Genomic DNA, 129,547 nt, shown 5'->3' on the forward strand with positions numbered 1-129,547 from the left:
CTGAGTCTTTAGTCACTTAACCTCCACTGGCTGCTGCTTTTCTTGTTTAGGCATTTACCAGCCTTTGAAACTGTCCTTGACATGCTGTGTTACACTTTTGTCATTTTTCTTTTCATTGAGAAATTTCATAAAAGTGTTGCATCATTCCATTCTCTGAGTTTACATCTCTAAGGAATCTTCATTCTCTAATCTAATACAGTGTGGTCTCTAGTCTCACCACTTTACTGGGATTTCTTTCATTCAGGTCCACTCTGATGTGTGAAACTCGGTGGCATGTTTCCAGATGTCATTCCACAAAATGCACCTGGAGTATCTGATACCACTGAATTTCTGGAGATGTTCTTTTTAGTGTCTATGACATACTTGTTGTTCACTTCATCTGGACATTACTCTTAAGTCTTTTTCTAAGCTCCTTTTTTACACACAAACACTTAAAATCTTAATTTCTCTTACATTGTCTGTTGGCAAAATATATATTTAAGTGTCTACTACATATATTTGATTCTCTATGTTCTATACTTTGATGAAAAAGTCTTTTTATATAGTTGAACTTGTCATACTATATGTCCTATTAATTTTCAATAAACTTTATTCTTCCAGCTTATTTTACTGTAGTTGTCCAATTATTAGCCTTCCAGGTTTTATTCCCTTAAATCTGTCCTGTACACTATGGCTCAATTATTTTTCTTTCTAAGATCTTAACCTATAATGTCTTTATCTTATGTAAATACATCAGGTTCTACCTTGTGCATTATAAATTAAAACACTAATATCTTGTCCTGTATTAATTACATCCTGTGCTTATTGGCAAACCCTTACTTTATACCCTAACATTTGGCTTTGGTAACTTTTTTTTAGTTCCTTCATATATTATCTGTTATGTTATTTATACTCACAGATATGTATTTACTCTTTTATTGAAGACTTTTACATACTTATGTAATTTAATCATTTATGTATCTGTGTCTTCTTTAAGGGAAGATCACTTTGGAATCTAATGTAGATTTAAATATATCTTTTATATATTTAAATAGTTGATATATATACATTTATATATTTATTGTATTTATATATACCCTAATAAACATAAACATATGTTCTTTCTGAATAAAAATTCCTATGAAAGTGAGTAGTGGTTTGAGATGTGGAAGATTTTAATTCTATTTTATATATATATATATATATATATATTTATTTTTTCCCCCCCAGTACTGGGAATTGAACCCAACAGCACTCTACCTCTGAGTCATATCCTCAGACTTTTTTTTTTTTTAAATGTTATTTTGTAACAAGGTCTCACTAAGTTGCTGAGGCTGGCTTTGACTTTGCAATTCTCCTGCCTCACCCTCTTGAACACTGAGATAATAGGCATCTGACTCATGACTGACGATTATATGTTTCTTATTTAATTTTTTTTCTTTATTAAACAAGCAATTGTAAATATACTAAAATATTTTTGATATAAAATAGTATATTTGATATTATATAGTCTTATAAGTCAAAACATGAAAGTTATGTATGTACCAAAACTTCCAAACTTTCAGGAAATGTCCTCATTTGTAAGTTTCAATGAATTTAGTTTCTTCTCAAAATGCTTTCTGGCTACAAATACACTATGTGGGCTAAGTCTCATTCATCAGATAGGTAGCGCTGATTTTAGTGGTATGACTTATTATAAAAAAGTTTTATTTCCATAGTACTAATGAAAAATATATTCATCATTTTCAAAGACCTAGTCATAGTATGCATACAATTAAACTTCTATTAAATGATAAAATCTTAGACTTTGCATATACAATATTATACCTAAATCAAGATGATTTAACAATAGGGATGGTATTCACTTATCATCAAAGCAACCATAAGATTCTTAAAATATGATGAAAAAACTCATTTTACACAGTTTGTAAAATGGAATTAAAGACAAAAATCACTTTATGACTCCTGATAGTCTGAACAACTAAAAACTTTGTACTTACTATGCACCCCTAAACTATGAGCCCAGGGAATTTAAAACATTTTTGATATAGGCAAGGAGAAAGTGGACTTCATCAATTAAATATTGATAAGACATTATTTTCCATTGCTAGATTCTCATCTGATCATTTTCCTAAACTCCTGCATTGCATAAGAAGATACATACTACTGCTTTAGTGATTCCATGTTTTTAATGCTAATAGCTGCAAGCCCACTGAAAGGTCTTTTTCAGCGACTGAAAAATTATATTTCTGAGTTATTATTCCAAAAAGGATATTGGATTTTCCCACAGAGATCTGAATTATGAAGACTTTAAAAAACTTACAATGCTGCTCTCAAGGGATTACCCTGTCAGTATTAAAATGCAATAATATCTTATTTATTTGCATAAGATACAGAATTAGAAATGATTTATACTTATAATATCCCTCCAGTCACTGTTGCAATATAAAATTTATTTGAAATGAAGACCACATTAGTCCATAGTAGCACAGTTCTCACACTAGTACTGGTGTAACTAAAGATGGAATGTCACTTTGTAATCCACAAAGGTGCTATCATTAAAATGAAGTTCCTTAGAGAGGAAGTTTAAAGTTGTTTGTTGGCAGCATTGCTTATCAGCAAACTGGTTTTTGGGGAGCAAATATTAACTACCAAGGTTATTTTTTTAGGAGTAAACAGTTACAATTTGTAAAAAGACACCTTTTTAAAAAAATAATGGTATCATCCACCATAATGTCAACCAAAAATCTTGGAATAATTCTGTCTAGAGATGCTTTTAGGATTTGAATATTTTAAGGCAAAATGGAAAGGAGGAAATCAGTACATGTGGTGTATTTGTTTGAATCAAGACTCATTAAAATCATTGAAAATTATTTAAATATGCTTTCTTCATATAGAAGGTAGACAGTGCTCTTCCTGATATGCAATAAAGTCAAATGTTAACACAAACAATTAACAGAAAGAGCTTCAGAGTCAGACATCTGCTCAAGTTCATGTTTTGTTTCTGAGATCTGGTACAGACAGCATAAATTGTTATGATTTATTTTTCTGGAACAATAATTAACAAATATAAGATACTGCATGATAAGTAAGAATTATTAATCAAAATTATTATTGACGCTCAAGTTATTTTTACATTACAATTCAAAAAGTAAGCTAAAATGTTAAAAATAAAGTGTACTTATACTTCTCAAAGTTTTCTATAGCAGTAACTTGAAAGTATAAGTTGGCCAGAAAACAGTGTTCAGTGACACTGTACACCATTCCAATTACCAGATTCCACATGGTCAAATGTCTGTTAGAATCATATGTATGTATGCTAAGAAAGGGAAACACCACAGTTCAGATATTTAGCTCCAGAGTTAAATGAGATAATCGAACCTATTTTTTTCCTTAGGACTCTTTACCTCAGAAACAAGATGTTAATCCTCACAATCAGCCTTATTTTTGAAAACCAGAGACAGCAGCATATATTATATTCCTTACGTAAAAGGTTAAGAGCATCATAAGATGAAGGAGTAATTTATATTTTATGATAGAGTGACTTTTTCAGTAACATAGCTCTGTGGAAGAAAGAATGAAGTATACTTTTGTGCATTAAAATCCTGAATTCCAAACATCTGATAACATTTCTTGTCAAATTATTCTAATAGCTCCTATTGCTTTGGGGAATGTTTAAATAAAATCTTAACAAAAACAAAGAAAATAAGGCTTACCCCTTTTCTCTACTGTATGCGAAAACACAAAGGTCTATATTTTACCTTTCTGTTAGCAGGTACCAAAATAACTTATGATGTGGCATCTATCCAAGAGGAATATTCACAAGGGTTCCTAAAAAATGAGTTTTAAAAATATTTTACATTTAAGCTACATTTAGAATGTTCAGCAACTTTAAAAGGATGTTTGGAATTAGGTTTTAAAAACATTGGGATTTAGTGTAATAGGTTTGGCAATAAAATCAGTGCAGTTTATGCAACTCATGAATTGATGCAGACCCAGCTGACTAACACGTACCATGTATTTGCTTTGGCAGAGAAATTGGAAAAATAATTTGAAGAAAAAAACAATATTATTCAACAGATTGCTATTTTGTGGGATTTTTGAAAAATTTTCTAATTAGACTTGCAAAGGTAGAGTTCATAGAGCTCCTCCCATTGATTGGAACCATATTTGGACTTTCCATAGGAGTAAAAATTAAAAATGGAAGAGGGTAATTTAACTGATTTCATGTTTCTCTTAATTGCTCACTTCTCAGAGGTATTATAACTAGTCATTTCTCAGTTTATGAGTTTACTCTGTCTAAAAACAATTTCATAAAATGCCCCTTATCAACATTTCTAGTATGATCATAACTTATAGAATCTTCCCTTCAGACTGATAGTCAAGAATAGTAGTATCATTTACAAGAGGTTAAGTGCCTAAAACATTGTTGCTTATATGTTAATTCACAGTTTTGAATTTTTTTCTTCAAATATAGGATTAAAGTTTGTTTCTTGTACATATGTAGATGTTTGAATTGCTACAAGGTTTTAAAAGAGTTTCTTAGTCTATTAAAGTCTTGGAAATATAGAAGTTTACTAAAATTCAGACACATTAATGACACAATGGACCCAAGTCTGGAAATAGTTCTGATTCCATTTTATGGGGCTGAAGATTGCTTCAAGGGCTATTCTGACCATTTTAAGATAGATTTGTTGAATATACTCCTAATTTGACTTCAGGAACCAAGAATACTATTTCCTACTATAGATTTGCTTGACCTCTGTGTCATGTTGCTAAACCATGAAATTCAGGATATAATGGGTTATTTTCCTCAATGAAGTATAAAAATTTCTTAAGAGTAGAGGCAATTTTAGAATAGCACATATAAACGTGTGATACTATTACACAGGAAAGAGCTGCACACTGATGAAATAGGCAACTGATTTTTAAAGTAAACACAAAAATTATTTGAATATAATACCACCTTTATTTCTTGATGATATTGAACTCATCAACTATTTTGAGACCCAGTTTCATTGGTATAAATATGGGGATACTGACTTCTACTTAATTTTCAAGGTTATCAAGATAAATAAGTTATGTGGTTATGTATCATGCATGGACGTGGGATAATTTCTTTCTTCCCACTAGATTGACGTCTTGCTAAAAGGATTTAAATATTTTGATTCATATTATGTCTTTAATGATGAATGTTTAATAACTGAACTCATTATCAATATCCATTCATTATGCCACTTACTATGTGTTAAGAAGAGCCACAAAGTAAAATTCATCTGTTTTCTTTCTATTTATTATGTGACTTTTAGAACATGTTTAGGTGTTAACATCCCTGAGGTAAAGGCAAGGAACAGCTAGTGTTTGCACAGAAATGCAGAGTGTTGAGCATAGGGAAAAATAACTCAGAGTGAAGAGGTCAGTCAGGGTGGGAAAGGTTAAGTGTCCTTGTCAGCATATTCTCCTAAGTGTTGAGAGAATATTCAGGAGAGGAGAACCACAAGTGCCAGACAATGGGAGAGGTACATTTATCTCATCTATATAACTTTCTGAGATTGGCTATATTATCTCTATTTTATTAATAGAAAGCAGAGGATCAGAGGGGTGAGCCCAAGATCATCTTGCTAGCATACTTGGAAGCTGGAATTCCACACCAGGATGGTCTGCTTTTGAATATCTGCCTTTTTATAGAGTTTTCTCTCCATACTGTAAGGGGACACTAACTTTTTTAAAAGTCATAAATATATGCCATACATTCTCAAGAATCATTCTCTCATTTAATTTTCAGAATAATGTGAGTAAAATGGCGTGATCTTTTCCCACTGTATATGGAAAGAAACAGACATGAAGAGTTAGCTACTAATTTCCCAGCAGTGATTGAAATCCAAGTCTTCCCAGTTCCAAACTTATACTTTTTTTAAAAAAACAAGGTGCTGCTAGGATTTATAGGCAATCAGAGTGAGAGATAAGCTCTTGGGGATAAAGATTTGGGGATCAAGCTGGCTTCAGGCTGGGGAAAGCTGAGCTGGTCTGCAGGGCTCAGTGTTGCAGCAGGCACACCTCACAGTGAGAGTCAGAGGAGGAGAGCTGCAAGGACAAGCCCAGAAAATAACTAGAAAAAAAATATCATCATGGCAAATATCCACCAGGAAAATGAAAAAGTGGAGCATCCCACGAAGAATAGATTGGGACATCACCCTGTGGAAGGAGGTGAAGGCTACTACCCTACAGGAAATTAAAGGCCAGGACAGGCTCTCTGCCAACTTCCCTAGTTATGGGTGGGCCAATTTTGCACCTTTGGGTATATGTTTTCTTTGGTCTAGAATATTCATTCACTTTTTTATCTGGAAAACATCCTGTTAACCTTGAAAACACATTTCAAAATTTATCCTTTTTTTTTTTTTTTTAAATCTTTTCCTGAGGAAATGAGTGTCAAATTGTACATTCTTCTTTTGAGATCCTTTAATCCAATATTACCTCAGATACTTACCTCAGAATCCTTTTTTGATGATTCTGGAAGAATGATGTAGAGTTATGAAGAACTGATATAAATATTTTCCATGCTTACACCTAAGTGTGGATTTGTAATTAAGATAACTCTAACTGTACAGATCTCAGGATGAGAGAGGGTCAAAAACAATCTATCAGAGAATCATTTACACCTTCTTCCTCACTCTCCTCCCTGTCCCCTGCTTCCTTTTATCACACTATCCCCCCACCCTGCTAGGTACACAGGAGTTATAATTGACCTGTAATCTTTGGGTAGGGTTTCCAAAGATCCCACCTTGCCCCCATACTACACAGTTTCTACTCTGAACACACCTGCCATCTCTTACAAAGCTTTGTACATAGTAAGCACTATAATAACAATTGAACTTCAGAGGAATCGTTAGAACAATTAAATGAATTAAGGAGAAATATGCTCAAGATTAGAATGAACTCATCCTTTGTAGTGTGGGGGGCTTTTGCTGGGAAACAGTGGTTCAGTCAGATTGGTTTTGAGTTCAACATCCTGTTGCTGATGCATACCCATCAACACCTTTGCCATTATCTTGTATTAAAGAATTACTATTGTATCACAAATGTTTCCTTTGGCTGTAAAATTTTGATTCAGCAGTCACGTTAGATTTATTGACTGGGAGAGCGAGGACTGTTTACTTTTTTCTCTGCTCCGTGCAAAGTCCATAGACTGTGGGGCAGCAGATATTTATTGCTTTTCAAACACCATTACTTTTCCCATTCACACATCCAGTGGGAGTTTTATAAGCAGATTTATCACTAGTACAAAATATAGCAATAAATTCATCACCAATTATTTTATCTTTTTGTCCATTCACTGAACTTGCCATATGTACATTCACAGTTATTAAATGAAAACAAAAAGGAAGACATTTGGGTCAGGAAAAGAAAACATGAAATGTAGAGTTAGCAATTAACTGGTAGCTCTAAAATATACAGGTAAAAATAAACGACTTCCTTGGGTATGTTTATTGTTCATATTCTCAGATAATTTCTGGCTTCTTATTTGACTTGGGCTATATTGATTAAGGATAAAAATAAAGCAGAGATTTATGATTTGATTTAATGATTGAAAATAAAAATGTTTGTCTCTGAAATACATTTTTATGGATGGCCATTTTTGTACCTTTGGGTATATGTTTTGTACCTTTGGGTATATGTCCAGTTTTGTGGACTATAGTACTAAGGCTGAAAATTCAAGACTGTTGCTTTTGTAATCCTTGTTCAATCATCAACGTTTGACTTAGAAACTGCAGTCCTAAAAAGCGAGCCCATTGAGTAACAAATATTTTCAAGTTGGATGGACAGAACAGCTTCAAAATGTGCATTTGGTCTGGCATTTCTGAATTATTTGTTAAACCCACAAAATGTAGATTTTTATCTTTAACTTCTGTTCACTTACTTGTGGCTACTTCAGGAAGTAGTTTTACTTTTTCACTTCCACAGTGAGAACTGCAAGATCATTGTTGGTCCAAGTTAGCCACTGATTAGCAGAAGCAGCTTGTTTCTATTACTTCCTGTATATTTTAAGATCAACATTTATTATCCCTTATGAGTCCTTAACAGTATTCTTAGATTTTTTTCTCTTTTCTGGAAAAATAAGTCATGGACTCAATTAGATTAATGATTTTTCACTCATGATGCCATAATGATTTTTTTTTTTTGACTCTCAATTGTCTTTGGAGTGTATTACTCAGTATTTAGAAAGGAAAAAATCAGGATGGAAGAAATCTTTCCTGGGAGCCTAATTTTCCAGATTCTTGCTGCTTAAAAAAAAAATACAAAAATTTGGATATTTTAAAATAAACCTTCGTAAAATAAATTGAGGCCCCGTACTTGAATCTATCTATTCCCTCAGGAATGAAAGGTTCTGAAAACTCCTTTCTGGCCAAATAAAGAAGTTTTAATGACTTGTCTAATAGTTGGATTTAAGCACACTACCTTGCCACTTTATTGCCAAAACAAATGAAAATTCATTTCCTGCTATTGGAACCAATTTAGTAAGGTAAAACTTCATTTTTCAGGCATCATCAGGAGAATGAATTATTCCACTTAAGTGAATTTTCCACATAAATGCTTCAGAGTTATCTTTTAAAACAGAAATCAGGGCATGCTGTTTCTTGCTAAGAAACCCCCAGTGACTCTTTGTTGTCTAAAAAATAATAATTTATCATTTCAATTTTATCTTCCGGGCTGGGGAGGTGGCTCAAGCGGTAGCGCGCTCGCCTAGCATGCGTGCGGCCCGGGTTCGATCCTCAGCAGCACCATATACCAACAAAGATGTTGTGTCCGCCGAGAACTAAGAAAAAATAAATAAATGTTAAAATTCTCTCTCTCTCTTTGTCCCACTCTCTCTTTAAAAAAAAAAAAAAAAAAATTTTATCTTCCATCAATTCCCCTATCACATGTGATCCACTTAAATTTGCTCATGTTTCCCTGGTTATCATGCTCTTTTAATTGTTTGATTCCCAGATGCTGTTCCATGTGGCCACACATGCCATAATACCACATTCCACTTTATTTGCTTGACAAATACAGTCAATTTTAAGGGTGACTTGTCCTCAAAGTTACCTTCTCAAATGCCTTATTGGACTCCATACAATTCACTAGATCTCTTCTCAATGTTTCCATAGCTCAAATATTTGTTTTCAATATGAAATCCAAAATGCACTATAATACATAAATTTCTATATTAGCCTTCCTGACTAAATTGAAAGGGAATGGTTGTTAGGGAACATGTACTTAACCCCTTCCCAGCCACCAAACACACTTAAAAAAAATCTTGATTTCTGCAGAAACTCATCTTATGCCTGACACAAATTGAAATTGCTTTTGTTTTCTGTGGTTGCTCTACAAATTGCCAAAAATTGGGGGGTTGGAGATGTTAAAGTAATGGAAATTTATTTCAGAAATATGAAACCAAGGTATGGTCAGCAGGGCCAAGCTTCCTCTAGAGATTCTCTTCCATTCCACTTCTCATTCTGAAGGCTAGCAGCAACCCCTGGTATTCTTTGTCTTATAGCCACATCCATCTGATATCTGCTTCCATCTTCACATTGCCCTGTCCTGGATGTGTCTCAGAGCCCCATCTACCTGTCTCTTATAAGGGTGTATATGATTGTATTTAAGTCTACAGTTATGATCCAGATTAAGCTTCTTTTATCAAGATCCTTAACTGAATCACATTTTATTTTTGTTTACATAACAGGCTCCAGGCATTAGAACATGGAAATATCTTCTAGAGCCTTTATCATCAATGATAGAAAGTAAATTCATGTTGAAATTCAAATAACCCATTTAAATAATAAAACTTTCCAAAATATTAAATCATATTTGCAGAAAATATTACTAAGGTGTATCTCATACCTCTGTTTCCTTAATCAGAGCATGACATTTAGACAATAATTTCATATTTTTTGAAACCAGTGTTTTCTGATTTTCAAAATTAAACTTTTCTTTCATTTCTGGATTAATTTTAGACCCCTAGAGAGTTCAGGAAAACTCTTTAAGTCCTCTTCAAATGCTCTGATTCTACAGTAGCTACTGAATACCTATGTAGTATGGAGTTAGACACACAATACCCAATTCTTTTTTTTTTCAGAGAGATCACTGATTAGTTTAAAAAAATAAAAATGGTAAAAAAAAACTATTAATTAAAAATGTGATTGTTGTGTAGCTAAAGAGTTAATAAAGACCTTTCATTTTCTGTATGAGAAGCTGACATTTGGTTGACTTTCTACCCCTGTTCCCCTGGAAGCCTGGTAAAAGTGAAACTATTTTGGGCAATGTTGTTTATGACAAAAATGACCTTTGATTGGCAAATTGTGTTGGGACTGGAAATAAACAGAGACAAACAATATTTTCAAATCAATGACCTATAAATAATTAATGAGGATTCCTTTTCAGGTTTATTGGCAGTTCTGTGGACCTATCAGAGTTTGGAAATGAGAATTCATGGTAAATCCAAGTGATAGTCCTTTGATTTCTCTCTAGCAGTATCTGATCACCCAGGAATAGAAATAGATAAGATGAATTTTAGCACTGCTTGAGGTTAGAGTTTTCCCTTATTAGTTGTGTAAAATATTTAAGATACTAGGAACTCGGAGATGCTATCTAGAGTAGTTTGGTGATAAATCATGAACTCTGATAATGGAAAATGGTTCAAAAGGTCTTCATAGGTTGGAAGGGAAGAGAGGCCTCAAAGATATCTGTTCTTCTCAATGATAGAAAAAGACATGTCAGCAAGCATATGAGAAATGGAAAGGAAAGGAAATGGTAGTTGATGGGGAGGGGTTTGAATGGAAGAAATAAAAAATGACACAATTCCCTGGGATGACAATGGGTGACTGAAGCAAAGAGGTTTGAATGGGGCTGAAGTTAAGAATATTTAGATTGGTTTACCCCTAAATGTAATCTGCTTCCTTTCTCTTGTAGCTTTTAAAATTCTCTCCTTCCCAAGCCCTAAAAAACAAATGCCAAATGTCTTCTTTGATATAAAGAGAGCAACTAAGAACAGAACAGGAGGGAAGAGCATGAGAAAAAGACTAACAGTAAACAAAGACGAATGGGGGAAGAGAAAGGGAGAGAGAAGGGAAAGCATATGGAAATGGTAGGAGACCTTCAATGATACACAAAATTATAAGAGGTTATGAGGGGTAAGGGGGAGGGAAAAAAAGGGAGAGAATTGAACAACAGCAGAGGAGGTAGAGAGGGAAGATGGGAGGGGAGGGGAGGGGGGATAGTAGGGGATAGGAAAGGTAGCAGAATACAACAGTCACTAATATGCCATTATGTAAAAATGTGAGTATGTAACAGATGTGATTCTGCAATCTGCATTTGGGGTAAAAATGGGAGTTCAAAACCCAATTGAGTCAAATGTATGAAAGATGATATATCATGAGCTCTGAAATGATTTGAACAATCAATAAAAAAAAAGAAAAAAAAAGAATATTAGAAACTATAATGCTACTGTGCAGGATGGATCACCTGTCCAGATACTAAAATCTCTCAAAATTACAAGAGCACATGAGGTAAAAAGAAGACCTTGAGCCAAGTTCCAAGTTTCCAAAGAACTGGAGCAGTTCCCTACAGGTCAGCAGACCAAATAGCCAATAGAGGGCAAGAGGCTCAAGGAGCAGTGAGTTGTTCTGTAGAGGAGAGAGAGAATCCAAAGGTTGGGAGGGAGGCAATGCCCTCTGTAGGCTCTGAGGCGTCTGATGGGCGGAAAAGAGATACCTGTCCTAGGTGCAATAGCGTTGTGGGAGTAGCAGCTTTGTTTAAGAAGGTAAAGAAGCACGTTCAGAAGGGGATGAAGAGTGTTCACAATGGAAGAGAGATTCCATAAGGTTCTGTGGCATGAGTCAGGGCTGCAAGAAGACAGTGGTGAAGAGAAAGGTCATTCATTGTACTAAAGTGGTAAAGAAAGCATGGGTGGTATGTGTCAAGCAGGATGAATTCTAGAAAAAGGAAGCGATGAAGAATTTGAAGAGAAAAGATGCATGGATAGAATTGAATGGCCTGAAAAATCTCAATTCTGAGGTCAGTCATTTTGTCCTGGGGTCTTCAGAGGTAACAGAGTGGGTTTTAATCAAATCAGCTGGGAAACATCTCAAGTCAGTGGTGTCCCCATTCCCAGTTGGAGGTGGATGGTGAGGAGTTGATGCTATAGTCACTTCTTACTCACGTCAGGGATAAAAGGGTATTGTTGTATTGTAAGTAATGTTACCTTAAAATCTACTGTTCTTGGTCTCTTTAGAGATGGAATTAGATTTTGAAATCTACAAAATCAAGGGATTTCTGTTTAGCATAACTCTTTTTAAAATAGTATTTCCTCCTATTTTTGATTTTCAAGTAGACAATTTGTTTTCAGAACAAAGTTTTAGAGTCTAATGTTTTTTAAGATGTTGCATAATTTTCCCCTTCTATGTTGAGAATAAGGTCTCCTTTACTAAGCAGAAGAATGAAATTGTTTAATAATGTTTTTTAAAATGTTAAACACTAGTTCTGACCTCCTCAAGGTAAAGTTCTAGTTTGTGGAAAGAAGTAGTGGTCAAATGTCCATTACTTTTATAGCTAAAATCTAACTATTTATCCATGTTTTATCAACAATATAACCTTGAATGTGAGGTCTTGCTTTTTATTTGCTACTTTTCTAATCTTTTTCAGCTAGAGAAAGTCAAGCCCAGAAATTCCATATCTGTAATTCTGGCTGCTCTCTTCCACCATTCCAACCCAGAAACTCACAAGCACAAATTTCCCCCTGACATGTTTATATATATAAACAATGTTAAGGTCCAACACTTAGAGATTTGATGGTTTAAGACATTCGATTTATACATGAAGATCTTTCCACACTTGCAAAGAAATTCCCTCCATTATACATAGTCAAAAATATTTTTCTTTGACAAGAGCTAATTTTCTAAATAATATCATCACATTCCTGGCATCACATCATAGCTTAAACTATGCTAAATTGAAGACTATGACATTAATATTTTCAGTGGACCAATTTACTTTTGTCTCCTTTATTTCTTGCATAACTTTCTCACTTCAGGTATGTTATGAATAAATAAAAATGTAATACTGAGATTTTAAAAATACTTTTTTTTAACCTCTCAAGATTTTCAAGAAACACTCTTAAAGGCAAAGATCACATATGAATGAGTGAAGTCTGGTTCAATACATTCTGACTGACTATGTACTCTTTGAAGTGGTCCTAAATAAGTAATTGAAATCAGTCTTTTCTCTGAACTTGAAGATTTCAGAAATACAGAGGAAATTCTCATGATAGTCCTTAAAATAACTTATAGAAATAACTTTCCATATCTAATAAATTCTAAAATGAAATTTTTATATTTGTGATTTTAAAAGCTGACTAGGATAGGAAACATTTTTAATTCTACTGACAATGTGGAAACAAACTATAAATTATTCATAGATTCTTCTCCATTGTATATTATATTATATTTAATTGAAATAATTTTGGGGGTCTTTTAAGCTAAGAAAATGAACCAGATTTCACATTATCTTAACATTTTTTATAGATGTTTTCCATGTAAGTAGTATTATTAAATATGAAGAAGTTAAAGTTTGTTGAATATTTCTCCTCATTTCTTTTATCAATTCTATGAAGTTAAAATGAAAGTCACTCTTTGTTCCACAAAAAAGTTGAAGATAAGCCATCATTGGTCTCTTTCCCTCTGCCTTGGTAAAAGTTTAATGCACTCAAAACTTTGAATTGAAGTAAGACAATACCATGACTCAGAAGGAGATAAAAACAAAATCCCTTAGCTTCAGAGTTATTCTTAGAAATTTATTGAAAATATATACATATATACCTCTTTTTAATTAGTGATGCTATCTGCTTTAAGTATAAATCTAATTATGGAAATGACTGTAGTATAATAGGGCAGATGACAGTAGCTTTTTATAAGAACTGATTGCAGGATCTGCATGTAACTGACTCTTAGGTGGCTCACCAGAGTAAAAATTATGCAGAAAGATTACATTCTCCCAAATGATACAGTGCCTTAAGAGAGTATTCTTAAACCCTGCAAGTATTTAGGTATCTAGTGATAAGAAAGTTAACAAGAACAAAATAATACTTTGAAGTTAAACCAATATAGATTTTATTGAATTGGGCTGTTTAATAATGTTTTATTTTAAATAACCCGGAGGGAACATTTTCTCTGTAAATTCTTATTCTCTGACTCTGGCCCTCCTATCAGGTAGGCTCTGCTATAGAGCTGGCATAGTTTCACTCTTAATTGCTGAGCAAAGTATGTAGCACTTTAGCTAGTGCAGAAACATACCAGTTCTTTTCTTTTTCTTTGTGGACCAATTTACTTTCCTTCTCTCTCTCTCTCTCCTTCCCTCCTTCTTTCCTTTTCTTTCTTTCTTTTGACAATACACTTAACTTTTTCCTATCTCTTTCCAAAAGTGACCTTCCAACTTTGTTTTCTAATCTCTTCTCTCTGTTAATTTCTGCCTCCCATCTGTATTTCTCTGGAACTTCTAAGGTCTTTCATTAATAAGCACAGCCCTCCTGAGCTATCAAGCTAAGCCTAATCTGTGAAAGAAGCATATTAACAGGTTCCACATATGCCATGTCTGGAATTATTCTTGCTCATATAATTTGAGTATTTGGTGGTTTGAATAAAGTGCACAGTTTTTCCCCAGAGGGAGACATTATCTTTATTATCTTAGTTAGGAAACGAATCAGCCCCTGCTCAGAAGTGATAACCTAACTTCCTGAGTACTCAGCAAACTGAATGGGACCAGTATGTAGAGACTGGCTCAATTCTTAGCACTGGTTTTTAACTTAGACATTCCTGTCTCAGATGAACCTCGACCCCAAGCATACTCTACTTGCCTAGAGCCCTTCCATGTTACCCAGGGTTGTTAATCTGTTTCACCAAGGTGTGGTATCATCTCTGCTTTGTGTCTCTTTGGTAACTGATGAATGCACATTTGACTCCAAGGACTTGAATTTGAATCAGATTGGGAATATCAAGGTAAGCAAACACACACTAAGCATAGCTCAATCATACATTTTTGGGCTTTTGTCAGACTATACAGTAGATTTCACTGAAATATACTTCATTCAGATTTTTCCTCTGATACTGTTGAATTGTGGAACAATTCTTCATGACATTTCCGTATGACTGTGTCAGCTTTTATTCCTGGATAGTTTTGTAAGAATGTTTACCTGTCGTTCAGTCTTAATAGCCTTGATAAATAAGATTTTGCATCCCTGTGATAAATACCAGATTTTTTTTCTGACCAGGAAAATAAAAATAATATTTCTCTTTTGAACAAAAGTTGACCAAGTTAGCTAGCATCACCCTTTATAAGATCAGGGTTTTTCTAAGTGTGGAGTTTGTGAACTGTGAAAGAAACCATTGTATGTTCATTGTCCACCTTGGCCCATCTATATTACCCCCGTGGAACTTGGGGGGCACAAAGAACAAGATTCAAATATGCTTCTGCTTGCAGCACTTTGAGTAATAGAGCCCTCAGCTATTATAGAGGAGTTTTGTCTTCCACAAATATGAATGAAATTGTGGCAGGCTTAAAACTAAGACCCTTCGGAATTCTTGCTATTGTTCTAGCAGATTCATGAAGTGGAAAGAATGCAGACTTTAGCCTATACAAGAGTTTCAATTCAGTCACTTATGTACTTTGTGATCTTAAAAAATTAATAGTCTCTCTCTCTGTTTCCACAACTGGAAATAAAGAAAAAATATTTTCTTGGTGTATATTACATTGTGGATTCAATTCACAAATTTTTACTTTTAAACTCATATGTTCACCAACTAATTTGATTAATTGAAGATACTCAAGTCTCTAAATTTCTTATTTGTTTCTAGAAGTACAATTTTCATATTTTAAAAATTCTTGCTATGGGAACAACTTCTGAAATAAAATAAATTTAATTAGGGTATATACTTTAAAAAAAGATCAGAACAAGACTGAAGTTCAAGGGTAGGAGAAAATGAATGTCCAGGCTCAAAAAGAGAGGATGAATGTCCCTTCCTTCATCACAGTGTTCATTTGTCAATGGATGGTGTGATGTTCACCCACACTGGTAAACATGATTTCCTTTATCAGTCTTTTAAATTCAATTACAATGTCTACAAACCACCCACCCAGTCATACACAGAAAAAATATTTTCCAATAATTTTATCTTCCCTTTATCAGTCATACTGACATCTATAATTAATTATCACAATAACAGAAAACACAAAATTATAAATTAGCACATCTGAAAGTGTGGTTAGCACAACAGTCATTATTCTAGTTGCTATTTCTAAAATTTATAAATTCTTGATTTAACAGAGTTTTAGATTTCTATGCTGCAAAATCACATAATTAATTTTCATAATACTTTTCTAAAAAGAAGAGGTAAATTGGGATTTGTAAAATTCAGTATGGAAAAGATGTCACTTAAAAAAATACTTAAAGGTCAAATAAACCATATGCTAAAAATGCCTCTTTAAGAAATTCTTCTTAACTAAGAAAGAAAGTATATATATAAAGCAGAAAGAGATAAACTTCAAAAAACAGGAGAACATTACACAACATATAAAATGATATAACTAATCCCAACAACATTAACATTTACATTAATACTGATCAAGAAACTACACTGACACTGTCAGCTGGAAGAAAAAAAAAATAAGCAAATAGACCTAAGACACAACTCATTATCCATGCTGGATATCCGTGGTTATTCAACACAATTTGTTCATGGGAGCTTTCTTATCATCATTGAATTAACACACCACATTGTCCACTTTGTTCTTCAGAGTTGTTTTGACTGTTTCAAATTATTAACCTTTACAAAAATGTTTTAAAATCAGCTTGTTGATTAATTGCAGAAATAAAATATGAATTGTGAACACATCAATTTGGGAAGAGCTGCCTCTTTAAAAATACCAAGGCTTAAATTAATTAATAGCACTTCTCCCTTTATGTTTTCTTTAATTTCCTTTACAATTGTCTGTAGTCTTCTGCCCATCATCATTTTTTTTCTTATTTTCAATTTTTACCATGTTACCGTTTTATACTCTAAAATGCTATACCTTTGTATTGAGTAATAAACTATTCATTTTCAGAGATCTTGAGACAAATATGCTATTGCAAATTGAATTGTACGTAAGGTAGATTTCTGAGAAGAAAGAACATCTGAAGTTGTCTTTTTTTTTTTTTTTTCCAGTTCTCTCTACTTCCCTCCTCCACTTTCCTCTTTTCCCTTTGAAATCTCAAGACTGAATTGAGAGAAAGATTACTTAGTTTGGACACTAGTAAGATTGCTTAGTGGCCTCTAGTGATATTCAGATAAAAGTGCAAGTGGATTGCAAGTTCTTGTAGCTCTTTTTGTGCTTCTGAACTCCAGCCCACTCTCTCTGTCTCCTGCATTCAGCTGCAGAAATGCTTCTCTATTCTTTGTTCTCCCAACAACCTTCTTTCTGCCTCAGGACTTGGCACATGTTATTGTCATACCAAAATTTTCTCTCTCCTTTCTCTTTCTCATTATTTTTTACTTAATAAATACTTATCTGTTTTACTGTAATTATTCAATCATATTAATTGTACATAGTAATGGGTTTCACTGTGACTTTTCCATAAATTCATTTATTGTGTTTTGATCATATTCACCCTCCCTACTACCTTCTTACCTTTCTCTCAAGCCTCTCCCCCACAATTCTCCTCCCCTTCTCTTAATAGTTCATTTTATACAGATCATCTTATTTTTAAATAAAAATGTTTTTAGTTTCTATGTATGAGAGAAGAAATAAAATAGTTTTCTTTCTGTGTCTGGCTAATTTTGCTTCATACAATGTCTTCTAAGTCCATTTTCCCTTAAATGACATGATTTAATTCTTTATGGCTGAATAACACTTTATTGTTTCATGTATCAGTTATTTTTAGCCTAATAAAGTCATCTATTGACATGCTAATTCCATATTTTACTACTGTGAATTTTGACACAATAAACATGGCTACGTGGGTCTGACTTTTGTATACTGACTATATTGTGACTGACTATATTTCATATATATATGGTTTATACCCTAAAGTGATATAACTGTTTCATATTGTAGATCTATTTCTAGTTTTAAAGTTTTTTAATTTACTGTCCTTCTATTTATTGAATCTTAATATTATTTTCTGATCTATTGGATTTCATTTTAGGATTGCAAGTGCCAATATATCAGTGTTCCCCCCAAATTTTCACCCTGTAAATTCAAAGTTTCAGTTCTTATGTTTGGTCATTGCTACATTTTGAGTTGACTTTTTACATTGTGAAAGAAAATAATCTAGTTTCAATGTTGCACATCCATGCTTGTTCAGTTTTTCTAGCACCATGTGTTGAAGAGGCTGACTTTTCTCCAAGGCAAGGTGTTGGCTCCTTTTGTTGAAAATCAGGCAGTTGTAGATATGTGACTTCTGGATCCTCTATTGTCTTCTACTGGCTTACATTTCTGTTTTTATATCATTATCTTGTGGTTTTTGTAACTGGTTCTTTAGTATATTTTGAAATCAGTTTTTTTTTGACATTTGTGAAATTGTTTCTTTTGCTTTGTTAAGGTAGTGTTGGCTATTTAGGGACTTTTCCACTTTCATATGAAATTTAAGATTATTTTTTCATATTGCTATGTAGAAAGTCATTGGAATTTTGATGGGATTGCATTGAATCTGCAGATTGCTTTTGGTAGAATGACCATTTTAACCGTATTAAATCTCACAATGAATAAACATGGGAGGTCTTTCCATGTCCTAGTTCTTCCTTAATCTATTTAATCAGTACTTTATAATTTTCATTGTAGAAGCTTTCACCTCATTTTTTTAGGTTTATTCCTAGGTCATTTTTTAAAAAGAGTATTATGAGTGGAATTGTTTTATTAAAGACTTCATTATTCATATATAGAAAAAGCTACTGATTTTTGCATGTTGATTTTGTATCCTGCCCCTTTGATAAATTTTAAAATCAGTTTTAGGATGTTTTTGATTGATAGATTGTTTAGGTTCTGCTAAGCTAAGAATCATCTACAAACAGGGATAAATTATGTTCCTCTTTTCCTATATGTATTCCTTTTATGGTTATCTTTTGTTATTCCTCTGGTTAAAATTTCAAGTGCAGTATTGAATATGGGTGGCAAGAGTGAAAGCCTGTCTAATTCCTGATTTTGAAGGAAATGCTTTTTGTTTTTCTTTAGATAGTATGATGTTGGCTCTCTGTCACATATAGAATTTATAGCGTTCTATCCTTAGCTTTATCTTGTCTTTTCTTATGAGGGAACCTGAATGTCTTTTGTGAATTTATTGAGATAAGCATGTCATTTGTACCACTTATGCCTTGTATTACATTTTTTGATTTACATGTGTTGAACCATTCTTACATTCCTGGAATGAAAACAGCTTGGTTATAGTATATGATTATTTTTAATATGTTGTTGAGTTTTCCTTGCAAGTATTTTATTTAGGAATTTTGCATCTAAGCTCATTAGAAATATCTGCCTATAATTTTCCTTTGTTGCTGTGTGCTTATCTGGTTTTGGTAGCAGAGTGGTACTGCCTTTGTAGAACATGTGTGGAAGGATTGCTTCCTTTGTATCTTATGGAACAGTTGGAAAAGCATTGGTATTAGTTCTATAAAAGTCTGGTAAATATGTGTGGCCCTGGGCTTTTCTTTCTCAGGAGAGTTTTTATTACTGCTTCAATTTTATTACTTGTTATTGCTCCATTTAGATTTTTTTAATATATCCTCTTGCTTCAATTTTGGAAGATCAAATGTGTCTATAAAATTGTCCATTTCTTCTGTATGTTTCATTTGAAAGAAATTTGGCCTCTCAAAAAAGTTCAAAATGATTATTTAGATTTCATTTTATCTGTTTTAATATGCTTTTGTCATGTATAATTTTGTTTATTTGGGTCTTCTCTCTTTTTTGGCTAAGCCTTTAATATTTATTTATCTTTTCAAAAAACTAACTCTTTTTTTGTTTATACTTTGTATTGTTCTTTTAGTTTCTATTTTATTTAATTAAGCTTGGGTCTTTATTATTTCTTTCCGTCTACTGGTTCTAGCATTGGTTTTTGTTTGTTTTTATAAGAACTCAATAAGTGTTAGTGGGTTATTTGAGATCTCCAAGTTTTTGTATTATAGGCCAGCATAAGCTATAAACTTTCCTGCTCAGTAATGATTTCACTACATCCCAAGATTCTAATATGTCATGTTTTTGTTTTCATTTGATTCTTGGAAATTTTTAATATCCCCTAATTTCTTCAAGGACCCAATGTTCAGTAAAAAATGTATTGTTCAGTCTCCATGTTTCAATAGTCTCTGTTGTTTCTCTTGGTGTTGATTTTTAATTGCATTTCATCATGATAGGATAAGATGTAAAAAATAATTTAAATTTTTATTTTACCAATTGAGACTTGTTTATGAATTTAACTGATATATATTTTGGAAATAGTCCCACAAACTTCTGTAAAGAATGTGTGTACTGCAGATGCTGAGAAAAATATTCTGAATATATCTGTTAAGTTTATTTAGGTTAATGTTTGTTGACTTTTTGCTTGGGTGATCTATCTGCTGGTGAGAGTTGGGTATTGCCATTACTCACTATTATTGTATTGGCATGTATCTCTCTTTTTATTCCCAGTAGTGTGTTTTATTTTAAAAAATTGGTGCTCTAATGTTCAGTACACACATATTTAAAATTTTTTGTAATGCCTTTTTGATGAATTGGGGTTTTTTATCCATATATGATAACTTTTTCTTTTTTCTCTTTAGATTGATTTTGTCTTGAAGTCTATGTTGTTGAATATAAGAAAAGGTACTTTTTGCTTGTGAATTCCTTTTACTTAGAACATCATTTTCCACCCTTTCTCTTTCATTCCATGTATCACTAGGCTGGTAAGATGAGAATTTCTTGCAAGCAACAGATTGTTGTGTCTTGTTTTGAAGTACAACCTGTCAGTCTGCTTTTTAATTAGATATTTAAATTTAGTTACATTCAATGTTACTATTGAATGTTATATACTGAATCCTGTCAATTTTCTGATCTTGAATGATCTCTGTTCTCTTTTATCTCCCTTATTTATCTAAGAGGTTTGATGTCTTACTGAAATAGTAATGTTTCATTCTTTCCTAGTTCTCATATGGGTAATTTTCTTTTCTTTTTTAAAATTTGCTTTAGTTGTAGATGGACACAATAACTTTGTTTTATTTTTTTTATGTGGTGCTAGTGAATAAACCCAGTGCCTCAAGCATGCTAGGCAAGAGCTCTGCATCTGAGTCACAACCTGGGCCCTGTGTACTTTTCTTGCAGAGATTTTTCTACTTCATATTTTGGTGATTGCTTCTATTTTGCCTATTTGGGTTCAGGATTGCTCTCAGTGTTTTCAGAAATGCTGATTCAGTGTTTATGTGCCGCAGTCTTGGCTGGGCACAAGATCACAAGCCACTCACAGCTTTGTAGATTCAAACAGCAATTCTTTATTCCCGAACTCACACCGGCCCTGTACAAACACATTCTGGGGAAATCCAAGTTCTCCCGCACAATTCATGTCCCAAATACTTTCTGAATTCCACGAGAACTCAACGGGAACTCAGGCAGCAGGAATGCCCTATTTCCAGCAGCAATAACCTTAAACCTGGAACTTCCCTAAACCCAGATTGTCTTAAACCGGGAACGCCTTAAACCCAAATTATCCTAAACCAGGATACTTCCTAAAACCTGCAGGATACACCCTAAACCTGGATCCACCCTCATCCTTGAGCAGGGTCACCTTTCTCAAACACACATGCAATGTCTCAGCAAATTTCCAAGGCAAGTCCATTTAACATGGGGTACGCTGGCAAGGAAATTTCGATGAGTCATTCCTACTTGGCAATGGCCCTCAGCATTTATGAATTTCTTCAGTTTATGCTTACCTTGAAAAGTATTCCTTTTTACTTTGATTCTGAAAGATAACTTTGTAGGATTTAGTGATCTAGTTTGTTATTTTTTTTTTTCAAGGCCTCAAATACAACATTCTGTGAGCCTATGGCCTGTAGAGTTTCTGTTGAGTTTACGCTATTCTGATGATTTGCTTGTATAAGTAACTTAGTGCCTCTCCCTTGCAACTTTCAGTAATCTTTCCATTTTATGTCTTTTGGCAAATTAACTGTAATATGATATAGAGAAGTACATTAAGGGTATATTGTTCAGCATTTTATTGTATATTTTACCTGGATATTCATTTCTTTCCCTAGATTTGAATTTTTTCTGTTCTTATTTCATTGAATGAATTTTGATGCATTAAGCCTATAATTTTGTTCCTTCATTCACATTTATGAATCACATAGTTCTATACGTAAGGTTTTCAACTAAGGCTTTGTTGTTGTTTTAATATATTGAGCTTTTCATTTCTGATATTTCCATTTCCTTTTTCTTCATAATAGGTATCTCTTTATTGAATTGTTCTTTCAAGTTTTGTATTATTTTAAATTATTTGGCTCTTTATTTCTTTATTGAGTTCTTAATATTTTTATATCATTTTTTTTAATTCTTTGTCCAGCATTTTATCCACTCAGTTACTAGAGAATTAGGAACTTCTGCTGGAGTCATATTGGTTTTTTTGTTTATTTTTTCTTGTATTCTAGGTTGAGATTTGTGCATCTACTGGTATTTGATTGATATCTCTTGCATTTTTTATGCAAGTGTCTTCTTAGGTAATAGTTTTCTTTTACTGACGTTCCCTGCAATATTGACTTGTTGTATAGTATTGAATTTAATTTCATATAAATTTGGTGTAGTTTCCCTGTGGCTTCTAAGACTTTGATTGTTCAGTTTCAACCCACTGTGTTCCATGCCAGAGAATGAGAGTCCCAATTCCTTTGTAATTCTCAAAAGAGATGGGTCTCCCTAGAAGTTTAAGGTAGTGTATTGTGGATAGAGCATTATTTGGTGCACCCACTATTGTTAAATACTTCAGAATTGTATAGTATGTACAAGGGCATGGGAGCAACCTTTGCTAAGGTCTCTTGTAGATGTAATGGCCTCAACAATTATGTTGTTTCTTTGTGGTGTTGCTGTGGAGTTTAATGTCCAAGAGATTAGTTCAGGACCTCCCAGTCCTGCTGTACATACTCCAGACCAGGTAATTGGGGGCTTTTATCTCACATATACCTTAAGTTAAAGGGTTAACTTAATTTTGAGCAGGGATGGATCATGAATGGAGTATCATGCAATCTCTTTAAACTAAACTGGGAACATAGCTTAACAGCATAGCATCAATGCACTTCAAGTGTTGGGTTTTATCTTCCTAACTTTGTAGAAAGAAGAAAATAAGTAACAGTAGAAACAACAAATAAAAGCATACTGGATACAGAAACAAAGTAAAAATCAAGAAAAACTAGAACATCAACAACATCACCAAAGAATGGTGAGGGTAAAATGTTGAGAAATTATAAAAATAATATTAAGAGGGAAAATAAAAGTAAAATGAATTAGAAAACTCAAAATCAGAAAAAAAACAGCAAATAAAAAAAAGAAGTCAGTAAAAATTTGTCTCTGCTGACATAGTCAGTTATATAGATAAAATTATATGTTTAAAATCTATGCTTATATATATTTCTTTCTTCATTTTTTTTCTGCTCTGTGCCCCTTTGAGAGAGCAAAGAGTGGGAGGTTATCACACCTTACTTCTCACTTTTGTGTTTCTTACAATATGACGAATAGAATGAATTGGGATTGGATCCAATTGAAATAGCTCTCAGCTGTACCTGCTTATCAATATGAGCTCATGTATAATATGATATTCTTGGGCAGAAATCTTATCTGGAGAGATTATCTCAATGCTTTTCCATGTGTGGGCTGACAAAGATCTCTGCAGTGTATCTGGGTCACAAGCATGGTTTATGAACCCACTTGAAGAGTGTGGAACTATCAGCATGGGGATGGACCAACAGACTCTGTGCAATACAATAGCCATGACTCTGGCTTTCCAAGATTCACCTCATGTGTTCATGCCTGCCTACTACCTTAATTTTTTTTAGCTGTGTTCCTGATCTGCCATGCATAAAAGGAAAGTGAATTATGCTCTGATTGGTGTCACCAAATGTTTACACACTACTAAAATTTCAGTGGGTTTGTTTCAGTAACACTCCTTCAGGGTCAAGTCTCAAGAGAGATACCCACTAAGGCAATGTAATATTATTTGATGTGGGTTCCCAGGGATGGAAAAACATAGGGCTTTTGTTTCTGTGAAGTGAAAAGATAGGGCATGATTTTCTCAAAATGACTCCTTATTATACCACTGCTTGTACTTGCTGGGAAGTGGAGACAACCTCTTCAGCAGTAGCTTGAAGAGAAGTTTAGTTTTAGATGTTCTGATACTGATGAGAGGAGAAACTGCCGAGTGTCCAGTGCGCTAAAAGTCTATCTATCCTTTCTGTAAACATTTTATTTACTATTTAATTTTGATTGTATTGCAACTAGTCCATTGTAGTATATTCAATTACAAATGACAATTGCATATTAATCTTGTGCCCAGCAACCTTTATAAAATTACTTGGCAAAAAACTTTTTTACCTGGTAAATAGCTGTTCTAACACCATTTTTCTACATCTTTGGGTTTGCATAAATAACATTAATGCAATAAAATAGTGCCAATACATAGAGTTTTACTTTCATTGCATTTTTATATCATGTATTTATTTTACCCTTATTTCAATACATTATTGAATGAGATTGTAGTGAGCTACAGTGTTAAAATAATTACTATAAAAATTAGATTATAATGTAGACATATTATAAATTACCAAATACATAACCCACCTTATTAAATTGTGTATAAATATAGTTAGTTTAAGTTATTAATAAAAGTACAAAGAGCCCAATATAGTGACTAACAAACACATTTAAAAGGAACAAATACACATGGACAATAAGCATATGGAGAAGCACTCAATGACAATATCCATAAAAAATGGAAATTTACATACCCATAAGAAAATCTGTAAGTAATACCACTAAAACCCTAAAGGTTGACAAGGATTTATAGCACACAAAATTCCCCTATCTTATCAGCTAAAAGTATAAAAATATATACCCCATCTATAAAAATTACTTGACAGTTTCATAAAAAGATACATGCACTGAAGTAGTTGACAGTAGCACTCATGTATTTATCCAAGTAAAATAAAAATTTATTTAGAAACATGACCTCTAAAATCATGTGTATGGGAGACTCTTCACAAAAACAAAAATGGGTGGAAGGGTTCTGAGCCTATCCTAGAGGTGGTCCGATTTTTCGTCATAACCCTTGGCAATGCCTTCTGGCTGATCGCCAGACACAGTCTTAGCCACATGTTAGGCCCAAAGAATGGGAAGCAGGTAGCAGCCAGCAAGTTAAGTTTCCTGTTTTCTGATGCAACATACCCCACGTGTTACATCATGCCCTGCAGGCTCATAAAAGTAAAACTTTAAATTTAAAAGTATTGATACACATTGAATATATACTCTATCCACAGAAATATTATATTAGAAATTAACATTTTCTAGAAAATCACCAATTCATTTGAAAAAAATAACTTTAAAGTAAATGGAAAATAAAAATTACAATGTCAATTATAAATTATTTTGAATAGGGCATCTAGGTTGGTTCCACAGTTTAGCTATTGTGAATTATGCTTCTATAAACATCGATGTGGCTGTGTACCTGTAGTATGCTCATTTTAAATTCTTTGCATATAGACCAAGGAGAGGTCAAATGGTGGTTCCATTCCCAGTTTTCAAAGAATCTCCATACTGCTTTCCATATTGACTGCACCAATTTGCAGTCCCACCAGCAATGTACGAGTGTACTTTTTTCCCCACATCCTCTCCAGCACTTATTGTTGTTTGTCTTCATAATAGCTGCCATTCTGACTGGAGTGAGATGATATCATAATTTGCTCAATTGCATTTTATAGATGAAACCTAGCTACCCTTCAGTAGATGAATGGATTAAAAAATGTGAAACCTAGCTACCCTTCAGTAGATGAATGGATTAAAAAACGTGGCATATAGACACAATGGAATATTATTCAGCAATAAAAGAGAATAAAATCATGGCATTTTTGAAACCTAGCTACCCTTCAGTAGATGAATAGATTAAAAAATGTGGCATATAGACACAATGGAATATTATTCAGCAATAAAAGAAAATAAAATCATGGCATTTGCAGGTAAATGGATTGTATTGGAGAAGATAATGCTAAGTAGAGTTAGCCAATCCAAAAAAAAACCACAAAAAACAAATGCTGAATGTTTTCTCTTATGTAAGGAGACTGATTCATAGTGGGGTAGGGAGAGGGAGCATGGAGGAACAGACAAACTCTAGATAGGGCAAAGGGGTGAGGGGGAAGAGAGGGTGCAGGGGGTTAGCAAGGATGATGGAATGTGATGGACATCATTATCTATAGTACATGTATGAAGACACAAATTGGTGTGAACATAGTTTATATTCAACCAGAGATATGAAAAATTATGGTCTATATGTGTAATAAGAACTGTAATGAATTCCACTGTCATTTATTTAAAAAAAAAGATTAAAAATTTTAAAAATTTTTAAAATAAAATATTTTGAATATAGACACTAATATAAAACATTGAGACAGAAGATTCTGTAAAATAAGCGATTTTAAGAAATATTCAATATAAAATAAACAATTTTACTGAGATAATATGAATAATGCTAAACCTATTACAAATAGAAAATTATTATAAAACTTCTTTCCGTAAGTAGAGTCAAGACTCCCATGGCTTGAATGTTGAATTTTGTCAAAATTTTAAGAAAAAGATAACATCAACTTTACATTAATGTTTTCTTTAGAATATATAAGAGGAAAAACAATTTTTCAATTCGTTTTTTAATAAAAAAAATCTAGAAAATGACATAATAATTAAGGTGAACACCAAACAAAAAATTAAACAATGTACCTTATGAATGCAGAAAAAATTAACAAAATATTACTAAATCAATATATATATTTTATATATATCAAAATATGTAAAAGTAATGATATGATTATGAAATAATCATTTTTATTTCACAAAGAGAAAGTCACTTTAACACGTGACTGTCATCCAGTGAAATTCACTAACTTAATAAAACGGCTGAAAAAAAAATAAAATAAAATAAAACAGCTGAGTAAAGAAAGATAAGATTAAAAATGTAAAAATTGCATTTGGTCAAATTTAATACTTATTATAAAATCTTTTCATGAACCAAAAAAAGAAAAAAAAATTCAACACAAAACACACTAAAAAATTCAGCATTCTTAACATTGAAAGACTTAAATCATGCCACCTAAGATCAAAACATGAATATCCATTTCACCATTTTCATTCAATATTTTACTGTCTATTCAGTGAATAAAACATACACATATATAAATAAAATAAAATCTTCAGACTGGAAAGAAAAAACAATTAAGGTTTTTATTTATATAAGAAAAGCCTTTTACTTACAGGTAGAATTGAAGGAAGCTATAAATAATTTTAACTAATGAATCAATGTAGCAAAATTGCCAGACATTATGTAAATATAGAAACCAATTATGTACAATGTATTAGCAATAAATAATTGAAAAATGAAATTTAAAATTAATATCATTTATAATAATATTAAAGAGAATACATACCCAAATCCACAAGCTTGAACTTTGAAGTATGTAGAAGAAAGAAAAATAGAGAGCTTTGTAAACTTGGGTTGGATAAATTTTTTTTTTTGGTAAGCCACAAAAGTTCATTAACTAAGAAATAAAAACAAACTGGTATGGCATTTGGATGGAGTTAGGGAATATCATTCTAAGCGAAGTAAGCCAATGCCAAAAAAACAATGCCAAATGTTTTCTCTGATAAGTGGATAGTAATTCATAATGGAGCAAGAGGCATGGGATGAGTGGAGGAAATTTGGATGGAACAAAGGGGAGGGAGTGAGGGGGCGTGGGGTTAGGAAAGATGGTATAATGAGAAGGACACCATTACCTTAGGTACATGTATGATTGCACGAATGGTGTTATCCCACTTTGGGTACAAACAGAGAAATCAAAAATTATGATCCATTTGTGTACAATGAATCAAAGAGCATTCTGCTGTCATGTATAACTGATTAGAATAAATTAAAAAGCAATTGTATTTTAATAAATTTAAAACAAAAAATTATCTTCATAGAACTTCGCTATAAAAAACAATGGAAATCATGGACTGGGCAAAAATATGCACAGTTCACAGGACTATGATCCGGACAGGATATGTAAAGATGAAGATTTATAGTCTAGAAATGTCTCGCTATGGTTTGCTATAACAATGTGTCATAGGTTGAGGAACTCAAACAAGTGTCATTGCTGACAGTACAGGAAACTGAAGTTTGTGATCCATGTACCAGCAGATTCAATTCTTGGTGAAGACTCCTCTTGGCCCTATATGTCAATTTGAATTCTTATTTTTATAACATAAAGAGTGAAAGAATTTATCTCATTCTCCTTCTTTGAGAAAATGAGTAAAAATAAAGTGATATGAAGCAATATTTTATGGTGTTAGAAATATTCCATTCTTTAATCATTGTGATAGTGATTACATGTGAATATGTACTTGTTAAAAATCATCAAATTGTATATTTAAATATATGAATTTTATTTACTGCAAATGATACTGCAAATGAAATAGATGGAATGTGAACTGTGATGTTCATGCTACTATAGATTGCCGAAGAAAATTATTTCATGATTTCTTACAGAAAAATAGTATGTACATTCATTATTTACTATGTACAAAAGTATGTACATGCATCTTCATGTGTTTGAAAATTACATTTTTTGTTATAAAGTATTTATTAAATTATAAAGAATGTGTATATTTTGTTAATGTGTTAAAATAAGTTGGTCCTATTTTTAATTTTTTACATTTATTTATAATAAAATATGAAAATTATTACCATTTGCTTGAACATTTTATTGGAAATGAATAGAATGGAAATAAATATTTGAACTTAAGCTATGTATCATGTTTTAGAAAGGCTTATTTATGTGTCCATGACAAAATTAATGCATTATTATACTCTGAGAATTTCTTTAAAACTATAAACATCTTGTATTCAGAAAAATAGTATAATTAATTGGTAAACTTTAAACTCACAAGATGAAACCATCCTAATAGCAATCTGGGATTTCTGAACCAGAACTATATAATAGGGGATTATATAATTTAACTATGTTATGATAAAATTTCAAAAACTCATTGATAGTATCACTTTATATTGTATCACATTGATAGAAAAGTTTCTAAAAAATGTTGTAAAAAGATACTGGAGAATGTTAACCCTCTACAGAATATTTTATTTGAAAAAAAGTAAAATAATCATATTTTGGTGCTAAATTGAAGCAATGTTATTGATTTAGTGAAATTATGCCAAACAACTTTGTGGCTCACTACCAAAGTGTATTTTATCTTTCTTTAGCAATGTAATCATAGGATGAAGGGATGGAGATGCTAATTTCATGAAGTTAGAATTAAGTTTTTTTATTGAACAGTTTTCTTTGTATCTATTATTTCAACCTACATAACCTTTATCAAATGACCATAAGTGGCATGCTCCACAGATGGTTAGACCTCATCCCACCTACAGCTATGTATATCTGGTTTGTCAGTTTGTTCTTGTTAATTTGCCAGATTCCATGTTTTTGCAAGGGTGGTTGTAGGTGGGTGGTAACAAACTAAAACAGAAAGTATACCCCACTAACTATGAATAAATGCACTTCAACACTAAGGATAAGAATACAAACAACAGGGATTAAAAAAATATTGTTTCATGGTACAAACTTTTCAAAATAGCTAAAAGAACATTAAAATGATTTTTAGTCAAACAATGTGATTCACACATCAGGAAATTTTCCTGTTTTGGAGAAGTGAATTGCGATTTTCTTTAGTTTGCATCTAAATTTTACATCTAAATTTCATGATGAGTGGCCAAATTCAATTTCCACTTTTTATGTTGCAGTTTTTAAAAGATAAGTTCCATCAATTAAAATATTTTAGAAGATTTTGTACCTAAGATAAGTTAAAGTAAAATCAATATTATTATTTTCTTACTAATAAAAAATAATATGATATTTAATTCTAATACTAACAAATGTGGCCAATGATGTCATGCATATTTATAAAGTGATAGCACTTCAAAGAAAAATAAAATAGTGCACTGTTAATGATGGTGTAGTTTGGACATGTGCATATTTCTTCATTCTGTCCAGAAAATCCTTACTTTAAACTTCCTATTCAATGGACTGAAGTGGTGGTTGTATATTGCTGCAAAAATCAACTAAAAAAAATCATTGGGTTCTATTTTCTAACCAAAAGCTATAGGTTGGAGGGATAAAATATATAGGAAAGTGTACAAAATTCCTGTATGATCATTCAGTCCTTTTCCCTGAGCCACTGAATCAGAGTACAACTTTTTAAAAGATGTTATTTATTTTTTTCTGTTTAGTAGAACACTATTCTGTTTATAAAAGTATATACTTATTATTTAAAATTTTGTAAAATGCAGAAAAATGCAAGTAAAATAACTGATAATATAACCACATAATGGAAATGATAATTTTAATGTAATATTTTATATTTTTTATACAAAAGTAAAAAATAAAGTACTTATGGTTTTTATATCTATTGTACCAAAATCAAGTGCCTGAAATTGTGGGTTTATGATAAATCAAAATCTGAGTTGAATATTTACTGCAGAATCATAAGAAAATAACAGTCCATTTAAATTCTTGTTAATTTGCAATAAATGTTTATATACTGTACATGAAATTAAAAATCTGTTTTATAATACTTTTTGACTTAATCAGAAAATCTGTAGTTTCTTTTTGTATATTTTGTGTGGCTTTTTTACTTATCTAAGCATGATTAAGATTTTATTTCCAAGAATGACTGTGTTTAAATGCAATTTTCTTTTCTTTATTTTTAATATCAAATGCCTATAAATAAAAGCATTTATTATGTTGGTCATCTTTTCATATTGTAAAAGTATTTCAATAATTTATGCCTTCCTATTATACATTCTTTGCATAAATGTACATATGAAAAATCAACATAAATTATTATTTTTATATATGAACATACACATTTAATATTGGAAGTGATATACGCACACACACACACACACACACACACACACACACACACACAAGTACATGTTTACTAATTCAAAAGCTTAGTTAAAACATCAGATACATTAAAATGGAATCATCATTTAGAAAAAAAGGGGAAATATTAGAATGAAATATCTGTTATCAAAGGCAAAAGAAGAATTTTTTTTAAAGTGACAACTTTCAAAAAATACCTAAAGAATAAAGTTGAAAGAATTAAGACAACAATGAATATATTTCTCTATCCTTGTATTGTGATAATTTCAGTGTTCTAAATTAGGACTTTTGGTGATGATTCTGAGCATAACTCATCATTAATATCCATACAATGTTCTTTTATTACTGTAAAAAGATTCCCTTTGTATATAATTCTGATCAATATTATACTTCTAACTTTTCTGTAGTATAGCAGGATAACACAATCAGTTTTGTAAGGTCACAAAGTTCAGAAAATAAAGATGAATTTTGTTACATGTGCTAGGTACTTTTTATGTTCTTTGAAAGGCAATCTATTAGGTGATGGGATTGTGATACAAGTAAGAAATAAAATATAAAGAAAACATATACTCTTTTTTCTCACTGCTCTGAAAATTTATCAGACTAATCCATCTTAGATATTGTCTTGATCTGTTTATGCTCTACAACAAAAATCCCACAGACTGAATAATTTATAGATATTAAAAGCTCATGATTCAATTCTGAGATCTGGAAAGTTCAAGACCAAGACTGAGATGCCAGCAGGACCAGTGTCTGGTGAAGATCTAGTGTGTAATTGCACGATAGCCCTTTCCTGCTGCATCCTCTCTAAGGGAGGATAGTCATGTTCACACATGGCAAATGAGTTGGAGGAAGCAAACTTGCCTCCTCAAGACTTTATCTAAGGCACTAATTCAATTTATAAGGCTTGGATCTTAAAGGTATTACCTCCTAATGTTTTTGCCTTAGGGACTAAGTTTCCACATGAATTTTGGAGAGGTCACAGATATGCAAACCATAGAAGGTGTTGTGTAACTACACCATAAAAAGAACTAATTGTTTTTTCAGGAATACTTGTATTTTTTCATATCTAATATTCCCCTGAAAATAATTTGATTACTCCTGAATATAAACAAATACATTTTTTAAATTTTTGCTTAAAGACTAATGTTACAGTGCAGATTGACAATTTAATATCTGCACCCATCTTGATGTTTATTCATGTGTTTGCAGTGCTAGGGATAGACCTGGAGAGGACTTAGTATATGTGAGGCAAGAACTCTACCATTGAGCTACCCTTCCAGCTTACTGATATTTAATTTTAAAGTACCGACATTTAACCTACTGTGGAGACAAGGTTGTAAATCTAGAGTAAATTCATCGCAAATATCAATTTTTTATTTACTTTATTTCAGATTTTCTCAAGTATTATTAAAGTATATAATCATACTGTCAAGTAGTTATGAATTCACAGAGAAATACAGAACCAGGTATAATTGAAGAGTTATATTCCATCTCTGTAAACAAATATTAGATTACACATTAGAGCAAATACATACTGAAACCAGAACTAATGCTTCCTCATATTTTCCTATATTGTAAACCAAATATATTGTCATTAAAAATTTAAATCAAGGGCTTCTATTCCTTCCTTTTTAAGTTTTGGATACTAATTACATTTTAAAATATCAAAGATTTAAGATTAAAATATCAAAGACTTAAGATTAAAATAAAACCAAATATGGCTTTTTTTCCTCCTGTTGTTTCATATGTAACAACATTCAAGTAAAAAATTCAGATATAACAAGTGAAACTAAGAATTTACTTTTTAATGTAAACTATATTTATGAATTTTCTCACTGTATCAAAACACATAGTTCTAGACATTATTTGTATGTAATCCAAAAGATAATTTTCTCCTTAACCTCTTAAAGTATGTATAAGTCATGTTATATTCATGCCCATACTTAGCCTGTAATTGGATTTTAACTCATTACCCACATACTAGCTAACCTACTGAAGTGATATTTTATACTTTGAAAAAAATTAAAACAGGCAAAATAAAGTTTTTATGCCAAGAAGACAAATCGAGTTATATTTTGATACAGATGAAAACTTAAAGGATGAATGCAATGTAAACATATTTGTACTTTTTTGTTTATTTGTTTTGCTTATTTTATTTTCTTTATACAGTAATGAGGATTGAACACAGAGATACTCTACAACTGAACCATGTCCCCAGTCCATTCTATTTTTTATTTTTGAAAATGATCTAAATTACCCAGGCTGGACTGAAACTTGTGATTCCCCTGCACCTGTATCTCAAGTAGCTGGGATTGCAAGAGTGCACAACTGTCCCACACCTGAATTATTATTCTCTTAGTTCATTTTGTGCTGAGCAGCAGAAAATCTGAAACTGGGTAATTTATAGTAAGCAAAAATGTGTTGGTTCATGGTTCTGGAAGCTAGAAAGTCCAAGTTTGTATCTGGAAACACCCTTCTTGCTATGTCTTCCCATAGTAGAAGGGCAAAGAGAGAAATACACATATATATATATATATATATATATATATATATATATATATATACACACACACACACACACAGTATATATACATAAACATATGTATATGTATATATACTCACATATATATGTACATGTGTGTATACACACACATAGATGCACATGCTCACACACATACATACACAAACAGAATGTGGTGCATGGCTAAGGTTCTCCTTTGGTTAAGAACCTATTGTTGTTAAATGAGTCCATGTCCAAATTAACAGCATTATCTATTCATGAGAGCAGAGCCTTCTGAACTCTGTTCATTGAAAAGTTGAATACTAACTTTCCAACTACGATTTTGGGGAGACACTTAAAACGTAGCATTTAATACACTTTACCTGCAAGTATGACAGTACTTTGATTATTTTAAAAAAACATAATCTAGCTATATATTCAGGCAAAAAGTGAACAAAAACAACTACCTCTAGCTAATTTGCTATATAGCATTGTGTACCTCGACCTGGTACAGCAACATTTTCAGGTTAAATTTATTTGTAATATTTATTTTTACTCAGTAAACAAATAAGTGTATCTTTAGTATACAAGACCGAGTGCTTCACAAGATACAACATTCCAGGAGAAATTACTTTCAGAAGAATCCAGACTTCACTAACTTCAATACTGAAGAAAAAAGAAATATTACAAAGAGGCACAAGTGAGGTATGAAAGTAGTTAAAAGCAAATATGATTCACTCTACAAGAAGGATTAAGAACTTCTGGGAAGATATGCCAATTAAGAGAAGTATTTCATAAATCAATGTTGGCAGAGAAAGTCAACAATTAAAGGGATAATAGACTACCAGAAGTGAAACGTGGTTATGGACTTTACAAACACTGTCATTTAACCCCTACAGAAATTATTTGACATAAATAACAAGATTTTCATTAAGGGGATGAGTTTACATCACTATAGCTAAATTTGAATCATATCAAACCTATTTCTCTAAAATAATCTATTTCTCCACAATAATCTATCTTAATGAAAAGGAGAGAAGAGGGCAATGTTTTGGATCTTGTGATAGAATAACTTTGGGGATTATTTCAAAGCCAACCAGTCTTTTTCTCAAGCTAGTTTTGCAATCATACATGTAAACACTTTCTATTGTATTTACATTTTATCTGGATATTTGATATCATATTTGTAACTTTTGTAAAATTTATAATCAATTTATGATCTTAGGTGTGCTTTTTACACACAGAGAAAAAAATAAATCTGAGTACAAACTAAATTCAATGTAATGGACTATTTCACAATCACAATCTCACTTGTGCTATTAAGAATGTTTTAAAACATATTTAAGTTATATTAGATTTTAATTTAAAAGAGTAAACATGGGCATTCCTTTATAATAAACACTAAAATAAATTGATAAAAAGATAATTACAGACTTAAGGTTTATCCTTCATGTTGAGAAGAAATAGTTCATGAGTCTCCAGTTCCCATTTGTCTTAAAGGGTCTCTATTTTAGCAATACTATAGAATAATGATGTTCTTTTCATTGGGAATTAACAGAAACTGTGTTAAATGTTCCTTTTCATTCAATGTCAGTTTGTGACACAATTTAAAATATATTTTAAAGATTTTTTTTTAAAAGCAGAAGTGGATGAAAAATTTAAAGCATATGGTGGGATGAGAATATTCTAATTTTATCCTAACTGGTATAAATATTACATTTCCTTGAGGCTGTGCATAAAGAACTCTGTTTCAACTCCAGTGATTTTTTGAAGGTAACCAAATCAGCTTGTAACTAGATAGATGACCTTGGGAAAATCACTAGAACTCTCAGACATCCAGTTCTTTCATATGTAAAGTCCTACTATTGAAATATATGTTCCTTAAGGCCCAATCAACTTTAATATTCTGCTGGAAGTAGATGTTTTCATGACTTACTACTCTAACTACTATAAGCATGAAAGGAAGGATGCAGTTATGGCATAGACCTATTAGAGGATGACTAGATTAGCAGGAGCACATAAAACAGGAAATCAAATGTAAATACATTGCTTCAGGTTTATAAAAATTGAAGAACACATGCTGTTTTCCATTAATGAACAAAAATCTGTAGGGTCATTAATACACGTTTCCAAACAGCAAATAAAACACGTTTCTTAGTGTAGTCATATATTTTGACACTTAATATGATGAAAATAATAGAGTAGTCTCAAAGTCTCAAGCTGTATTTCTTAATATAAACCACCTAATAGCAACATGTATATTTATATATTCTCCCTCACATTAAAATGATTCATGCTTATTCTCTGAGACACATACATATTTGTAGCTGTTTTTCGTTGCCAGGTCTTGCATTCATTCCTTTGTATTTGTATTTCACTCCATTTTTTTTGGTTAACAAAAAGGTACGTTAAAAATTAAATATTTTAGAGCCCTGCGCGCGCTGCAGGAATGGAACGTTGCTAGAGTGCGCGGGTCTGGCTGCTGGGGGCTGGAACCGCACGCTGGGAGCTGTCGCGCGCCAAAGCGGGAATCTGGGAGGCGGGCAGTTGTGCAATTAATGCAGGTATTTAAAACTCCCGAACCTGTGGACGCCATGCACAGGAAGCACCTCCAAGAGATTCCGGACCAGAGTAGCAACGTTACTACCAGCTTCACGTGGGGATGGGATTCTAGCAAGACTTCTGAACTGCTGTCAGGCATGGGGGTCTCCGCCCTAGAGAAGGAGGAGGTGGACAGTGAGAACATCCCCCAGGAACTGCTCTCTAACCTGGGCCACCCTCAGAGCCCCACACGGAAACGGCTGAAAAGCAAAGGGAGTGACAAAGACTTTGTGATCATCCGCAGGCCTAAACTCAATCGAGAGAACTTCCCCGATGTTTCGTGGGACTCCCTCCCAGATGAGCTGCTCCTGGGGATCTTCTCTTGCCTCTGCCTCCCCGATCTGCTGAAAGTCTCCGGCGTTTGTAAGAGGTGGTACTGCCTCGCGTTTGATGAATCTCTCTGGCAAACCCTGGACCTCACAAGTAAAAATCTGCACCCAGATGTGATTGTTCGTCTGCTGTCTGGAGGCGTGGTGGCCTTCCGCTGCCCCCGATCATTTGTAGACCAACCCTTGGTTGAACATTGCAGCCCTTTTCGTGTCCAGCACTTGGATCTGTCTAACTCAGTTATAAACGTCTCTACCCTCCATGGCATTCTGTCTCAGTGCTCCAAGTTGCAGAATCTAAGCCTGGAAGGCCTCCAGGCCTCCAGCTTTCTGATCCCATTGTCAATAATCTTGCGCAGAACTCAAATTTAGTACGACTCAACCTTTGTGGGTGTGCTGGATTTTCTGAGTCTGCCCTGAAGACTCTGCTAAGCAGCTGTTCCAGACTGGATGAGCTGAACCTCTCCTGGTGCTATGAGTTCACTGAAAAGCACGTGCAGGTGGCTGTCGCACATGTGTCAGAGACCATCACCCAGTTGAATCTTAGTGGCTACCGAAAGAATCTTCAGAAATCAGATGTCTCTACCTTAGTCAGAAGATGCCCCAACCTTGTCCATCTGGATTTAAGTGACAGTGTCATGCTAAAGCATGACTGCTTTCCAGAATTTCTCCAGCTCAACTACCTCCAACACCTGTCACTCAGTCGGTGCTATGATATAATTCCTGAAACTCTACTTGAACTTGGAGAAATTCCCACACTAAAAACACTACAAGTTTTTGGAATTGTGCCAGATGGTACCCTTCAACTGTTACGGGAAGCCCTTCCTCATCTGCAAATTAATTGCTCCTATTTCACCACCATTGCCAGGCCAACTGTCGGAAACAAAAAGAACCAGGAGATATGGGGCATCAGGTGCCGACTGACACTGCAAAAGCCCAGCTGTCTATGAAATTATTTCTTGTAGGATGGTGTCTCCTCTTCCTTTGGAACGGGGAAAGTAGGCAGGAAGCCCAATTACTGAGCACTGGGCTAGTTTTTATTATTCGTTTTCCCTTAACCTTTATCCTGCAAGTAAATTAGGAAACCATTTTCAAGGGAAAACAATGAAGTGTTGCCTTTTTTTTAAATAACTATAAAAGTTTCTGTCAACGCTATGCCCTTAAGAACCTAAGTTGTAGGCCATCAGAAATTTTAGGAGTTTGAGCCTATGATTTCAATTTACTTTTTTACATAGCAAAATTTGTGCCATTTTCTCCAAGTGCCCTTTGTATCAAGTTTTATTTAGAATCAAGCTTAAAAAATGACTTATGGCTAATGATTTTTATAGCCTTTGTGATAACTTTTTTATCTATTTAATTTTTCAGTATTGTTTAATAAGACATAGTTTGGAAGAACAATAAGCTATGTGTAGGGTGAGCTGAACCGAAAGAGTCATAAGATAGTAGCATTTAAGGTATCTAGGAATTAAAAAAAATTTTCATTTCTACCTTAAGATTTGAAATTAGCTTAACAGAAACATATCCCCACATCTTAAACTCTCAAACAAATTAAACATATGGCCAGAGGTATAGAGTTGGTATAGGATGTGAAGGCTCAAGACGTAATTTTCTATGCCAGGTTAATCAGAAGTATCCTTTAATATCACTAAGGTACTGTGTTCCTGAAATATAATTGTGGTTTCTAATTTTATAATCAAATTACATTAACATGAGTTGTTTAGCTTTTAAATGAGTTGCTTTGTTTTAGGAAGGTGGTATTAACCTAATCAGTCTCTATTCTTTTTTTTTTTTTTTTTTTTTTTAGAAAATGTCCTACAATGTGCATTTTATTTCATATCATTATACAATGTTTACATATAGTTATAATTCTCAAGAAAATGTATTTTCTTTACCAATTGTATGTAGTGCCTACACCTTTCACTTTAACATGGACAATGGGAAAGAGTGGAAATCCACATTGAATGCTCTTCTACAGAAGTTGTAATGGGCTGCAAGTGTGCCAATCAGAAAGGAATGGAAGCCTTAGAAGAGCAGTGTGGCTTTCAAATCCTTGGCTTCAGTGAACACAGGCATACTGGATCCATAGTCTCATCTTGCAGTAAAACTCAAGACAAAATAGTGTTGGACAAAATTCTAAATTGTACAATATTGAACAAAAGACCACAGGGGACATTTTATTTAAAGTAGCACCAATCCACAACTGATTGTCTCCGACATCAATCTTCCTGTTGCCCCTATCATTGGCACTTTGAGTGGAAATCTTTCTGCTTCAGTGAGGAGTCTTCCACTGACTAAGCAAACTGTGTGGCTAAACTCTACGTAAAGTGTGGCAATGTCAACCTGGGAAATGGCACATTTAAACCATTATTGCCCTAACATGGGCTTGCCTTTTTTGGTGTTTTCTCCCTACCTCCTGCCCTAGCTGGTGTTCTGTGGATGTTTTTGTGATGGTGGTAAAAGTAAATAAAAATGCATTTAAGGGGTATCATGGTAAGCAGGTGTTTAGAAACAAAACAACAAAAAATAAAATAAAAGAATGTGGCCGCAGCTAAGGAGGTTTTCACATGTTGTTTAACTCCAGTAAAGTCTGATCCAGCATCTGATGCATACTAAGGTTTTCTTCTTTGGCATGAGCCACTTTCTCTTCTAAGTCATCAATGCTTTTCTCCAATTTAGTTACTGACCTCTCGGCAAACTCAGCCCGAGTCTCAGCCTCCTTCAGCTTGTCAGAAAGGACCTTGATCTCTTCCTCATATTTGTCTTCCTTCTGAGAGTACTTATCCTCTGCAGCCATTAATGCTTTCAAGGTCTGATCCATTATTCTTAATTGTTCTTCCAGCTGTCGAACTTGGCCTTCTGAGAGCTCAGCCCGCTCCTCTGCACGTTCCAGGTCACTTTCAATGATGACCAGCTTACGGGCTACCTCTTCATATTTTCGGTCGGCATCTTCAGCAATGTGCTTGGCCTCTTTCAGTTGGATCTCCTGAATTTCCATTTTTTCTTCATCCTTTTGGGCTCTACTTTCAATGACTTTCATGCCTCTCTCGCTTTCATCTGCTGCTTTTTCAGCCTCCTCCAGCTTCTGCAAAGCTGTTGCCAGACGCTCCTGAGCACGATCCAACTCTTCCTCAACCAGCTGGATGCGTCTGTTCAGAGAAGCTACATCAGCTTCAGCGGTCTCCCTCAGCTTTCTTTCAAGGTCCAACTCGTGCTGCAGGCTGCCCGCCCGCTCCTCCGCTGCGTCCGCCTGCTCCTGTAGGCTCCGGATCTTTCTACGCACCGCCTCCAGCGAGCTGCTCGCCGCCATCGCAAGGGCGGCGGCGGCCGGCGGGTTGCGGTGGAGAGGCTGGCTGCAGCGCTAAGGCCACCGCGGGTGTTGCTGCAGCCAAGCGCCCGTCCGCCCCGCCCAGGCCGCTCCGTGCGACGGCGGCGCCCCCAGCCGCCCAGGAGCAGCCCGGAAGTCTCAGTCTCTATTCTTGAAAAATTGAAAGAGTTCTGAACTGATACTGCCTGCTGTTTTCCTTTAGTGCTAAGTTTATTTGTATATTACTCTGGAATCAAGTATTTTAAATTGCCTTTTTTAAATATGGTCTTTTGCAATAATTGTTTGAAACTACCCACTTTATAGGGTTATTGATCGTAAGAATTGCTTGTTCCGGTAAATCAGAAGTACACACTAGAAGCAAGTGTATTTTCCATGCAGTTTCAGGACAGTCTGCACTGGCACCTATGTAAGAGTTAGTACTCAGGTGTTGAACCTTTTAGTAATATGAGTGGGTTTGTTTTTTAAAAAACCTCTCTCATCAAGGCAAAAAGATCAAGTTCTGCTTTTAAAAAATCACAAAAACACTAGTTTTAAGTCAGTGACCTCCCCATATGTGCAAAATGTAACAAAAAGCCAAAATCCATCATTTTTCTATTAACTGGTTTTACTTTAATCAAAGATTTTAAATGTTAAAAACAGTAGCATGAAGTGCCCTTATCTGCTCAGACCTAAGGAAGAAAATTTTAAAGTAGTGTTACACAAGGAGATGATTATGTGTCTATTTCTTATTAGCTAAAAAGTGCTAAATACTACTTGAAATTATTGTTTACAGATTAGTGACAAGGGCTGGTGGTAGGATCCGGTTGGACTTACTTCCGGATGCCCTCAAACATACAGTGCCTATATTTCCAAACTCAAGTCCAGCCATAAGCTATTTTGCCAACATGTCGGAGTAATCTGTATTTTTGTATGTGATTTCTACTTTTATAAACTTGTTTTAAAATAAAACACATTTTTATAAAAAAAAATTAAATATTTTATTCAATGCCACCTATTAAATAGCAAGGAGTCAACAGTTACTAATAAACTTCTTTCTTTAAAATTGTTAGGTCTTTTTGTTCTTACGTAAAGTAGTACAATACTGTACATTCTCTGAACAAAATGCAGCCTGCTGGATGCCAATATTCATCAATATGCTTGCAAGTTAGAAGGTTCCATATGGGAATGCTGCCCTGAGACAGTGATTGCAGATCACCCTCAGTCTCAAACCTCTTTGCTGTCCTGCTTTTCCACATGGCTCTATGTCATCTGTCAAAACTCACCACTGTAAACATGCTATAGGCATCCCAGCTCTATCGTCTCTTGACCATTCAACTTGATGGTCAATGATTTCTTGCCATTTCTAATCATGTGCCCTTCTATGCTCATAACAGCCCAAAACCCATGACTGTCACACACACATAGACACACAGACATACATACACACACACAGAGACACACACCCAAAACAAAACAAAACAAAAGCTATTATATCTTATTAATTTAATGTCTTTGGACGCAAAACAAAATAAAATTTACCATAGTACTCTTTCAAGGTATCTAACAGTTTTAGTTTACCTTTAACTAATTGAAAAAATCTCTAAAATATAACATTATTTTTTCCTCTCATGGTTTTGTTCATATTTAAGGACAATAGTACTTACTCTATTTCTAAGTATTTATTTTAATTTTGTTTTTTAATTGTTGATGTGACTTTTTTTTATTTATATGTAGTGTTGAGAGATGGACCCAGTTCCTCACATATGCTAGGCAAGCACTCTACCACTGAGCTACAACACTAGCCCTTCTAAGATGTTCTATAGCAACTATAAATAAGTATTATGTATATTGACAGTCACATTTCTGTATGAATATGTGAATAAATTATTGAGTAAACCTTTTCACTCTACCCTCTATTTCTAGAATTCCTTTTTTATTTTTTTCTTCTGTTTACTGCTTTTTAATTTTTTTCTTCTATTTACTGCTTCTATAATTACTTCAAATTTATCAGTTTATCAATTTTAATGTTATGTGCATGATAGTCTTATTAAGGTACAGTTAATATTTTATATGGATGCATTATTTTATGTTTTAAATTAAGCTATACTTCCTTTTTAATTCAGTGTATATATGTATATGTTGTTTGTATTTATGTACTTGTTCTTCTGATTAGTTTCTGACTTCTCTAAAGAATGTGTTCTTTTTCCTATAGGACTTTGAAATACTGACCTAAACTACTATCAACACTTTCACCCCATTTCCAGAATCCCTGCAACACCTATTGACTCACTTCCACTCATCCCACAAAGTCAGCTTTAACTCTGCCTCCCCAGAGTCTTTCCATGACCACTGTCCTCATCAAATCCTTGTGATCCATTCTCATTGTACCTTGCACCTCACCTTTCATAATATTCTTAACAGTTGAAATGATTTATTATCTTTATTTCTTGCTATTCTGTAAATTTGTGACATGAGGGACTGTACTTATACTATGCTGAGCAGCATGTTTTCCCAATGCTTAGCACATAAAGAATATAATAGCCTTTGAAGGAATAAATGAAGGTGATAGAACTCTTTGATTTCTGCTAAAAAAAAAATCTTGCCAAATCCCAACTTGAGTGCCTACTCACTTGTTAGTGTTCTCAGACAGACTCAAATTTTATTGAATTCGAAAGTCTCAATGTCCCATTTTTAAGAGAAAATAAAATGCAAAAATCAAGAGTATTTTGAAGTCAGTTATGTGCTCTTCCTAGAGAAAAACATATCCAAATACTTGTGAATATTTATGTATATACTACTATATATTTATTCTTATTATGAATATGTGCTTATTGCTTATAAGAATAGTTAGAAAAAGTAAAATCATGTCTCTGTGCACATATGTGCACATACATACATACACATAGAGGTAGTTAAAAATGCCTGCATGTTAAAGGCATATAAGTTACCAATCCTGACTTGTCTCACTTGAAGTTTGAGATGGACTTAATGAACTTTCTTGCATCAAATATGAAAAGGGATGAAAAGTAACTTTACAGTAGAGAAATCTGAAAGACACTATAGTACTTCAGCCTTGCGGTCAATGACAGTGTCAATAGTGACAAAGAAAAAAGAAACAGCAGACTCAAAATGCAGTCGCTCAAGCTAATCTTCCACACCACAAAACTGAAACCTAGACTGTTAATCTACGAAATCTGATTTTTCAAGAAATGAGAGAGATTTAACTTTCTTAGAATCAGAAGAGAGATGATAATCAAACCCCATTAAGACAAGATTTCATTGACATCCCTATAAGGACAATAATCTTGAAACAACCAATTCACTATTTGTCTGATGATCCTTTCTGCTTTCTCCTGTATGTAAAATTAACCCACTCTTTCTCGCTCATTGGAACTCCTTTGTGTTTTGTACACTGGATGTTACTCCATTGATGAATCACTACTAAACAACAATTAGATCTTTGAAACTAAAATTGTTGACATTTTGTTCTGTAACAATATTGATCTCATAGTGTGTTTTGCCTGATGTAACATAAATTGTCATTTCACCTCTGTGGTCTTTTCACCCGAAAGCCTTTAATCCCTGTCTAATCATGAGAAAATAACAGAAAACCCAAATTGTGGGACATTCTCCAAAATCCCTGATCATGTCACTCAAAACTATGAAGCTCATGAAAAATAAGGAAATATTTCACAGACCTACAGATAGTCAGGAGATATAATGAAATGCAATTTCTATCCAAGAGTAAATTCTGGAATAGAAGAAAGGCATTCATAGGAAAACTAGTTAAATGTGAAAAAAAAACTTGAGTTTAGTTAGTGGAGTTTTTTAATGTGTTAATGTTGGTTTCTTAGTTGTGACAAATACAGCATGATTAAAATAAAATATTAAGAATAGGGGAAACTAAATAATAAACATATGATGGTTCTCTATACTATTTTTGTTACTTTTCTGCAAAATAAATTTATTCCAAAGTTAAAAGCTTAGTAAAATCAATTTTGAAAATACAAAGAAATTGTTAATAATAATTATAATTAAGCAAAATAAAATGCAGCTAATTATAGTTTCATTTCATCTTCATTTAATCAAAATATTGAAGATTTTATTAAAGTATAAAATTTTCTGCCATATTACCTACATTATAAATTATTAATTTGGTTGTTACTTTTGAAGAAGGATCTACATATTCCTGACAGCTCTGGAGAAGCAGTAACTTCAAGTTTGGTTCATAAGCAAAAGGATGAATCAGTAAATATTGTCCATATGTGACTAGGTAACCTGACTTTTAGAGAATTCATCAACATGATCAGACTTACAGGGACACCTCATCACTTACCTAGCGAATATTCTACATCATATCCTGCTATTGTAAAAGAAGCATGCTGTAGAATCTGCTCCATCTCTTCATTATATAAAATGAAGTCTGTTCACACTACTAATAGTCAGGACTACCTAACTACAGAGGCCAAACATCTGCTCTGTTGTACTGTCTGCTTATTAAGTCAAAAAGGATTTAAGGCCACTTGTCCACGTAGATAGGAATAACAAAATTCTAGTAGCAAGTCTTCTAAAAAAAGGGGAAAAAAAGTTCAAATAAAGCCAAGAAGACAATAACAAGTGAAAGTTATTTATTAATTTTTTTCCAAGCGCCTTAACTTACAGACTATGAGCTACCTAAGCCATGGAAATATCTGACTTTAAATATTCTGTGTTTTTCCTGATGCTTGCTCTTTTAAAAAGAAAAACAAAACAAAACAACAACAACATCAAAAGAATTGTTTTGAAACAACTTCAAAACCACCAAGAAAATGTGTTTCAATTTAAAGGTCTGTGTCAAATTAATTTTGGTAACCAAATGGCAAGCCTGAATTAGAACTCAGAGTTCTGGACTTCTTGTTCAGTGTTCTTGTCCTTGGGGGACTTCTAGAACTCACAGAAACAGTAACAGTCATACAAGCACAGCTAAGGAAAAGGAGTTCATTTAGAAAGGCTTATCAAAGAGGAAAATGTCCTTTATTTTCATCAACTCAGGATTCTAGCAAACTTTTCTGCCAGCTTACATGTTCTTATCATTATTATTTCTTTCACTTGAACTTATTGCATCTCCCATCAGTAAAACCTCTGGGCAAGTCTACAGGGTTGTGAAATCAAGACCAATTCCTGCTGCTAAAGTTTACAATTTAAAAAAAAATGCCACAAAGGCCTAGGATTTATCTATTACAAAAAACTCAAGTGAAGGGTTCATTTCAGAAAAAGAAGAAATGGTCATGGGAAGGAGATAAGTATAAGGTCTAAACTATTAAAACTATAGGTTTCTTTTCCAGAATACTATTGACAGACACTCAGGATCATACTTTTGCAGAAGTGCATTGTGCCTTTTGGAAGAAAATGCTGTAATCTTCAGCTCACTGAATTTTTCAAGGCAAGGTCTGAATCTCAGAGCTTCCATAATCATGGATAGCATGGACCATTAGAAATGACAAGGTCCATAGGAGTCTGGTCTTCCATTTTCCATTTACATACCCAAAGAGACCTGTCCAAGTCACTTTCCATGCTGCAAAACTTAGAAGTGTTACTGAAGGGATGCTTCTTCTAGAAACATTTCTGGTAAGTTTAAAGAAACAGATAAATATGCAGCTAGCAATGGGTGTGTAGCAAACACCATCTGTCCATAGAATCTGTCCACAAAATCCATATACACTGACCTACCCAATTCATTGCCATATTCAAATGGAAAACTGTTTGTAGATTTCTTTGCACAGAGCTGACTACACAATGAAAACTCAGTAAATCTTGGCTATTATTTGATTACTGTTAGTTTTTCATGATGCCTGCTCTTACATTAATGTTTGAAAGAACATCTTCATAAAATCACAGGTAGAAACAATTAAACTTGATCTATCAGTTTGTAGGTGAAACTAACACATGCCAAAGATTTATTTTGCTATTTATTAAGGGAATAAAGAATATAAGAAGATTTAACAACTGTTCTTCCTGATTCATTTCAGTGTTTAACAATGCTGTCAGGAAATCTTTCAATTATTCTAACCTAACTAGCTCATATTGCTGTTTATTTCCTCATGTTCTGGCTTCAGTGGAGATAGAAAACAGATGGTCACTATCCTTTGCTTAATACTAATAATAATGTTTTGTGGGTTCAAAGATTCACTAAATCTTTCCTTGATTATTTTTTCATTACAAAAAATAAGTTTAGTTCATTAAACACGATCAGTAGCACTATGTTTCAATATAACAAACAAGAGCTAAATATGAAGGAAAAACATATCCATCATTATTAATATGCACAAAATATTCTCAAATTTGGCTATCTTGAGCAAACATACATTATACAACAGAAAGATAGCAAATAATTTATTTGCAGATTATTTTTGAAAAGTTTTCTGTGAACTAAACACAAAATAAAATTAAGAATTTCCTTTCAGTGTGTGTCTCCCAGAATTTTTATAAGTGCAAATTGCTTACTAAATGTATTTTAATATATAAAAACTTTAAAAGTGTACATATTAATGAGCTGCCGTGTGATGTTTCAGTACATGTATACATAGTGTAATGTTTAAGTCAGGTTGAACATATTTACCATTTCATTTGTTAAATAACATGAAAACATTTAAAATCCTTTCTTCTAGGTTTTGAAAATACACAGTACATTATTCTATAGTTGTCCTCAGTACCCATGGAGATGGTTCCAGGACTTCCTGCAGACACCAATATTTTCAGATGGTCAAGTAGCTTATGTAAAGTGGATATTTGCATATAAATTACACACAACTTATCATACACTCTAAATCATATCTAGATTATTATAATACTAAATATGATATAAATACTATGTAATAGTTGTTATTCTTTGTTATCGAGGAAATAATGACCCAAAAATCTGCAAATATTTCTGTATAGAACATTTCTTTTCAAACGTTTTGATCTAAAGGTGGTTGAGTCTGCAGATGTGGAACTCACAGATAGATAACACACATATGGAGAACCAACTCTAGTAGAATAACTTCTGCAGAAAGGCAAATTGATAGGATATTTTTAAATTCATGTTCAGCTTAGAACTGAATGGTTTTAAAATTAATTTACCTAGGCTAATATATACAGAACAAGTTATAGAGAATTGAACCTTACAAAAACAAAAAAATTTTGAATAAAAAATGCATATCATCAAAGAAGACTTGATAAAATTGATAAGAAAAGTAAACATCTGTTAATTCTGACGACAAGATGTAGGAGTATGTCAAGGACTCAGTAGATGAAATCAGAAAAATGTACAATAGTTAGAGCATGTTTGAATACATTTCAAGAGTGAAAGAAAGCTTTCTGGTATCAAAAGGACAGTTTGTTTATCTGCATCTTCAAAGATTAAATTTTATCATTTTGGTTTTTCTGTCATTTTATTGTGTTTCTCTGTTTACTGTGTGCTTATTTTTTACTAAATTTGTTGCTAACAGTCATTCTCTCAAGCATGCCTTCTATCTTTTTGGTGCTTTCAAACACTTCTACCAACTGTTAAGCTTTTTAAAAAAACTGTTCCAATATTAAAATCAAATTCTACCACTGTTAACCAATTCTTTATTTTAAAAATTACTAGAATTTAATCTATAATGTGTGAATGGCTTTTTGTCTCTCTCATACTCTGAGATGAAGTGTTTGTTTTACAAATCTGATCTAATTTTCATAGGCATGAACACAGGACTGAGAGTCATATATTTTCCTAAACTGTTTTTCTACAGATTTTTGTTCATCCAAATTCAACATGCATGTTCCTAGGAAATAGTCTCAATTTTTAGTATATTCATTTTCAGGAAAACTTAATCCACTCATTTATTTCCATGCAGTGGATCATAGTACAGATTAACACAAAAAGCAATTTTTAGTTTATTTAAATGACAGTGAACTAAATTTCTATAAAAAATGTATTTTCTCCATCTATATATGTCCATCTTACATGTGCATGAGATTTGTAATAGATGTGCCATGTCGAAAATATAATAGAACTTGCCAACTTCTTTTTTTTCTAATTCATGTATATTCTGCTCTTTAAATTATTTTATAGTCACACTTCATAAAAGTAGAGCTTCTATTTATCTGTGCAAATAGGTAAACTATGTATGCATAAAAATCTTATTTTATTTTAAAGGTTGTAAAATAAACATTAAGGAACTTTGAACTCTAAAATTGTCCTAGATTCTTCAACTGAATGTTTTCATGACTTTCATATTTCTTTAATTCAAATAGCATGGTTATATATTTTAAGAATATTTTGCAGTTAGTAGTTTATAACTATTTAAATAAAACTACTTTGAAATTAGTTATTAAAACTGCCTGTCCCCTGAAAGACTATATATTTTTTGGGCATGGAAACTATATCTCTCTTGTTCCCTAGAACATTCTTTACATGAAATACGCACTGGACTATTTATTGAATGAAAGAATTAGTTAATAGAATTCAAGTTTCCTACTTGCTATTAAAATTGAGAATGATATCTTGTGGCTCTAAGAAATGGCCCATAGAATGTTTGATTGTTGATACTAAACCCATTCCTTTGGATCATGGATACTCATTATTTTCAGCTCTATTATTGACCATGATGCTGGTAGAAATAAAGTGAAGATATCTCTCTCTGGTTCATTAAACACTTTTACAAAACAGAGAAACAGACTATCCTAATAGTCTCTTTTATTTAAAACAATTAAAAATGATTAAATGGCAGTTCTATAAAACAAAATTATTCCATTTACGATGCTACTATAAGATGGTTTTTCAGTGTTAATCATATCCCTAGATATGTTTTATAAAGACACTACTTCACTAAGTCAACAGAAAGCAAACGTTTCTTTTGTCCTTATATGTCAGAATTGTAAAAGATCCAACAATATCAATTGTGTTCACTTTATGGTCATTGTGTCCATGACAGTATAAAGTTAATTATAGGGTAAATCCCTGGAGCTCATTAGCTTTCATCTTCCTTTTAGGAACAATTATGTAAAGAAATGAGTTTCCACAAATAAGTGTTTTGGATTCATTTCATCTCTAATTGGCCTTAGTAAACATAAATATTTACTTGAATGTGCCAATTTTGAATAATGTGTCCTGTTTTCAAAAATATATATATTATTTATTGGATTCCTCTGTTCCATGTGCTAGTGTTCTGTTTGTTCTTGTTTGTTGATTACAGCATGATGCTAAATTAAGGACTCAAAATCTCAAAAAATAAAAAAAGTAAAATTGAATTAAAGCATTACATGAGTGCTATTAAATTAAAAAAATTAATTTACCATAAATCTCTTTAATTAAATTGATCAATTTAATTAAACTTGAAATTTTTAATATAAATTTATTTTGGAATAAAATTTTATTTGTTAAAGTTCCAAAGATAACACAAAGTGTTCCTAAATATTCTCCATCCATTTCCCCTTATGTTATTTTTTACGGTGCCAAGATATATTTGTTAATACCAAAAGACCAACATTTGTTCACTACTATTAAATAAACTACAGCTTCATTCACATTTTATGTTTTCTAACTTCAATATATCTTATTGTATTCTAAGATCCAAGTCAGAATATCACACTACCTACAGTAATTTTGTTTCTTTTTTTTTTTTTTTTGTCTTTCACCCCTTTATATTTTCCACTATTAGACTAAAAAGTGGCTTTGGAATTAGCATTTTTAAAACAATTGAACAAGCAAGTAACATTTATATCTAACCAGGAACCAGCTGCTATGTACCAGGTAACCAGCTCAGTGATGGCGAAACACTCCAGGCTTCTCTGCCTCTCTTACCCTCTTAATCCAAAGCTAAGTGATCATCCTTTTCTGCCCTTGTATTTGCACTTGTGCAGTTTAATGACTAGATATTTAAACTCATGCTTTATAAGCAAAACCTTTCACTTATGGACACTTAAAAGGTACATAAAAGTGCAGACTGCATTGCTTCTCTGCCATGCTGTTCCTCAGCCAGGTCACCTGCGAGGACTCAAAACACATCCTTAATACATTCAGAGTTCTCTACATTCCAGTCAGCGAATGTTAATTCTCCAACATAAACTCAAGAGAGAATAGGCAGCCACAAAAGACTCTAAATTCAAAGTGGCAAAGGCTACCAAGACAACTCCATAGAAACCCCACTGAAGCGGGACTGAAATTCAGGTCACTTCTGAGCAAAGCTCATCACAGATATTGTATGGTCATTAAAAAGGTAATTCATTTTAATTTGGATGCTGGGAGCCAGACGTCCTGTTTCGAAGTGCTAATGCAAAATGCTAACCCAGGAGCACAGAACCCCACCTAGGGTACAGCGGGCTCACTTTCCTTCTCCAGAAGGTGCCCGGACGGGCAGCACGGCGCGACGCTCCGCTAGGCGCGGGTCCAGGGCGGCGGCGGGCGGGCAGGCGGACTCCCTGCGGGTCCCTGGGCTCGAGCCGACGGGGACTGTTTACATGCGGTGTGTAACGGGGGCGGGCGGAGGCCGCGGACGGCCTAATTTTGTTTCTTGAGTCGCCTTCATTTTGTGCCAGTTTCTTTTTTCCCTTAGTATTTTTTCTTGATGTTGGCAGGCTTGGGGAGGACTGGTCTTGTCATTTCTAAAGCATCTTTGAAATTTATTTTGCCTGTTTTTAATACTCAATGGATCCATGCCTATAAAAACAGAATTTCAGACATTTTATTGATTTCTATAACATAGTTATTAGTGTAAATAAAACATTAAATATTATAATGTGCTGTACTTGTTTCCTAACATCTCAGAAGGGACCATGTGTTTTTAATTTAAGAGAATAATTTTTAAATGTATTTAATGATATAACAACCATAATATAGAAATATTCTGAACTTCCAATATCCTAGTGAATCATTTAAATAAATAGGAGAAATCATATGCCTTTAACATCTGTATACTTTTTTTGTAAAATTATACCTTCAAGAGAAGCACTTGCTATGTGTTTCTATTTTATCTTTTTTTAGTATTTCATTCCAGTTTTATTGTAGAATGATATTACATTGTAAGTATATATAACAGTTTCCTTTTTAAAAATGTTATGAGCTTATTATAAATATAAATAATAGGCCATTGTGTATAGTCGTACCTGAAGTGAACAGTATTTAGTCAGTTTCATTATTTTTTATTTAAAAAAATAACATTAAGGAAGGGAAGAAAATCTGATCTGAGGAAATGCAACAGTCTAAAATACATTCAATAACATAGTTTTCCTAATAATGAGAAAATCTAATGGAAATTAAGAAATTAATCATATTAAATGACACTACGGGCCTAGAGAAAGTGGAAACTAGGAAATTAATTACATTAAATGCCATTTGGGATCTTTGAAAATCAGGTTCAGGTTTCTAGTAGACACTTCTCTTAGAGGTGGTCTTTTTCTTCTTGTATTTACAGATCACAGAAGTAACAAATAATGAACACTAGAGGGAGCCAGAGGCACAGGCCAGAGGATAAATGTCAGCAACTATGTTTGGGGAATAGCCTCAAAGGAATGAATCAGGAAGATCAAAATTAAAAAGTCGTTATTTATTTTTTCTACCACTCATAATATAAGAAAGAAATAAAAATAAGTATCCATAAAAATGTATTATGAGTACCATAAAAAATACAATAATTTTTCTTGGGATATGTCATGAAAAATGTTTATAAGGAAATAAGCTTTGTGACGGATCTTGGAGAATGGTAAAAGATCAGTAAATATAAACGCAGAGGTCAAGATGAATAACACTGAGGCAGGAAGAAATAATTGTGCTGAAGCGAGAGATAAATATGAAAGAGTATCTGGAAATTGTGTACCTTGTCAGACAATAAAGATTCCTTCCCTACAATAGATTCCTTCCCTACAATATTTATAACAGACTCTGTCTCTTGGTAAACCTCTTTTACCTTTCTGTAGACTTGAAGAGGAAGATTGAAAACTGCAATTACCAATCTTTATTCTGCTTCTTTTATCATTTATAAAAAATTGAAATTGTACTAATTCAGAGGGGTATAATGAAATTAAGCAAGTTAATAAAGACAGAGAATTTGTAACTGTTCCTAGAGCATATAAATACTATAAAGATGCTTCTTCTTGTTGATGCCATTGTTGGTTATTTGGTATCCATTCAAATACTCTTTTCTTTCCATGAAGAGTTTTCTAATCTCTCCAATCCACTCTGATCTTTCATTTCACTGTACTCAAATTCAATTTTACCTAGACAATATTTAATATTTCTCCAATTATTTTGTATGTCTTCATGTTGTGCCTTCACTAGCTCATATTTTTCTTGGAAGGGACCATCAAATACTGGATACTCATTTGATGTGTCCATGAAACCAATAAAATTGATGTCAGCTAATGGACAGTGAAAGAATGTCGTTCAAATCTTAAAAATGAAAAAGTGAATAGCATGAGATGTAATAACCCATTAGCTAATGGAAAGTGAACATTATAAATAAGCTCAGGAGACATCTGAGCAAACATGCTCAAATAAACACAGCATTTTACTATTTCAACATTATTCAGTAGTATCAGGGAACATTTATTTGACATCTACAATTTCCTATACATTTACTCACAATAAATTTGAAAATAAATTTATTTAGAATTTTACAACAATCTTAGGGGGTTTTGTAAATGAGGTTCATAGAGTACATTTTTGCTAATAGTGATAAAGTTAATATTTAAATCTATGTTTACCAAACTTCAAGTATGTACTGTTTTGCCTATTACATCTTCTACTGATATAAATAGGAGAAAAATAATTTTCATTTTTTAGATTAAGATGGCATATAATTATAGAGTGAACAAATAAAATGAAAACAAGAAAAATAAAAATGAAGTAGGAAGGATGGATATGATCAAAACATGTATATGAGTTTATGAAAACGTCACAGTGAAACCCTCCATTTATACAATTAATGTGAGTTTATAAATAATGTTTACAAATAATGTGAGTATTACATAAAAATCTACTCTTTTTGTTTATCATTTTCCAACAAATGTTTATTAAGCACTTACACTATTCCAAGCACACTTCTAGAATTTGGGATTTACATCTGTGAAAAAACAAAGATCCCTATCCTTGAAAGAAATTACGAGTATGTGGGATGGGACATTGAGATAGTTGTAGTATTGAATAGGTTGATCAAGATAGGCCTTATGGAAAATATTACATTTGAGCGAAGACTAAGGGGATTTTTATCTCTAGGAAATATAGGCAAATAGTATTCCAGACAGAGGAAGCTGTCATTAAAAAATTTCTAGGGAAATATGCTCCTGACATGTTTAAGAACAATAAAGAGTCCACTCTATCTGGACAGAAATGAGAGTAGTAAGAGAGAAGCTGGAGGGGTGAGGGTACAGGTCATGGGGAGACAAATCAGGTAGGCTCTTATGGGCATTCAAAGTTGTTTCTTGGAGGAAAATGAGGACACCTTTTGCAGAGTGAGCATAGGAGTGACATCTTCTGATGTACAGTTTCAGTTTAAAGTAAATAACATAAAGTCATGCAATTATTTATTTAATTCAAAAGCAGGAAGCTAGCAAAGAGGAAAAATTGGTTTCACCTCTAAAACATCCAGGTAAATTTTTTCCCCTTAGGTTATCAAGGACTTTTTATTGCATATTCATTAAACTCTTTTTAGATTAATGACAGGGCGGCGGTAGCGGCGGCCTGGGGAGGCGGCGGCCTGGCCTGTCTGGGCGCGGGCGCGGCGGTCCAGCACCACGTCCCTGCAGTACGGGGCGGAGGAGACGCCCCTCGCCGGTAGTTAAGGCGCAGCGGATTCTTTCCCAAAGGACTTCGGCTGCCGCGTGGAGGAGGAAGAAGACGAGACGGCGGCGGCGGGTGGCGGGCGGCGGGGTTGGGGCGGGGTCCAGCGGCGGGTGTGGCCCGGGGGCACTGACAGCTCCAAGCCGAGGATTCTGCTCATGGGGCTGCGGCAAAGCGGCAAGTCCTCCATCCAGAAGGTGGTGTTCCATAAGATGTCACCCAATGAGACTCTCTTTTTGGAAAGTACCAACAAGATTTATAAAGACGACATTTCCAATAGCTCCTTTGTGAATTTCCAGATTTGGGATTTTCCTGGGCAGATGGACTTTTTTGACCCAACCTTTGACTTTGATCTTCAGGGGAACAGGAGCATTGATATATGTCATTGATGCACAGGATGACTACATGGAGGCTTTAACAAGACTTCACATTACTGTTTCTAAAGCCTACAAAGTTAACCCAGACATGAATTTTGAGGTTTTTATTCACAAAGTTGATGGTCTGTCTGATGATCACAAAATAGAAACACAGAGGGACATTCATCAGAGGGCCAATGATGACCTTGCAGATGCTGGGCTAGAAAAACTCCATCTTAGCTTTTATTTGACTAGTATCTATGACCACTCAATATTTGAAGCCTTTAGTAAGGTGGTTCAGAAACTCATTCCACAACTGCCAACCTTGGAAAACCTATTAAATAACTTTATATCAAATTCAGGTATTGAAAAAGCTTTTCTCTTTGATGTTGTCAGCAAAATCTACATTGCAACAGACAGTTCCCCCGTGGATATGCAGGCTTATGAACTTTGCTGTGACATGATTGATGTTGTAATTGATGTGTCTTGTATATATGGGTTAAAGGAAGATGGAAGTGGAAGTGCTTATGACAAAGAATCTATGGCAATTATCAAGCTGAATAATACAACTATCCTTTATTTAAAGGAGGTGACTAAATTTTTGGCACCAGTCTGCATTCTTAGGGAAGAGAGCTTTGAACGAAAAGGTTTAATAGACTACAACTTCCACTGTTTCCGAAAAGCTATTCATGAGGTTTTTGAGGTGGGTGTGACTTCTCATAGGAGCTGTAGTCACCAGATCAGTGCCCCTAGCCTGAAAGCATTGGCACACAATGGCACGTCACGAAATGCCATCTAGTCTGAATTACAGCATCAGAGCTCAATGCCAGCTTACTCTTCACCGGAGGGTCAGATGCCACGTGCTGCAGGACACGGGAGCTGCTGCTTGTGGGAATCTGGTGCCTGTTCCACTAGAGATGAGGGGTAGAGTTTCTCATTTGGATGAAAACCCCTTCAACCAGCGGTATACAACTGAAGCTACTATTTCTTTTTTTAAAAATGGCAAAAAAAAAAAAAAAAGGAATTCTAGACACCACAGAACTCAAGTGTGTCTTTTTCCTCTTTTGGGTCCTACTTAGATAGCTGGGATATTTTGGACCTGGAGATCACACCATTTATCCATCATACCAGGGAATGTTGCCATCAATTCCAGCTGAAAATAATAGAAAAAACTGAATTTTTATTTGCTTCCTTTAGGTTTTTGTTTGAGTAGTCTCTAAACTCTGCTTTGCTTAAGTTCTAACACTGCCTCTCCGATCTCAGTTTTGGACATTGCACCTCTAAGAGCTTTGAAATGCACTCGCTTGCTAACTCAGAGGACGCATCGTCTGATCGCAGCAAAAGACATTCCTGTGATTGTTACTGAAGAAATGAGAGAAAATTTTGTGCTGCATCAGGTGGAGAGCAAGGCTCAACAGTGGCTGCACCCATTCCCTTGGAAGTATTGAGGAAAAAACTTTGAAGCAGAAGAAAATTTTTACACCTGTGTTTTGAATACCAGATGTATGAGTTTTTTCCTCCTGCGTTTGATAAATGATCATGCTAAATGTAACAAAGGAGTTTAATTTTTTCCCCACAATCCCCTTCTAGGGAGGTTATGTCACTGAAATATTTAGTCCACTTTTCTTTAATCTTGATATCAGCCTCCCCATACCTTTTATTCTAAGCTATCTAGATTCTTTAAGAATTGATGTTTGTTGACCACGAATGACTCTAAAGCACTGGTGAACTCCACTGGGTGTTGGAGAGAGCATGCCGTGCCACATGTGTTGTTTAACATACCTTGTCTCCAGTATTCTGACACCAAGTGTCAACTGTGGTACTTACTTCACCTGGGATATTAATTTGTAATTATTTCTTTTTGTCAGTGTTTGATGCCCTTTCTGTTGATTTAAATTTACACATTATTTTTACTCCACATGCCTGGTAGTCATATGTCCCAAAGCCACTGGACCACTTGAGTACTTAAGTGCCACTGTTTAATGGAATATATATATTCAGGTCTGTAAACCTAATAGTGTGACTTGGAGTGCTTCCTTCAGGTGATTTTGACTGTTGAGTATTTACATGGACCATGGTGATATCCAAAAGAAAATGCTTTTATATTTATAGATTATTTCATTGAACTATATATAAAATGGGTATCAATAAATGTATTTACTCCAAAAAAATAAAAATAAATTAATGACAAACATCACACAGATAATTCTAATTTTAATAAAGGTAAATAATTCTTGGCTCACCTAGGGCAAGAATAATACTTTAATATCTAATCACTAATTTTTTGTTATTAAATACAAATATTAATAATAATTTAAAATGTGTATTAATTTATCCAGTCATTATAAATCAACTGTCATAATATTTTGGTTAAACTTGTTCTAATATGCATAATAGTTGGGCTTTGGGGACGTCTGGAGAATTTGGTGTAGCTTGAAATCATGAACCTCCTGCAGAGAATACATGAGCAGTCTTAACTACAGAAGTTTCTAATAATAACAGTGTGCAAGGGAGAGAGAGAGAACAGGAAGAACCAGGGCTAAAACTGGCTACAGACCAGATGGGAGTGAACACTGGCAGATCCGGTGTTCGCTGTGTATGGCGAACTTCTCTACTGAGGACAGCACTGACAGATAACCCAAGGCAGGGAAGCCAAATAGGCTGCTACATTGTTCACCTACTATATTAGTGTGCTAGAGTTACTAGGTGGATTAAACAACACAAATCTGTTCTCACAATTCTGGAGATTAAAATCCAAGATCAAGGTGTTGGCAAGTCTGGTTTCCTCTAAGGCACGTTTTGTTGGCTTCCAACTAGCTGTCTTTTCCTTATGTTCTCACATAGTCACCCCTTGCTCTGTGTGTTGTCTGTATTGTATGCTCTTCCAGTCATATTGGATTCAATCCATCCACATGTCCTACTGATATAAATAAATTGGAGAAAAATAATTTTCATTTTTTAGATTAAGATGGCATATAATTATAGAGTGAACAAATAAAATGAAAACAAGAAAAATAAAAATGAAGTAGGAAGGGTGGATATGACCGTAAAGGACCTCATCTCTAAGTATGGTTAAACTTGTTCTAATATGCATAATAGTTGGGCTTTGGGGACGTCTGGAGAATTTTGAAGCACCAGGGTGAAGATTTCAACATATGAATTTTTATGGAGCATGAATCACCCTATAACACCTTGCATCAAGATCCAAATGATCTATCTGGTTGAAACAAGACTCAGGTCTGGAGTACTCAGTTACCTAATTAAGCTCTAGGTAAAACAGGAGACCCAAAATATGTTTTTGTTTGTTTGTGGGAGTAGCATATTTGTTATTACAGATTTTGGTAATTTAAAAAATGTCAAAACAGTTATCCTGGAAAAAGCAGCATTTTGTTGTACTTTCTTGTATTTATTATAATAGTCTTAATTTTTAAAGTCAGTCTGCCTGTGACAAACCATGTGTAAGAGCTAAGAGAGCAGCCAAGCCAAGTGGGTATACACTGGAGGCCCAAATCTGCACCAAATCAGAAAACTGCAGCCCAGTTATAGGCTTGAGAAGAGAAAGAGAAGCAAAGGGAAGGCTACCACTTTGGACTGGGGATGGCAAGCACTTATTCCAGACACATCAGATACAGGAGACTTGAGACACCAGGTTTCATCCATCATAGAATAGGCCCATCATAAGATAAATCCTAAACAACATAGTGGAAAGACATAGGCTTCAAAGTGGAAATATTTTGCACGCTCCCAGTACCCTCTCATATGTACATACATATTTCCATACGGAAACATGCTGATTTGTGAGCCTGTGGGAATATGACCAAAATTCTCTGGATCTCAATGCCCGTAAATATCTCCATAAATATTAGCTGCTTTTCTCCTCTTGCAGTTGAGTAAGTCTACAGGAGATAGTTACCATAAATTATTAATTGAAAAATAAAGCATAAAGAAATTAGTCCAAAACAGATATAGAATATATCTTCAGCTACCAATTCCCAAAAAGTTACAAGTAAGATTTAGTTTCCTGATGTTGCATTAACGGTTATGAAAATACCAAAGAATATAGGTATTTTCTTTCATTTTTATCCAATGGTGAAATCTCCCCTGAGCACCAAATATTAGATTATTTTGTCAAGCTTAAATATTTGCTATTGCCATAGAAGCATGATGTTGACATTTCTGGTTGCTAGAAGCATCATAGCCTTGGATGCATATACAATAGCTTTCTCTTGGCTCAAATAGGGGAATTTTAGACTTAGTTCTGGAAATTATGGGAAGCCACTGAATGACTTCAAAGAGAAGATAAAGTTTTCAGATTTGTGTTTTAGAAAGGCATCTGTAGGATTGTGGAGAAAAATGTCAGTTCGTTGAGTTTCACTCTGTGAAGTAAGTATAGGAGGTATTTTCACTCACATTTGATGTAAGAGGCACTAGATCTGGTAAATACCATTCCAAAATGGAGAAAAATCAACACATTGTCCAGAAAGGAACGTAGGTAGAAACCTCTGTGTAGTTCATCTTTGGCTTCAGTCTTCTTATCCTTGAAAATAATTATTAATCACTAAGTCTGGTTACACTGTTGGTATCAGATTTTTGCATAATTGATTGGATCGGAATCTGAATCAGGTACTTTGAAGCTTCAATGATTGGATGGTTGTGGGGATTGAATAAGAGCTGTAAAGCCCTTGTCATATTTAAAAGCTAATCAAAAATCCTTTATTACTTGTATCCCTTCATACATCTGATTTTGTTTCAGCGAATAAGCCAGTGCTGAACACAAAGTCAGTATTCAATCAATATGTGCGCATTGGAAATTATGTACATTTAAAAAAATAGATTATTTTACATATACCTAGGTAGGAAACTAATTCTACAGTGAATTATCTTTATTTGCAAATCTTATTTTTTGCTGACTATTGTAAAAGCTAAAAGTTTAATTTTGCACAATTCTTCATACTTTCAAAGAATTTTTCAGCTATATTATTAGGGAAACTATAGGAAAATATATTCTTATCTCCAAGGAAGAAATGGGAAAAAACCTTTGCAGATACATTAAAGAATTCTTCCAAATGACACAGAACCAGTGTAATTTAACATACATTAAAGTGTCCCTGAAGCTGAACCCAAGCTCAGACTTACTTTTTCCTTGCCCAATAATTTTTTCCATATGCCAAACTATTTCGGGTAAATAAAAATGTACCTACAGAGTACCTGAAGGAACAATTAATTTGACTAAAATAATATAAAGTATTAGACAATGAGCTGGGCCTGATGGCACAGGCCTGTAAACCCAGCAGCTCCAGAGGCTGAGGCAGGAGAATTAAAATTCTGCAATTTAGCGAGGCCCTTAGCAATTTAGGAAGACCCTACATCAAAATAATAATAATAATAATGATGATGATGATGATGATGATGATGATGATGATGATAATGATGATGGACTGGGGATGTGACTCAGTGGTTAAGTGCTCCTGGGTTTAATTCTGTTCCACCTCCTAAACTCCCCCTCACTCTCCTTACCCCCTCCTCAGAAAAGAATTAGGCTAATTCATTTTAGGCTGGGCACAGAGTAGGCACTGATGTTTGCATAATTACAAACAACATGTAACAGCATGCTTATTACAGTGCCTGGTTTACGGTAATCCGTATTTACAAAATAGTTATTGTTTAAATTCCTCTTTTCGATAAATATTTTAAAGGAGTCGCTTTCCCCTAATTAAAATTTAAGGATAAGGTTCATTATTTTAACAGTTTCTATTTGGGCCTAACACATCACATTGGAAAGCTGCCCTCTGCCTCACGTGATTTATCCCTTCCACTAGCCAGATGCAAATTACACTTTGCTTGCTAAACTAAGGACTCAAAAGCCCCTGATGGCTTTTTGTAGCCCTTTCTGACACAGCCAGAGAATTCAATGCCCTTCCCAATAGAAACAACTAAGGGCCTTCTCCTAAGCTGGAGGTCCGCTACAGCGAAACCTCCCGTGTAAAAGGCGAATGAGAAGGCAGCGTCCCCTTTAACTTCCGCCCATCACGCCGGCAGCATCCAATCACTTTTCTCTGTGGCGCGGCCGGGGGCCTAGGACTGGCTCCTCGGAGGACTGGCGCGAGACCAGCGCGCATGGGCGGAGCACAGAGATTTGTCTGTCACGTGCGGTCCCCAGGCCTCCCAGCCTAGCTGAGCGCCCGGCGGGGCTGGCTGGGGGGCGGGGCTGGCTAAGGGGCGGGGCTGGCTAAGGGGCGGGGCTGGCTAAGGGGCGGGGCTGGCTGGGGGCGGGGCTGGCTGGGGGCGGGGTGGCTGGGGGCGGGGCTGGCTGGGGGCGGGGCTGGCTGGGGGCGGGGCCGAGAGCTGCTACGCCTGCGTGGTGGGCGTTCTCCGGGAGCAGTTGCTGCTGGCGCCAACGCCTCAGCCAGCTGCCGCTGCTTTTGCCTCCTCCAGCACCACCACCACCGCTGCTGCGTTCGGGTGTAAAATTCGGAATTCCTGCTCTGGTTAACAATGAAGCAGAGTTGGAACGTGCCGGCTTTCCTCAGCAAGCTGTGGACGTTTGTGGAGGAAACCCACACCAACGAGTTCATCACCTGGAGCCAGGTATGGTCGGGGCACCGCGGTCTCCGAACCGCCTCCTCTCGCTCCCTCCCGCGGGGTTGTCCCTCGGGGCCTGCGGCTCCACGCTCCCTGCCAGGTGCGCGGCGGCTGTGCGGCACCGCGCGCGGCCTTTGCGCGCAGCCTCTAGAAGACCCCTGGTGTTGTTCACGAGGGGAGCTGGGGCCCGGCCGCACCGCTCGCCGCAGGCCGCGGTGGGGGAGGGGCGGCCCGTAACGGTCGGCCGGGTCGCGTTCCGAAGCGGCCCCGCGCAGCCTAGGCAGACGACGTACCTAGGGCGCGGGAGCCACGTTATTGCATACTCATCCTCCATCCGGCTCGGGTAGGGATCGGAACCCGGAGATCCAGGCCGTGCTCTTCGGCGCGGGGTTAGCTGGGGAAATCTGTACCCTAGCGACCTGACCACACGCACACACCCCTCGCTTTGCATCTGGGATCTTTTATGAGGAGAGCTGTCGGGGGAGTAGGCAGATGTTCAGACGCAGGCTATTGCTTATCAATGGCTTTTTCAAACATTAAATAGAAAATGGCAAAGTATTCTTTGGAGACGGGCCATTTGTGTAATCGGGTATTTTATAATTATGATAATGAAAGTGCTAATAGACCGTGTTCAGTAACTTGATGAGGAGCTAAGGATGAATTACTAAATTTCCCCAGTTGCCCGCAGAATGGTATATGGGTGCCTAGATTATTTGATCATGACTCTGCTTCCAAACAAGGATAACCCCACTCAAGCCTTTTATCCAGTCTGGTCTAAGTTTCACTGTGCATAAGATGGATGGATGAATGGGTTGCCTCCATGACCCGAGACCCTTTCTAGTTCCAAACACAAAGATTCTAGACAGAATGATTATTAACATCGACACTACATTTACTTTAGTAGACACTTGGATTATTGGAATCAGTTTATGAGGTATTTTGGGTTTTTCTTAACTGTAGATGATCACTTAGTTGGGAATATTTTCATGTATGGAGTTTTTGAGAACAAGTCAAAACTACCAGCATAATGCCTGACACCTGTTACATGCTAAATAAATGTTGTCTCCTTTCCCGTTTTCTTTCTGCTTGTTTCCTTTTTATTAATAGTTTTCAATTTTATTTTTAATAGTGTACCATATCAAGCATATGAGATTTTGACTATTCTTAGTGTCATTTATTCATTTTTAAACTTTCTAGTGTTTAATTTTCTTGTGTTGTCAACTGGATTTTTTTTTTTAAACCCTCTGGATGAAGCTGTGCATATTAAGCATTTGATGAATTCTGTACAGTTGTGCAAGGAAAGGTGCAAAGAAAGCCAGCCACTAGGATGTACTTAAAATAAACAGATGTCTCATGCTTTTCATCAGTCAGAAGGATTAAAAGTTGACAAGGATGGATCAGCACAGACTGTTACTCATCTATGTATTCATGTTAGAAATTGGATGAGGTACTCTTTCTGCCTGAGCTGACTTTATCATACCTTTTTGTCTTGGAAAAGCCTTATTTATACTACTTAGAAATGGTACCTACATATATTGGTAATTGGTTTTAATAAAAGGTTATTATTATGTTAGTGGCAAGTCCAATAATTTCTCATACGCCTAGTATATTAATAACATTCTTATTTTCTCTGCAGTATCAAATGCAGAGTTTCATACTCATCCACAAATACTTAATTTCATGAATTTTAAGGTAAAGAAATAAGACCGTCATTTTTTATTCCATTATTAAATTATTAAGTCAGCTTTTTTTTTTTTTTTCTTTCTGCACAGGGGATTGAATTCACAGGCATTTAATTGCTAAGCCATATCCCCAGCCCTTTTTATTTTTTATTTTGAGACTGGGTTTCAAAAGTTGCTGAAGCTGGCTTTGAATTTGCAGCCCTCCTCCCTCAGCCTCCTGAGTCACTGGGATTACAGGCGTGGGACACTGTGCCTAGCTTAGTGTATATTTTAACTACTCATTTTTCTAATATACCAGTAGGAAAATGAAAATGAACTCAGGTCTGTATCTGTGCCAGAGTTACAATAAGTGTTTAGTATTTGATGAATGAGTGAAATCCCTGTGTTAGTGGTAGAAATGATAAAGAACATTTGAAAAGAATTTTAGAGATCATCCAGTTTAACTCCATCTCACCCACCATAATTGAGGATTCTAGGCTTAGACAGGTTGGATTACTTAGCTATAGTTACACAGCTAGTCAAGATTGGAGATCAGCCTCTTAACTTAGATTTCTGATCCCCAAGGTCAATCTTCTAACAGATTTCTGAGCTCCACCAAGTGTACTAAAGTTAATATAGAGATTAGCACCATATTTAATTTTTATTTTATTTCTTTGGTACCGAGTATTGAACCCAGAAGCACTCAACTGCTGAACCACATCCCCAGTCCTATTTTGTATTTTATTTAAAGACAAGGTCTCACTGAGTTGCCTAGTGGCTCACTGTTGCTGAGGCTGGCTTTGAACTCAAGATCCTCCTGCCTCAGCCTCCTGAGCCGCTGGGATTACAGGTGTGCTCCACCATGCCTGGTTCCATGTTTAATTTTATACGGAAATGATGTCCATGGGGCTGGGGGTGTGGCTCAAGTGGTAGCGCGCTCACCTGGCATGTGTGCGGCCCGGGTTCGATCCTTAGCACCACATACAAAGATGTTGTGTCCGCCGATAACTAAAAAATAAAGATTAAAATTCTCTCTCTCCCCTCTCTCTGTTTTAAAAAAAATGATATCCTTCACAAGTTAGTGGATAAATCTGGATAAATGTTATCTAGTACTAACCTAGTAGCTTAGTGCACCTGCCTATCTTCAATCATGCTGTCACACATATTTTCTAAAAGCAGTGGTGACACTGAAAGGTAAAACTTTTAAACAGTGATGTTAGATGAAAAACCAAAATAAATTACCCGCATCTTTTAAAAGTTGCTATTTATAGTTGTTTCTGTTTTATTTATTTATTTTCCCATACTTGTGCTGCACTTCTGTTGAGGTAATTTAGCATTTATAGTATCTGATTGAAAATCGTATTAAGGCCTTTTAGAAGAAGCAGATGTTTTGGGAACCAAGGAATCTTTTAGGCATTTTTCCCCCAGTGGCGGAAAATAATCTCTAACTTGAGTGTAAGGCAAGGACAGAAAACTCACCAGCTGCAGTTTGGAAAGTTTGGCTTAACAGTTCTAAAGACTTACGTAACTTTAGTTTTTCTTGAAATTTGACAAAATTAAGTGAAATAATCCTCTCTTCATTAAACAGAAATAATATTGTGAATGATCAAAATTATACTAAATTTGTTACTGACTCAAAATTTTTAATAAGTCTTTAGATCCAAGGTCTTTAAGAAAAACACACTATACATATTTCAGTTTTTCCTTTATTCTCTCCCCAAACAAAAAGTTGTCTTTTTTTTTTTTTTAACATTTCCCATAACTTCAAAATTTCATATAATAGTTCTTTGTTCAGGTAAACAATTTATTTCCACAGTCAAGAGATAGTATTTTCAGACAACCTAAAGCATGTTTTTAAATGTAATATATCCTAAAGAGAAGGGCACATGTATAGCTAGGAAGAAACTGGGGAAACCTGATACTCAGAGACAAGAGGTTATGGAGGTTAAATGAAAGTTCTTGTCATTGATAGTGAAGAACAGCTTTTACTGCTATTGAATGTTGATAATTATTATAAAGTAGCATAAAAGAAGGAAATTACTATAAGGTCAGTATTCTTACCTTTGTCTCTGTTTCTCAAATTGCTTGAGAAGGATGCACGATTTCACTAGAGACCTCATACCCATTTGTTCCACTTTTTGTGCCTTTTGGAAATTCTCTAGTATTCTCAAATCAGCACAGATGAATAAAGAAATAGGAGGTGGAGGGAGCAAACCAGAAAACTGTAGTGTTTTCTAGCTGTTTTGAAGGAATTTGAATATCCCGACAACCATTGCATTATTTTGATGTTCTAGAGTGAAACACAAACATGGCAAAGTAAGGGTAAAATCCAAGTTAGATGGGCCTGCAAAAAAGTTGGAAGACTCATTTGCAAGTTACTTTTATTTGTATATGTAAAAGAGGAGTTAAAGACTTAAGAAATAATTGGTGAACATTGAGAAGTTACAGACTTGTTAAAGTTGCACATTTATATTCTGGAAATTGTTTTCAGTGATCCCAAAGTATTAGATTATTTGTAAGAACATTTTGAGCATTCTACACTAAGAGTGCCAAAAGTTTAATTTAGGCATTAGAAATGGCTACTGACTACTTTTGGAAAGTTTGCCAACATTTATGGGTAAGGATGGAGGAGAAGGTACCAATCTCTTGTCCCACTCAGTAATGGCTTTCTGACCCTTGTAAAATGTTTAGGCAGAAGGGAGAATTCACTGTTGAATTGCTTGAGCCTTATGGGTTTATGGCAATAAGGTTGAATTTTTGTACTCAAAGATGTAATTGATTAATTTTAGAGTAGAGACTGAAGGAATACCAAAGTAGAGACACAGAATGATAGGAGTGAATGAGGGCTTTGTGTGAGGAAGACAATGCAAATTCAAATAAGAAACTTTCATCTTTATTTGATATTATCCAAGAGTTGAGATTCGACAGATATGATTGAGTTTATTGAACTAAAGATTCATTTAAGTAAGTTAATCATAAATATTTGTTGTGGACCTGTTAATGCCCAGTATGCTAGGTACTAGGAATTTATTCAGTAGTGAACCAAAGTGCTTTTGTTCGTGGAGTTTACATTCTAGTAGAAGGTACTGATAGATAAAATAAGCCAATATGAATAACTGAGCAGTGATAAGTACCATAAAGGAGAGCAAACAGGTTAACAGTCTGTCAGTTATGATCCAATCAAAAGACAACATCCACAGAATATTTTCAATAGGGAAAGTTTAATAGAATTACTATTTCATAGGAATTGGAGTAAAGAAAACTCTAAAGAATATAGGGGTAGTTAGTAGGAACAGTCAGTGTTGGTATAGCTATGATAATGCCATAGTAGGGACACTTCCCTCAAAGCTAGGATCCTGGCCTTGTTGGAGAAAGTGTAGCCATATTTCACTGAATGGAAGAGAAGTCATTTGTGTTGGACTGGTGGAACTTACTGGAAATCTGACATTTAGAACTCTGAGCAAGGATTGATCAACTACAGCCCAAATGCCAGTCATCTATTTTATGAATTTAATCGGAACATAGCCGTGATCAGTCTATTTATATGTTGCCTATAGCTGCTTTTTTTGTTACACAGAGAAAATCTTGACCTTATCAACAAGCAAAAAATATTTATCTGGCCCTTTTAAGAAAAATTCAGCCCTCTGTTTGAGAGTAAATTTGTTCTTTGGATTTCCATATCCAAGTGTGAATGTTGGGAGAGGTATTGCTAGGGACATTTCACTGCCCAAGGGTAAGAGGGAGTGACAGGGAAAGTTGTTGTGCTTTGTTTGCTTCCTATCATCATGCATTACAAGAGCTAGGTGCTTGCAGGTTCTCTCAAATATCCTCTACCACAAAAGAGTTAATTGTGGCAATTAGAATTTAAGGTACCCTGTTCCGTGTTTGCAGAAGGTACAAAAAATAACGTGTTTGGAGCAATAAATTGATAATTGGCACATAAACTGAGTGAAATTTGTGGATACTTGGAAGGGTGAGAAGGAAAGCTGTATTAAAGAGATGGCATTTGAGCACAGACCTAAATGATTAGAAAGGACGGATCACAGAAAGGGGGAGTAGCAAATGTAAAGTCCTTGAATATGGAATGTTTAAGAAAGTAAGAAGGCCCATGTTGTTGATATATCTTTTAGAGACTAGGAGAGAGAGATCATAAAAGTAGAAGCAGATGGCCTAGGGCCATAAGGTTGTAATAGGGATATTGGCAGCTAGTTAGAAGACTGAGAGTTTTCCAGTGTGGTATTGAAAATGGTGGCTGAAAGTAGGCTAGTTGTATTCATAGTGGTGTGAGAAGAGGTCAAATTCTATTTCCACTTTGAAGGTAGAGCTTCAAGACTTGCTAGTAAATTGTCTGTAGAGAAGGAACAAAGAATTAACAACGATTCAGATTTAGCCTGAACAGAAACGTTGGTTGAGGTTACTGTTTTTAAATTTGAGATTAAAAATGAATCATTGAGGCTGAGTGCCATGGTGCACACCTGTCCAGTACCTGGGAGGCCGAAGCAGGACCATCAAAAGTTGAAAGCCAGCCTCAGCAAAAGCAAGGCACTAAATAACTTAGTAATACCCTGTTGCTAATAAAATATAAAGTAGGGCTGGGGATGTGGCTTAGTGGTCAGTTGAGTTCTCTGAGTTCAATCACTGGTCATAGTAGTTCCCTCCTCCCCTTTCCCCTCCCCCCCAAAAAGGTGAGAGAAATGCAGTACAGGAAGAACAGGAATATTTCTGAACAGCTTGATGGATTTCCCTACCCTGAGATATCCAAGTGGAAATGTTGGGTATGAGTTATTGGGTATGAGTTTGGCTTTCAGGGCAGAGTTTGGCGCTTGTGAGCGGCAAAGTCATGGGGCTGAATGAAATCTGGGAAAACTGATGAAGCAACTGGAACTGAAAGATTGGGTATTCAGCATCCAGAGGATGTAAAGTCAAGAACAAGCCAGCATAGGAGTCTGAGAACAAACAGTGGAAAAAGAGGAATATCAGGGAGTAAGGTCATCGAAGTTAATGAAAGAAAATGGTTTAGGAAGATAAATGATCAACTGTGTCACATGCTGTTAGTAATATTTTTATATCAGGTGTCTGTAAGGTATGTCTATATATGAATTAATTGCTTGGAATTAGAACATGAATATTTTAAGATAGTGCACGTTGTTTCTCAAAGAGATCAAATCTATTTTTTTTAATAGAGAGAGAGAGAAAGAATTTTTGATATTTATTTTTTATCTTTTGGCAGACACAACATCTTTGTTTGTATGTGGTGCTGAAGATCGAACTCGGGCCGCACACATGCCAGGTGAGTGCGCTACCTCTTGTGCCACATCCCCAGCCCGAGAGCAAATCTATTTACTCTCCTATTATTAGTTGTGCTTGAATTTCTCAGTTAATTTTCTTCCTCAAACTGTATATTATCAGTCTTAATTTTTAACAATTAATGGATATTGTGGGTGGCCACCATGTCCTGTGACCAGAGTTTTCCTCTCCTGATTAGTTGAGGCCCTATCAGTTACTTTCAGTGATCCTGCCAGTTTCAAGTGACTGTAGATGGTGGCCCCTATCTTGAGAGTAGTAAAAATGCCGCCAAGTGTGTCTTCTTGCTTGGGCATGCCTTCCTACATCCCCAGGGATCTAGTTACCTTACCTGTCCTTTTAACCCTGGCCCTCTTGACCTTTTTTGGATGGAAATTTCTAAGAACCAGAGTCCCCCTGAATAAAAGACCAGGCCAGAACCTGCTAGCTCTCTCGCACCAGCCTCTTGTGACATTCCTAGCTCTCCCTTTTGGGGAGCTTGAGGCTGAAGGCAGAGGAGCTTTAATTCCTGGGATTTGAATTTAGAGGTAAATTGTGTGTCTGTGTTTTATTTGATACCTTAGGAAATTCACTGGAGCGACCTCTAGTTTAGCTGCCCGAGCTGGCTGCGGGCAGTAGGATATAAAATGTTTTCTCAGTGAGATTTTTATATTTCCCCAATTACTAGTAAGTTCTAAAATCTTTTCATGTTCAGTTAGCCATATGTTTTCTGTGACATGTTTGTTTTGTACATTTTTCTATTTGTCTTTACTTTTATTCTTTGCAGGAATTCCTTATACTTTATATTCATGTTTTGGTTATATGTGTTGCCTTCATTTTCTCCCGGTTTGTGGCTTATGTACCTTTTCTGATGAGTATCACTCCTTAATTTTAGTATAGTTCATCAATTTTTTGTGGTTCATGCTTTTTCTTTTTTGGGTGTGAGTACCAGGAATCTAACTCAGGTACTGAACTACATCCCCAGCCCTAATTTGTATTTTTTATTTAGAGAAAGGGCCTCACTGAGTTGCTTAGTGCCTAACTTTTGCTGAGGCTGGCTTCGAACTCGTGATCCTCCAATCTTAGCCTCCTGAGCTACTGGGATTACAGGTGTTTACCACCGAGCCTGGCTTTTTGTTTCTTTTTACAAATAAACTTTTAAGTATCTTTTAATAGCACTGCTTCATCTTTACTTTAAAAATCTTTTTTTTTTAAATTAAGAGAGAATTTGACGTAGTGGTTAATTTAGGGAGAATTAATAGCTTTACAACACATTTGTCCTCTTTATTTTAGTATTAAAGATTCTGTGTATGTATACACTTGTGTGTATTTTAGGTCCTGTATAATTTTAGAACTCTTTTTAGATTCTTAACATTGTTCTATTGTTACTGGTATATTTTTGTTTTGTTGCAGTTGCAGGTTGTTTTAAAGGTTTTGCATTTCACATGAAATACAAAAGTTTTAAAGGTTTGCATTTCATGTCTTGAATTCAGGTGGGATTGATTTCTGTGTGTGGTTTGAGGGATCTGGTTTCACTATTTCCTACATATTCAGTTGTCTAGCACCTTTATTGAAAAGCTCAGTATTTGATTTCCAAATCATCGATGTTCCCACTTGTTTTTTTAATTGTAGCAAAATGTAAATGGCGTAAAACTAACTGTTTTTGCCATTTTGAACATATAGTTTGGTGGCATTAAATGCATTCACATTGTTAGGTAACATTTATTGCCTTCTACCTTCAGAATGTTTTTCTTCTTTCCACACTAAACTCCATGCCCACAAAATAGTAATGCCCAACTCTTTTTGCGGCTCCTAACCACCACCATTCCGCTTTGTTTTTATGAAATTGACTTTTCTTGATATTTCATGTAAGTGGAATTGCATAGTATTTATACTTTTGTGAGTATCTTATTTCATTTATCATAATGTCTTTAAGGTTCATCCATGTTGCAGCATGTGTCATGACTAACTTTTTAAGACTGAATATTTCATTGCGTATACTACATTTTGTTTATCTATTCAACTGTTGGACATTTTGGTTGTTTCTGCCTTTTGGCTATTATAAATAATGCTATTGTGAGCTTCAAAGTTTATGCTTCTTTTTCTTCTTTTAGGTACATATCTATAACAGGAATTGCTGGATATTATAGTGATTGTTTTCATTTTTTGAGGAACTACTATACTCTTTCCATAGCAGCCACACTTTTATATTCCATTGGCAATTCACACGAGTTCAAATTTCTCCACATCTTCATCAATACTTATTTTTTGATTTTTGCTCATGACCATCTTAATGGCTACGAAGTAGTAGGTATCTCATTGTGGTTTTGATTTTACTTCTAATGATTAGTGATATTGAGTGCCTTTTCATGTGCTTATTGACTATATTTGTAAATGTTCTTTGGAGAAAGGTCTACTACAGTCCTTTGTTTTGTTTTAATTAGGTTGTTTGATTTTTGTTGTTGAATTGTAGGAGTTTTGTATGTATTGTGGATATTTATTAGATCCTCCTCCCTCAGCCTTCCTACCCTCTGGGATTACAGGCTTGGGCCCCCTCACCTGGCCACTGTTAACTTTCAGTGTTAATGTAGTAAACATATAGCTTAGAGTTTTGCAGTTGATTTGTAATCAGTGCATCTTAGTATAGTGTCTACTACAGATACTGATAAAATGTGTTTCCTTTTAATTTATCTTATTTATTTTATTGTTATACAAGATAGCAGAAATGGTCTATTTTTCTTATTTAATGGAAATGCTAATGATATAATGCAGTATTTGGTGTCAGGTAGATATCAAAAAATTTAATTGCAGTTTGGAACTTACTTGCAATTTGTTGTTGTTGCCATTATCAGGAATAGAATTTTGATTTGAAGGTATCATGGAAGGACTGGTCAGGACAGGTTTGGGATTCATATATATGAGTGTGCCAGAGAACCTTAACTAATTGACCTTTTCTGGTTTTCTTTAGAGTGGCCAAAGTTTTCTGGTCTTGGATGAACAAAGATTTGCAAAAGAAATTCTTCCAAAATACTTCAAGCACAATAACACGGCAAGCTTTGTAAGGCAACTAAATATGTGTAAGTATGGACAGCAGTTTATTTGTTCTGCTAACCAATTACTGATTAAACCATTTTTTCTCATTAAGATGATAAAGGAAAATTCCACACAAGCAGTGTGACTTTTTGACTGTTGTCTAATTCCAGTCTGAGTAAATTTTCAATCTTTTTCAGATGGTTTCCGTAAAGTAGTACATACTGACTCTGGAATAGTAAAGCAGGAAAGAGATGGTCCTGTTGAATTTCAGCATCCTTACTTCAAACAAGGCCAGGATGACTTGTTGGAGAACATTAAAAGGAAGGTAAGTTGTTGTTAATATTATTTAGCTAAGATTTTGACATGTATGATTGACCAATGAGCAGTTTTAGCTATTGTAATTCAGAATGTACAGAAAATACACAGGTGTTCTTTGTTAGAATGAATCAGACCAATAAAACTTTAATTAAATATTCTATCCTCCACCTTTCCCTGTGTTCATCTGTAGTGAGAGCTCATTCTTCATTTTCTTGATGAAAGGAAAATGCTTACAACATTCTGATTGAGGATGAAGAGTCATTATTACAATAGGAAGGTTCATTCCTGTGTTGACTGAAAAAAAGTCCTCACTGTAGGACTTTTTTTGTTGTTTACTGATATATATCCATTGTACAGAATAAGTCCTTTGTACATGATAGGCATTAATTATTACATTTTTGAATGAATATCTTTTGGTGAAATAAGATATTTTTACTAAATCCATAAAAGGGCTGTAAACGATGAAAGAAAATGACCTACCATGTAGCCATTACTGTATAAATTTAATTAAAAGTGGAATGTGGTAATAAAAAGGCTTGAAAATTACAGGGAATTTGGCAGAAGGAAAAGAAAAAAACCCTAAGATGTTACTGCTCATGGAAACTTAGAGAAATTTTTGTTTTGTTTTGTTTTCTGATTATTTCTTGCTTTCTCTCTGGATGAACTGTGAAGTGTATTCTTTTCCTAGAATTCCACCCTGTGCTTTTAGAACAAAATCTCCCTTTGAGTAGATCACAAAAAATTCTTATAATAGGGAAGCTTTGAATTATAATCATGGGTGTGCCGTGTATTTTTGATTTTCTAAATTTGCTTTTTGGAAAGTTTCGTTTTCAAAACCAGAAGAAAATAAAATTCGCCAGGAAGATTTAACAAAAATTGTAAGCAGTCCTCAGAAGGTTCAAATAAAACAGGAAACAATTGAGTCCAGACTTTCAGAATTAAAAAGGTAAGCCATTCTTCCAAATATAATACTAATGTGTTGGGTGTTGGAGTTGTCTGGTGCATTGGTTCTTATTACTTTTGATTTGTAGTCATAGACTTAACTTTAATAATATGTTTTAATTGTGATGGTCAGGATCACATATGAACCTAAGAACATCAAAACAATTTGATAAACAAATATTACTGAAGAAACAATAAGTCTTTAGTGTAGGAAATACATTTCTACTTAGGTGTTCACAAACAAAAGAGCGCACACACAAAAAATCTTATATATTACTCATCCTTTTTTTTTTTTTTTTCCTTCTCATCCTTTAAAATTCTTCCATGAGTTCTATTAGGAAAAAGTAGGACACAAAAAGTTGGGAATAAAAGAACCCAAGAGATTTGCCCTACTTGATATTTGTTCTGCATAGGTGTGGGAGAATGTTATTTAAACCTTTTTCTTCAAAAAGGTGCTTTGTTTTGTTTTATGACATTACTTGATAGGTTTTCCTAACTTACCAAAGTAATAAGTTTATATATATATATATATATATATATATATATATATATATATATAGAGAGAGAGAGAGAGAGAGAGAGAGAGAGAGAGAGAGAGAGAGAGAGGGTATTTTACTACTCTTAGTAAGCAGCTGAGATTTTTCCCTTTAATAGTTTCCAAGGGCTTGAGAGTAGTTCCTTGATGTATTCTTCACCCATTTCAGATATGGACTGATTTGCATATTCCTAACTATATTTTAAAGTAACCTTGGGCTTTGGTTCTTTTTTTGAATAAATATAAATTTCTCCATTTTGCATATTTTATTTAATCACTGAGGATGTGTCTGTTGGCTATACTTTGACCTAATTCTTTGAATCTCAGTTTAGCTCTTAAGGAAATAGATCCCCAGATCATCCTTTAAGTATTAGAGGCAATGATCTCCTCCTTTAGTAGGTAGATAATAGCATCTTTAAAGGTGCGTCTGAAAAAATATAGCAGGTATTCAGTAAGTAAGTATTAAAGAAAATCTCCTTTTCATATACCTCTGTATTTAAATCCACATTTCTTTTTGTAATAATTCAGACTGAGAAAATAGCTTTTGTGGAGATTAACAAAAGTTGAAAATTATTTAATTGGTAGATTATCTTTTATATCTTCTCACCATTTTCACTCTGCTAATGACAATGCAATTTCAATTAAGAAACAGCAAAGGAAAAGAATCTTAGTATTGGGCAAGTTATTGGTTTGACATTGTTGAATATTCCATCTTTAAAAAAAATAAAACGGTGGTTTGCATATGCTTGTTTGAGACAGTTATCAAGGTAGTTTGAGAGTCTCACTTTAGTTTGGCTTTAACAGTTATAGAATTATCTGTGTGACACTGGGCAGGTTCCTACAAATTCTCTGTACCTCAGTGTCCTAATCTTTCAAGACAATTCTTCCTTACTTGGCTGATTTTAGAGAAATTTAAATGCTTAATTGAAACGTTTAGCATAGTGCCTGAAGCACATCAATTGTTCAGTAAATGTCACTTTTGTTTCCTAAGATGATTCACAAAGTCTAACCTCACTTAAGTGATGAACATTAAAAAAAGTAATGAACCACATTATCAAAAGGAGTAAATTGCTTGCTACTATATGGATATAGAAGTGTGTTTTAAGTGGGTCTTTTTTTTTTTTTTGTATATTTTGCCATGAATAGCAGATAATACATTTAAGAAGGAATGATTCTGGAGTTGTGTTGAGATAGTTGTCATTCCTGTATTATTGAACCAGGTTTCTGGTCTCATAAAAATACATATCATAGTGAAAACAAACATAGTTAAGTTCTCTAGGTTTGTGTTTTTTAATTCTCTAGTATTCTTAATTAAGATACTGGGGTTTGGTTTTCTGACTAAATCTTTTTTGTTTATTTTATTTATTTTTTAATTATAATAGTGAGAATGAGTCCCTTTGGAAGGAGGTGTCTGAATTAAGAGCAAAGCATGCACAGCAGCAACAAGTTATTTGAAAGGTAAGAAGCTCTTTTCCTTGTGACTATCATTTACATTTGTTTAATGAATTATGTGTGTAACACAAAAAAACCTCTGTTGAGTGGTTAGTAATTGTTCTTTGTTTTTTATGTATTAAATACACAAAAGTAAAATTTTGAAGACAAACAAATTAAGCCAAGTGTTATATATCCTTTTTAACAACAGCAGAAACATTTCTCATAGCTAATGATGATTGTTCTATACTCTCATATAATATCTCAGTATCTTTTACCTGGCATAACAATTTTGAGATACTTTATTCTTGGGAGCTTAATTAATACACTAGCCAATTTCTTAGCACTTATTATTATTATTATTATAAAACAGTCTTACTGTGTTTTGTGGAAGATTTCCCCTTACTTTTTACTATAATAGGCATAGTTAATTTTTAAATAATTTGACCCAATTAGGAATTCAAAAGGATTTTTCAGTGGATGCGATAATTAGTTTCTGCATAAAATCATAATATAATGATTACCATAATAAAATAAAATCATTAATATAATGCTGTAAAATGAATGTTAGATTTTATATTGAACCTAAAATGTGTTCTTCTGATTTAATGTTTGCATATCAACTTTCATTTGTTAATAAGAGATGAAATATAAAAATAATTAAGGCAGCTATTTTTTTCGTATGAGTAAATGAATGGACTCTAAGCTGCAGGTTTTTAAATGGGAAGATGGGGGAGAGCTTTAGCTTGTTCCTACTTGGAAGGCCCTTGAACTAAAAATAGGTCTGTGACTGACAGGATCTGGGTCTAGTGGAGCAAACTTAGAGCAGAAATAAATAGTAATTGCAGCGTTTGGCCTGTAGTCAAAATAGATTCTTCTTCTTCTTTTTTTTTAATCAATGTGCAAATTAAGGTTGAATATAGGAGAATTCAAATCTAAGTGTTTAGTTTAAATATGTGTTTTAAACATTTATATCGGGGTCTCTAATGCATACCCCTGTTAAGAATATCTGATTTAAAAGAAGACATGTATTTTAATATGTACTTAAATATTTTTCAGAAAACACAATTTTGATTAAATGTTAACTAAAAATACACCTTCATCTGTAGGGTTTTTTTTTTAAACAAGAATTATTAGTATAATAGTTACATTGCATTTCAGTTTTTCATGAACACTAATATTTTTTCATCATCAAATTTATATTTAAATATATGTGTATTGGTGAGTGGATTTGCATAATTCATGATGACAAACACTGATTTTTAATGTGCCCCTGGAATTGGCTCCTAAGTTTGCTATTTAATGTTGGCTTTTGATTAACTTAGTATATATGAGTATATACTAAGTATATAAGTATATTGAGGTACCAGTTATAGGAGTTGTCAAGTACAGAAGTTAAATGATAAAAATGTTAAATGTTGCTGGGCAAAGTGGTGGATGCCTTTAATTCAGCTACTCAGGAGGTTGAGGCAAAAAAGTTTGCAGCCAACCTGGGCAACTTAGGGAGACCTGTCTCAAAATTGAAAATAAAGGGCTGAGAACATAACTCAATCCATAGTACTGTTTTTTTGTTTTTTAAAGTCTGGTGCCTATCTGCTTCAGAGAAAAAGCACTGTATAACATGATGCCAGTGTCAAGAGAACTGAGGAAAGAATTTTGGGCAGTGATTTTTATTTATTTATTTATTTATTTATTTTTTGATACCAGAGATTAAACCCAAGAGGTGCTCAACCACTGAGCCATATCACCAGCCCTTCTTATTTTTAATTTTGAGACAGGGTCTCTTTAAGTTGCTGAGACTAGCTTTGAACTTGGAATCCTTCTGCCTCAGCCTCCTGAGACACTAGGTTATAGGCATGCCACCACCATGCCTGGCTAGTGATTTGTTTTTTCTGAAATTCAGTCACTGATGTTTTTAGAAACCTGTGATAATATTTATTTTATGAATTCAAAAAATTGAAGTTGAATTGTTCTATAGATATCTTTAACCTTCAATGTTGCATTTTCACTGGCTGTTAGCATTTTTTTTTTAAATAAACAATTTAGTATCTTTGTCATAGACTCTAATGCTGTCTTAACTCTTCAGTTAAAATGTTTTAATATTTGTTCATTGAAAAGTTGATATTGATTGTAAAGCATTCTACTTTGTAGCCATTTTTTTTGGAGGGTGATGTGAAGTTTTAAAGCTATAGCTTAGGTATTTTTAATTTATAATATTGTATTTTAATTATTTACTTACTTCATAAAGCTTGTAAGTGAGTCTTCTGCAGAATTAAATAGTTTTTCAACATTTTTGGCCTTGATTCCTAGCCTCTCTTTGATACACTGCTTTTTATAGTTGAGTTTATGATCCTTAATTTTTTACCACCTTTAGGTAGAAAGTTGATAATGTAATTTCAAGGCATACCCTGAGTCACTCTTTCTCATGCAGCAGTATCACTTGGAAAACTTACTAAACACAAGTATTATTGGGCTCCTTCCTCAGAATTTCAGATTCATCAGTTCTGTAATGGGGCTGATCATTTACATGTCTAACCTGTTCCCATGCCAATGCTGCTGGGCTGTGGATCACACTTTAAGAAACAGTGCTAAAAAATTTGAAAGCTTCTTCATGTTTTGATGTGTTTTAAGTTTTTCCTATAAATTTAATCACATGTCAAAGATTAAATCAGCATATCTTGATTGTGAGCAGGGAGGTTTCATAGATGGGTCTCAACAATAATCTTCATAGAACCAGCTTTTTCTGACTTCATAATTTTATGATCTGTTCTGAGAACTGGCAATTCCTTTTGCCTCTAATTATATTACATAGTATGAGGAAAATGTTTCCTGTCAAACACCAGTTTTCTCTTTTGCATAATGTGATCTTGAAATCATTTTAAGTAAAAGATAGGAACTAAAAAAAAAATCTGCCTGAAAGCTGGTGTGTTTTATTTTTTTCCCCTTTTCTATTAGTGTATTATACATAACAGTGGATTTATTATAATGTATTCATATGTGCACACAATAAAACAGAATAATTTAATCAATTTCATTTTCCACTGTCTCCGTCCCCCATCCCCTTCTTCTAGTCTACTGGTCTCCCTTTTTAAAAATTTGTTCTAATTAGTTATGCATGACAGTAGAATGCATTTTGACACATTGTACACAAAAGGAGCACAACTTCTCATTCCTCTGACTACACGGTGCAGTCACACCATTAGTGTGATTATACATGTACACAGGGTAATAATGTCTGTCTCATTCTACCCTTCTTCCCATCCTCACTATCCCACCTCTCCCCTCATTCCCCTCTGCACAATCCAACATTTCTTAATTCTTTCTTACCTGTCTGTGCCCACTATGGATCAGCATCTGCTTATCAGAGAAAACGTTTATTCTTTGGTTTTTTGGGGATTGGCTTATTTTACTTAGCATGATGTTCTGTAGTTCCATCCATTTGCCTGGTTCCATAGTTTAGCTATTGTGAATTGAGCTGCTGTAAAACATGATGAGGCTGTGTCAATATAGTATGCTGATTTTAAGTCCTTTGGGTATAGACTGAAGAGTGGGATAGTTGGGTCAAGTGGTGGTTCCATTCCAGGTTTTCTGAGGAATCTCCATAATCCTTTCCACACTGATTGTACCACTTTACTTTGCCACCAGCACTTTTCCTTGCCAACACTTTATTATTGCTTATATTCTTGATAATTACCATTCTGACTAGTATTAGAGTGGTTTTGATTTGCGTTTCTCTAATTGCCAGAGATGTGCAACAGTTTTTCCTATATTTGTTGATTGGGATTGTATTTCTTCTTTGAAGTGTCTGTTTAGTTCCTTGGCCCATTTATTGATTGAGTTGTTTTGTTGGTGTTAAGTTTTTTGAGTTTTTAATATATTCTGGATATTAATGCAGTATCTGAGGTGTATGTGGTAAAGATTTTCTTCTATTCTGTAGGCTGTCTCTTCACATTCTTGGTTGTTTTCTTTGTTGTGAAGAAGCTTTATAGTTTGAATCCATCCCATTTATCGATTCTTGATTTTATTTCTTGCCTTTTAGAAGTCTTGTTAAGGAAGTCGGTTCCTAAGCTAACATGGTGAAGATTTGGGCCTACTTTTTTTCTTTTAGGCACAAGGTCTTTTTTCTAATGCCTAAGTCTTTGACCCACTTTGAGTTTTATGCAGGGTGAGAGATAAGGGTTTAAATTCATTTTGTTACATGTGAATTTCCAGTTTTCCCAGCACCATTTGTTGAAGAGGCTCTCTTTTCTCCAATGAATATTTTTGATTCCTTTGTCTAGTATGAGATATCTATTTATGTGGGTTTGTCTCTGTGTCTTTTTTTCTCTACCATTGGTCTACGCATCTGTTTTGGTGCTAGTACCCTGCCGTTTTTGTTACTATAGCTACTGGAAATATTTTCTTGATTTTTTTCTTATGTGCCAGGTGCTGTACACGTGTGTGTGTGTGTGTGTGTGTGTGTGTGTGTGTGTATACCTATATACCTATCACTTAAATATATATTATATTACATAATATATGTACCTATATATTTAACGTTAATACAACCACAATTCGTATTCTGTTTCTCAGTCCTAGAGAAACAAAAAGTTAGAAAATTCCTTTGCTGAGCATTACACAAAGACATTTTCTTCAGCACGGCCTGCTAGACTATACTTTGTATATGGAACATACAGAACGTAGAACTTTTACTTTTTCTCCTTCTCCCCCCCCCCCACTTCCTTTTCCATTTATTTTTTACTTTTTGGAGATGGGGTCACACGGCATTACATGTTTCCCTGGGTGGGCTCTAACACCTGGACTCAAGTTATCCTCTACCTCAGCCTCCTTCGTAGGTGGAACTGCAAGTGCCAGGCTGGTATGTAGAACTTCCAGCATTCTTGATAAATTGTCCTTTTAATTGAGTTGCCCTAACCTGCTCCAAAATTATTTCTAGCCTTTATTATTTAGTATCTGGGATGGAGATATATATATTTCTATATTACCAATTAGTAACTATATTTACACACATGGTATTTGTTACTCATCTGGGAAAGATGTCGATTCTTCTAACTCCACCAGTGCAAATTTCCAGGATGATTTTACCCCATTGCACCATTGAACAAGAATTATAGGGTAAGAATGAAGCCCGAACATGCCACTTCAGAATGCATCCTCTATATTTTATTTTATATATATATATATATAATAAAATATATGATGTGTGTGTATGAAATATATAAAATTTTACCATTTATTGATGGATTTATATGTTGGTCATGAAATGCGTATATTGACAGCATCTTTATCTATTGACAAATTAAATATTTTCCTTGCTATAATTCTTCTTGGCGTGCTTAACACTTATCGAGGGAGGTGGGATAGAGGGAAGTTAAATTTAAAACGTTCCTTTATTTTTTAATAATTTTATATTGCTGGTAGTAGTATATGCTAATTCATGCATTTTCTCACTTATCTACCCAACTTTCTAAAGATATGGATAATATATACGGTTGCATATGGGATCCACTTTAAAAAACTAATAATTGGGATAGCTTATGTTTTTTATTAATTTTTTAAAAAATAAATAACAGAATAAGTAGAGTTATTGCAAATTCTTGAATATTTTGGTAAATTTTTATCTTCTGCTTTCTCACTTCGATTGCTTTGTTTCATTTTAATTTTACATGATTACCAAATATAACAATGGACTAATAACTGTTTTAATGATAGCAATTTAACAAACTTCAGAATTACTTCCCTGTTTTCATGACTAACAAGTTCTCTGTCTAGGATAATTGTGTCTGGCTCATTCTTCAGTTTCCAAACTGAAACAATTTCGGTTTGGAAGTTAATTGTTGGAATGAAGATAGGATTGATGTTGGTCTTTCTGAGAATCAATGATCTGTGATTACAGGACCCCCCCCCCCAAGAAAAAAAAGCAGTTGGGGGAGATAAGTGTGTATATAAAGTGTTTACTATGTTAATTAACATTAAGGCGATCTCATTAGTTTGCATAAAGGGAAGTTTTTATGAGGTAGGTGCTTAATCTTGTGATAGAGACTGGGTGTATTCAAGCATGGTCTTGTCTCCACAATCTGGAAATTTCACCTCATCGATTCTTTTTTTTTTTTTTTTTGGTACTGGGGATTGAAACCAGGGGCACTCAACCACTGAGCCACATCTCCAGCCCCAAAGCAGCCTCTCTTTTTCATGAGTTTACATCTTTAAGAACTCAGGTGGGATAGGTTTGCCTGTAATTTCAGGGACATAAGAGGCTGAGGCAGGATGATCTTAAATTTGAGGCTAGCCCCAGCAATTTATCAAGCCTGGCTGAAAATTTAAAAATAAAAAGAACTGAGGATGTAGCTCAATGGTAAAGTGCCTATGGGTTCAATGTCCAGTACCAAAAAAATAAAAATACACGATGCAGCAGCAGCACACACCTGTAATCCCAGGGACTTGGGAGGTATAGGCAGGAGAATTGCCAGTTGGAGGCCAGACTCAGCAATTTATCAAGGTTCTAAGATACTTACCAATACCCTGTCTCAAAATAAAAAATAGAAAGAGCTGGGGATGTAACCCAGTGGTAAAGCACCCTGGGTTTAATCCTAGTACCAAAATAAAATTAGAATAAAAAGTCTATCAATTGCTCTGAGTAAACAAAAGGGATGTTTTAGACCAGTAGTTGTGTAAACCTTTTTCTACTTCTTCTTCTTTTTTTTTTTTAAGTAGATAGCAGTAGGAAAAAGTGAAGGCTTTTTGCTTGTAAAAACATTTACTGTCTCCTAGCAACCTGCAGTGATGCTATGCAAGTCTGACAATAGATAAATGTTTTCCAATGTCATAAAACTTTACAGTAATACAGGAAAGTTACTTAACTGTTTACCTCAGGAGTTGATGTTCTGATTCTCAAGTTTGAGAAGATCTTGATTATGAGCTAACTTCATAGTATCATCCATTGTTAACAGCAATAGAGACTGAGAGTCAAGCTGTTTTGTCCAAACTTTGTATTTTTCATACTGGAAAACTGAGATGCTCAGAGATTAAATGGCTTTCCAAAGTCATGCAGTTATCTTAGTTATAGAGCAGGGACTAAAATATTCATCCTTGTTAGTTAAAATCCACTATGCTTTTTCCACTATGGCATGTTCTCTAACCTGATAGACTGAGGGCTGAAGCTAAATCAGATAGTGGGCTGGAAGAGTAACTCATTGGTAGAGTGCTTACCTGGTGAGCGTGGCCCTAGGTTGGATCCCTAGCACCGAAACGTTAATTAATTAATCAGTTAAATAACGTATGTGGGAAGCTGTGCAAATACTATGCCATTGAAAAGAAAGCAAAATAAAAAGTCCCCAAGAATCATAGGATGTTTGAAAAGTAAGTTGTATTTTTAAGGCATATATAATGGGGTCTGATAATGTATAGTCAGTACAAATGTATTCTTCTAATGAAGTTACCTACTTTTCAACTGGAATGTGGGCATATTTAAGGTGAGACTGCTACAGTTGGTGGGTGTATGTGATCACGCAGTGTGTAATAGAGTTTGGATTAGGCCAGGGAGGAACACTCAGGCCTATAGGACCCAGGAATGAAGAGGACAGGTAGTAGATAAACTGAAGAACAAATGGTGATTTTAAAAAGGGGCACGGGACAAGACAAAATGGTCTTGCTACAGGACAGTAGCTCCCACACAGTAGTTCTGTGGACATTCCAGTGTTTTCTGTCTTAAACTGTATAAAGAAAAAACCATTTTGGTTGGGAATTGGGATTAAGATTTAGGTCTTAAATTCAGGTTTCTTACACAGGGTTACAATTTGTTGTATCATAGGTGAGGTCTGGATACAAGACAGAAATAGCACAGTCTACACAGTGGCATTTAAAAAGGGCACTCCCCCTCGGGATTGAACCTAGGGGTACCACTGAGCCACATCCCACATCCCACATCCCCAGCCCTTTTTTTGTATTTTATTTAGAGATGGGGTCTCACTGAGTTGCTCAGGGCCTTGCTAAATTGCTGACACTGGCTTTGAACTTTCAATCCTCCTGCCTCAGCCTCTTAAACTGCTGGGATTACAGGTGTGCGCCACTGAGCGCCACAGCATTTTTTTTCTTAAAACAAATCAGAACATGGGTATTACCCTCATAATGATGATCTGTTTTTCTCTGAAGTCTTATTTTTTTTTCTTGTTCTATATATTGCTGTAAATACTCAAATTGAAATAAAAAGTCTTTGCCCTAAAATAAATAAAAAATAAAGAAGGGCAATACACACTAAGCTTCAGCTGATAGAATGCAAGAATGTGAGCTCAATGTTGTCAGACATTTTTATTTTTCAAAAATTTGATAGATGGATTCTTTAGCTGTATGTGTTCTAAATTAAATCAGTGTGTAAGCAGGCCTAGAGAATAAAAATATAAGACAAATTTGTTTTCCTCTATTTTATTTGGCAAAGCTAACTACAAATCGACCACCTCTTTGCAAACTCTAAGGAAATAGTTGGTATGTTGACTGTTGTGGACTGTTCCCACCTCCAAGGCTTCACTTAGGGTACCACATATTGTTTAAAGATTTTAGTCCAGAAATGGTTGCCCTCTTTTCACAAAGCAGTAGATTATTTGAATGTTTTATTTAGAGGTAGCAAATTCACATTAGTATGTAAGAACAAAATATCTGAGTTTCCTTTAATTCCCTAAAGAATATAGCAGGAGTTGAATAGAGATAATTTTATGGTTAGCTTCTAGTGAAGATTAATGTTTTTAATGTAATAAACGTATATGAGAAGATTTTCTGGGAAGAAAAAATGCCAATGTATTATTCCAGGCAAACATTATAATAATAGAGGCAGAATGTTCAGCCTCCTTGAAGCTTTGCTCTGTCTGTTCACAAAATCAGATAGGCTGAGAACAAGCTGCAAGGCATGCACCAGAGTTATAATTAACATGAACTGGAGAAAGAGTCAGTGGCTCTGCTTCATGTTGAATTCCATTTGATCTTAATTGAAAGGAGGCTCAGAGTTACAGGAAACAGATCCTTGCATTGAAAAGGCCATGGTAATGTGTTTAGAATTTCCCAAGAAACAGAAAGGGATCCTGAGAGTACAGACATTTGAAGGGGAAGCTAAGCTCTTAACACCTCCCAGAAGCAGAATGCTCTGCCCTGCTTTGAAGGCCTTGGCTCTGTGGTTGATTTTCTCCTCCTCTAATTTTATTTTGAAGTGAGTTGTTCTCTACAACACTATGTCAATTTGTTTTCTCTTAATTTTCTTCTAGTGCTTAGTTACCCGTCACAGCCTACCCATTTCTTTGAACTTATTTTTTTTTTTAATAGTTAAACTGTTTCAAATAAAGTATTGAAGTAGGAACAGGTGGAATGAAGCAATGAAAAGTAAAAGTCGACTCATGGAATCTTTACTTTTAGCTTCCTAAGCACTGCTTTCAAAGAATACAAAATATGAAGGGAGCAAGGGAAAAAACCAAAGCAAACCAAAACAAAACAAAAAAACCAAAACAAAATAAATTAAAAAAAAAAAAAACAGAAACCATAGCACCATAAACACATAAGTGTGAGCACATTCTCTTGAGAGAGACAGGTAATACCTGTTGCTGAAATAATGCAACATTTTGGAAGGACAATCTTACCTTTTACAGTACCTGATGGAAGGACTAAGTGGGCAGAAGAGAACCCCATGAAAAGCTGATGGTGATTGATGAGTGACTTATGTATATGAAAGTTTGAAAAATATAAAGCTACTATGAGCACTAGAGGAAAAAGCTAAAACCTAGAAGCTGATTTCATTATTTTTTCCATGCCTCATTAAATAAGTTACACATTTTTTTCAGATAAGCAAGTAAGCACTTTGATGTCACTGATGTATTAAATATTTGTTAAGTGCCCAGACAATAGTTAGGTATTGTGAGAATTTAATAGCTATAATTAAAACAAATGTACCAGTGAATACTGACTTAAATCCTTTTTAAACATATGGGGATGGAAATAAAGAAAAGGGCTGGGGATGTAGCTAAGTGGTAGAGTGTTTGTCAAGAAATGCGAGGTCCTGGGTTGGGACTGTAGCTGAGTGGTAGAGTGCTTGCCTCGCATACATGAGGCACTAGGTTTGATCCCCAGCACCACATAAATATAAACAAATAAAATAAAGGTATAAAAAATAAAATAACATTAAAAAAAAAAAAAGAAATGCAAGGTCTTGGGTTTGATCTTAAGTGCTGCCACAAATGAGTGTGTATGTGTGTGTGTGTGTGTGTGTGTGTGTGTGTGTGTGTGTGTGTGTGTGTCTGTTTACCTATATAAAACAAAGGACTCCCACCCATAGAAACCTATATTGTTTTCCCAAAAGATGGTCATGAAAGATTTCTAGGTTGAGTTACTAGCACTAAACTAAAACTGAACATTCACCTCCCCATTTCTTTTTATTGTCCCCAGTACTGTGGAACTCTACCAGGGTTGCTCTACCACTGAGCTACAACCTCACGCCTATTTATTTATTTATGGTACTGGGGATTGAACTCGGGGGCACTTGACCACTGAGCCACATCCCCAGCACTATTTTGTATTTATTTAGAGACAAGGTCTCACTGAGTTGCTAAGCACCTTGTGGTTGCTGAGGCTGGCTTTGAACTTAGGAACCTCCTGTCTCAGCCTCCAGAGCCACTGGGATTACAGGTGTGAAGCACTGTGCCTGGCCCCCTTTTATTTTTTATTTTAAATATTTGTACAGTCTTGATAAATTGCAACCTTCCTGCCTCAGCGTGTGCTACTGTGCCTGGCCCATTCTTCAAAGCAGATTGTCAGTTATCAAAATTTTACGAAATTATTGATATTTTTTTATGATAACTTATGTTTTTTCCTCAAATGGAAGTTAGATAAGAGAAAATAATGGTAAACCACAGCAGAGAAGAATTTTAAGTTAGAATTTAGGTTCTTCAATGAGATGATATTTCATTTCTGGATTTGTTCATTGAATATATACATATTCATATTTATATATACATTATCATATTTACATGTGTATTCATACACACAAATTTTTCCCCTCAGTACTGAGGATTGAACCTAGAGGCACTCTACCACTGAGCTATATCCCCAACACTGCTAAATTGATAAGGCTGACCTTGAATTTACTATCTTCCTACCTTAGTATGTGGAATTACAGGTGTGCACCACCTCAAACTAATATGTAAGGAATACTTACTTTATGTTCAGTGCTCTGAAAGGTATAGGGGGCTAAGATGATGGGCAAAGTAAACAAGAACTCTATTCTCATGGAGCATCCACTGTAGTGTTAGAGAAGCAGAATGAATAAGTAGATGTATAGGCGAGCAACAATATTTCAAATACTTAAACTGTACAGATTGAAGTAACATGGAGTCTCTTTCTTCTTGGTTTATTGCTTTTTGCCCCTGGAATGCTTTCAATTTAAATTTATTGGCTAAATGCATCTGTTCCTAAAACTGTACGTAAGAGAAAAAAGAGATAATTTAAAAATTAAAATGTCATCAATCTGGCTTTAAGAGCAAAAGGAAATGGATTCTTGGCTGAAGATTAAGTAAGAAAACAGTGGAGAAATTTTCAACAGTTACAGATTTAGCCAGCAGTTTTGCCTGGACTAAGACTGTAAACAGTTTGTACTTTTAAGTTCTCCAAATTCTGTCATAATGATATTTTACAATTAAAGCATTGCCAAATCCATGCCCTTGAAGGTTTTTCTAAGCTTTTCCCCCCTTTTTTCTCGGTCCTCATAATTATTTAAATTTTATTTTTGTACTTTTTGAAGTTTCTATTTTATATTTATTTTTCCCTATTACTCCAATTTGACCCCCTGTACCCCCTGTTGGAGTTAATAGAAGCATGTTTTGGCAGATTATTTGGCCTATTTTCAGTCCAAAGCCCTCTCCACACCCCCACCCCATCTGGGGAATTGAGGATCATATCCATTGCCTTGAGCATGCTGGGCAAGTACTCTATGAGTGAACATAGGCTCTCAGTCTTATTTTTGCAATTTTACATTAAGATAGCATCTCAAGGGGCTGGGTGAGCTAGTGCATGCCTGTAATCCCAGTGGCTTGGGAGGCTGAGGCAGGAGGATTGAAAGTTCAAAGCCAGCTTCAGCAATTTAGGGAGGCCCTTTCTCAAAAAAAAAAAAAAAAAAAAAAAAAAAAATTTTTTTTTTTTTTTTTTTTAAATTTTTGGGGAAGTTACTCAGTGGTTAAGAGATCCTCTATTCAATTCCTGGAAGATAACAACAACAACAAAAAAAGAGAGAAAAAGATAGGTTCTCATTGAGTTTCTGTGGGGGGCTCAAACTTTGAATTCTCCTGCCTCAGCCTTCAGACTTGTTGGGATTAGAAATGTCCATCATCGGGCCTGGTTAGAATTCTTATCAACATTTTCAAGCACATTTTTCGTTATGTTCTTACAGATACATAATACAATAGAGGTCTATAGAATATATCAGCTAGGACCAAATAAAACACAAAAGATGGTTAAATTTAGTAGATTATGATTTATAGGCTGTTTCCATTAGAGTGATTTATTTTGTTAACACCATGTCTAATAACTTACTTAACATACATGGAAATGTTTTGGAAATAAGTTCAGTAAGCATTAGGAATAAATATGGAATGCTTTATTTTGTCTATTATTGGCTCTAGGGTCCATTGTGTTTTTTGTTTGTTTGTTTGGTTTTGGTATTGGGTATTGAACCCAGAAGTGGTTATTCTTCTGAGCTGTATTCCAAGTTTTTTTAAACTTTTATTTTGAGACAGGGTCTCACTAAGTTGTCTCGGGTCGCTTGATTTGCAGTTATTTCACCTTAGCCTCTGGAGTAGCTGGAATTACAAGTGTGCATCCTTGCACTCAGCTTCTTTCAGTTTTCTTAAGGGAAAAAGCCAGAGACAGAACAGTTTTGATAAGGTATATCTTTGTTCCAATAGGAGGAAGGAAACAATATATGAATTGATTTGCATTAAAGACCAGGAGACGGTAGGTAGGACTGTGACAACACTGGTTGATGCTGAGAATTAGGTGGATGGGTATAAGTTGTGGGAAAGATCTTACTTTTATCTTCTTTGTTGAGTTTTGAATCATGGGAATGTTTTAACTTTTGAAAAACAAGCATGCAAAACATTAGAAATAAAGTCACCTTTATTAGCCATAAATTAAACCATTAGTGTGTACTTAAAACTTAAGACGCAAATTATCTTCTAAAACGCAGACCTTAAAACTTAATTTTATAGCATGAGATAGAACCATTAATACATAAATCTTGGACTTTGACATTTCCTAAGGCTCTTGAAGAGAACTTCTCATCCTGTATGTTTGACTTTAGAGTGTCTCACCTGATTTTCCTTTAGGAGTTAATAATTCAAAACGATGAAATTTGTGTAACTGTAAAGGTAGAAAACACCCCTTTATATTTCAAATCATTTCCAGATTTTAGGTCTTGCCAAGATTGTACCCATCTCAAGGGGATAACATGCGATTCTCAATCAACAGGCTTTATCATTAGGAGCTCATGATGGTTCCCAAGTGCATTCATTTCTACCCAGGACCCTGTTACCTGAGGACACGCAGAAGGTGTCTGGATATGTGTAGCAGGAGTTAGACATTTTACTGGCTCCTATCATGACCCTGTACTTACGTAAGAGACCAACGTTCCACATTCACACAATACTACGTGCCCCACCTCCACATAGCAGGCTGCATGCAGGAGTTGGAGAGAAACTGAGGAGATAATATCATGGAGCGAATCTGGTAGTGGTAGAGAAGCAGGCAGCAGAGAAAAGGAATGGGTGGTGCACCGTTTTCCTTAAAGCTGGAGGAAAAGTATGTTCTTCCACTTACTCCGAATTTTTTTTGTGTGTCAACTCTGTTTAAATCTGATGCCCCGGGGGGACAAGCTAAAGAGTCATAGTTTATCTAAGAGACAAAAATCTGAGGACAGGATATCATTGTAACTTGATGCTGGATTTGTTGACATTTGAGACAAAACCCTGGAACTTTTATCTAAATAGAAGTGTCACCATATTTTAGTTTAACTGATAAAGTTATGGTCAGGGTGGAAATGCCATCAGTGTTGTTGAAACTGCAGGCTGTTTCCCAGGAAGTTTGTCTTCTAAACTTTGATGATGATCTTGTTTGGAAGAAATAAAACAGGCCCTGAGAGGAGAGTGAAGATTCACACACCAAGTGAGGTGGGGAAGGAATGCAGGCTCCGGACACTCGAAAAACAACAAAATCTCCTTGTTTTTTTTTTTTTGAAACAATCTGCTTTGAGGAAAAAAAAATGATATTAGGCAAATTCTGTGACTCATATTGCCTCAACAATCTTATTATGTATAGATCTACTTATATAATATTGCCTTTAAAAATGAGAGAGAAGCCACCAGGGGTGGTAGCACACACCTGTAATCCCAGCAACTCTGGAGGCTGAGGCAGGAGGATGGCAAGTTCAAAGCCAGCCTCAACAACTCAGCTAGGCACTGAGCAACTTAGCAAAATTCTGTCTCAAATTGAAAAATAAAAAGGGCTGAGGCTATGGTTGTGGCTCAGTGGTTAAGTGCCCCTGAGTTCAATACCTGATACAAAAGTTGGGAGGAGGAAAAACCAGCTCCCCACCCCCCCCAAAAAAAAAAATTAAAAAGAAAAAACTCTCAACATATCTTTAGTTTTTGCTCAGAAGTATATAAGTGATATTTCATTTTATTTCCACTGAAATAACATGTGCTTCATTTACTTACATACTTCAGATTTTATGAAGGCTATTAGGACAAAAGATTTCACCTTTTGGGGTCTTCTCTCTGGTGAAAATTCTACCTCTGGAGACAATGGAGTAGTTGTTTATCAAACACAGAGTTGGCTTAATCCCACACTAATCATGCTTCCCAGTGTGGTAACCAGATGAGGAAGTGATGTCAGTGTGGTGTGAGAGGACATGCAAATCTGTGGTTAGGTCTGCAAATAGCCTTGTGGAGTTCAGGTGCCCAATTCCCAGTATTTGTTTTCCATACCCTTCTGACATCTTCTTGTCTAGAATATGAGGCATTTACTGATTCTACTTCTGGGAATACATTTGGAGATCCCACCCGGAAATGACAAAAGTTCACAAAGATAATTAGGGGACTGAAGTTGACTGCTAGACACTTTGTCAATGGATTCTGTTTGGAAGCAAATCTTGTACTAGAATTAAGGCTGCTATGTTCTGTATATAATAAGATAAAGACTCATTGAGCTGAAAGGAACTTTTAAACCTAGTTTAAAACATTTTATAAATGAAGAAAAGAAAACTTGGGCTAAGTAATTATGTCACTGTGAAATTTAAGCCTTTAGTTTAAATCCTACATTTTGTATCTACTTACTCAATGGCTTGCCACGTTTGCTTTTTTGTTTGCTTTTTTGGTGGTATGGGGGCTTGAACATGGGCACTGTGCCATTGATTTATAACCCCAGTCCCCTGCCCTGTTCTTGGTACAAGGGATAAAACCCAGGGGTGCTTAACCACTGAGCCACATCCCCAGCCATTTTTATATTTTACTTTGAGAAAGGTTTCATTAAGTAGCTTAGGACCTTGCTAAATTGCTGAGGCTGACTTTGAATTTACCATCCTCCTGCCTCAGGCTCTGGAGCCCCTGGGATTACAGGCATGCACCAACGCACCGGGCTCCTTTTTATTTTTCATTTTGAGTTGCCATCACAATCATAATCAGTTAAGTTCCTCTAAAAAGGGAGGCAAAGAGAAGTTGAATCATGAGAACATCATCCTATACATGGGGTACCGGTGCTGCTCCAGCACCCCAGGAGGCAAAGGGTTTTGAGATTTCCAGTGCTCCCTTCCTTGTTTATTCCTACAGCAAACATTCATAGCCTATGTCAAGTTGAAACTCTCTCTTTTTTCTTAACAACTTGAAAAGACTGAACATGCCATCACACATCTGACTACTTAAAGTGCTGAATGTAGATAGGTTCAGAATTTCCCCTGAGCTATGGCAGGATAAGGTATTTTTTGACTTCACATGACAAGGGCTAATGATAGTTCTCTTTCTTGACTCATCTTTTGAACATTACCAACATTTTAACCCCAGATTACAACCTTATTTTACCACAAGTTCAAGCACTATGAATAAGAACTGCAGAGGCAAGGGCAGAAAAAGGCACAGATATGGTTCTGGTTTGTGATGTCCTAGATTTCCCTTAAGCATATTAACTATTGCAAGATAAAGGTCAGCAAAATTGAAGAGAGGAACCACAAAATTGCTGGATTTCAACTCTCATCATGACTTTGAAGGAATGGACGAAAATAATATATGTCCATTATTATTTTAGTGGTAGATTTTATTTCACTTCGTTTCTGAACAGCACAAAAGATCTGCTGAATGCTATCATTAGTTACTCCATACTTTCCTTATCATACTGTTTATAACATTTTATTGATTAATCATATAATTAATATTTTATTCTTTTTTCTCTCTATAAATCATTTGAGGGAGGGAGCTATGATGCTATTGTTCAGTGCTATATTCCCAACAAAATTAAAATATGGTACCCTTCCTCAAAAATAACTTAAGAATTTTAAGACAACAGGGTACATGCCTGTGACTCTGGTGCTGCTGGTATGTAATAAGCACTCAATAAGAATCTATTCACTGAGTGACTTAGTATTCTGAATGAATACATCTTTTGTTCCGAAGACTAAAAATTGTATACTACTGATGATATTAGAGCTATACTACCATATCTATACTACTATATTTTTTCAATAACCACTGTCAAATCTTCCTACCTTTAGCAATAATATTTAATAATAGAGCCGATGGTTTGCAACTGGCTTGGCTACTGTTTCCAATTACTTTGGCTGCATTGAATTTAAACCTTGAAAGACCCAGATTAATATACATCCTCCTTCTTCTCGTCCTCCTCGTCCTCCTCCTCCTCCTCCTCCTCCTTTTTCCCTCCTCCTCCTCCTCCTCCTCCTCCCCCTCCTCCTCCTTCCTCTAATTCAGGGGTAATTTACAACTGAGCTACATCCCCAGTCGTTTTAGTTTTTATTTTGAGACAGGGTCTTGCTTCATTGCTGAGGGTGGCCTTGCTCTTTCCTCAGCCTCTGAAGTATCTGGGATTACAGGAGTGCACTATTGCAACTGGCTTGACTACTGTCTTCCAATTACTTTGGCTGCATTGAATTTAAACCCTGAAGGACCCAAATTAATATACAAAGAAATATAAATTTACATCTTTTAAAAATTATTGTTATAGATACAGTGCCTTAGTTATATTAAAATAATACAGAATAAGAAAACACAGTTGCAAAACTACTCTGCTTTGTATCTGGGAAGTTTCAAACCACTGATGTAGAGCAGACTACCTTAGAAAGAATAATAGCTTGAAGCTGAAATTTACTCAGTACTTCACAAATCAATGACAAATAAGTTTCTCCACTCAGTCCCCTACAAAGTATTTTTCCTCCATTGGAGGGATACACTTGAACTTTTCCAGAAATGATCTGATTCTGGAGCTGTCAGAGGAAACTTCTTTGGAAATTACCACATCCATCTGTAATAATAAGCTAACCTGGTTCATGTAGGAAAATGTATTTTTAAAAATAAGCTTCATCTTCATTCTTTTGCTGTGAAACACCAAGTAATTTAATAATAGAGCCGATGGTTTGCCTGAGTTAAATCCTATAGGACTTCGTTTTCTCCAGTCAAGTTTCTCATCACATGTCAGTCCCAAGAACATTTAGATGTGTTCCATGCTATTTTTTTCATCCTTCATATGACTAATTATTATTTTCCTTCCTCGGTTTTCTTTAAAATGTGTCATGGGAGTGGAAACTATGTGGATATTCTAAAACTCAGCCTGCCCTCAGAAACCTGATAGAAAGAGAACAATCTTTGGAGAAGGAAATTTGTATTTGAATCTCACTTTTACCACTTTTTTTTCCTGTGTTTTTTTGAAAATTTATTTAATCTCTCAGGATCTCAGTTTATTTTCTCTAAAGTGGAGAGGATGCTTCCCTGGCAATGTTTGTTTTAAGGTGCATGGTGGGGTTGGTGCAATAGCTTAGCGGTAGAACAACTGCCTAGCATGTGTGATGCCCTGAATTCCATCCCCAGCACTGCAAACAAATAAATGGATATAAATAGAAAGATTCCTGATGATAGAGGCAAGTCGAATGATACCTGATAACTATTTAATACTTGGTAGATGTTATGATGGTGGTGAAGAAGTCTCATTTTTATGTAGAAGTTTTATAAAGTATTTTTTTCTCATTTTCAAAGTAATACACACTCATCATAGAAGAATGCTTTTAAAAACACAAACACACACAGCACACGCTATCTAGATGTCACATAGTCATTAGCATGTTGAAAAAAAATAAAAAAGGCAACGGAGATTTATAGAGAGATTCTTAATCATTCAACCTTTGACTTTTTATTTTCCATATTTTTGTGGTATTGGAGATTGAACCCAGAACCTTGCATGCCAGGCTACTGCTTTACCACTGAGCTACCCCAAGCCCTTTTTCAAAAATTTTATGTTAAGACAGGATCTTGCACAATTGCTCAGGCTGACCTTGAACTTGCCATCCTCCTGCCTCAGCTTCCAGAGTAACTGGAAGTATAAGAGTGTGCCACTGCACCTGGTGTCTTTTGACTTCTTGAGGCAAAAGAGTTTTGGAATTCAAAACAATTGCTAAAGAGAGAAAAGATGTGGCTATAGCAACTCTGGCTGCTTCATTGCAATGAGTAGAGAGTAACTTGTATTTGTTCCGGTCCGGACAGAGGCTTTGGGTCATAGAAACACAGATGAGCTGTTGGACCAGGTAAGAAAGTTACTCACCCTTTAATAGTTTGCAAATTGAGTCCAATGAACATTGTTACACTCACATGTATTATTTTATATCATGAGTTAACTCCTTATAGTTTAATGTTTGACAGTGAAAAGCACAAGAATGAGAAGTTTGCTGGGCATACTGTTCATCCGAACTGCTCTTTAATGTAAACTTTCATTCCTAGCAAAATAACAGAAGTCATAAGAGAGAAGCATCAATGACTTGAAGAGGAAACAGACCTTACCAGTAAGTCTGAAAGGACAAGGAATAGCTGGGACCTCAGCTGTGCACCCTCATCCCCTGCAGTAGTGGATTCTAATTTGACTGTAAGAGCCTCTAAGCTACATGCTTTCCAGGAAGGAAAGCACTGCCACAGCTAACTGTGGAGAACAGAGGACACTTTCCTAAAGAGATCTGGAAAGCTCTGAGTCACAAGAATTAATCAGGGCCTCAGCATTGATGCAAGCATTGATTTGGGCACATTGGTAACTTGTTCTGTAGGTCTTTATGGAAAGTGACTTAATGATATATTGCCACCTGCTATTTTTGGGATCTATCCAGTGTTGAACAATTTATATGCGACATATTGACCAGGTTAATTTTATTCTTTCTCCATACTAGAGATTGAATCCAGCAGCACCTTGTCCTTGAACTACACTCCCAGCCCTTTTATTATTGTTATTATTATTTATGATGAGGCAGGGTCTTACGAAATGGCAGATACTTGTGATCCTCCTGGCTCAGCCTCCTGGGTTGCTGGCAGGTTAAACTTAAGTTTGTTTTTTTGTTTGTGTGATGATTAGTAGTGACAGTAATTTTATTTTAGTCACCATCACCCACATTATGTTGTATTAACAGTGACAGCAACTATTACTAGCCTTAATCTGAAGCAGGACTTAACAATATGGAAACCGTATACATATTGGAAAGGAACTAATAACTTAATGATAATCTAACAGATAATTTAACAATGTTAATTGATAAAACTCTGTCCTACTGACTGATTACCTAGCTGAAAGGAGAACAATACAACAATAAAGAATCAAACTGGACAGCTCAACTTAAGTTACTGAATAATTTTTTTGCTTTCTAAATCCAAAATTTGAGTGAAAATATTATGACTGCTTCCACACTGTATTTGAAAAATGAAATCTGATTTGGTAAAGCAGCAATTTTTTCCATATGTCCAGCTTTAAATCAAAGAATTGAATGTGATCAAATCAGCATTAAATCAAAAGAATGACCAGAACATGATCACATATTCCAACTCTCTGGTCTTTTTGTTTGTTTGTTTCATTTTGTTTTTATTTTTAAAACCATCTAAGGTTTGGGGTGAGAGATAGAGACTAGATAGTTGGTGTGTTTCATGTGTTTCATTGAAAGGATCTATTAACCAGCCCAGAGGCCCTGAGAGCAGGAAATTACTGGTGGATATTAAAGTTGTAACACTGGATGGGACCACCAAAAGAGTAGAGGTTGGAGAGAAGAGCAACCACTGAAGGAGACCAACAAGTGAAGAATGAGTGTGGGTGGTGGAAACCAGGTGAAAAAATAAAACAAAATAAAAAACAGTGTTTGCCAGGAGGAAATTGCTCACTGGGTGAAATACTGTGGACAGGGCAAGAAAGATTAGGAGGGGGAATTGGCCGCTGATGCTTATTCCTCTTCTTTATATGTGTGTGTGTGTGTATATACACATACACATATGTATAAAGAAGAATACACACACATATACACACACATATTCTTCTTAGTTGTAAATATTTGCTACTTTGTTATGTGGTGCTGAACTTTGAACCCAGTGCCTCACACATGCTAGCAAGCGCTCTACCACTGAGCTGCAATCCTAGCCCCCTGATTCTTACTCTTGAAATGCTCATTTAACCCATTTTCAGGTGGGGAAAGAAAATCCTAGAGAAGAGAAACAACTCCCCTGAGGCTCTCTGTTCTTAGTTGTCAAAATTTAGAACTATTTCAAGCCAGATGCAGTGGTGCATGCCCGTAATCCCAGCAGCTTGGGAAGCTGAGACAGGAAAACTGCAAATCCAAATCCAGCTTCAGCAAAAGAGAGGCCCTAAGCATCTCATTGAGACCCGGTCTCTAAATAAAATACAAAACAGGGATGAGGAGGTGGCTCAGTGGTCATGTGCCCCGAGTTTAAACCCTGGTACATGCCCCCACCCCCCAAAAAATTTAGAGTTATCTTATACCTTGAAAATGACTCAACCTACTGTCAAGTACTATTTACTTTAACTTTTAAGGCATATATTTCACATTTTTGCTTTGCCACATGTTGTACTACACTTTTTTTCACTCTCCTTAGTATTCCTTTTTATTATATTCCAGAGGACTTTGAAACCTGATAAAGATGATGGGCAACAGCATAATTAAATGAACAATGTGGGAGCCCTCTGAGGGTTGAGCCATAAAAAGCAACTGTGGTGATTTATTGCTCCACAGAGTTTCTTCTCATAGATTCATTGTGTAACTTACCATGGAGTGTTCAGAAATCACTACCAGTAAAAGTTAGGATATAATCTGTGGTTGACGTTTTATAAAGATAATGACAGATAAAACAATGTGGTCTTGAATTCTTTGCTAGTTAAAATAGTCATAATTTGTAAACATAAACCAACTAAACTTGGCTTTATTGTTTTAGGCAAAAAAAAAAAAAGTCTTATTTATTTTATTTTGGAGTGTTCCTTGTATTTTTTTCTGAAATAGAACTGCTAGTTAAATGAGAGCTCAGGGAGAATTGGCTTTCCAAAGGAGAATTAGAAAGCCTTTTAAATAGTTAAAGAAAGCCTTTGTTACTTTGTATCAAGCAATGTTTGTTGTCTGCTAGAAGTACATTTATTCTCTTGTTTGTTGTTGAATTTTTTCCTTTTTTATTGAATTGTGAGGATGTGACCACAGAGGATTTTTGCTGGGCAGGGAGGAGAGCTTCCAAATATAATTCAACAGAAGATTTTTTTTCAGCCTTTATAAGAGAATATGAGTCTGTTTTATTTTTTATTTATTTTATCACAATAGTTGAAAATTCTTCAACAGACTAATTGTCTACCTTGAACTAGAATCAGTTGCCTACTGATTTGCCTGGATGATGTTCTCAATTCTGGTTTGTTTTTTTCATTCCACTGGGCAAACATCTGCGGGGCATTCTTGAGGGCAACATAGTGATTACTGAGCTCTACCCTATTAGAAACACAACCAGTTTTCAACTCATGAAAGTCTATAAAAGCCACTTTTTTAGAAGTCTCTAAACTTTGGAACTATTCAATGATACTCTATTCTTGCCAGCAATACACAATATATATTTTTTTAATGTAAAGGGCAAGGTATTGAACAGACACTTCACAGAAGAAGCAATACAATCAATCAATAAATACATGAAAAAAATGTTCAACTTCACTAGTAATGAGAGAAATGCAAATCAAAACTACTCTAAGATTTCATCTCACTTCAATCAGAATGGCAATCATCAAGAATATCAGCAACAATAAATGTTGGCGAGGATGTGGGGGGAAAATGTACACGTATACATTGCTGGTGGCACTGCAAATTGATGCAGCCAGTCTGAAAAGCAGTATGAAAATTCCTCGGAAAACTGGGATCGGAAGCACCCTTTGACCCAGCTATCCAACTCATTGTTTTATAACTAAAGGAATTAAAATCAGTATTCTAAAAATTCATTAAATTTCATTTAAGTTAATACAATTTAACAAAGTCAATTTAAATAACATTTAATATAGATTAAGTCTTTTAAAATTAACTATATAATAAAATTTTTTTTTTTTTTTTTTTTTTTTTTAGAGAGAGAGAGAGAGAGAGAGAATTTTTTTGATATTTATTTTTTAGTTCTCGGCGGACAAAACATCTTTGTTGGTATGTGGTGCTGAGGATCGAACCCGGGCCGCACGCATGCCAGGCGAGCGCGCTACTGCTTGAGCCACATCCCCAGCCCAATAAAAATATTAATAAAATTAATTTTAATAAAAATCCTCTTAGTGGTTTTAGAAACTACAGGTATCAGAGAAATATTAGCTATATATTCTACTTTTGTCTGCTGTCTCATTTTGCCTAACTTAAGCTAGAAACTTTTGTTTATCTTTTATCTTAATTTACCAAGATGAAAATGGGAAGACAAAACACCCAGTAGCTACACACATCAGCTTTTCCTTTGTTTTTTCTAAATTTTGCCTTAACATTTACATTATTTTATCCAGTATCCAGGTATTATGTTTTTATGTTAAAAGCATATGCCGTTTGATTTCAATCTCTTTTCAAATACATATATCTAAATCCCTGTTGCTTCTGCCATACTCACCAGATGACTGTTATAGTATTTTAATTTAATCCCATCTTGATTTTTGCTTTAATCTAACAATAATTCGGAATTGTTTCTATGGCCCTAATTTCATTGTATATGGAATTGTTTTTTTTTTTTTTTTTTTGAGGAGTCAAAATTCTTCTAATTTTAGATGCACAAGGAATTGCAGCGTGTGTGATAACACCTTTTCGGAATTGGCTGGCGTTTTCATTGTGGTCTAGGGCATGGTAAATTTTGGTGGCTGTAGCCTGTGTGTTTGAACATGATATGTAGTTTTGTGTGCATGGTACAACTTCTCGGTATAGCTACTCAGTCAGGCTTCTTAAGTGCATTACACAGCTCTTCTCTATCCCCTCCCTGCTTGTTGGTGGTTCCTTGTTTGGGTTCTGAGAGAGGGATGTTCAGTTTATGCCTTTTATTCTGCAGGGTTTCCCATGTTTTTGCTCTATATACCCCACGCTGTGGTACCCCAGATAACTATCTTATTGTTGTCCTGTGCTCTGTGATCCCTGGTCTGTAATACTGAAAGCATGAAGCAGCCTGTTACCTCTCAGCTTCTGCAAGTGAAGTGTTTTCTTGCACGTTCTATATTTGCTTTTGTCTTTTCAACTTGATCTACTCTTTCATAATCTATTTTTGTGTTCAGTCCTTGAAATTCTCATTCTTATTTTGGATCACTCAGCATTTTCAAATGTCCTCTTCTAATTTCTATGAAGATTTGGTGGTAGAAGGAGAAAGAGAGGTGAAACATGCTCCTTTTCAGCCTTTAAGATTGAACTTCAAATCTTAGTGTAGTTTTGATTTTCACTTCTCTAAGTGCTAGTGATGATGAGCATATTTGCATCTATTTGTTGATTAATTTTATATCATCTTGGGAGAAGTGTCTGTTCAGGTCCGTGGCCCATTTATTGAATGGGTCATATTATTTATTTATTTATTTATTTATTTATTTATGTGTGTGTGTGTGTGTGTGTGTGTGTGTGTCTATTTAGATTTGTGAGTTCTTTCTATACCCTAGAGATTAGTGCTCTATCTGATGTGTGATGGGGCAAAACTTTTCTCCCAAGATGTAGGATCTCTATTCACCTCCCAGATTGTTTGTTTTGTGGAGAAGAAACTTTTTTAGTTTGCATCTATCTCATTTATTGATACTGGATTTTAATTCTTGTGCTATAGGAGTCTGATTAAGGAATTTTGGGACTAATCCCATATGATTGGAATTAGGGCCTACTTTTTCTTCTGTTACATGCAAGGTCTCTGGTTTTATTCCTAGGTCCTTGATTCATTTGAGTGGAGTTTTGTGCATGGTGAGAGATAGGGATTTAATTGCACCTCCCTCCAGTTAGAATGTCAGCGATTTTTGAAAATGGCAACTATTATGAAGACAACAACAATAAGTGTTGGTGAGGATTTCAGGAAACATGTACACCCCTACACTGTCGGTGGGACTGTAGATTGGTGCAGCCAATATGGAAAGCAGTTTGGAGATTCCCTGGAAATTTGGGAGTAGAACCACCATTTGACCTAGCTATCCCTCTTTTTGGTCTATACCCAAAGGACTTAAAAACTGCAAACTACAGGGACACAGCCACATCAATGTTTATAGCAGCAAAATTCACATTAGCTAAATTGTGGAAACAACTTAGTAGATGAATGCATAAAAAATGTGGCATTTATACACAATTAATATTACTCAGATACTTACCCTCTCGCTCAGTCCAGGAGACGCTAGCGACCTTCACTACCTCTGTCAGAGCCTGGTTGGGACAGCTGGTGCCTCGGAGAGGACAGGCTGATCCTGCCTGCCTCCCATGTACCCTTTGTCACAGGGAGCGACATTAATGTGAGACCAAATAAAATCCAGTCATAGACATTAATAGAATATCTCAAAAAAGTATTTAATAAAAAGGCTAGCAAATACAGGGTCTTTAATGAAACTTTAATAAAATTTATGAGACAAGGAAACTGAAAGCACAATATTTTCTTAGGAACTTTCCTGTTTGGTGTTATTCTTTACAATATAGAAGCTTTTCCTAAGAATGCAGGGAGTATGAAATTTCTAAGGCTATCTTGCTGTTTTCTCCATTAAACCCCTTGTCTTAAAAAAAAAAAAAATCTTGAATCTATATTAATCTTTGTGATTTTCTGAGTACCTGTATAACATATTTTTCTCAAGAATGCAGTGAGGTCGCCGTTTCCAAGAGCTCTTTAATTCTGAAATATAAGAAGTGTGTTTCCAGGCATTGAAACCCAAAGGCTCACCTAGACACAATGGAGTGAGCAGAATATATAAAAATCTCTCATGACAAATCTGAACTCTGCTTTTCCCAACCATGTGAAGTCTACTGGAATAAGATTCCAAGTAATTTGGCAAGTCGAAGCCAAATATATAGTTTGATATTCTTCTCAGGAGTAAGCCGTGTGATGTTACAGGAAGGCAGATTTTAGTGCTGCATTTCTGATTGTATCCCCCCAAAAGTTGTTCCATGCATATCATGCAAGAATGTAACCTCCAAAAAATGAATAAATAAAAAAGAGGAAATTTGACGTAAGAAGGCTGGATAATATTTGCATGTTCGTGTATTTTTAGCACACATCATACCTTCTTATTTCTTCCTTGCTCTGATTTGAAGCATATGCTTTCATTTTTCATTTTGGCTTACTATGTTATCACTTAATAATAATTCAGTAAATTTACTTAGAACAAGAAAGTCACCTAATGACTCATGTCTTAGAGATGCTTTCAAATAAAAGTAATTGTGCATTTTGTACCATAGAGTATTCCCAGTGTTTCCTAGAATCGTTGCAACTGACGCTGGAAGCTTTGAAATAGAGCAGGAGGCATAAGGGCTGTGGCTTGTGACCCTTCCCAAAGTATGTAAGATTGATAGACATTGAATGCAGATAAAGAACTATGCATCATTGAATTTTTTCCTGTCACTAAAATGCTAGTAGAGCTCAAGGAATTGTGAGTCTCTTTGTCTACAGTACAGGAAAAATAAGAAATTTAAAGACTGGAGTTCCATACAATTTCTGATAACATACCTTAGGTTCTCAGCTTAAAAACACAAAAGGAGAAATGTCATCATTTTCCATAGCATTTGGAAACTTTTCATAGGTTGGAAACTTTACTATCAGAGCTCATCAGTTCTCAGACATTTATATGTTTTGAATACTTAGCCAATGTGACTTTGGGATGCGTCCTCCAGTTGTTGTTTCAGTGATTTTGTTCATGCCTAACAACTGGTGGCATCTTGATTTTGGTAAAATAATGTAAATGTTAAGGTGAAATTTAGAAATAAGAAAGGAAAAGCTGATATGTGTGTAGCTACTAGGTGTTTTTCTTCCTTTTTTTTTTTTATTTTTTTTATTTTTGTAAAGTAAAACAAAAGATAAACCAAAAGGTTCTAGCTTAAGTTAGGTAAAATCAAAGAGGAGAAAAAAGAAGATAATATCGCTAATACTTCACTGCCACCTGTAATTTCCAAAACAACTAAGAGCATTTTTATTAAAATTAACTTTATTGACATTTATATTAAGTTATATAGTCGATATTAAATAATTCAATCTATATTATGTTAAATTGACTTTGTTAAATTGTATTAATTTAAATAAAATTTAATGAATTCTTAAATATAAATCATACTATAATTTAATATAATTTATATTAAATTATAAATAAATTTAATATTTAGAATTTAATATAAACAATATCAATTAATAAAATAAATTTAGATCACACCATAGTATTAATAAAAGAAGTTTAAATAATACTACTAAGATTAATTTAAATTAGATTAATTTATATTAAATGATAGTATAATTTATATTTTAAAATATATTAAATTTTGTTTAAATTAATTTTAATAAAAAGGTTCTGAATGGTTTTAGAAACTACAGGTGTCGGAGAAGTATGTGCTATGCAATCTGCTTTTTCTCTTCTCTGATTTCACCTACTTAAGCTAGAAACTTTTGATTCATCTTTTACCTTAATTTATCAAAAGGTTGTAACTACTCCTATTTTAAAGCTTTTCATCTTTCAAAAACTGTTGTTAGCTTGTTTCTCTCCCCAACTTGTTTTGATCCAATGTTTTATAAAATGTGTTTATAAGAATTATTGTAGAGCCCCCAATAGTATGTAGATAAGCAGTCCAGATATTTAATGATACATTCCTACTAATTAACTTTTCCATTGGCAATGGATCACGTGATCCCACTTTGGGGTTGACTCATAGAAATACTCTTCCTTCTGGACATATTTATCATCTGGAAAACTGAATTAATGTGAAGTGACTTTCGTAGAGAAATGGAAATCGGCAAAATGGATAGGGGTCATAGAATTTGGATTCAAGGCATCTTAGAATTTATCCACTAAGCTTCCTGTTTAGGTCCTCCCCATTGGAATTTTCGCTTGGTAGTTGTACAGTGTTATCTTGGATAAACTAAATATTCTCAACGTTTTGCAACACTATATTTGGTTTTCATGTACTCTGAATCGGAGACATCCTTCTTATGGGTTGGGTTTTTCTTGTTTCCTGTAATTACATGTATCGTTTTTATCTTAATGCCATTAAGTGAGGTTGGAACTAGTGGTTCAAGAAGGCTGCTCTGTACAGTTGCTCGCTAAAGTACATCAGAATTGATAACTGGTGATGATTATCTGCTACATTGGAACAAAATTCTATAAACAAAAAGTGCTACAAAAAACAAAACAAATTTTTTTTTTAAAGTACTATAGCAAAAAATCACAACAACAACAACAACTAAAGAAATAAAATAAAATACCCAGTAGCTATCCACTTACATATACCAGCTGTTTTGCTTTCTCTTTTTGTCTACAAACACATGAGTACTTTTTCAAAAGGCCATGCTGTAAAACATAAAAAAAAAAAAGGGTTATGGCTTCTTTAGAATAATGCTAAATATTTAGAAGATCCTGGAGTACAGCTCTGGCCCTATTGTCCGGGGACACTGGCAACGGTGTAAAGGTGGGTTTAAAAAGAGGATGCCCTGGTCCACCAAGTCCAACTCCAGCTAGGTTACTAAGAGGCACAGCTGCAGAACGTGGAACCAAGAGTGGATTCCCGTTGGTGCTTCTGCCAGCTCTTAATTTGGCTCCATCTTTAACATTTCCTGGTAAAGAGTTCTGGGAAAGAACTCTGAAGCACAGGTTGTTGATTTGGTTTCAGAGGTATGTCGGGGACACTTTTTGAAGCCCCTCCAAGCCAACTCCTCATCCACTTACCGACACCACCATAAGAATCTTTATTCAGCAAGTGCTGCATTTGGTCCTTTGGAATGTCCAGGATGCTCCCCATCAACTGCAATGCTTCAGGACGTTTGCCTTTTGGTGTCTGGAGATGAGCGATAAAAAGGTTTTGCATGAGGACTTTGTCCACTTTTCCTTCTGCGCTGTTGCCCAAAGTGGACGATTTCTGTTGTGCGTGGTCCAACATTTCTTTTCGGGGCTCCTTTTGTTTTTTCAGTTCTTCCATCTGTTCTTCCTCGAGATCTAAGTCTTCTCTCGGTCTGGAAGCAGAATCCAACAGAGCATTCGCTTGATCCAAACGTTCCCGCAGTGATGCTACTTCTCCTTCTAGCTTTTCGGCCTTGTTCTTCCATTCAGCTATTGACTGTTTTTCTTTGGCTAATTCGGCAGAATGCAGAGCTTTCTCTTCTTCTTGGAAGTGCTCTAGAACCCTTTTCAGGCTACTTGATGACAGGGCACACTGTACTTCTTGGTCCCGTAAGTGTTGAACCTCGTTTTCTCTTAGGATTTTTACTTTGGTCTCTTGAAAAATATCAGAATTCAATGTTTGAGCATCTCCTCTCTCACCAGGCAACTGGGCTTTTAGTTCTTCAATAGTTTTCTGCAAGTTCTTAATTTCCTCCTCTAAAATTAACTGGCTATACGCAGCATTCATCTGCTCATATTGGTACTTAAATTCATCCATTTCCTCCTCCTGCTCCTGTAAAGACTGAAGTAGTTGCATTTTACGCTGGTTTTGATTTTCAGTTATATTCAGATGGTCTTGAATTTCATCTTCCAGATGATTTTTGACTATATTCAGTTGAGATACCTCCAATTCTAGTTCTGTGATAGCATCAAGAGCTTCAGGCTCAGCCACTGGTACAGCTTGATTGTGCTGTTCCCGAAGTATTTCCAGTTCTACTCGCAGATAGTTGTTTTCTGCTTTCACGTAGGTAAGACTTCTGTCCTTTCTTTCAACGGATTGCCTTAAAGTTTCATTTTCTCTTAAGGCCTGAGAACACTTATCTAAATCCTTTTGTAGTTGTGAACTTTTTTCTTCGAGTTTTTCAATAAAAACTTCTTTCTCATTTATGACTTGTGTCAATCGCTCCTCTTCTTCTATGTAAGATGCCAAAATTTCCTCAGTTTCTTTTTCATCAGCAGTCATTTGCTCAATATTCTTTTTGAGTCCTGCTATTTCAAAGTCCTTCTCTTGATTGAGTTGAAGTGCACATTCGTGTTTCAGCTTTAAGTAAGAGGTCTTCAAATTGTGTGCATTGGAGAGTTCCTCAATAGTCTGCCTGTGATTATTTGCTTCTTCCAACAGTCTTTTTTCTGCCTGGTGCAGTTTGGCTTCAGTCTCTTCTTTGTCTCTTTGGAGAGTCTCCGTGATAGTGTCTCTTTCTTGAGAGATCTGATTGTAAGCAGCAATAGATTCTTCCAACTTACGCCTTACATCGTCACGTGCTAAAATCAACATTTCATTTTCCGTCTTGAGTTCAACAGCAACTCTCGTTAAGTTTTCATTGAGCTGTTCCTCTTGAGAAAGATTTTGCCTTAGGTTGCTCACTTCAGCTTCTCGTTCTTTAAGCATGTCATCCTTCCAGTGACTGTTCGAGTCTTCGTTCAGAGAAGTTGGATACTTACTCTTAAATCCAGACAGCTCCTCTTCAAGTTGTCTAATGTGATCCTTAAGCCCCAGGTTTTCCTGCTGGAGGTTTAAACTATTTTTTTGTGACTGATTTAGCTGATCTACTAAATCTTCCACTTTACCTTCAAGCTTCTGCTTAGTTAAATGCAAATCACTGAGGCTCTGCGCATTCTCAGTTAACTTCTCCTTCTGCACATGCAACTCTTGGGATATGTTCATTTGCTCATCCTCAAGTTGACGAACTCTCTTTTTTCCATCATCTCGATCTTGTTCCAACTTCTTGATGACAAGGTCTCCTTCATTTTGTTGTTTGGATAGCTCATCTTGTATCAAAATCATGTGCTTTGTAGCTTCCTGATTCTGATGATCCAGTTCTTCTAACTCAGCTATCAGCATTTTCTTCTCATTGGTAGTCTGATTCAGTTCTTCCTCCTTTGCCTTCAAGTGAAGTTTTAAGTCTAGTAATTGTACATTCAAATTCACGTCTGTTGAAGCTCTGCTTTTCATGACTTGATAGTCACAGCTCAATTTTGACAGTGACATCTGAAGTTCCTCTTTTTCTTGACTCAATGATGACTTCTCTTTTTCTAAAGCTTCAACATGCATTTTAAGTTTCAGATTGTCTTCAGCAAGGCGGTTATCCTGGTTTAAACCACTTAGTCTCACGATTTCCTTCTCCGCATCAGCCAGGGCTCGTTGAAGCCTGAGCACTTCTTCCACTGCTGAATGCTGAGGAAGGGTTCTTCCCTTTTCTGCCACAGTAGAACTCTGCTCCCAAACTGAAATTTCATGCTGATGATCATCTATGTCTGGACTGTGGTTTGGTTGAAGAGTCTTGATAGTATTTAGTACTTTGCAGATTTCACTCGAGTCAGAATGGTGTGTTCCCTGAGCCTCAGCAATCTGCCTCGAGTGGCCAACTTCAGATTCCTGTTTTGCAACTTCAGTTGATAATCTGTTTGTTTCTTGTTGTGATACAATTATGTCACTAAAGTCCGTGTCATCATCACGAAAGGCTGAAGAATGACTACCGATCAGGGAACCGAACGGAGCCGGTGCGGTTGTTGTTGGCACACCACAAGCTCCCGAGCGTACTGATTGAGCAGCTGCCCGTAGTTGGAACATTTGATCTTGCAGTACAGTCTGTCCTGCTTTAAGATGGCTGACCTCTACCTCTTTCTGTTGCAGTTGATCTTGGCAACTTACAGACTGATGGTTTCTTTGTAGCTCTGGCGCTTCATGCTTTTCTTCCAGGTCAGTACAATACTTTTTCGGTCTTTCATTCTCACATCTTAGTGTGGAATCAGTGGTTTCCATTTCCTTTCTCCGACAATGATGTAAAGCTGCTTCTGGGTCTCCTAAGTCATCCAGAAGCATGTCCCTGGTGAGGGTGGAGCTATGGCCGGTGAGGAAAGCCAAGCTGCTCCCCACCTGAGCCAAGAAGTGGCCCAAGCCTGAGCCCAGGCCTCCAAACCAGGCCGACATCGTGGCCACTTCAGCGAGCCATCGGACCAGCTCTGAGAAGCGCGTCCATCACCATCCACTTCTCTGCCCCAAACGTCCTCCGGCGTTGCCGGGGTCAATTATGACCCAAGCGCTCAGAATTCCTCAGAGCGCGGGGTTCCTGGGGCTCCACCAACCACCAATCATCCCTCCCTGCCTGTAAACTCAGAAGCCTGTCCTGCGCTTTGACCAGGGACCTGCAGCCAGTAGCACACTCACCCCCTGCAGGGCCTCTGCTTCTTCCCTGCACTTGCCTGTCAGCTATTGGCTCACGGGATTGGGCAGGGTTGGCTGGGAGGAGCTAGAGATCCAGGAAAGTGTCCTAGTTTGAGTCCCAAGGCAGTGTGCTGTGGAGCCAGGAAGAATCAATGTTGTAGATGAAATCCAAAGGTAGTTCACTGGACAGTTCCCTCTTGTCTGGGAGAGGTGGGCTTTTTGTCCCATTCAGTTGCATTCAGTTGACGAGGTGAGGTCTCGCTCCACATTAGAGAATGGAATCTATTTAACTAAAAGTCCCCGATTCAAAAGTAAATGTCACCCCATAACACCAGCACAGACACACCCAGAATAAAAGTTGGCCAAGCATCTGGGCATCGTAGCCCAGGCGAGTTAACATATACAATTAACCATCACAAAGTCTTAATCAGTCTCAGAATTCAAATTATAATATGGATTAGATTTCACTAAAGAACCATCTTTACCCTTTCCAAAAGTAAATTTTTGCTGTTAATCTATACATTTCCGAGTTCATTTGAACGTTATTTGGTCCTTGTTAATTCTGATTGAAGTTTATTTAAGTGCTCAAAAATTCCGCTTAAATTTCACTTAAGAAAATTTGTTTTAGAGCCAATGGGTTGATGTCCACTTAACCTATTGTTGTTTATCAGTGCCAAATATAATCCAGGTTTCAAGAGTCCAGAGTGAAATAAAAAGTTGAGAAATTTTCTACTATGGAGTAACAATCCTAAATGTAATTCCCATACCTCTGAGGATCAGAAGGAGTTAAGATAAGGCCCTGCTTTCCAAGGTGTTTAAATTCCAACAAGTTAATGAGGAGGCAGTTTTGTAGAGTTGGGGACAAAGCAAGGAGATGAAGCACGTGGGCTGTAACAGACATACCCATTGGGACCAGAGCAATTTTGGAGCTAAACTGACAGAGCGCATTTATAAGACCTCTCTCACAAGCATGAGTTGAACAGTAAATGACAACATAGTGTGTAGTTCTCACCTGATGGCTGGTGCAGAGAAAGTGGCCAACAAACAGAGCCTGCTGCCACTTTGTTCCTATTTGCTTTTTGTTTTGTTTAGGATCATTTTCCTTATTACCCTTTAGAAGGGGTTTGGGTTTGCTCCCATTACTCTCTTCCCAGAGCCCATTTTCAGGAGACTCTTTTCCTTGAGCTGTTCTTTCTCTATGTCTGTTCAGGAAACAAAACCTCAAGGTGGCAGAAATAAAATTTAAAAAAAGGAAGAATTTTAGGAAAATTAATGGTTAAGTAGATCCTAAGGATTATATGAATCACCTCATAATGTCTCTTGCCTTCAAGATAGAGCAAGTAGACATAATTACTCCGATTGCTATCAGAAACTAGTGACTGCATTTGTGTCCTGGGCTAGAAAAGGAAATCTTCTTGGTCCTTCTTATTCATCTCCAAATCTGAGAGAGAAGTCAGGCCTGTGTTAGTCAGTCTCTCCTCATAAAAGACTAATATAAAAATTTAAGCCCCTTTTAGCATCTGCTGAAGTGAGAATCCACGCTGTACCCCAGCTGTGTCTACTGTTGAAGAAGGCGTCAACAATACCAAGTGTCCTTTTCTCCCTTTAGACCATTCCTCCTGTGTGTGTGTGTGTGTGTGTGTGTGTGTGTGTGTGTGTGTTTGTGTGTGTGAGAAGACTTTTTCATCACTTTGACAACATACCTGAGAAAATTAAATGAGTAAATATTTATTTTGGTTCAATTTCAGGCTCCATTGCTGTGGCCTGAAGTGAGGCAGATTACCATGGCAGAGAGCCTGGCTTCAAAACAGAGCTTCTCAACTCATGGAGATCAGGGAAATGGTGAGGGGAAGAGAGGACTGAGGAATATGATGTACCCGTCCAGGGAATCAACTCCAATGGCCTACCGTCCAACTAGGCCCTACCGCCCCCACAGTTTTGACCAACTCCCAATAGTCCTGTCCAATCATGAACCCATCAGTGGATTGATCCACAGATGAGGTTAGAGCTCAGGATTCGATTCACCTTTCTGTAGAGTCCGTTCTGAATGCTGGTAGGTTGGGGTCCAAGCTTTCAACACATGACCTTTGGGCAACATTCCAGATCCAAATTATAGCAGGGTGCCTCCTTCTCTTTAGGTGTTCTGTGTTTGTTTATTGTTTTCAATCACAAATAATGATCCTTTTTCAGTGTAAGACCTATCACATTTGGCTTGAATCTGGTTCCAGTGGTGGTTGCTCCTCCTGCTGAAAGGCATTTCTGATCACTCAGATTCAGTCTTCTGGCATGGTTCGCTCTGACCACAGCTGTTTGTCATTTTATATTTCTATTATGAGAGAGAAACCTACCTACTGTATTCGAAACTGACCATCCAAATGAAAGCATTTCTCTTCTTCCAAAGAGAATGTTTGGAATGTTCCTGGAAGCTATGGGGGATATGGAGGGAAAACCCCGGCTCATTCGCGAGCACATGTGACAAAAAGCATCCAATAATCATAAGGGTATCCTTATACATATATTCAGTGCCCAAAAAGCACAAGGTATTGTGATAGATACTGTGAACAACATAAAGCTGTGTTATATACATTTCCTGCTGTGAAGTGCAATTGAATACAGTCAATCAGTGGAGAAGATGTTCCTTAGAGTGATCCTTGAATTATAATACGAGGTCAGCCATTGACGACTGTGGTGGTGAGGATCTCATATGGGGCAAAAGACTGAGTAAGAAAGAATAAGCCAGAAGTAGAGAGCCCTTAATAATGTGGCTTTGTTAAAACACCGTTGAAGGTTAAAATAATGAAAGCTTTTTGAGTCTATAAACATAGGGTGATAAATTCTATGCAAGACATTAAGTTTGTACTTCTTTTAATACCTCATAATTCATTCAAACATTTTCTTATAGATTTCAGTAGAATTTTTAAATCTCTTCAATGTGGGCCTCGTCTCTTCTTGTCTCTTTTTTTAAATTTTTATTGGTTGCTCAAAACATTACAATGATCTTGACATATCATATTTCATACATTTGATTCAAGTGGGGTATGAATTCTTACTTTTACCACGTGTACAGTTTGCAGGATCACATTGGTTATACGTCCAAGTTGATACATACTGCCATACTAGTGTCTGTTATGTTCTGCTGCCTTTTCTATTCCCTCCCTATCCCCCCTTCTGTCCCCTCCCCTCCCATAATCTCTCTCTACCCCAGCTACTGTAATTCATTTCTCTCCTTTTTTCCCCTTTCCCCTCACATCGTCTTATATGTAATTTTGTATAACAATGAGGGTATCCTTCCATTTCCATGAAATTCCCCTTCTCTCTCCCATTCCCTCCCACCTCTTGTCCCTTCCAATTGGTAATCTTCTTTTCATGCTCTTCCAGCCTGCTCTGTTTTGAGTCCCCCTCCTTATATGAAAGAAGACATTCAGCATTTCTTTTCTAGGGATTGGCTAACTTCACTTAGCATAATCTCCTCTAATGCCATCCATTTCCCTGCAAATGCCGTGGTTTTGTTATTTTTTAGTGCTGAGTAATATTCCACCGTGTACAAATGCCACATTTTTTTAATCCATTCATCTGTTGACTGGCATCTAGGTTGGTTCCACATTCTAGCTATTGTGAATTGTGCTGCTATGAGCCTTGATGTAGCTGTATCCCTATAGTATGCTCTTTTTAGGTCTTTGGGAATAGTCCGAGAAGGGGAATAGCTGGGTCGAATGGTGGTTCCATTCCCAGCTTTCCCAGGAATCTCCATAATGCTTTCCAAATTGGCTGCACCAATTTGCAGTCGCACCAGCAATGTACAAGTGTACCTTTTCCCCCACATCCTTGCCAGCACTTGTTGTTGTTTGACTTCCTAATGGCTGCCATTCTTACTGGACTGATTTGGTGTCTTAGAGTGGTTTGAATTTGCATTTCTCTGATTGCTAGAGAGGGTGGGCATTTTTTCCGTGTATTTTTTGATTAATTGTATATCCTTCTCTGAGAAGTGTCTGTTCAGGTCCTTGGCCCATTTGTTGATTGGGTTGTTTGTTTTCTTAATGTTTAATTTTTGAGTTGTTTGTATACTCTGGATATTAGGGCTCGGCACATTTGTATTTTTAAGAATTGGCATAATCAATGAAATGTTCCGCACACGTTTGTAGGAAGATTAACATAACACTCCAGTGACAATACAGTAGTAGAAGGATTGATTTGGACTGACAAGTTGTTCAGTGAATGATATATTACCCATAAATTTGAATTCTCATTATCATAAGGAAGCAAGGTGAAAATAAGAATTTAAGAGAGTGTTGGGGATGTGGCTCAAGTAGTAGCTCCTTCACCTAGCATGCGTGAGGCATGGGGCTTGATCCTCAGCACTACCTAAAAAAATAAATAAAATAAAGATGTTGTGTCCACTAAAGGCTAAATAATCAATATTTTTAAAATAGAATGTAAAATAGTCCATAAATGTTATATACAAACTGTGAAAGTAGATTCTTCAACAGATTAATTGTCTACCTCGAACTAGAATCAGTTGCCTACTGATTTGCCTGGATGATGTTCTCAATTCTGGTTTTTTTTTTTTTTTTTTTTTTTCATTCCACTGGGCAAACATCTGCAGGGCTTTCTTGATGGCAACATAGTGATTACTGAGCTCTACCCTATTAGAAATACAACTAGTTTTCAACTCATGAAAGTCTATAAAAGCCACTTTTTTAGAAGTCTCTAAACTTTGGAACTATTCAATGATACTCTATTTTTGCCAGCAATACACAATATATATATTTTTTAATGTAAAGGGCAAGGTATTGAACAGACACTTCACAGAAGAAGCAATACAATCAATAAATACATGAAAAAAATGTTCAACTTCACTAGTAATGAGAGAAATGCAAATCAAAACTACTCTAAGATTTCATCTCACTTCAATCAGAATGGCAATCATCAAGAATATCAGCAATAATAAATGTTGGCGAGGATGTGGGGGTAAAAGGTACACGTATACATTGCTGGTGGCACTGCAAATTGATGCAGCCAGTCTGAAAAGCAGTATGAAAATTCCTCGGAAAACTGGGATCGGAAGCATCCTTTGACCCAGCTATCCCACTCATTGGTTTATAACTAGAGGACTTAAAATCAGTATACTAAAAATTCATTAAACTTCATTTAAATTAATACAATTTAACAAAGTGAATTTAAATAACATTTAATATAGATTAAGTCATTTAATATTAAGTATATAATAAAAATATTAATAAAATTAATTTTAATAAAAATCCTCTTAGTGGTTTTAGAAACTACAGGTATCAGAGAAATATTAGCTATATATTCTACTTTTGTCTGTTGTCTCATTTTGCCTAACTTAAGCTAGAAACTTTTGTTTATCTTTTATCTTAATTTACCAAGATAAAAATGGGAAGACAAAACACCCAGTAGCTACACACATCAGCTTTTCCTTTGTTTTTTCTAAATTTTGCCTTAACATTGACATTATTTTATCCAGTATCCAGGTATTATGTTTTTATGTTAAAAGCATATGCCGTTTGATTTCAATCTCTTTTCAAATACATATATCTAAATCCCTGTTGCTTCTGTCATACTCACCAGATGACTATTATAGTATTTTAATTTAATCCCATCTTGATTTTTGCTTTAATCTAACAATTATTTGGAATTGTTTCTATGGCCCTAATTTCATTGTATATGGAATTTTTTTTTTTTTTTTTTTTTTGAGGAGTCAAAATTCTTCTAATTTTAGATGCACAAGGAATTGCAGCGTGTGTGATAACACCTTTACGGAATTGGCTGGCGTTTTCATTGTGGTCTAGGGCATGGTAAATTTTGGTGGCTGTAGCCTGTGTGTTTGAACATGATATGTAGTTTTGTGTGCATGGTACAACTTCTTGGTATAGCTACTCAGTCAGGCTTCTTAAGTGCATTACACAGCTCTTCTCTATCCCCTCCCTGCTTGTTGGTGGTTCCTTGTTTGGGTTCTGAGAGAGGGATGTTCAGTTTATGCCTTTTAATCTGCAGGGTTTCCCATGTTTTTGCTCTATATACCCCACGCTGTGGTACCCCAGATAACTATCTTATTGTTGTCCTGTGCTCTGTGATCCCTGGTATGTAATACTGAAAGCATGAAGCAGCCTGTTACCTCTCAGCTTCTGGAAGTGAACTGTTTTCTTGCACGTTCTATATTTGCTTTTGTCTTTTCAACTTGATCTACTCTTTCATAATCTATTTTTGTGTTCAGTCCTTGAAATTCTCATTCTTATTTTGGATCACTGAGCATTTCAAATGTCCTCTTCTAATTTCTATGAGGATTTGGTGGTAGAAGGAGAAAGAGAGGTGAAACATGCTCATTTTCAGCCTTTAAGATTGAACTTCAAATCTTAGTGTAGTTTTGATTTTCACTTCTCTAAGTGCTAGTGATGATGAGCATATTTGCATCTATTTGTTGATTAATTTTATATCATCTGGGGAGAAGTGTCTGTTCAGGTCTGTGGCCCATTTATTGAATGGGTCATTTTATTTATTTGTTTGTTTGTTTGTTTGTTTGTGTGTGTGTGTGCGTGTGTGTGTGTGTGTGTGTGTGTATTTAGATTTGTGAGTTCTTTCTATACCCTAGAGATTAGTGCTCTATCTGATGTGTGATGGGGCAAAACTTTTCTCCCAAGATGTAGGATCTCTATTCACCTCCCAGATTGTTTGTTTTGTGGAGAAGAAACTTTTTTAGTTTGCATCTATCTCATTTATTGATACTGGATTTTAATTCTTGTGCTATAGGAGTCTTATTAAGGAATTTTGGGACTAATCCCATATGATTGGAATTAGGGCCTACTTTTTCTTCTGTTACATGCAAGGTCTCTGGTTTTATTCCTAGGTCCTTGAATCATTTGAGTGGAGTTTTGTGCATGGTGAGAGATAGGGGTTTAATTGCACCTCCCTCCAGTTAGAATGTCAGCGATTTTTGAAAATGGCAGCTATTATGAAGACAACAACAATAAGTGTTGGTGAGGATTTCAGGAAACATGTACACTCCTACACTGTCGGTGGGACTGTAGATTGGTGCAGCCAATATGGAAAGCAGTTTGGAGATTCCCTGGAAATTTGGGAGTAGAACCACCATTTGACCTAGCTATCCCTCTTTTTGGTCTATACCCAAAGGACTTAACAACTGCAAACTACAGGGACACAGCCACATCAATGTTTATAGCAGCAAAATTCACATTAGCTAAATTGTGGAAACAACTTAGTAGATGAATGCATAAAAAATGTGGCATTTATACACAATTAATATTACTCAGATACTTACCCTCTCGCTCAGTCCAGGAGACGCTAGCGACCTTCACTACCTCTGTCAGAGCCTGGTTGGGACAGCTGGTGCCTCGGAGAGGACAGGCTGATCCTGCCTGCCTCCCATGTACCCTTTGTCACAGGGAGCGACATTAATGTGAGACCAAATAAAATCCAGTCATAGACATTAATAGAATATCTCAAAAAAGTATTTAATAAAAAGGCTAGCAAATACAGGGTCTTTAATGAAACTTTAATAAAATTTATGAGACAAGGAAACTGAAAGCACAATATTTTCTTAGGAACTTTTCTGTTTGGTGTTATTCTTTACAATATAGAAGCTTTTCCTAAGAATGCAGGGAGTATGAAATTTCTAAGGCTATCTTGCTGTTTTCTCCATTAAACCCCTTGTCTTAAAAAAAAAAAAAAATCTTGAATCTATATTAATCTTTGTGATTTTCTGAGTACCTGTATAACATATTTTTCTCAAGAATGCAGTGAGGTCGCCGTTTCCAAGAGCTCTTAAATTCAGAAATATAAGAAGTGAGTTTCCAGGCATTGAAACCCAAAGGCTCACCTAGACACGATGGAGTGAGCAGAATATATAAAAATCTCTCATGACAAATCTGAACTCTGCTTTTCCCAACCATGTGAAGTCTACTGGAATCAGATTCCAAGTAATTTGGCAAGTGGAAGCCAAATATATAGTTTGATATTCTTCTCGGGAGTAAGCCGTGTGATGTTACAGGAAGGCAGATTTTAGTGCTGCATTTCTGATTGTATCCCCCCAAAAGTTGTTCCATGCATATCATGCAAGAATGTAACCTCCAAAAAATGAATAAATAAAAAAGAGGAAATTTGACGTAAGAAGGCTGGATAATATTTGCATGTTCGTGTGTTTTTACCACACATCATACCTTCTTATTTCTTCCTTGCTCTGATTTGAAGCATATGCTTTCATTTTTCATTTTGGCTTACTATGTTATCACTTAATAATAATTCAGTAAATTTACTTAGAACAAGAAAGTCACGTAATGACTCATGTCTTAGAGATGCTTTCAAATAAAAGTAATTGTGCATTTTGTACCATAGAGTATTCCCAGTGTTTCCTAGAATTGTTGCAACTGACGCTGGAAGCTTTGAAATAGAGCAGGAGGCATAAGGGCTGTGGCTTGTGACCCTTCCCAAAGTATGTAAGATTGATAGACATTGAATGCAGATAAAGAACTATGCATCATTGAATTTTTTCCTGTCACTAAAATGCTAGTAGAGCTCAAGGAATTGTGAGTCTCTTTGTCTACAGTACAGGAAAAATAAGAAATTTAAAGACTTGAGTTCCATACAATTTCTGATAACATACCTTAGGTTCTCAGCTTAAAAACACAAAAAGAGAAATGTCATCATTTTCCATAGCATTTGGAAACTTTTCATAGGTTGGAAACTTTACTATCAGAGCTCATCAGTTCTCAGACATTTATATGTTTTGAATACTTGGCCAATGTGACTCTGGGATGCGTCCTCCAGTTGTTGTTTCAGTGATTTTGTTCATGCCTAACAACTGGTGGCGTCTTAATTTTGGTCAAATAATGTAAATGTTAAGGTGAAATTTAGAAATAAGAAAGGAAAAGCTGATATGTGTGTAGCTACTAGGTGTTTTTCTTCCTTTTTTTTTTTTTTTATTTTTGTAAAGTAAAACAAAAGATAAACCAAAAGGTTCTAGCTTAAGTTAGGTAAAATCAAAGAGGAGAAAAAAAGAAGATAATATTGCTAATACTTCACTGCCACCTGTAATTTCCAAAACAACTAAGAGCATTTTTATTAAAATTAACTTTATTGACATTTATATTAAGTTATATAGTCGATATTAAATAATTCAATCTATATTATGTTAAATTTACTTTGTTAAATTGTATTAATTTAAATAAAATTTAATGAATTTTTAAATATAAATCATAGTATAATTTAATATAAATGGAATTTATATTAAATTATCAATAAATTTAATATTTATTGATAATTTAATATAAACAATATCAATTAATAAAATAAATTTAGATCAAACCATAGTATTAATAAAAGAAATTTAAATAATACTACTAATAAGATTAATTTAAATTAGATTAATTTATATTAAATGATAGTATAATTTGTATTTCAAAATATATTAAATTTTGTTTAAATTAATTTTAATAAAAAGGTTCTGAATGGTTTTAGAAACTACAGGTGTCGGAGAAGTATGTGCTATGCAATCTGCTTTTTCTCTTCTCTGATTTCACCTACTTAAGCTAGAAACTTTTGATTCATCTTTTACCTTAATTTATCAAAAGGTTGTAACTACTCCTATTTTAAAGCTTTTCATCTTTCAAAAACTGTTGTTAGCTTATTTCTCTCCCCAACTTGTTTTGATCCAATGTTTTATAAAATGTGTTTATAAGAATTATTGTAGAGCCCCCAATAGTATGTAGATAAGCAGTCCAGATATTTAATGATACATTCTTACTAATTAACTTTTCCATTGGCAATGGATCACGTGATCCCACTTTGGGGTTGACTCAGAAATACTCTTCCTTCTGGACATGTTTATCATCTGGAAAACTCAATTAATGTGAAGTGACTTTCGTAGAGAAATGGAAATCGGCAAAATGGATAGGGGTCATAGAATTTGGATTCAAGGCATCTTAGAATTTATCCACTAAGCTTCCTGTTTAGGTCCTCCCCATTGGAATTTTCGCTTGGTAGTTGTACAGTGTTATCTTGGATAAACTAAATATTCTCAACGTTTTGCAACACTATATTTGGTTTTCATGTACTCTAAATCGGAGACATCCTTCTTATGGGTTGGGTTTTTCTTGTTTCCTGTAATTACATGTATCGTTTTTATCTTAATGCCATTAAGTGAGGTTGGAACTAGTGGTTCAAGAAGGCTGCTCTGTACAGTTGCTCGCTAAAGTACATCAGAATTGATAACTGGTGATGATTATCTGCTACATTGGAACAAAATTCTATAAACAAAAAGTGCTACAAAAAACAAAACAAATTTTTTTTTTAAAGTACTATAGCAAAAAATCACAACAACAACAACAACTAAAGAAATAAAATAAAATACCCAGTAGCTATCCACTTACATATACCAGCTGTTTTGCTTTCTCTTTTTGTCTACAAACACATGAGTACTTTTTCAAAAGGCCATGCTGTAAAACATAAAAAAAAAAAAGGGTTATGGCTTCTTTAGAATAATGCTAAATATTTAGAAGATCCTGGAGTACAGCTCTGGCCCTATTGTCCGGGGACACTGGCAACGGTGTAAAGGTGGGTTTAAAAAGAGGATGCCCTGGTCCACCAAGTCCAACTCCAGCTAGGTTACTAAGAGGCACAGCTGCAGAACGTGGAACCAAGAGTGGATTCCCGTTGGTGCTTCTGCCAGCTCTTAATTTGGCTCCATCTTTAACATTTCCTGGTAAAGAGTTCTGGGAAAGAACTCTGAAGCACAGGTTGTTGATTTGGTTTCAGAGGTATGTCGGGGACACTTTTTGAAGCCCCTCCAAGCCAACTCCTCATCCACTTACCGACACCACCATAAGAATCTTTATTCAGCAAGTGCTGCATTTGGTCCTTTGGAATGTCCAGGATGCTCCCCATCAACTGCAATGCTTCAGGACGTTTGCCTTTTGGTGTCTGGAGATGAGCGATAAAAAGGTTTTGCATGAGGACTTTGTCCACTTTTCCTTCTGCGCTGTTGCCCAAAGTGGACGATTTCTGTTGTGCGTGGTCCAACATTTCTTTTCGGGGCTCCTTTTGTTTTTTCAGTTCTTCCATCTGTTCTTCCTCGAGATCTAAGTCTTCTCTCGGTCTGGAAGCAGAATCCAACAGAGCATTCGCTTGATCCAAACGTTCCCGCAGTGATGCTACTTCTCCTTCTAGCTTTTCGGCCTTGTTCTTCCATTCAGCTATTGACTGTTTTTCTTTGGCTAATTCGGCAGAATGCAGAGCTTTCTCTTCTTCTTGGAAGTGCTCTAGAACCCTTTTCAGGCTACTTGATGACAGGGCACACTGTACTTCTTGGTCCCGTAAGTGTTGAACCTCGTTTTCTCTTAGGATTTTTACTTTGGTCTCTTGAAAAATATCAGAATTCAATGTTTGAGCATCTCCTCTCTCACCAGGCAACTGGGCTTTTAGTTCTTCAATAGTTTTCTGCAAGTTCTTAATTTCCTCCTCTAAAATTAACTGGCTATACGCAGCATTCATCTGCTCATATTGGTACTTAAATTCATCCATTTCCTCCTCCTGCTCCTGTAAAGACTGAAGTAGTTGCATTTTACGCTGGTTTTGATTTTCAGTTATATTCAGATGGTCTTGAATTTCATCTTCCAGATGATTTTTGACTATATTCAGTTGAGATACCTCCAATTCTAGTTCTGTGATAGCATCAAGAGCTTCAGGCTCAGCCACTGGTACAGCTTGATTGTGCTGTTCCCGAAGTATTTCCAGTTCTACTCGCAGATAGTTGTTTTCTGCTTTCACGTAGGTAAGACTTCTGTCCTTTCTTTCAAGGGATTGCCTTAAAGTTTCATTTTCTCTTAAGGCCTGAGAACACTTATCTAAATCCTTTTGTAGTTGTGAACTTTTTTCTTCGAGTTTTTCAATAAAAACTTCTTTCTCATTTATGACTTGTGTCAATCGCTCCTCTTCTTCTATGTAAGATGCCAAAATTTCCTCAGTTTCTTTTTCATCAGCAGTCATTTGCTCAATATTCTTTTTGAGTCCTGCTATTTCAAAGTCCTTCTCTTGATTGAGTTGAAGTGCACATTCGTGTTTCAGCTTTAAGTAAGAGGTCTTCAAATTGTGTGCATTGGAGAGTTCCTCAATAGTCTGCCTGTGATTATTTGCTTCTTCCAACAGTCTTTTTTCTGCCTGGTGCAGTTTGGCTTCAGTCTCTTCTTTGTCTCTTTGGAGAGTCTCCGTGATAGTGTCTCTTTCTTGAGAGATCTGATTGTAAGCAGCAATAGATTCTTCCAACTTACGCCTTACATCGTCACGTGCTAAAATCAACATTTCATTTTCCGTCTTGAGTTCAACAGCAACTCTCGTTAAGTTTTCATTGAGCTGTTCCTCTTGAGAAAGATTTTGCCTTAGGTTGCTCACTTCAGCTTCTCGTTCTTTAAGCATGTCATCCTTCCAGTGACTGTTCGAGTCTTCGTTCAGAGAAGTTGGATACTTACTCTTAAATCCAGACAGCTCCTCTTCAAGTTGTCTAATGTGATCCTTAAGCCCCAGGTTTTCCTGCTGGAGGTTTAAACTATTTTTTTGTGACTGATTTAGCTGATCTACTAAATCTTCCACTTTACCTTCAAGCTTCTGCTTAGTTAAATGCAAATCACTGAGGCTCTGCGCATTCTCAGTTAACTTCTCCTTCTGCACATGCAACTCTTGGGATATGTTCATTTGCTCATCCTCAAGTTGACGAACTCTCTTTTTTCCATCATCTCGATCTTGTTCCAACTTCTTGATGACAAGGTCTCCTTCATTTTGTTGTTTGGATAGCTCATCTTGTATCAAAATCATGTGCTTTGTAGCTTCCTGATTCTGATGATCCAGTTCTTCTAACTCAGCTATCAGCATTTTCTTCTCATTGGTAGTCTGATTCAGTTCTTCCTCCTTTGCCTTCAAGTGAAGTTTTAAGTCTAGTAATTGTACATTCAAATTCACGTCTGTTGAAGCTCTGCTTTTCATGACTTGATAGTCACAGCTCAATTTTGACAGTGACATCTGAAGTTCCTCTTTTTCTTGACTCAATGATGACTTCTCTTTTTCTAAAGCTTCAACATGCATTTTAAGTTTCAGATTGTCTTCAGCAAGGCGGTTATCCTGGTTTAAACCACTTAGTCTCACGATTTCCTTCTCCGCATCAGCCAGGGCTCGTTGAAGCCTGAGCACTTCTTCCACTGCTGAATGCTGAGGAAGGGTTCTTCCCTTTTCTGCCACAGTAGAACTCTGCTCCCAAACTGAAATTTCATGCTGATGATCATCTATGTCTGGACTGTGGTTTGCTTGAAGAGTCTTGATAGTATTTAGTACTTTGCAGATTTCACTCGAGTCAGAATGGTGTGTTCCCTGAGCCTCAGCAATCTGCCTCGAGTGGCCAACTTCAGATTCCTGTTTTGCAACTTCAGTTGATAATCTGTTTGTTTCTTGTTGTGATACAATTATGTCACTAAAGTCCGTGTCATCATCACGAAAGGCTGAAGAATGACTACCGATCAGGGAACCGAACGGAGCCGGTGCGGTTGTTGTTGGCACACCACAAGCTCCCGAGCGTACTGATTGAGCAGCTGCCCGTAGTTGGAACATTTGATCTTGCAGTACAGTCTGTCCTGCTTTAAGATGGCTGACCTCTACCTCTTTCTGTTGCAGTTGATCTTGGCAACTTACAGACTGATGGTTTCTTTGTAGCTCTGGCGCTTCATGCTTTTCTTCCAGGTCAGTACAATACTTTTTCGGTCTTTCATTCTCACATCTTAGTGTGGAATCAGTGGTTTCCATTTCCTTTCTCCGACAATGATGTAAAGCTGCTTCTGGGTCTCCTAAGTCATCCAGAAGCATGTCCCTGGTGAGGGTGGAGCTATGGCCGGTGAGGAAAGCCAAGCTGCTCCCCACCTGAGCCAAGAAGTGGCCCAAGCCTGAGCCCAGGCCTCCAAACCAGGCCGACATCGTGGCCACTTCAGCGAGCCATCGGACCAGCTCTGAGAAGCGCGTCCATCACCATCCACTTCTCTGCCCCAAACGTCCTCCGGCGTTGCCGGGGTCAATTATGACCCAAGCGCTCAGAATTCCTCAGAGCGCGGGGTTCCTGGGGCTCCACCAACCACCAATCATCCCTCCCTGCCTGTAAACTCAGAAGCCTGTCCTGCGCTTTGACCAGGGACCTGCAGCCAGTAGCACACTCACCCCCTGCAGGGCCTCTGCTTCTTCCCTGCACTTGCCTGTCAGCTATTGGCTCACGGGATTGGGCAGGGTTGGCTGGGAGGAGCTAGAGATCCAGGAAAGTGTCCTAGTTTGAGTCCCAAGGCAGTGTGCTGTGGAGCCAGGAAGAATCAATGTTGTAGATGAAATCCAAAGGTAGTTCACTGGACAGTTCCCTCTTGTCTGGGAGAGGTGGGCTTTTTGTCCCATTCAGTTGCATTCAGTTGACGAGGTGAGGTCTCGCTCCACATTAGAGAATGGAATCTATTTAACTAAAAGTCCCCGATTCAAAAGTAAATGTCACCCCATAACACCAGCACAGACACACCCAGAATAAAAGTTGGCCAAGCATCTGGGCATCGTAGCCCAGGCGACTTAACATATACAATTAACCATCACAAAGTCTTAATCAGTCTCAGAATTCAAATTATAATATGGATTAGATTTCACTAAAGAACCATCTTTACCCTTTCCAAAAGTAAATTTTTGCTGTTAATCTATACATTTCCGAGTTCATTTGAACGTTATTTGGTCCTTGTTAATTCTGATTGAAGTTTATTTAAGTGCTCAAAAATTCCGCTTAAATTTCACTTAAGAAAATTTGTTTTAGAGCCAATGGGTTGATGTCCACTTAACCTATTGTTGTTTATCAGTGCCAAATATAATCCAGGTTTCAAGAGTCCAGAGTGAAATAAAAAGTTGAGAAATTTTCTACTATGGAGTAACAATCCTAAATGTAATTCCCATACCTCTGAGGATCAGAAGGAGTTAAGATAAGGCCCTGCTTTCCAAGGTGTTTAAATTCCAACAAGTTAATGAGGAGGCAGTTTTGTAGAGTTGGGGACAAAGCAAGGAGATGAAGCACGTGGGCTGTAACAGACATACCCATTGGGACCAGAGCAATTTTGGAGCTAAACTGACAGAGCGCATTTATAAGACCTCTCTCACAAGCATGAGTTGAACAGTAAATGACAACATAGTGTGTAGTTCTCACCTGATGGCTGGTGCAGAGAAAGTGGCCAACAAACAGAGCCTGCTGCCACTTTGTTCCTATTTGCTTTTTGTTTTGTTTAGGATCATTTTCCTTATTACCCTTTAGAAGGGGTTTGGGTTTGCTCCCATTACTCTCTTCCCAGAGCCCATTTTCAGGAGACTCTTTTCCTTGAGCTGTTCTTTCTCTATGTCTGTTCAGGAAACAAAACCTCAAGGTGGCAGAAATAAAATTTAAAAAAAGGAAGAATTTTAGGAAAATTAATGGTTAAGTAGATCCTAAGGATTATATGAATCACCTCATAATGTCTCTTGCCTTCAAGATAGAGCAAGTAGACATAATTACTCCGATTGCTATCAGAAACTAGTGACTGCATTTGTGTCCTGGGCTAGAAAAGGAAATCTTCTTGGTCCTTCTTATTCATCTCCAAATCTGAGAGAGAAGTCAGGCCTGTGTTAGTCAGTCTCTCCTCATAAAAGACTAATATAAAAATTTAAGCCCCTTTTAGCATCTGCTGAAGTGAGAATCCACGCTGTACCCCAGCTGTGTCTACTGTTGAAGAAGGCGTCAACAATACCAAGTGTCCTTTTCTCCCTTTAGACCATTCCTCCTGTGTGTGTGTGTGTGTGTGTGTGTGTGTGTGTGTGTGTGTTTGTGTGTGTGAGAAGACTTTTTCATCACTTTGACAACATACCTGAGAAAATTAAATGAGTAAATATTTATTTTGGTTCAATTTCAGGCTCCATTGCTGTGGCCTGAAGTGAGGCAGATTACCATGGCAGAGAGCCTGGCTTCAAAACAGAGCTTCTCAACTCATGGAGATCAGGGAAATGGTGAGGGGAAGAGAGGACTGAGGAATATGATGTACCCGTCCAGGGAATCAACTCCAATGGCCTACCGTCCAACTAGGCCCTACCGCCCCCACAGTTTTGACCAACTCCCAATAGTCCTGTCCAATCATGAACCCATCAGTGGATTGATCCACAGATGAGGTTAGAGCTCAGGATTCGATTCACCTTTCTGTAGAGTCCGTTCTGAATGCTGGTAGGTTGGGGTCCAAGCTTTCAACACATGACCTTTGGGCAACATTCCAGATCCAAATTATAGCAGGGTGCCTCCTTCTCTTTAGGTGTTCTGTGTTTGTTTATTGTTTTCAATCACAAATAATGATCCTTTTTCAGTGTAAGACCTATCACATTTGGCTTGAATCTGGTTCCAGTGGTGGTTGCTCCTCCTGCTGAAAGGCATTTCTGATCACTCAGATTCAGTCTTCTGGCATGGTTCGCTCTGACCACAGCTGTTTGTCATTTTATATTTCTATTATGAGAGAGAAACCTACCTACTGTATTCGAAACTGACCATCCAAATGAAAGCATTTCTCTTCTTCCAAAGAGAATGTTTGGAATGTTCCTGGAAGCTATGGGGGATATGGAGGGAAAACCCCGGCTCATTCGCGAGCACATGTGACAAAAAGCATCCAATAATCATAAGGGTATCCTTATACATATATTCAGTGCCCCAAAAGCACAAGGTATTGTGATAGATACTGTGAACAACATAAAGCTGTGTTATATACATTTCCTGCTGTGAAGTGCAATTGAATACAGTCAATCAGTGGAGAAGATGTTCCTTAGAGTGATCCTTGAATTATAATACGAGGTCAGCCATTGACGACTGTGGTGGTGAGGATCTCATATGGGGCAAAAGACTGAGTAAGAAAGAATAAGCCAGAAGTAGAGAGCCCTTAATAATGTGGCTTTGTTAAAACACCGTTGAAGGTTAAAATAATGAAAGCTTTTTGAGTCTATAAACATAGGGTGATAAATTCTATGCAAGACATTAAGTTTGTACTTCTTTTAATACCTCATAATTCATTCAAACATTTTCTTATAGATTTCAGTAGAATTTTTAAATCTCTTCAATGTGGGCCTCGTCTCTTCTTGTCTCTTTTTTTAAATTTTTATTGGTTGCTCAAAACATTACAATGATCTTGACATATCATATTTCATACATTTGATTCAAGTGGGGTATGAATTCTTACTTTTACCACGTGTACAGTTTGCAGGATCACATTGGTTATACGTCCAAGTTGATACATACTGCCATACTAGTGTCTGTTATGTTCTGCTGCCTTTTCTATTCCCTCCCTATCCCCCCTTCTGTCCCCTCCCCTCCCATAATCTCTCTCTACCCCAGCTACTGTAATTCATTTCTCTCCTTTTTTCCCCTTTCCCCTCACATCGTCTTATATGTAATTTTGTATAACAATGAGGGTATCCTTCCATTTCCATGAAATTCCCCTTCTCTCTCCCATTCCCTCCCACCTCTTGTCCCTTCCAATTGGTAATCTTCTTTTCATGCTCTTCCAGCCTGCTCTGTTTTGAGTCCCCCTCCTTATATGAAAGAAGACATTCAGCATTTCTTTTCTAGGGATTGGCTAACTTCACTTAGCATAATCTCCTCTAATGCCATCCATTTCCCTGCAAATGCCGTGGTTTTGTTATTTTTTAGTGCTGAGTAATATTCCACCGTGTACAAATGCCACATTTTTTTAATCCATTCATCTGTTGACTGGCATCTAGGTTGGTTCCACATTCTAGCTATTGTGAATTGTGCTGCTATGAGCCTTGATGTAGCTGTATCCCTATAGTATGCTCTTTTTAGGTCTTTGGGAATAGTCCGAGAAGGGGAATAGCTGGGTCGAATGGTGGTTCCATTCCCAGCTTTCCCAGGAATCTCCATAATGCTTTCCAAATTGGCTGCACCAATTTGCAGTCGCACCAGCAATGTACAAGTGTACCTTTTCCCCCACATCCTTGCCAGCACTTGTTGTTGTTTGACTTCCTAATGGCTGCCATTCTTACTGGACTGATTTGGTGTCTTAGAGTGGTTTGAATTTGCATTTCTCTGATTGCTAGAGAGGGTGGGCATTTTTTCCGTGTATTTTTTGATTAATTGTATATCCTTCTCTGAGAAGTGTCTGTTCAGGTCCTTGGCCCATTTGTTGATTGGGTTGTTTGTTTTCTTAATGTTTAATTTTTGAGTTGTTTGTATACTCTGGATATTAGGGCTCGGCACATTTGTATTTTTAAGAATTGGCATAATCAATGAAATGTTCCGCACACGTTTGTAGGAAGATTAACATAACACTCCAGTGACAATACAGTAGTAGAAGGATTGATTTGGACTGACAAGTTGTTCAGTGAATGATATATTACCCATAAATTTGAATTCTCATTATCATAAGGAAGCAAGGTGAAAATAAGAATTTAAGAGAGTGTTGGGGATGTGGCTCAAGTAGTAGCTCCTTCACCTAGCATGCGTGAGGCATGGGGCTTGATCCTCAGCACTACCTAAAAAAATAAATAAAATAAAGATGTTGTGTCCACTAAAGGCTAAATAATCAATATTTTTAAAATAGAATGTAAAATAGTCCATAAATGTTATATACAAACTGTGAAAGTAGATTCTTCAACAGATTAATTGTCTACCTCGAACTAGAATCAGTTGCCTACTGATTTGCCTGGATGATGTTCTCAATTCTGGTTTTTTTTTTTTTTTTTTTTTTTCATTCCACTGGGCAAACATCTGCAGGGCTTTCTTGATGGCAACATAGTGATTACTGAGCTCTACCCTATTAGAAATACAACTAGTTTTCAACTCATGAAAGTCTATAAAAGCCACTTTTTTAGAAGTCTCTAAACTTTGGAACTATTCAATGATACTCTATTTTTGCCAGCAATACACAATATATATATTTTTTAATGTAAAGGGCAAGGTATTGAACAGACACTTCACAGAAGAAGCAATACAATCAATAAATACATGAAAAAAATGTTCAACTTCACTAGTAATGAGAGAAATGCAAATCAAAACTACTCTAAGATTTCATCTCACTTCAATCAGAATGGCAATCATCAAGAATATCAGCAATAATAAATGTTGGCGAGGATGTGGGGGTAAAAGGTACACGTATACATTGCTGGTGGCACTGCAAATTGATGCAGCCAGTCTGAAAAGCAGTATGAAAATTCCTCGGAAAACTGGGATCGGAAGCATCCTTTGACCCAGCTATCCCACTCATTGGTTTATAACTAGAGGACTTAAAATCAGTATACTAAAAATTCATTAAACTTCATTTAAATTAATACAATTTAACAAAGTGAATTTAAATAACATTTAATATAGATTAAGTCATTTAATATTAAGTATATAATAAAAATATTAATAAAATTAATTTTAATAAAAATCCTCTTAGTGGTTTTAGAAACTACAGGTATCAGAGAAATATTAGCTATATATTCTACTTTTGTCTGTTGTCTCATTTTGCCTAACTTAAGCTAGAAACTTTTGTTTATCTTTTATCTTAATTTACCAAGATAAAAATGGGAAGACAAAACACCCAGTAGCTACACACATCAGCTTTTCCTTTGTTTTTTCTAAATTTTGCCTTAACATTGACATTATTTTATCCAGTATCCAGGTATTATGTTTTTATGTTAAAAGCATATGCCGTTTGATTTCAATCTCTTTTCAAATACATATATCTAAATCCCTGTTGCTTCTGTCATACTCACCAGATGACTATTATAGTATTTTAATTTAATCCCATCTTGATTTTTGCTTTAATCTAACAATTATTTGGAATTGTTTCTATGGCCCTAATTTCATTGTATATGGAATTTTTTTTTTTTTTTTTTTTTTGAGGAGTCAAAATTCTTCTAATTTTAGATGCACAAGGAATTGCAGCGTGTGTGATAACACCTTTACGGAATTGGCTGGCGTTTTCATTGTGGTCTAGGGCATGGTAAATTTTGGTGGCTGTAGCCTGTGTGTTTGAACATGATATGTAGTTTTGTGTGCATGGTACAACTTCTTGGTATAGCTACTCAGTCAGGCTTCTTAAGTGCATTACACAGCTCTTCTCTATCCCCTCCCTGCTTGTTGGTGGTTCCTTGTTTGGGTTCTGAGAGAGGGATGTTCAGTTTATGCCTTTTAATCTGCAGGGTTTCCCATGTTTTTGCTCTATATACCCCACGCTGTGGTACCCCAGATAACTATCTTATTGTTGTCCTGTGCTCTGTGATCCCTGGTATGTAATACTGAAAGCATGAAGCAGCCTGTTACCTCTCAGCTTCTGGAAGTGAACTGTTTTCTTGCACGTTCTATATTTGCTTTTGTCTTTTCAACTTGATCTACTCTTTCATAATCTATTTTTGTGTTCAGTCCTTGAAATTCTCATTCTTATTTTGGATCACTGAGCATTTCAAATGTCCTCTTCTAATTTCTATGAGGATTTGGTGGTAGAAGGAGAAAGAGAGGTGAAACATGCTCATTTTCAGCCTTTAAGATTGAACTTCAAATCTTAGTGTAGTTTTGATTTTCACTTCTCTAAGTGCTAGTGATGATGAGCATATTTGCATCTATTTGTTGATTAATTTTATATCATCTGGGGAGAAGTGTCTGTTCAGGTCTGTGGCCCATTTATTGAATGGGTCATTTTATTTATTTGTTTGTTTGTTTGTTTGTTTGTGTGTGTGTGTGCGTGTGTGTGTGTGTGTGTGTGTGTATTTAGATTTGTGAGTTCTTTCTATACCCTAGAGATTAGTGCTCTATCTGATGTGTGATGGGGCAAAACTTTTCTCCCAAGATGTAGGATCTCTATTCACCTCCCAGATTGTTTGTTTTGTGGAGAAGAAACTTTTTTAGTTTGCATCTATCTCATTTATTGATACTGGATTTTAATTCTTGTGCTATAGGAGTCTTATTAAGGAATTTTGGGACTAATCCCATATGATTGGAATTAGGGCCTACTTTTTCTTCTGTTACATGCAAGGTCTCTGGTTTTATTCCTAGGTCCTTGAATCATTTGAGTGGAGTTTTGTGCATGGTGAGAGATAGGGGTTTAATTGCACCTCCCTCCAGTTAGAATGTCAGCGATTTTTGAAAATGGCAGCTATTATGAAGACAACAACAATAAGTGTTGGTGAGGATTTCAGGAAACATGTACACTCCTACACTGTCGGTGGGACTGTAGATTGGTGCAGCCAATATGGAAAGCAGTTTGGAGATTCCCTGGAAATTTGGGAGTAGAACCACCATTTGACCTAGCTATCCCTCTTTTTGGTCTATACCCAAAGGACTTAACAACTGCAAACTACAGGGACACAGCCACATCAATGTTTATAGCAGCAAAATTCACATTAGCTAAATTGTGGAAACAACTTAGTAGATGAATGCATAAAAAATGTGGCATTTATACACAATTAATATTACTCAGATACTTACCCTCTCGCTCAGTCCAGGAGACGCTAGCGACCTTCACTACCTCTGTCAGAGCCTGGTTGGGACAGCTGGTGCCTCGGAGAGGACAGGCTGATCCTGCCTGCCTCCCATGTACCCTTTGTCACAGGGAGCGACATTAATGTGAGACCAAATAAAATCCAGTCATAGACATTAATAGAATATCTCAAAAAAGTATTTAATAAAAAGGCTAGCAAATACAGGGTCTTTAATGAAACTTTAATAAAATTTATGAGACAAGGAAACTGAAAGCACAATATTTTCTTAGGAACTTTTCTGTTTGGTGTTATTCTTTACAATATAGAAGCTTTTCCTAAGAATGCAGGGAGTATGAAATTTCTAAGGCTATCTTGCTGTTTTCTCCATTAAACCCCTTGTCTTAAAAAAAAAAAAAAATCTTGAATCTATATTAATCTTTGTGATTTTCTGAGTACCTGTATAACATATTTTTCTCAAGAATGCAGTGAGGTCGCCGTTTCCAAGAGCTCTTAAATTCAGAAATATAAGAAGTGAGTTTCCAGGCATTGAAACCCAAAGGCTCACCTAGACACGATGGAGTGAGCAGAATATATAAAAATCTCTCATGACAAATCTGAACTCTGCTTTTCCCAACCATGTGAAGTCTACTGGAATCAGATTCCAAGTAATTTGGCAAGTGGAAGCCAAATATATAGTTTGATATTCTTCTCGGGAGTAAGCCGTGTGATGTTACAGGAAGGCAGATTTTAGTGCTGCATTTCTGATTGTATCCCCCCAAAAGTTGTTCCATGCATATCATGCAAGAATGTAACCTCCAAAAAATGAATAAATAAAAAAGAGGAAATTTGACGTAAGAAGGCTGGATAATATTTGCATGTTCGTGTGTTTTTACCACACATCATACCTTCTTATTTCTTCCTTGCTCTGATTTGAAGCATATGCTTTCATTTTTCATTTTGGCTTACTATGTTATCACTTAATAATAATTCAGTAAATTTACTTAGAACAAGAAAGTCACGTAATGACTCATGTCTTAGAGATGCTTTCAAATAAAAGTAATTGTGCATTTTGTACCATAGAGTATTCCCAGTGTTTCCTAGAATTGTTGCAACTGACGCTGGAAGCTTTGAAATAGAGCAGGAGGCATAAGGGCTGTGGCTTGTGACCCTTCCCAAAGTATGTAAGATTGATAGACATTGAATGCAGATAAAGAACTATGCATCATTGAATTTTTTCCTGTCACTAAAATGCTAGTAGAGCTCAAGGAATTGTGAGTCTCTTTGTCTACAGTACAGGAAAAATAAGAAATTTAAAGACTTGAGTTCCATACAATTTCTGATAACATACCTTAGGTTCTCAGCTTAAAAACACAAAAAGAGAAATGTCATCATTTTCCATAGCATTTGGAAACTTTTCATAGGTTGGAAACTTTACTATCAGAGCTCATCAGTTCTCAGACATTTATATGTTTTGAATACTTGGCCAATGTGACTCTGGGATGCGTCCTCCAGTTGTTGTTTCAGTGATTTTGTTCATGCCTAACAACTGGTGGCGTCTTAATTTTGGTCAAATAATGTAAATGTTAAGGTGAAATTTAGAAATAAGAAAGGAAAAGCTGATATGTGTGTAGCTACTAGGTGTTTTTCTTCCTTTTTTTTTTTTTTTATTTTTGTAAAGTAAAACAAAAGATAAACCAAAAGGTTCTAGCTTAAGTTAGGTAAAATCAAAGAGGAGAAAAAAAGAAGATAATATTGCTAATACTTCACTGCCACCTGTAATTTCCAAAACAACTAAGAGCATTTTTATTAAAATTAACTTTATTGACATTTATATTAAGTTATATAGTCGATATTAAATAATTCAATCTATATTATGTTAAATTTACTTTGTTAAATTGTATTAATTTAAATAAAATTTAATGAATTTTTAAATATAAATCATAGTATAATTTAATATAAATGGAATTTATATTAAATTATCAATAAATTTAATATTTATTGATAATTTAATATAAACAATATCAATTAATAAAATAAATTTAGATCAAACCATAGTATTAATAAAAGAAATTTAAATAATACTACTAATAAGATTAATTTAAATTAGATTAATTTATATTAAATGATAGTATAATTTGTATTTCAAAATATATTAAATTTTGTTTAAATTAATTTTAATAAAAAGGTTCTGAATGGTTTTAGAAACTACAGGTGTCGGAGAAGTATGTGCTATGCAATCTGCTTTTTCTCTTCTCTGATTTCACCTACTTAAGCTAGAAACTTTTGATTCATCTTTTACCTTAATTTATCAAAAGGTTGTAACTACTCCTATTTTAAAGCTTTTCATCTTTCAAAAACTGTTGTTAGCTTATTTCTCTCCCCAACTTGTTTTGATCCAATGTTTTATAAAATGTGTTTATAAGAATTATT

The 129,547-nt window shown here is 35.4% G+C and overlaps 2 protein-coding genes and 2 pseudogenes across 5 annotated transcripts; 3 read left to right on the plus strand and 1 right to left on the minus strand.

Moving 5' to 3' along the window:
- The first annotated feature begins 36,106 nt into the window (after positions 1 to 36,106).
- Positions 36,107 to 39,294, plus strand: LOC101977553 (S-phase kinase-associated protein 2 pseudogene; annotated as a pseudogene).
- LOC144366059 (uncharacterized) lies at positions 38,414 to 40,027 on the minus strand. The gene has a single exon (XM_078019303.1). The coding sequence runs from the start codon at positions 39,910 to 39,912 to the stop codon at positions 39,166 to 39,168; it is 747 nt and encodes a 248-aa protein (XP_077875429.1). The 5' UTR covers positions 39,913 to 40,027; the 3' UTR covers positions 38,414 to 39,165.
- Positions 40,028 to 50,190: 10,163 nt separating this feature from the next.
- Positions 50,191 to 56,057, plus strand: LOC144365750 (ras-related GTP-binding protein C pseudogene; annotated as a pseudogene).
- Positions 56,058 to 60,405: 4,348 nt separating this feature from the next.
- On the plus strand, positions 60,406 to 119,813 carry LOC144366061 (heat shock factor protein 2-like). 4 transcript variants are annotated; one of them, XR_013424909.1, is made up of 9 exons: positions 60,406 to 60,630; positions 67,516 to 67,575; positions 69,683 to 69,879; positions 70,537 to 70,645; positions 70,799 to 70,926; positions 71,742 to 71,865; positions 73,779 to 73,854; positions 105,077 to 105,142; positions 119,297 to 119,813. XR_013424909.1 is itself a non-coding variant. In XM_078019304.1 (8 exons), the coding sequence occupies exons 1-5, from the start codon at positions 60,538 to 60,540 to the stop codon at positions 71,787 to 71,789; spliced, it is 438 nt and encodes a 145-aa protein (XP_077875430.1). In that variant the 5' UTR covers positions 60,409 to 60,537; the 3' UTR covers positions 71,790 to 71,865; positions 73,779 to 73,854; positions 105,077 to 105,142; positions 119,297 to 119,813. The 4 variants fall into 4 exon arrangements, 2 of the variants coding, with proteins under 2 accessions (XP_077875430.1, XP_077875431.1); XR_013424908.1 differs by having other exon boundaries at positions 60,407 to 60,630; positions 69,683 to 69,875; XM_078019304.1 differs by lacking the exon at positions 69,683 to 69,879 and having other exon boundaries at positions 60,409 to 60,630.
- Positions 119,814 to 129,547: the final 9,734 nt, after the last annotated feature.

Source organism: Ictidomys tridecemlineatus, chromosome 8 (assembly GCF_052094955.1).
Source record: "Ictidomys tridecemlineatus isolate mIctTri1 chromosome 8, mIctTri1.hap1, whole genome shotgun sequence".
Taxonomy (NCBI): Eukaryota; Metazoa; Chordata; class Mammalia; order Rodentia; family Sciuridae; genus Ictidomys; species Ictidomys tridecemlineatus.

Bases quoted from the DNA above. Each gene is read 5' to 3' on its own strand.
- LOC144366061 (XM_078019304.1), top strand. From the start codon at position 60,538: ATGAAGCAGAGTTGGAACGTGCCGGCTTTCCTCAGCAAGCTGTGGACG. The intron at 67,576-70,536 runs GTGAGTGCGCTA...GGTTTTCTTTAG, and splicing joins TCGGGCCGCACACATGCCAG to AGTGGCCAAAGTTTTCTGGT. The intron at 70,646-70,798 runs GTAAGTATGGAC...AATCTTTTTCAG, and splicing joins TGTAAGGCAACTAAATATGT to ATGGTTTCCGTAAAGTAGTA.
- LOC144366059 (XM_078019303.1), bottom strand. From the start codon at position 39,912: ATGGCGGCGAGCAGCTCGCTGGAGGCGGTGCGTAGAAAGATCCGGAGC.